The sequence below is a fragment of the Nelumbo lutea genome, chromosome 2, assembly GCF_056320005.1.
Source record: "Nelumbo lutea isolate HS-2025 chromosome 2, American lotus-T2T, whole genome shotgun sequence".
NCBI classification, from domain to species: domain Eukaryota; kingdom Viridiplantae; phylum Streptophyta; class Magnoliopsida; order Proteales; family Nelumbonaceae; genus Nelumbo; species Nelumbo lutea.
In genome coordinates, this window is record NC_142685.1 from 113,972,555 (window position 1) to 114,116,733 (window position 144,179).

At 39.0% G+C, this 144,179-nt stretch overlaps 5 protein-coding genes across 19 annotated transcripts in view; 3 read left to right on the forward strand and 2 right to left on the reverse strand.

Moving 5' to 3' along the window:
- The first annotated feature begins 12,931 nt into the window (after positions 1–12,931).
- LOC148872949 (FKBP-like peptidyl-prolyl cis-trans isomerase family protein) lies at positions 12,932–17,963 on the forward strand. 4 transcript variants are annotated; one of them, XM_088973085.1, is made up of 6 exons: positions 12,950–13,094; positions 13,246–13,284; positions 13,834–13,988; positions 15,192–15,299; positions 16,324–16,468; positions 17,693–17,963. In XM_088973085.1, exons 3-6 carry the CDS (start codon positions 13,844–13,846, stop codon positions 17,733–17,735), a joined length of 441 nt encoding a protein of 146 aa, XP_088829211.1. In that variant the 5' UTR covers positions 12,950–13,094; positions 13,246–13,284; positions 13,834–13,843; the 3' UTR covers positions 17,736–17,963. The 4 variants fall into 4 exon arrangements, with proteins under 4 accessions (XP_088829209.1, XP_088829211.1, XP_088829210.1 ...); XM_088973084.1 differs by having other exon boundaries at positions 12,954–13,094; positions 13,204–13,284; XM_088973086.1 differs by lacking the exon at positions 13,246–13,284 and adding an exon at positions 13,204–13,245 and having other exon boundaries at positions 12,964–13,094.
- Positions 17,964–20,203: 2,240 nt separating this feature from the next.
- LOC148872950 (glucan endo-1,3-beta-glucosidase 8-like) lies at positions 20,204–26,108 on the reverse strand. The gene is made up of 3 exons (XM_088974089.1): positions 25,926–26,108; positions 24,868–25,829; positions 20,204–21,448 (listed from the first exon to the last, which is right to left on the reverse strand). Exons 2-3 carry the CDS (start codon positions 25,194–25,196, stop codon positions 20,344–20,346), a joined length of 1,434 nt encoding a protein of 477 aa, XP_088830215.1. The 5' UTR covers positions 25,197–25,829; positions 25,926–26,108; the 3' UTR covers positions 20,204–20,343.
- Positions 26,109–32,925: 6,817 nt separating this feature from the next.
- LOC148872951 (uncharacterized) lies at positions 32,926–114,367 on the reverse strand. Of its 12 annotated transcripts, none has more exons than XR_016107621.1 (19): positions 114,118–114,367; positions 113,395–113,494; positions 113,127–113,258; positions 96,413–96,529; positions 94,620–94,670; positions 90,796–90,885; positions 90,571–90,717; positions 90,264–90,374; positions 87,936–88,004; positions 61,984–62,730; positions 59,789–59,923; positions 50,784–50,943; positions 50,546–50,688; positions 46,253–46,531; positions 46,031–46,165; positions 45,763–45,944; positions 34,487–34,585; positions 33,527–33,709; positions 32,926–33,322 (listed from the first exon to the last, which is right to left on the reverse strand). XR_016107621.1 is itself a non-coding variant. In XM_088971762.1 (18 exons), the coding sequence occupies exons 2-17, from the start codon at positions 113,485–113,487 to the stop codon at positions 34,519–34,521; spliced, it is 2,679 nt and encodes an 892-aa protein (XP_088827888.1). In that variant the 5' UTR covers positions 113,488–113,494; positions 113,758–113,933; the 3' UTR covers positions 33,439–33,709; positions 34,487–34,518. The 12 variants fall into 12 exon arrangements, 5 of the variants coding, with proteins under 5 accessions (XP_088827888.1, XP_088827890.1, XP_088827891.1 ...); XR_016107619.1 differs by lacking the exon at positions 114,118–114,367 and adding an exon at positions 113,758–113,928 and having other exon boundaries at positions 96,413–96,550; XR_016107622.1 differs by lacking the exon at positions 114,118–114,367 and having other exon boundaries at positions 50,784–50,889; positions 96,413–96,550; positions 113,395–113,738.
- A 17,439-nt stretch (positions 114,368–131,806) lies between these two features.
- LOC148872952 (uncharacterized) lies at positions 131,807–133,164 on the forward strand. Its single transcript, XM_088971874.1, has one exon. It carries the CDS (start codon positions 131,898–131,900, stop codon positions 132,753–132,755), a length of 858 nt encoding a protein of 285 aa, XP_088828000.1. The 5' UTR covers positions 131,807–131,897; the 3' UTR covers positions 132,756–133,164.
- A 10,867-nt stretch (positions 133,165–144,031) lies between these two features.
- Positions 144,032–144,179, forward strand: part of LOC148872953 (uncharacterized protein At5g19025-like) — a 972-nt gene continuing 824 nt past the window's right edge. Inside the window, exon 1 of the mRNA XM_088969093.1 lies at positions 144,032–144,179. This exon is cut by the window's right edge and continues 824 nt beyond it. Within this exon, the coding sequence (XP_088825219.1) occupies positions 144,171–144,179 (9 nt within the window). The 5' untranslated portion in view covers positions 144,032–144,170.

Consider the following 144,179-nt stretch of genomic DNA (forward strand, 5'->3'; position numbering starts at 1 on the left):
GTAGAAGCATCTACACATGTTTGCTGCACCATTCATGGTATGAGCCAGGAATGAATATGTCAAATTCATCAGACCCATTTCTCTCTAGTCCTTACTACAAGTCTACAACCGAGTTTCTTTTGCCCTGTGCAATTTATATCTATATATTAAGTATGCCTGTATGTTTTTGGAACCATGTGTGTTTTGAATTGTTTATTGACACTTAGGTGCCATTAGGCACTTCATCAACAAAACATTGAATAAATGCCTACCTGTTGAAGTTCTAAAATGAAGCTTTCCCCAACGATAGGTATGGACATAAATCAAGCTTGCTTTTACAAGTCTCTATGTGTACAGGTCTACATAGCGGGGGAAATGTTGAAGTGGCGACATTTTGATAAACATCTATGATCTATCACAAAATGTCTAGGGAACAAAATGCATGCTAAAATGGGATGTGCTAAATTGACACTTTCCTTATTTCTGGTTGTTTTTGAAAGGTACTTACCTTTTTTCTATTTTTTGAAAATTTCTAATTTTAAAATTGAAAATAACTCAAGCGGCCAATCATCTTTAAGATAGTTATCTCTCCTCGTTAACTCCCCATTAACTCTCTTCTTATTAGCTCTTTTAATTATATCTTATAATTGATTATGACATTAACTCTCTTTAAATAACTATTCTCTATTCTATACATTATTCCATTAAATTCATTAACTTTATATCTACATCCATTTTAATTTAAGGGTAAATTGGTAAAACCTCCCCTAAACTTTTTGGTTGTTGATGAAACCTCTCCTAAAGTTTGGTAATTGCAATCACCTCCCCTAAACTTTTTAACATGGTTGCAAGTATATTTCCTTCCTTTGAATCCTCTAAAAGGATGTATGAAAATGTTTAAAATACTTGTGCAATTGCTTTTGACCAATATGTTTATTTTCCAAATTTTTTCCTCATATAAATGATTATCAAAATCCTTCCTAGCTTCAATAATAATTGTATGGGTGTTTTGGACATTTCATGCCTTTGTTAGAAGATTATAGGTTGTTCATGGGTCTAGTTGGGTCGGTTTATTGGTGTTTTCCCAATTGACCCGACCTGGTCAGTTTACTTAGAAATGAAATTGAAACTGACCCTATACTAAGTAAAACCGACATGGTCAGTTTGAGTCGGTTTGAATTGGTTTTGTGAATGATTCTCTTGGGGTGAACGATAAAGGATTCAAGTCTAAGAAGCAAAAGTTGGATTCTTGGAAATTAAAAATGATTTTATGGATTAAAGCTGAAATTTTATATATAATATGTATATTTTCACAAAAATATATCTGAAATATATATTAAAACAAATTTATATATATCTGAAATATATTATATATATAATATATATCTAAGTTGGTTCATCTGTTTATGTTTTTTTGTAACCCGAAATTGATCGGTGCTGAGGAAAAACTGGCCGACTTGGGTTGGTCGGTTTGGGTCTTGTTATGAACAACCCTAGAAGATTATAGTAGGAGTCTACTGGCAATTATGTCAAAAAGTTCAAGGGAGGTGATTGAAATTACCAAACTTTATAGGAGGTTTCAGCAATTTACCCTTAATTTAATTATAATTTTAGATACATTAGATATGTTTTCATTATATTATAATTATTAAAAAAGTAATTATGTTAAATCAGAGATATACAATGATTAATTATATTAATTTTAGATACATTATCCATAACTACATTTATGTGTGTGTATATAATATTTTTAATTTGTACATTTTATTTTAATTTTTAAATTTTTATAAATAAAAGCCCAAAATTGAATTTTAAGGCCAAAAATTGAGTTTTTTTTTTTTTTTTTTTTTTTTTTTTTTTTTTGTATAAAGATTGCGAAGCATTACTCAGAATAAAAAAAAGAACACCTCCAATTGGATAACCAAGCATAAACTTAAGTCCATAGAAGTTCTCAATACATTGTACATTATAACTTGTGACCCAATGACTAGATCAAAAAGGGTTAGTGGTTCAAATTCAATTGCCCATATTGAATAGGTTTTCACCAAATCAATGGTTTTTGACAAAATGGTGGATTTTAGGAAAACTAAAATTATAAATAGCGCTAGGTCATGATTTGAATGGTTTAATTGTCTAAGTCAGTGGCATGTTGAAAACATTGAATAAAATATCATAAAAATTATAATTAATTTATATTTCACTTAAAAATAATAAAAACTAATTAACCATAGTAAAAAATAATTTATTAAATTACTTATATAAAAAATTATTAATTTTTGTTCTTGATAAAAATATTTTTATAATATAATAAAAATAAATTAATTAATAAAAACTAATATGATAAATTAAAAACTAATATCAATTTAAAATTAATTTAAAGCTAATACAAAATTATCTAACAATTATTAGTATAACTAATTTCTACTAAACTAAAACCAACTTAAATTCCACTAAAAAATAAAATCTTAATATAATTAATTAATGTAAGGATTAATAAAAACAAAAAAATAATAAAATTTTATTAATTTTGAATATTGTTTAGTTAATTTATAATCTATTTAAAATCCATTTAAAAATAGAAAAAATTCCAAAAACCTCGACTTTTTAACAATCTTATGAACATTCCCTGTGTTTTGACCTTAACAAAAACCCCCCTATGGCCCTATTGTTTTGAAAAAAAGTGCAAAAACCTTCTTTCCGTCAACACTCCAAATGGAAAGTGTTTATGCAATGCTACTTAATTGGAAATGTCGTAAAACTCCTTCCTAAAATTTTTTAATAAAGCACGTGCATCGCACATGTCCAGACTAGTAAGAAAGAAAAGTGAAAAAAGCTTACAGTTACAGAGTACACATCAAGTTGCAACACCATCAAATATTGTATAAGTGTGTTATTGCAATGCTTCGATTTCTAATTTAAACAATTCAAGTTATTGACAAAAAAGAAAAAGAGAATATGTTAGACAAGCAATAAAAATTGTTAAAAAAGAGGGTGAAAGGAGGTTATCAAGGACTGGCGTATACATGGAATGCAACACATTTCCATTCTTTTCCGTTTAATACATCCAAAACTTTTGTTTCATTGAAAGTTACCAAAAAAATCATGTTGGTATATAATCCTCATCCATACCTGCACTTCTCAATCAATACCCACTTTTGTCTTTCCAACTGCATGTTTTGCATATAGAGTGGAAATGATCTCCATTGCATTTAATCCAACATTCTTACCCAAGGTTTTAGGTAAAAGGATTCAGCAAATTTTGCAATACCATATTGATCTAACCACCAAAACAACAATAAATATGGCTTCAAGAAAAAAAAAAAAGGAGAGTATGTCCAAACACCACCAATTTCCGAATTTGCAATACGAACGTCATCAGGTGTGCCGCAGTGTAGGATCTGATACCATTTGTTATGTGCTTTAGGAGAGTTCACGCCTAAAAGCTAGCTGTTAGAGGGAGGGAACCCAAATGCACTTATACCCCATAACAACATCACATACTACCGATGTGGAATACCTCATATTAGTATCCCATACTACCAACATGGGACAAATGGATCACAACAGCGCCATTGTTTGTGCTTTGAAAGAAGGACATAGAAAACAAATCATGGAAGTAACCATTTCCTATATTTTCTAATTCTCTCACTGCATGCGGCGAAATAAATCCTTCCACTATCCATAAGTGGACTAGTTTATTCTCTCAAATTCAGAACCCTAGGAATTATGGAACCATATGTAAAGCATAGCCTCAACTATTTAGAAAGGGCTAGATAGCTTTCCAAAAGAGCATGAAAAAGCTCATTGTTGTCTTCCAATAGGTCCCCGTAATTCACTATTCAAGATATTTGTCTAGTCTTCTTCCTCGATAATTTTGGAATTCAATAAATGCCTGAGAACCTTCGCTACCAAGGGCAGACCAGTACACTTGGTTTGAACTTTCTCACTCAAGGTCGAGCTTACCACCGGAGCTACTTGTGGAAGAAGAAGAACTCCTTGTTGCCGTCGATGAACCACCGGAGCTCTGTCGCCACCGATGGAGGAAGGGTTTGATATATAGGTAGGGTTCAGTGGAAGGAAATAAAATCAAAGAAATGAGGTCCTTTTGCCTGTGTTCCAGACCGGTTCATGCGGACACAAACCGATTTATATCCACGTGAACCATCCAATTAAATCAACCCGACCACGTTAGCGTTTAAACGCACGTTAATGCTGACACGATCGACTGTGTCCTCCTATTCGCGGGTTCTCGCGTCCAGTGCAGCCATGGGTGCACAAAATGCGGACTCCCAATTTCTTCTACTGAAATAGAATATGTTTCAACTGTTGGTAGGATAGCAACTTATATAAGAGCAGGATAAAAAAGATTTCCTTTTAAAAAATTAGATAGGATCAAATGTCATGTTAAGATTACGAGAGCAACAGAACCCGTTGTATGGAAAAATAGCCATAATTCAAACTTTGAGCTGATGTTCAGGACCATGAGCCTGTGTTCGAAATCAAAACAAGTATTGGTTTGTTAACAATGAAAGAAATTCCACACCAAGTCAATGATGTGGCTCATTTAAATGAATTATGTCAAAACTAAAATCATTGTACATGCCTGAAATAAGTATAATTATAAGCATATATCAATAATTACAACCAAACAAGAATAATGCAAATAAACCAGACCAAATGTGACATATGCTCTACTTTCAAGTCCATTTTTATAGTAATAGTTAATATGGACTATGAAGGAAGATTTGTATTGGGAATTCTTAATTTGAGAGCATTGACCCGGAAGGAGATTCTTAGATGGTCATTTGATAGCTCCTCTGCCCCCTTGGCATCCCACATCCAATATGAATATATAACTTTCAAATGGAACTCAATCCAAAGAAATTTGTGTAGATGATGAGCCCTTGTGATGGGTTTTAGGTAATACATTATGATACGGAACTAACAAGGATGGATGTAGAAGATAATAGTTTCTCTTGATGTATTACCAATTCAATAGGCTACAACTCTATTTATAATAGAGCTAATTATAATAGGGATACAATAGAGAGACAAGGTTGGCGACCTAAAGAAGATACAATAAGGAAAGAAGTAAGAGATAAGAAGATAAGGTACGTACAGCTATCTCCTAGAAGGAAGGAGATAATGAAACCAATTTTGATAGAATACGCTAACATCCCCCCTCAAACTCAAGATGCTAATGTATCGGTCATCTGGAGTTTGCCAATGAGAGCACGAAAGTGAAGAGGAGAGTGAGTTTTGGTAAATATATCTGTAGACTGATCCTGGGAAGGTACAGGAATAAGGCGAACAGTATCCTTGAGCATATGATGACGAATAAAGTGACAATCAGTCTCAATATGCTTAGTGCGCTCATGAAATACATCATTGTGGGCAATCTGTATGGCGCTACGATTGTCACAGTGAAGAGGGGTTGCAGATGAATGAGTAATTCCCATGTCATGGAGTAACCATCGTAACCATAACAACTCGGAGGTAGTGTTAGCAAGAGCTCGATATTCAGCTTCAGTACTAGAACGAGAGACAACCGTTTGCTTCTTACTATGCCAAGATATAAGAGAATCTCCAAGAAAGAAGCAATAACCAGTAGTGGAGCGTCTATCAGTAGGATCACCGGCCCAATCAACACCAGAATATGCGATCAAATGAAGAGAGGAAGAACTGGAGTAGTGAAGTCCATGAAACAAAGTGCCCTTAACATAACGGATGATCCGAAGCACAACAACATAATGAGTAATGCGAGGGGCAGACATGAACTGACTCACAATATGGACAACATACGCAATATCAGGACGAGTAACATTAATGTATACAAGATTGCCAACTAGTTATCGATATAAGGTGCAGTCACTAAGAGGAGTACCATCACTGGTTGACAAATGGGCATTAGGCTCAATCGGAGTGTTAACAGTCTTAGTATCAGTAAGTCCTGCACGAGAAACAAGGTCAGTGGCATACTTGGCCTGAGACAGATAATATTTTGATTGGTCGGAGGAGACCTCAATGCCTAAAAAATAAGTTAGTCGACCAAGATCTTTCATTTCAAACTGTTTGCTAGGAAAGGTCTTAAGAACGAAAATGCCCTGCAAATCATCACTAGTAATGATCATATCATCCACATAAAGGAGGAGAAGTACACAACCCTGAGAGGTCTTTCGGATGAACAAAGCATGATCATAAGTGCTAGATTGAAAACCAAACTGACAAACAGTAGAGCTGAATTTGGAGAACCATGCTCGAGGCGCCTACTTAAGTCCATATAGAACCTTACGGAGACAACAAACTTGATTAGGGAGATGATCATAACCAGAAGGGGGTTGCATATAAATCTCTTCAGAAAGATCACCATTGAGAAAAGCATTCTTAACATCCATCTAAAATAACTGTCGTGCTTAGCTACAGCAATCGCAATAAGATTGCGAACAAAAGTGAGACGGGCTCCTGGGGCAAAAGTTTCCTCATAAACAATGCCATACTCCTGTGTGAACCCTTTAGCTACCAATCTAGCTTTATACCTTTCAACTAAACCATCTGCCCGAGTTTTGATTTTGTAGACCCATTTGCAACCAATCATGGATTTATCTAGAGGCAGGTCAACTAAATCCCAAGTATGAGTGCTTGTAAGATCTTGAATTTCTTTTGCCATTGCTTTCTGCCATAGAGGGTCAGTACTAGCCTCGCGATAGGTACAAGACTCATATAAAGATACAATGGTAGAATAACAATGAAAATCACGAAGAAGAATGGAAGGTTTAGTGACCCTACCAGAGCAACAGAGTGAAACATTAGAATGAGCAGGGTCAAATTCATCAAGAGGAATCAAGGGCTCAGGAGAAGGTAGAGCTGGATGATCCATAGCCAAGGTAGATGCATCAGGAGAGGTTGCAGGTTGTGTAGTATTGTTAGAGCTATCAGATGAAGAAGTAGTCGGATCTATAGGTAAATCATAAGGAAAAAACGAGATAATAGGATCAGTAAAAAATGTGAAGATGTTGTGGTAACTCGAAATGGGGAGAGACTGGAGAACATTTTGTGTTCCCAAAAGGTAACATGATGAGATATGCGAAGTCGTTTGGAAAGAGGATCCCAATACCGATATCCTTTATGTTCAATACCATACCTGAGAAAACAACATAGACGTGCTTTTGTTTCCAATTTGGTATGTTCATGAGGTTGTAATAGAACAAAACAAGCACAACCAAATACACAAAGAGATTGCTAATCAGGGCAATGGCCATACAATCGTTCATAAGGAGAAATGTTACCAATAACAGGAGAAGGAATGCGATTGATGGTATAAACACCAGTGATGGCTACTTCCCCCCAAAAACATTCAGGACAAGAGGAAGAGATTAAAAGAGCTCGAACAGTATCAAGAATATGCCTATGTTTTCGTTCTACATGCCCATTTTGTTGAGAGGTACTGGGACAAAATCTATGAATGATAGTTCCATTTTGTGAAAGAAATTGGGTAAGGATAGAATCTCTATATTCCATGGCATTATCAATGCGAAAAATTTTGATGATAGAGGAAAACTGAGTTTTGATCATGGTGGCAAATTGAATATAAATTGCAGGTAATTCATATTTATTACGCATGAGATAAATCCATGTATATCGAGAGAAATCATCAACGAAAATCACAAAATAACGTAAACCACCCATGGTATTATGAGGCGAAGGGCCCCAAATATCAGAATGAATAAGATCAAAAAGGTGCAGAAAAAACAGAATCACTTATAGTAAAAGGCAAAGCATGATGTTTTGAAAGAGGACATGAAACACAATCAAAGTGTGTTGTTTTAACAGAACCCAAACATCCATTAGAAATTAAAGATCATAATTTAGAGGTAGAAATGTGACTAAGGCGAGAATGCCAGATACTAGAGGTGACAACAGCAGCAAGAGATGGTAATTGAAGAGATGATAGCTCAAACAGTCTCCCAACCTTACGACCTGTCCCAATGATCTTCCCTGTCCGTGGATCCTGCACAGTACAACCACGACTTGAGAAATGCAGTTCAAAACCAAGTTCACATAATTGTCCAAAAGATATAAGATTTAGAGATAATTGAGGTACCAAAAAAGTGTTAGGAAGTGACAAACGAGATGTTGAAACAGTGCCTACACTTTTGACAGCTAAGGTGGAACTATCGACATTATGAACAATTGGTGCGATAGAAGGATGTGACTTGGAAGTAAACAATGATGAATTGGATGTCATATGATTGCAATAGACAGAATCAAAATACCATGATGAGGTAGTACCTGGAGTAATGGACAAGACTGAATTAGAAGGTATACCAGAATCAAGTTGGAGCTGGTGAAGAAGAGCTTGGAGTTCTCTAAGAGAAAATTTTGGAGAGGTGTTATCAGAAGAATTCTCTGTGGCAGCAACTGCAGTAGAACTCGAAGCTTGAGAATCCATGGATGAGGACTCCTGTCTAGACGCCTTTTGGGCTTGCAAGCGACGACACTCAGAAATAGTGTGACCAGTCTTCTTGCAGTAATTGCAGAAAGTCCGTTTTGAAGATTTAGTTGAAGAAGTAGCAAATGTACCCAAAGTAGCAAGAACAACATCAATAGATAATAAGGATTGCTAATATCGAAGTGCTTTTATACGATTTTCTTCAAAAAACAAATCTTTGATCACAACTTCAAGAGAAGGCAATGTGCTACGATGAAGTAGAGTACCACTAATAGGTTCATACTCATCCCTGAGAGTCCTCAGAAGATGCCAAACACGTTGGTGATCATGAAACTTGGAATAAGTAGTAGCTGCAGAGGTACTATCCCATTCAGGTTCACACTGTGCTAACTGATCCCAAAGAACTTGTAATTCAGAGACATAACTGTGAATGGTCTGTTCAGGTTGCTCCTTCATACGGTGAAGACACCTATAGAGCTAAAACTGATGCACATCATCAGAAATAGAATAACTAACTTGTAAGAAATCCCGTACCTCTTTAGGAGAGTCATATCTGCGAAATTCCAACTTGATGCTTGCAATACAAGTATTGCGAAACCAGGTCAATATTTGATGATTTTTCCCATCCTGTTTTTCTACTCGTTCAACAAATTTATCTTCTGTTTCATAAGCAATTTTAGTAGGTTTGGGAATCTCACCTGTCACATATCGCCATAGAAGGCATCCCTTGAGAAAACTGCACATCTCTTGGGACCATAAATCATAATTTGAGCCATCGAAGGTAGCAGTGATGGGATGAGAGATATGTTGAGCAGCTTCAGATGAATCCATGAGGAGAAACACAAAACTCTGGAGCAACACAAATCACGGGAAAAACTTAATACCGACTTTAAGAAACAAGGCAGACCTGGGGCTCTCGCTCAGGCTCAGGCTCAGACCCATATTCCTTTTCTTGCTTTCTTCAGTCAATTCTGTTTTTGTCTTCCCCCAACTAAGCCTTAGCGACCAGCTCAGACAGCAGCAATGGCGAGTCAAGTGATTGAGAATTACAGAAAAAAGGCAGAGATGCTCTCTGCAAGGAGAAATCACTGCAGCTTTTGGAGGAGATATCGCTGCCCAAGAGTCTGTTGCCGCTGGACGGCACGGAGGAGGTGGGCTACAACAGGGAAGTCGGGTTCGTCTTGCTTAAGGAGGAAGAACGCAACACACCTTCAAGTGCACGGGAAGCAAGTCTCATATGCAAATAAGATTACCACCTTTGTGGAGAACCACCGGATGAAGAAGCTGATCGGGGTAAAGGAGCTCCTGATTCGGGTTGGGTCACCCTCTCATACTAGAACATAAATCTTCTACAGTTTGCCTGGTTTTCCTTCGCTTCTTTTTTGTTCATGTTATCAAGAAATTCTGATGGCGCCAAAGGCCGAGAAGAAGCCCGCGGAGAAGAAGCCGACCGAAGAGAAGGAGAAGGTGGCCGAGAAAGCACCGGCTGAGAAAAAGCCAAAGGTAGAAAAGCAGCCGAAGGCCGGAAAGAAGTTGCCAAAGGAGGGAGGTGCGTCTGCTGGTGACAAGAAGAAGCAAATAAGAATTTATCTACGTGCATCGGAATTCATGTACAGGACGACGATCACGACGGGAGGTTATGCGAGGGTGCTAGCCTTCAACCCGAGGTGCTACGATAACTAGTGCAACGACAACGTGCACTCATGAGAGGGCACCGACGAAGCTCAAGTAGAGGGACGGATCCGATCAGGCTCTGATACCATGATACGGAACCAAGAAGGATGGATGGAGAAGATAATAGTTTCTCTTGATGTATTACCAATTCAATAGGCTACAACTCTATTTATAATAGAGCTAATTATAATAGGGATACAATAGGGAGACAAGGTCGGCGACCTAAAGAGGATACAATAAGGAAAGAAGTAAGAGATAAGAAGATAAGGTATGTACATCTATCTCCTAGAAGGAAGGAGATAATGAAACCAATTTTGATAGAATACGCTAACACATTTTATAGGGATCATTTTAAAGGAGGCTTGTACTTATTTTGTATGTTATGCAGATTGTTTAGACTTTCATTGGTTGCACCTACTGAGGGGGGCTTTGACATGTTTTACTTTGTCTAAGAGCAATTCTGGACATTCTAAAAAAGATTAAAAGGCTCACAAGGAATATAATAGTTAATTTTCAGTGGGCGGACAGATGGCAATTGCCTTGACTGATTCTCTTGCAAAACGAGGGGCTTCTCAGGTTTTTTTGTATTGGGCTATTGGGCTTCTCTATAATTTTATCTTTGCTTTGTGTAATCGGTTAAAGGTTAGATCTCTGATAATTAGTGAAAATCAGAGGTGATGTGTCTAAAAAAAATAATTAGTGAAAATTTGTTCTTGAAAGAATGATCTCTGATAATGTGTTAGTGTCTCATGAAATACTACATTTCATGAAAACAACTAGACAAAATAAAGTTTCATGGCCATAAAGCTAGATATGAACAAAGCTTACGATAAAGTGGAATGGACCTTCATTAAAAACTATAGGAACATAAACACTTGCGCCTAAGAAGAACCATAGAGGGAAGTCGATTGTTCAACAATAGGAACATAAACACTTGAAGTTTTGGCGGGCACATAAGCTTCCAAATGTTCCTATTCCAACTAAAACTATTTATTGGATTTGAAATAATACCACATTTCAATCTATAGGCAAAATTTGATGAAAATTTGCCATTAGCATTAAACCACCACACCAATTCATCATCTTTAGACTCATATGGGATGAAAATAGTTTTGATCTTCAGCCAAACATCATAACAAGACTACATATTTTCTATCTATTCCAAAATTTCCTATCTTGATCAATCACATCACTAAGAGTCCCTCACTACCAATGTTTCCTTGAGGAACCAAATCAGTAATAGCTTTATCTCTAATCTCCAATCCATCTATCTCTTAAAAAATTCATTGATTTGCCATTACCAATTTCCCAGCCCAAACCCTTCATAAGAAGCTCTCTAGCTTAGTGGATCCCTCTCCAAGCCCACGAGATACTTTTCTTGACTTTAGCATTTACAAAATTACTTGCTTTTTGATATTTATTTTCATTAGTAAGAATTTTCCAACCTAATCTTGTAAAGTTGGCTTCATTAACCCAGACAAGGTTCTTAAGGCCTAAACCACCCTTATCTTTAGGAGTACAAACTCTTTCCCATTTCATTAGGTGAATCGGCTTCCTGCCTTTAGAGTTGGACCAAAGAAATCCCCTTTGAATTCTATCAATCTTCTTAATCATATTCTTTGAAAGGATCTCATAACAAACTGAGGAATCCTACTGACAATGGAGTTAAGAAGAGTGATTTTTCCAACCATAGAAAGAGAATTCATTTTCCAATTAGACAACCTACTAACATTTTTCTCACGTAGATCATGAAAAGTGTTTTTTTGTGACCCTACCCTTAATGGAGGCTCCTAAATAGGATTTTTAGTTTTCTTCTAATGGAATTTTCATAATTTTAGCTAAATTTTCTTGAATCTCCTAGGCATGTTCTCAAAGAAAATAATTGAAGATTTTGCAAAATTAGGGCTTTGACCCGAAGCCTTAGCAAAGTCATCAAGGATTCCTCTCTATGTTCTCACTTGTTTCCCACTAAAATGATGGGACTCCACATTCCAAGAATTGGGATCTAATTCCACATTTTTCCCATCCCATCTCATGACATCCCATAAATTAAATATGGGGAGAGAGGAATATTCTAGAATATTCCATACTTTTCCCTCCCATTAGATGTGTTCATGGGCCGGGTTGCCGACATGCTAATTTGACCTGGCCTGTTATAAGTCGGGCTTGGTCATAATTTTAGGCCTGTGGGCTTGGGCTCAGGCCTAACGCATCAGTCCCAACTTTTTTTTTGGGTCGGGCTCGGGCTTTCTCAAAAAAGCCTGGCTCAAGCCCGAACCCAATTTGATATTATATATTAAATAATAAAAATATATTTATTTAATATATATTATATTTTTCTTTATTCTTCTCTTTTTTTCCTTGTAATAGTGGGATGTTTATTATTTTTGAGTTTTGATGGTTTTTAATATAAATAAATACTTTTTTATTGAATAAAAAAAGAAAAAGATTTTTATTTTCAAATTTCTGGTTGGGCTTTAGGCTTTATATGAAGGTTGGGCTCGAGTTTGAGACCTAGGCTTCATGATCGGGCTGAGCTCGAATTTGAACCCGTGCTTAAGACCTAGGCCCGATGGTTGAACTAGACTCAGACTGAGGCCTAAATGTATTCTGTTGATACATATGCAAAGTCTGGCCTGGCCCGACCCATGATTAGGTCTACTTCCCATCCCTTACATTTTCCTTCAAACCAAACACATTTATATTAGCTATGTAATTGGATTGGCTCTTTGGAGTTTGGACCATGATGGGCTATTCTGAGATGTGGGTTGAAGGGTAATTTTGTAACTTCAAATCCAATTCATGGTCAGATGGTTTTATTGGGGTCTGGATATTCCTCAGGGCTCCGGGTGGCGCGGCTTCTAAATATTTTTTTGCTGAGGTCTTATTTCTTTCTTTCTTTTATTTTTTTGGAGATTACTGATTTAGCTGTTTGGATAGTCGTCACTTGAGCGAAGGAAGAAGGTAATCTCAAGCTAGCGAAAAAAACAAGGTAATCTCAAGTTTCTCCTCTTTCTCTGTATTGATTGATTTTCTCTTTTGGTTGGGTTCGTGCAGTAGTCCATAGTAATGCAATTCCTACTGGTTGTTTTTGTTCCTAGTGCACTATCTTGAGGTTTCAATTTCTGGGTTTTGATTTAAAGGTACATGTAATAACGGGTCTACTCTGGTTCGGGCTTATAGTAAGTGTTTTTACGATTTATTTTATATGCAAAATTTCATAGTTTTGATGAGACAACGGCAATAACTTTTCGTTTGATCATGTTTGGATTCAGTCCTTAATCGAAAAGTTGCAATAGTTTCATCTAGGTTTGTGGTTTTGATCTGATATTCTCACTGTTGTATAGATTATTCGTATTTGTGCTTTGGGTTTATTTAGTTTCGTACTTTTTGTTTAAAATTGTGTCTATCTTTGTCTTTGATTCGACTTATACTTCGGATTTGGACACTAGTAACTAATCGTTATTGGAATTTAGTGTTTCTAGTTCGAGAATCTGATTATTCTTGTTCTGATATCTATATAGTAAGATTGTGTGCTTGCAATCATTCTCTTTGGTTTTGTGCTTTTGGGTATATTATATAATAACTTGCAGTATGTTCTCATTGATTGCCTTCAGTACTTCTATAAGTTGATAAGTAAGCTTACTTTATCTGGGTTTATTCCCCCCACAACGACAAAGAAGGTTTCCATCTAAAATAACATTTGATCTTTCTGTGATTTGGTACATAAGTAATAAGGTGATGGGAAAGGATTCGAAACCAAAGGAGTCAGGAGGGAAGGGCAAGGGAAAGCAGACAGGGGGTGGAAGTGATGAAAATGCTTCAAAGGGTAAGGGGAAATCTGGGAAGTCAGCAGATGGACTTGGTACCTGCACTTATGTCAAAGGTCCTTTCTTATGCCTTAAACATCTTAGACTTGTTGCGATTTGCCTTTTGTATATTAGTTTGTGGTGTCGTTATCTCTTTGATATTGTATGTCTCATTGCTTCATGGTGAACTGGATGGACCACAAAAGGTTTAAGAATGATAAGATCACTAACATCAGATGTGATGTATGAGATGCTTGATTTATATTGTGGAGTCCTTGGCGTAGGTGTGTCATTCTAGACTCATTTGGGATAATTTTAGTTGAGATTTATGTGCATCCATTGAAGGATCCCTTTCTAAGAATCATAGTTGTGTGGTCTTTTGGATATGATATTCTTTTATCAGCAACACAGAAATGATTTATATAATTGTTATTCAATAATTTGATTTTACTCAACGGAAAGCTTTTGCAGATATATTAAAGCTTGTGGGTAACTTTTTTTCTTTTGTTTGAAAATAAACATCTTTGGAAAATCATACTATACCCAAAAAGTCGTTATTATTGATCTTAGGCACATGTTGCTCTTCTAATTATATGACAATCAGCCAAACTACATGATTTGTGCAAGAATTGCTGCCACCCATTTGAAAAAAAATCCATCGCCAGCATTGTAGAATTTGACATGTTTTCTCTCTGGTTTTATGTTGAAGATCAAATAATTTAGGATGCGCTTTGGTAAGAGTTCAAATGCAAATATTTATGGTTTTGTATTGATATCTTTTGTTTTCTTACCAAAAATATTTGGTTAAGATGAGTACAAATGTGAATTTCAAGACTGGAATTTACTTTTTTCACATTGACTAACTTTGAGTGCAAAAGTTTGTTTCCAGTTTTTGGAAGCAAACTTTGCTCCCATTTTGAATGCAAACATGTCAGAAAAAATAAATTTTCTTTCATTTTCATTACAAAGATGTATTCTTACCAAAATGCCTGCAAAACTGAACCAGAGTGCAAATTCACTCTTATCAAATGCAGTCTTATATGCAAATTGATCTTTTGCATCCCATGTTATTGTGATAAATAAATGAATTTATTTTTATGCTCATTTTCCTTCAAAATTCTCCTTTGCTATGTATTGTTATGCCTAAGTAAGGTATCGACTCTTTATTCTGCCTATTTTTCTTCTTACTGGAACCCATACATAAATTTTCTAGGAAGTTCTGATATTAAAACTTACCTGGCTTTCGTATGGCTTAATCCATCTTTGGCAATTTGTTTCAGCAAGGCATATCTTATGTGAGAAGCAAGGGAAGATCAATGAAGCATATAAGAAGCTACAAGATGGTTGGCTAAGCAATGGAGACAAGGTTCCTCCTGCTGAATTTGCAAAGATAGCTTTGTCTCATGTAATCCTCCAGCTTCCATGTTTCCTTAATATATTTCAATCAAGACATTAAGCTCTAAATTGAGTTTTGTACCCAAGGCTAGGCCTTGGTCTGTGGACAAGGACACAAAGTCTGAGCCCTGAGGTCCCCATGATTTACCACCTGACCCATTTTCTAAGCATTGGAACTCACTGTCAGATGGGTACTACCTGGAGAATCTGCTGGGACAAACATCAGGATGCACAGAACTATAAATAAATCTCTGGTTTTACTTCATTTATGGTCGAGAAAAAGTTGTCTTAAGTTGAAAGTAGTTTTAGAGGTAACACTCAATCAGATGGTTAAAAGTATCCCATTAAGATGGTCTTTACACCATTATTTTAGTTGGAACGCATTTAATGGCTGTCACCGATTCTTGAAAATTTGACCAGCAATTTATGGGCACCTTCCTCCTGCACTGAAGTCTGGAAGTAAAGTCTTGTGTACTACAACAGCATTTCTTATAATTTACTTGGAAGATATCGACTCCAGTTTTCTGAAACTTCCAAATTAGAATGCCTTACAGATATTTTAAATTAGATAGTCCAATTCATTAGTCAAATAATTGTACATTCAATCTGCAGAGTTGTGTCCAAACACAAACACCAAGTCATTATATCCTGAGGATCTTTCAAAAAAAAAAAGTCATTACATCCTAAGGAGGAAATAAAAGCTGTCGCCTAATTCTGGTCCTGGTGACTTGTGGGGGGGAGGGGACTGGGTATTGTTCAAACCTTCGCCTTTTCTCAACCAAGTGGCCATCCTCAGACTTAAACTTGCATTCTCCCTATTGTCAGCCGAAGATTATATGATCCTTAGGAAAAACCTATATAGAATAGATCCGTGAAATTTCTGGTATTTATAAGCAGATGAAGAAAATAGTAAAGTTTTCGATGGCAGGTCTCCAATGGTGCATTTCTCTCATTACCAACAAAAAAGGTGTATTCCTCATTCTTCTGTTTCTTCCACCTCTTTGTTTTATTTTTTTCAGCTGGCTTCTGAATATTCGGAGTGCCCATCTGGAAAGAAAGGTGGGGACCTTGGATGGTTTTCTAGAGGAAAGATGGCAGGCCCATTTCAAGATGTTGCTTTCAGCACCCCTGTTGGAGCTACCAGTGCACCATTTAAATCGACGTATGTATTTGCAACTCCTGGTCTTTGATCCCTAATTTACAATCATCACTACACATGTCTGGGCTGGCTGATATCTTATATGACATAAAGCAATCAGGCTTGAGTGGATTGAACCATGTGTAAGACCATGCAGTGTAGATAGTTCATTTTTAAGAGTAATTGCATTCTTAATACCCAAATCAACCACCACTATTTGAACCCTTGATGAGAGTTAACACGACCTCTATATGACTTCAAGGGTATACTGTAGTCTGTAAGTCAATATTCTTCATTTTCTGTAATTAGAGGTGTAAAATGGGCCGTGTTGGGCCAGCATGGCACGGCCTGTGTGCAGCTGGTGCAAAGTGTGGGCTGTGCCTCCCTCCCCCAGGATATTTTGGGGGGGTTGGCCCGGCATGGCCAACGGCCTGTGCCCGTATCGGGCCGGGCTTGTCTGTGGGCCAAGCCTTGGGCCAGGCCGGGCCATATGAATTTTGATGTATACAATTGCTTATATGTACAATAATTAAATAAAATAGTATAATAAAATTAAAAAAATGTTTATTTTATTAATATATTATATATAATTATAATTTATATAATAATATATATATATTTATTTATTCATTTATAAAATATATATGAGCTGGGCTGGGCCGGGCCAGCCCACGGGTGACACGGCACGACAGTGCGGGCCATGCCGGCCCGGCCCACTGACCTGAAACCCCAAGCCTGGCACAGCCCATTGGCCCATACAATCATGCCGGGTCGTGGACCATTGGGTCAGGCTGGCGCAAAATTTTGCCACCCACGCGGTGTGGCCCGATTTAAACCTCTATCTGTAATCCGTCTCTAAAAAATAAAACATGTTCTTGTACTCAAGCTAAGGTCTATATTTATTATTTTCAGTAAATTTATCTGGTCAGTCAGATTTTTTTTTTTTCCAGTTACATCCAACTCCACTGGTAGCCTTGTGAAAGAACCTCTTTTATTTTCTGGCCTTACGCATGCCTATGCAGCACTATTGTAGTTGAGAAAGAACCTCTATACTGTGTATCTTTTGTTTTCTACAGCCCTACCAGTACATACTCGTTATGATTTATGCAGCATTTTTGTAATTGGGTTTTGTCTGCAACTTCCCAATTAACACTACTTCCAAGTTCTAATAACAATAAAGTTTGAAGTTCTGTAAGCGTATTTAGCTCAGCTAGTTGACGTACTTTTGTGTTGTGGAAAATGATGCAGGCATGGATACCACATAATCTTGTGTGAAGGGAGGAAGAACTGATAGGACCCACTTTGGTGCAACACAGTGGTAATAGAAGTTTAATCTTTGATGGTCTTGTTTTGACCATTTAAGCTAGTCAGGGTACTTTGTATTGCACGATTTAGCCTCATGTATTGATAAAAGGTGCATCCTTTCTTAAACCTCAATTACTGACAAGAGGATTATCTTCAAGTTGGCTGGGATATTAAGGTTATCATCAACATCATCATTTGGGCCTTGCCCTAACAATATGGGGTCTTTTATATGATTCGTCCATTCCTTTCTATTCAGTGACCCCGAATCTCCTGCAAGCAAAAATTCTGCTCACATTATATTGAGCGGCATATCGGGAATATTTCCTGTACATGTAGTTTAAATTCATAAGGAGATGTTCCCAACGAGCGGGTGTATGTTATTGCCTGCAGGAGATCCTCGCCGTTCGCCTTTTCAGTGCTATAAATCATTTCTTTCTTCTCAGAGATACCGTAGATTTATTGAAATGAGGGGTTGCTAACAGGGTTTGCCATTTTGGGCATGAAATATCTTTTGCATCACAGTTCACACGGTTGCAGTAAACTAGGACAAGATTTGCTTTCTTGAACAGACCTTAGACTTAGAGCTGACCTGTAGATTCAGCTAAATTGGTTCAATTGCTTTGATGTTTCAACTACTCTGGATTAGCCATGTGTTAGTTTGGGAGGGCTGAAGTGCAGTGGCAGCTGAAATCCATTTCAGCTAATTCTGATTCTGATTCCCATGTGAGACAAACAGGTGGAAGGAATAGATCATTCTGATTTTGATTTCCATTTCTAATGTGAACAAATAGACCCCACAGTATTTTTAAATGCAGAGAAGTATGGACTAGCCTGATGCAGATTTCTGAATTTTACTGCAGAGTTATAGGCATTGAAAATGTCAAAAACCCCCACTTTATACACCAATGCCCGTGAATTAACTTTGGGTCTAAAAATTCTGAGGCTGGATTGAACCGTCATTCTCCCTATTTAAATGATAAAAGATATTATATCACATCAATTGACAAATTGTTAAATCAAAATAATAATATGGGGTTTTTACTTTTCAGTCCACCTTCATAAATCTTAGCTCCATTGTAGGTGTCAGCTCGGGATTAATGTTAATTGACAGGCGGGTATGTGTTATATGTGGAGGTGTTTATAATTTTGAATTGTTATAAAACTGTAGTTAAATTTTGAATTCTGAGTGGAGTGCAGTCAATATATTTTTAATATTGTATATTAATATAATTGATGAATGATTTTTTATTTATATATTTGAGGTGGAGTGAAGTCAACTTATTCCTAATATTATATATTATTATATAATTGATGAATGGTTTTTTTTAATATATTGTCTGGTACTTCGAGGATTACTTTAAATGACCAACTAACAGCCAATTTGGCTCTTTCATTCTTTCACCAAGCATAGGAGAGTTTGGATGGACTTCGCACAGAGCGTTGGGAGGGATGGGCTGTGGGGCCCGTGCTATAGGGAGCCCATCCCGTCTAAGCATAGCATTACATACAGGCTATATGTGTGGGGCCCACCTTGAAAAGCCTTCCAAACGGGCAAAGTTGAAACTTGAAAGCCAAGCCAATAATACACTCGTCTTGAAGGGATGGCACAGCCTGATGTATAGGAGCCGGGATCTGTTCCTCACAAATGGGCGCCTTAGTCACATCGACCGTGCATTAGGAATATCTCCCTTGAATAATAAGTAGGGGATATGTTTCAATGTATGATAGGATGTGTGTAAGGCGCCAGGTGTGAGGAGAAGATCCAATTTCAATGTGTAGTTAGTGGTGCAACTCGGGTTGGAATTGAAATCTGTTCCTCACAGAGCATGCTGTGATAGAAGTATGGGAGATTTTGCCAATGTACAGCAAATACATGCAGTGAGATGTGCTCTGTGAGGAACAGATCCAGACTCTTGGGTTGGCCCATGTTAACAATTCACATTGCTGACCATTCCAATTTTGACAAATAAATTTGCATTGGTGCAAAACCATGGCAGTGAAAATCATTTGAGTGTAAATTCTGACCAATTTTTGTTTCAAATTTAGCTAATGAAGTGGATTAAGACATGAAGCAGAATAAAGTAAAATTTCAAACAAAATTAAAGGAGAATTTGCATTTTTTTCATTTGCATTATCATGCATTTGTACTAGTGCAAATAAAATTTTACTGCAACCAAACGCAGCCTAAATATCATCATTCGCTGAGGAAACCATTTGCTCTCTTTTGTTTTACATCAACCAGCCAAAGCCTTGGGCAATGTTGCAGAAAGTGTGTATGGCTTAGCTCGAGTGTACTGATCTGCTATGAAGTCAGTTAAGAAAACTGATCAGACTAATATCGACCTATGATACAAGCCAAATACTACAAGATGAAGGAAACATAATCAGAAACCAATGGATCCCACTTGACTGTTTATAATCAACAAAACATAAACGGAAATGCCAACTGGGAACTGAAACCAAAGGGACTAAGATTTATTATGTAATCTAAGGAATGACATTAACCCAAAAATCCACATACAAAGGCTGTAAAAAAATAAACAATTTAAATTAAAGGAAACAATGGTACGCTGAAATATCTACAAAAACAGTGACTAAACAAAGAAAAACATGAGTACCAGCACAAATGCTGATACCATTAGTGAAGGCCTGAAGGAGGAAGACGAGGCAATCTGAATGGTGAAATTGCAGTTTCCCTGTGAAGCATTCTGTGTTGTCACCATGGCTAGACCTTCGAAATTACAGCTCATATCTTGCTGGTTCTGAGCTTGGAAATACATATTAAATGCATAAGATGCATTCCCTTGAGTATCCAAGTTGCCACATGATGACTGATAACCGAGTGTTGTGCAATCAGAGAAGGTGCAAGCATAATTAATATTATCTGCGAGTTTGCTCAGGTCCTTCGCATTTGGATTAAAGACACACCATCTCTGAGGTAGGTATTGCACATTCTTTGCAGCCACGAGAAAAGTGTTTTGCCCTTGACCTGAGAGATCCAATAGAAATTTGGGCTGCCCATCATACCTAAATATTCCCCAATGGCGCTCAAAGTTTCCAGGAGCAATGCTCTTGGCATCCTCGTCAATCAGACCAAACAAGTAAATTTCCAAGTAGCCGGGTCGCAATGGAGTCCCTTTATTAGCTGCAAGCCGCGGTAGGAGACCATTATAAAACCTCTGTGCTAAAGCCACATTGGCATTCTTGTCTCCATCTGTTGGCCAACCTACCTCCCCCACCAAAATGGGCATATCTCCAAAGCCTACAGACTTGAGAGCTGAAACCAATGTATCAAAGTTTGCATCAAAGACATTACTGTATTGAATCCCATTCCCAGTATCAGTTGTAGGGTTGGCTGTCCCATCGAAGAAGGCAAAGTCCACAGGGAAGTTCTCGTCAGCATAGAGACTTAGGAAAGGGTAGATGTTGACAGTGAATGGAGCATTATTCTTGTTGAGGAACTGCACGATCTGAGTCATGAGATCACTGATATCAGTTCGGAACCTTCCAGCAGAAGGAACAGGGTTGCTGACAGGTGAGTTATAGACATCAGCATTTAAAGGCACAGTGGCCTTTATGGAGTCACCATGTCCGGCCTCATTCAGTGCATTCTGGATATTCTGAAGGGCGGGAAGGGTGACGTTCAAGAATGAGTTATTGTAAGATTGGAGAAATGGCTCATTCCCTACTGCTACATATCTGTCAGAAGATAAAAAATTTGAAAAATGAGATGCCTAAGTAATGGATTTCTCAATTCAATAGAAATAAAAGATAGTAGCTATAATGCATACAATTCTAGGTGTATATAAACCAACATTACAGAATTAACAAGGAAATATGCTAATCAAGTCAGTCTGGTAAAAATTAAGCTTAAAAACTCATAAACTTGCATGAATTATCTGCTTTCATTGTACACTATGTAGAGACGTACTAATTGTTTGCCACTTCTACTTCTGTTTTTGGAACAAACTAGCTACAAGTCTAAGTTAATATCATTGTCTGGCCCAAGATGTTGGACCCTGCTGAATCCTGAACTGAGCATTTATTTTTTATTATGATAATTTCTGGCACAACTGGAAGAAGATTGAGTATTGATAGAAATAGAATCTTAAATGACAATGAATTTATTAACATCCTCCATTGAATTTATTTTAAAATTTGAGCCAGTCATGAATAAACCTCCAAATACCAAAATATATAAAAATAAATAAATAAACAAAATGAACAAAAAAGTGCCCAATGCCAATATTGGGCTTTCTTTGATTCTTTCTGTTACTTTATGGACTACCAGGTTCCCTTCTAGTTTTCAATGGCACTTGAGATGACATCTCTAGTTATTAATTTAAGTGGAGTAATTTCTAGTTGTTATTTTTATTTTTTTATCCAAGGAATGTATTGGTTTTTTAAATTCATGAGATGACATCATCTCTAACTTTTTAAACCGGAAGTAGTTCCATTTAAAACCTCTGGCTCTTAAATGGAATGGAAAACTAAAAACTAAAATGAGATCATTTTATTCCAAGTGGTTCCAGGCCACCCTATAACTGAATTAATGGTTACCTATATGCCTATTTATAAATCAATCTATTTTTTATCCTTAACATATCAATATCTTTATCAATCAATCAATCCATCTATCTGCTGCATCAAAGTTTATATGACGAAAACATCTGTCTGTTATCACAAAAAATGGAACAAAGAACAAGAGCACTGTGGTATTCATTGAAGAAACTTAAAAAAAAGGCAGTTGCATTTCATTTTGAAACAAGTGGAATATCAACACATCAGTCAGTGGTGAGTAGAGACAAGGAAACGAGTATTTAAATTTCACTTTTATTTATCTATAATGCCTCTACTGTATACAGAAATACTGATAGAAGGCCATTACCAAATGTTGGTCCCAGCTACATGGACATTTATATAGCAAACAGAAATATGGCTCTTCATTTGCTAAGATTCAAAACATGGATAAGTGTATGGACTGGCTATCCCATTTGATATGGTTATATCATGCTTTTGTATCTAGTTTTGAAGCCAAGTGTCATTTTTCATTCCATTTATCTAGTCAAATTCAATTAAGCTTCTAATATATAGATTCTTTATAGTATGATTTACCAAAATAATCCATTTCACATAATTTTGTAAGTGTTAATGTTAAATAAAGTATCCATGCAACATTCAGTGTTGTATCAGGTATGTGTCATGTCTAAGTGGTATCCTATTCATGTAGAGGTGCCCATGTATCATAGCTAAGAACCACTATCAAAATATGTGCAGGCAAAATATATGGCTGTCTTTCCATCTTGGTGCTTTTGCAGTTTATAATAAGAGGCTCCTATTTGCCTTCCAGTGGAAGTGACAGAAATCCAAACAGAGTGTAGCGAAATTATATTACCACATATCAAAAGTAAAGGGTTTGCTCAAAAAAATGCTCCTACACAATTTAATCTGCACAGAGGGAGCAGAGCTATGGATGGTCCAATGACCAATAAAAAAAGTTATCATTGCAATACATACAAGCAATGAATGGAACTTTGATAGGAGGGTATTCCCTGAACTCCTTGTTTTGAAAGACAGACTCTGGCACTACATTCCACTTTTGAATTAGTAGATCAATGCGCACAAATTCCAAAATTTCTTTTAACCATAGCATGCATAGAATAGCTAGGGATACCATCTTCCAGATAGTTGCTTCTCTCTTACTGAGCTTAATATGTTGTCATGTCTCAAGACTTTCATTGATTGTGGAGGGAAGAACCATTTCATACCAAAAATATCCAATTACCGAGCCCGCAACAAGGTGCTGAATTTGCAATGAGAAAAAGTTGATTTGCAGTTCCCACAACTTCTTAACAAGAATGTAGCCCAAAAAAAAAAGTCTTAACAAGAAGGCATAATCTAGAATTTGGGTTCCCCTTTAGCTTGTCTTAGGTATTTTACTTGAATCTGCCGTTCAAATCATGAAATCAGCATTCAAGGGGCCTACAGGTTTTGAATCTGCTCCCAAGGGATCTATGTTAGTCGACATGTGTAACTTCTTGTAAGTGGACTGTCAGGACTGAGAATGCATCTAATGTATCCTACAAGGATTAGAACTTTCCTTGGAGTTCCGTTTGCATTGATGACACATAATGCCCATCTTTCAAGAGGGTAAAATTTAACTGATTTTAGCAATCAATTGGTGATGATTTGTACATGCTAAAGCAGCACATACCCATGTTCAAAACAATCCCAAACCACATTTATGTGAGAAGACACATTTAGTATGTTAGATGTAAGTAGGTTGCTGATACCCTGAGAAAAAAAAACGTTATATAAAGATAGAGAGTGCCAGAATGGAAGTTTAAATCTCATATTTTCTTAGTCAGAAGAAAGTTAATAATTTATTTTGCCAATAGCTATATAAGTTATTGGAATTAGCATTTGACTTTTATAGATTTTGAAATTTAAAGGCAATGACTCTGAAAGTCAGAAGATATTAAATTGATATAGAGACAATGGTTATATACTTTGTACCAAAAAGAATAGAGAAATGCATTAAGATTTCATTTTATCCTAATTAAGAACTCCCAGCTATCTGGGGTTTTGGGAGGGCTCTGGATACCAACCTAACCTTTAACATTTCATTTTTTAGGCACAAAGTGGTTGCTCTCAGACTCCAGCTCATGTTCTTACACATGGCCTGCATCATATGATATTCAAATTTCTAGAATTTCTGGTGCTTCCGCCCGGTAATTAAAGGATTGATACCCAACTAGCCCACTATGCTAAGTGGCACAACATATGAAGTTCCTCCAATGGTTCCTACGGGTTCTGAAGCAAAGGTTCAGTTATTAGTTGCAGAAAGGTGAAGGTGGCATTTCATCCCATATGGATTATAAATCCAGATCCGTGCTCTCAGCTCACACAGATCCTATAAACGTATCAAACTGGATCCCAACAATACAGAATATAACTAAGACCACATAAAACTACAGATCATAACGATAATGGAGCTGGATTTCTAGTAAAAGTAGAGAACAATAATGACTATCGTCTCTATATCACGATAGGAAATTAACTCCAGAATTCAACAAGAAAAGAATTAAAGAAGCTATTGAAGAAGGTAGAAATCTCACTTGATATTCACTCCTCCATTGAAAATATACCGAGTAACGTTTCTCTTGACCCAGTCCTTAGCTCTATCGTAGTCATTCATCACTGCGAGCTGGTCATTTGGGATGGCAACCATCACTTCAATCTCGGTCCCAGCCAGCGCACTCATGGTACTTTGATCGGCATCGAACAGCTTCACTTTCTTTATACCGTTGTCTTTCAACATCTGGACCACAGTGTCAGGCGGCAACTTGTGAGTTGCCATGGTTCCCCAATTTACGCCGAGACCCTCAATGGTAAAACTCAGTAGACTAAAGCAGAGAACCAAGAACAGAAACCAGAGCTTCTCCATTTTCTCAGGCAACCCAACCGGAAAATCACCTCTCCAGCGGTGAACCACCAGAGTTGTTGGCCGGAAAACTGGATATTTTAAAGATGGGTGGCAAGAATTCAATGAAATAAACAACGGATTTCTAAGAAACCAGATTTTGATCGTAGAAAACCAAGAATTAAAACCAAAGACTCGCCAACTTTTCTGGCAGAAGAAACGAGAAAACTTTTTTCCTGGTCGAAAAGACTATAGTTTTCGACGAGGGGGGGAAGAATCCAACGAAACAATTATGGTTTCTCAATAAACAGCTGAGATTCGGCTGGCTTTATTTTCTCGTTGAAGTAGAGTGAGAGGGAAGAGGAAGAAAAAAAAGCAGTTATTTGCAGGTGGGTTCGCGGGTCTCCAAAAATCCAGCGATATTGCCGAGAAAAGTTGAGATTGCGAGTAAAAAGCTAGAAAACAATAAAAATCGCAGTCTCCAATGTATGCTGAGATGCTACACGGAAACTGAGGACGACGAGACCAACTGCCAAAACCGGTGAAAAGAATCGATTTCGGAAGTGGGTTCTCGAACAGACGTCGAAAAGAAGCCGAAAGCCTGCGAGATACGAAGAATAGAAGACACCCAGAAACCCAAAAGAACAATTTGAGAACCTGTGACAAACAGAGAACTCAGAGCTGGAATACAAAACCAATAAAAAAGAGAGCAGAATACAAACAAACAAACACGAAGTGAAACCACCACCGCACCGGACTCTGCCTCTGCGAGGTGGGTATGTCGAGGACGTATAGAGAGATTCAGAGCTCAAACGAACGGCCTTAAGAGAAAGGGAAAAGAAGGAAAAAAGGCAAGGTCAGGAGGTCCTCCTTTCTGTTTTCTTTCTCGGATTCGTAAAGCAGAAAGAAGGCCGAACGAACAACGGAAAGAAACCGGTCGTAATCGCAGCTTTCGAAAGCTGATAAAGCGAGCCCCCCACGTTTGCATAAGGACAGGCATGTCACTGGCAATGTGACGTGAGGGTATCATCGACCTTTTACATAATTGCAGATCTAGCCATGTGGTCGGTGGCCGACATCAGGAACGTTGGAGGGAGTTTTGAAGCAATAAAATATTATTATTTTGAAAAGATTTATGAAAAAGCGTGTCATTGGTGGGTACATTTTACGAAATTGACCTTCGATTTCAAGCAAAGGTCCAAAGTGGGGAGAAGCCGAGGGATAAAATGAAGTAAAAAGGTGAGGGTCATATGTTTTGTGGTTTGCATCACCGGACAATCTCTAGAATTCATAAAGGACGAATGGATCCTGACCATGTAATCCTATAATTTATTATTATTAATTATATTGTTATTCTTTGAGAGTGACAGCGTGGACAAAGGGGATTATGACGTGGCTGATGAGGACTGTTTGACATTTGAAACATCAGCACTCAAATACCCTCTGCTTCTAGTTTGGAATTGGATGATATGGGTGGCACCATTCGGCCCAAAATTTATCATCATCATCTAAGCCTTATCTCAACTATATTCTTTTAATCGGGTTTCTTCATAAAATTGGTCTTTACACCCACTCAAATCTTGTACATCAGTGCATTGGAAATATATCTCATTAATAAAACGTATATGTATAGCATGATTTTCAAAACCGGATTAGATCAGACCATCGAATTGGAAAAAACTGGGAATCGGTTAAATGACCTGTTTTGTTTTACCCTAGAACCGTTGTTTTGCCAAAAATTATTGATTTAGTCAACAAACCACTAACCTGGATAGTTGAACCATTTGAACTGTCCAACAGCTTTGGCAATTTTAATTTTTTTTTAATTTTTTATTTTTTTATGAGAATGAGTCATCCATTCGGTTTGAATGGTCAGACTGTTCGACCCAGAAACCAAACCCCTAACCGGTTCGTTGTCTGATTTGATTTTAAAAGCCTTGATTGAATTATAGAGATATTCCTAGAGTTGTGAAGACTAATTTTGTAAAGAAGAAATCTAAATTCCTTTGGTATCATATCTATTGTTAAAGTAAGATTTTTTTTTTTTTAAATCTGATCATAGTCCTTCTGCCACTTTCAACCTGTAATAGATGGCTATCATGGGATTAAACTTTATGTTGTAAAAAAAAAGTTGTAAGAATAAAATCAACATAAATCGTACACTAGATATTATAAATTAATTAAATAACTTAGAAAAATATGATCCGGGATTCTTGAAAATTTCTCGAATTTGAAAGCTTGAGCAGTGTCCAATCTAATCCATGAATGAACAAGACAAAGTACAATTTGAATTTATATTGGTCATGTTTTCAATAGCAGGTAAAATTGTTGTGAACCATGTCTTAATTGGATTATCAGTTTCTCTTAGTAAAAGTTATTGAATTTGTGGAACTGATGTAGACCATGATGTCACTACATTCTGCATACACATCCAACCATCCAGGTGGGATGTGCATGGAGGGGCCCATTTTTTGTGATGTGATTAGGAAGATGTGTAACAAGGGCTAGTAACACCCAACCAGAAATAAACAAGTAAGCAATCCATACTTGTATAGCAATTGACATCTTTATTTTTGATTTGGGTGTTAAGTAGCCAAATCTCAACAAACACAGATGTATATACAAAAAATGGACCTGTTGTCTTTTTTTCCCTGTTCATTGCAAATTCCTTGTACCTTACTTGCTTCTAGGGGATTGGATAATTGACTTGTTAACCTTTCTGGTGGCAAGTAGTTAGTTAAGACTCTTATGCTGCGTTTGGAAATGATGCAAACAGAGTATAAATTCTGGTTTAGGATAAATTTGTACTCTGGTTCATTTAAGTCTGTTTGGTAAGAAGGTAAATTTGTCAATGTAAAATTAATTCAACTTTGCATTTTATATGGACCACTTTACACTCTACATATTTGCATTTACGCTTATTTGCATCGATTCCAAATACAGCCTTATTTTCTATAAATGCATCAGATATTAGTTAAATCTGATCCAACCTAATATAAAATATAAATATTTATTATAGATGGACTAGATTCAATCAAATTCAATAAATACTTTGAACCATTAAGTCTGAATTGATTTTGATTCAAACGAATCCAACCCAAACCCAGTCCATTGACATCCTTAGTTTAAAGTTGGAATGAAGGAGACTTGGAATTGGATGGTGTTTGGGGTGATGCATTTGACAGCAATACGAAATTGATAAATTCATGTAAAAAAATGGATCCAATAAGAAATTGCTAGAATTATGAAAAGAAAGTGAAGTGTGATTCTTGAATAGCAATCTGACTGATCTTAGTGCTTCTTGAATCACCATTGTAAGGTGACACGTTGAAAAGTGAAAAAGATGATGATAAACACCAAGGCTTTAAGCCCTCCCAAACACCCACTTGGAATTCCTCCCCCACACCATACATCCTTGGACATTGTTAATTGGAAAAAGAAAGATACTTTGATTCACTTTTCAAGGTGCTACATTAAAACCTTTTGCCTGGATACTGTGGGATATGAGGTTAAAGCTTACCACACCAAGGAAAGGGATGGAATGAAACTTTTAGTCATTTAAATTCCTTTTTGATAGAACAAAAATTACAACTTTAGTCATTTCAGATTCCATTTAAATTAATGCCTTTTGGTCATTAAGGCATTGTTGTTCTGACTTGAATTAAATAAGTTTGAGAATACTATATATTTATTGAAGTAAAATAGAAAAAAAAGCCATTACTTATTGCTTGATTATCTAGGGGCAGAAGAGGCTCAAAAGTGATATATTCAAAGGTGATTCGACCTCACTTATGTGGCTCCTGACAAATACAGCTCATGCAGGGAAGGAAAGGAAGAAGATAAGGTTTGTTACTTGAGCTAGCTTTCTCATCCACTTCTCTATCACCATGCACATATTGTTTATTGGGGATCCTTCTTTTTGGATTATCTCATGGCACCTACCAATTGCAAATGATTCAATTCCTTAGTTTAATTCCATATTAAATTAACAAAACACACACACACACAGAGTGGTGAAACTCTGATAAACAAAGTGACACCAGTTCCATACTATTGTAGTGGTCCAGACCTGTGTGAACTTGGGTGCATTCTGTCAACTGAAAATTTAATTTTACTGTTTGATTAATCCTCAGAGTATAATTATGCTAACAAAAAGTATCACTGCCTAAAAAGCTGATAAGCAATCAACTCCTATTCATTCGAATTCAAATTCAGGTGGGTTCTGGTTGGTTAAAGTTTTTCATGCATTCTATATACATTTCCAATATCATAGAAATTGTCATAAAATTCAACCCTTTCCTCTCTTGTCCCTCTCCGGAAAAAAAAATCTGCTAGCTCCTTATAGAAGGGAGGGAATGGTGAGCTGAGTTTTAACCTTCACTGTGAAAAAGGACCAGTCTTTTTTTTTTTTATTCCTGTTATGAACTTCTAATATCTATTGATTTCCCTTATCTTTTCTAGTAGGTTTATGATAAACAATGAAAACTTTGAGAAGCAAAACAAGAAGATCAAATGCATTCTGCATTCTATTATAAACTTCTGATTAGGGGTGGATTCGAGCCGAGCCAAGCCAAATAACTAGCTATTCGAGCTCAGCTCGCCAAGGTAGTATGAGGCTTGAGTTCAAGCTCGAGCATTCAACTTGAGAAAAATGTTTTATAAAAATATATATATATATATATATATATATATATATATATATAATATAATTTTTTTATTTGCTATTTAAAAATTTAAGAATTATAATAATCAGTTATTATTATATATAAAAATAAAATATTATATATATATATATTATTTTCTATTATTATTATTATTATTGTTATGTATGTAGCTATTCGAGCCGGCTCATGAACCTCACGAGCCGAGTTTTATTATACTCAAACTCGACTTAATTAAAAAAAAAGTTTGTAAATTGAACTCAAGCTCGGCTTGAAGCTTGGTTGAAACCAAGCTGAGTCAAACTCGAATAGCTCGTAAGATTTCGACTTGTGGCCATCCCTACTTCTGACCTCAAAGTTTTCACCCCCAACTTCACATGTTGGTTTCATGCTTAATTTTCTTTTTCAAGAGAAAAGATGTGATTTCATCAGTTATTTTGGGTGCCCCATGTTTCAGTTTTTAAATTCTGTATCCTGTAAAATGCTTACAATTTGGTCAGTTGGTGGCAGTGGTTGATGGTGGATTCCTATTTCTTAGCACTATTTTAAGTATTGTTCCTGCATCCAAGTTATCTCTAAATCATAGTTTAAATTTTAAAATAGGGTAATTTATTTGTGATGTTACAGGGATGACCCAATTGATCCAGTCCAGACAGTCGAACACGTGCCATTCCACTAGTAATAAAAATGACTCGTGTACTTGAATTGTTGAATACATTTCCAATGCTCTTTAATTCATCAATCACTACTATTTGTGTATTGATCCAGAGTTATTAAGAGAGGAAAAAGACTGGAAGAGGTCGCCCTCCCATCAAACACCGAGTTTTCTTCTGTCTTTTTCTCTCTTTTGTTTGGTTCCGGGGTGAAGAAACCGACCTGTTTTAATTGTTTGCATTAGGTAGAGTTGGCAAGTAGTGAATAGTGATCACATCAGCTCAAGGTTTTTAAAACCGATCCACACCATGAACCGTTCAGAGGTCTGGTTTCCATGACGAACAGTCCCTTCAAATCGAATGGTTAGTTCATTCTGACAAAAAATAAAAAATAGTTAAAATCAATGAACAGTTTGAATGCCAGATCAGAGATTTGCTTAACAAATCAATATTTTTTTGGCAAAAATCTGGTTTTGGGGGAAATACAGAACCGATGACCTGACTGGTTCCTAGTTTTTCCTGTCTGACCGTCCAGTTCGGTCTGATTTTGAAAACCATGCATCAACATTAACAGTTCCAAGACCATCTGAATTCTGAGCCCATGGTCCAACCTTTGAAAGGGTTGGCCCAATTTTGGGACCGGATAATTGGGTATGGGTAATGATCCGGATTTATCCATCAGACCACCGGTATTGAGCTCTGTTGGAACTAGGAAGCAGTTGGGTTCTGGGTTCTGATCTGGATTTATCCATAAGACATTGAATTTGGCCAGTCTAAACTTAATGGTTTAAAGTATTTATTGGATTGGATTAGACATGGCCCAGCCATTGGATTGGGTCAAATTGAATCAATATCTACTAATCCATTGGTAGGTGTCAATGGACCAAATTTGAGTTAAAACCAATTTAAACAGTTGAACAGTCCAAACATTGAATTGGACTGATCCAAATGCTCCAAAATATTCAACGCATTGGATTGAACCTGATCAGATTGGACCAAATTTAATCAAATTGAGAAAAGGTACGCTAATGGTTGATTAATGAATAAGCAAAGCACATTAGCTGCATCGTCCAATGAAAAACTAAACTCGATTGGTCAGTGTGTCAGTGTATGGGGTTTCAAATCGTATTTAATTAAGGACATGGATATCAATAACTATACATAATCAGATTGAAAAGAATTATGGATTATGGATCCATCAAGATTCGGATCCGGTGATAGTTGAGTACAGGTGAAGCCAGCGATTAGTCCAAATTCAACAGAATCAACTTAGGCTGATAATTGCGACCTTCCAACCTTATAATATGATTTTCAATTTGCTAGCCGCAATCTACTTCCAATATTGAAGGCAAAAGCTATCTTCCGATCAACCGAAACTCTATTTTAAAAATTTTTTTATTAGACAATTGTAAGAGATTATGATATGACTTCTTCAGTCGTTTAAAACCACTATATCATCCCAACTGAAACCGGATTTGCTCATACTTCTGACATCAACGTTACAACACTTTCAACATTTTCCGTATTTGTATCATCCCAACCGAAACTCTATTTATTTAGTACATGTGTTTTGTATTCTTTTTAAATTGAGTCTAAGGCTCCATTTGTTTGTGATACAAACGCTGAATTGGGGTATTTATGTACCTCGACTCGCGTTTGCGGGCACTAGTTTGATAAATAAAAAAAATAATGATTATCAAATAAAAAATATATTTTCTGATACTTTTATACTCTGAGTATCTATTTTTTGGATACAATTTTGTGCCCTTCTGATAATTAACTTTTTGACCAAAGTTAAGGCATTGAAACAAGAGTCATAAGATAGTTGTAGCATTTAATGATGGGCCCACACTTTGCACCAATTTCAAAAAACAAGATAATTGCAAAAAATGGTTTAAAATGTGAATTATGTCTACATTCATGAACCGAAAAAAGGATAAATACACGGTGTACATATTTATATTTGCATTGCAACCAAATGCAGCCTAAGGCTCAATTAGGAGAAAAAATACAACTACATAGAGTGCATAGTTTTGTAATATTTTGTATGTATTAATACTGTAAATATTTGCATTTGTACTGTTTCGCTCCTTCCAAACTGAACCCAATGTACAGCTGTGAAGTTGTGTGGAGGAACAAATCCAGATTCAGCTCCAAGTAAATCAGTGACCCTTAAAATCGATATGTATTGCATCGGCATGTTACAATATTTTAAAACTTTCACACAACTGGCAAAGAAACTGGGAAAAAATTTCTATAATAGGACGAAACCCTAAACTGGGAGTGTGATGCCTAATACCTTAATGATCAATTTTACATGGGGTTAAGGGATATTTTGCTTTTCTGCTTTATGAATTTCCATGGTGCTAGAAAGGCAATGATACCCATAACATTTTAACCAATCAGAAACCCACGTGAATTTGAATGAATGCGAGTTGATTGATTATGAATCGGATGATACTGGTTGATTGATTATTAGTTTTCACGCAACATTTTCCGCACTATAGTTGGATTCGATCGATTAGCCTCTACACTAGCAGATATATAAACCCAAGTCCCGCTATTAGGAAATGACAATTGCTAGGTCGATTACAAAGCCAGAAGATCCTCCATCACATGGAGAGTGGATTAAACTTTAAAGGTACGCCCACTGGTGATGGTGAGTGGTGACTGGGCGAAAACCCTGCCCCTGTTTTAGGTTTGAACTTTTAACCAGATCCATGCGAATGTGCGATGATGTCCTAGCCCTATCTCAAGTTGTGATGAAAGCAATATAGCAGCTTCCTTCGACTGCACCATTCCTCTATAGCCCTCAAGACAGGAGGGAATGGGCGAACTTGCAATGACAAGTAAAATGAAGCAGTGAGAGACAGAATAAATAACACAAATTTCATGGAAAAATAGTGCAGTAGATTCCCCCCCCCCCCCCACTTCCTTGTCCACAATCAGATAGAGAATAAAAACTAATCCAAATTTATTTAAGCCAATTAGATTTTCATTTAGAATTAATATACCAGGAAAAATAAAAAAGAAACCTTACTATGTAAATGATACAAAGTCCACCATGGACATCCACTGATCCACATAGAAGCATGTTAATGGCTATCATTTTGCCAAGCAACCAATCAGTTTGTAACCGTCAGCAATTTCCCTGCAACGAATTCATATACATGTATATCATTTTGCTAAGCAACCAATCAGTCTGTAACCGTCGGCGATTTCCCTGCAACAAATTCATATAAATGTAAGTGCAGTCCAATATCTATGATATTTCTAAGATATTTCTAAAAGTGCTGGAATAAGTAACGAGGCAGGGAAGAAACAATTTCTCCAGATAATGTTCCAGTAGCTGTAAACATGATTTTTTTCTTTTAAATCCCAAAACTTACTCCAGTGGAGGAACAACCACCGTAAAATAACGAGTGCATAAAGAAAAGGAGAAGAAAAACAAAAAAGATAGTGAATAGTTATATATTTACCATAAGGCAGCCCAGTGCACGAGGCTCCCACCAATGTAGGGTCTGAGGAGGGATAGACGTATGCAGCCTTAACCTTGCACAGTTTCTCCGTGAAAGGGTAAGGCTGCACAGTGTTAAACAAAAATAAGTGTGATAAAATAATTCTCCGTGAGAATTATTGACATATGATCCATTAACAGGGTCAAATGGGCCAGCGATTGAACCTGCTGAGTTACCAGGTCTTTATTTTTTGTTTTTTTGCGACAGGGGTGAAACAGACATCTGGCCAGGTTACAGGTCAAACTGCTGGTTCAACCATGGGTTGAGAAGTTTGGAATAAAGGAGGACCAGAACTTTGTTGATGACATGCCATGTTTACTAGTGATTTATAAAAAAATCTGTTATCTGCCCTAGTTATAAAGAAATATTATACACCAGCTATGATGCATCAAAATTACTGCTTTAAACCAAAACGAGAATAAAAAGTAGAGATGAGATTATAATGACACTCCAAGTTTTGCATACTGAAAGTTTCACTTTACATGTATGTGGTTCTTCGTTTTCTGCAGGTACTCTATACAACAAGCTCATCTTCAAGGTAACTGTACTCAAAAGTGAATTCAGTCTTAATCCTTTGGCACCTGCATATGAACATTGACAAGTCATGAGTACCAGAGTTCCCAGATTTGGAATACAAACCAAGACCTTGTTCAAGACTGGATATTAAATCAGTTCATCCTCATTAATTAAATGTAACAAGACCAACACTTACGAAGTCCATAAAATCCTTCCCATGGTTTTCAACAATCCATGGAACAAAAGAATCAGATTTTGAATGAAACAAAAGATTGCCTAACCTCACAGGTAAGGCTCATTTTGTGGGGTGAACCTCACCTCACTTGTATATTTGAATGGGCCTGGCCCGAAAGATTGAGCTCGATGCATGTAAATTGTTCAAATTAGGAACCTGTATTGCACCCCTGGTTTGACATATTAACCTTGAAGTTGATGTTTAAATAGATGATTTAAGATACTCTAGGTTGTAGCTATGATGTTTAAGAGTCAAAATAGTTTAACTTACTACATCCTTTGTCTTAAATAAGATGATTCTCAAACCAACCGGTTAATGGGCCTTTTGAAATATTTAATTTCTTTGAGAATTTAGATTTTCATAAATTCTTAGATATTATTTTTCCCAGTTTTCCCTCGAAGTGGTACCCACTTACAAAGAATTTTTTTTTTGAGAAAGGTAACTATTTCTTCTTTTTATCAATTACTCCAAAACTTTATTAATAAGAGCAAATATTAGTAAGTACTACTGATTCAATACAGTTTAAAGTTCGTGAGACATTGTTGTCAAGGCGACGCCTAGACAATAAGGCATTCTTGGAGGGTCGCCTCCCCCAAACACCTACATATTTATATCTTATGTTAACAGTAGTTGTACAATAGATATTGTTACACTAAATTATTCAAATTGTGGGTTTATAGCATTAATATCGTTATTCTTATACTAGTTTCTTTTTGTTATTTTCTTATTTGTTTGGGTTCAATCGAGACACAAGGCATTGACATATTCTTGAACCCTTTAGGAGTTTAAAACCTGGATTGATAAGTAAAAAATAACTTGAAGGTTTTATCCAATTGACACACAAGAGCAATCAATAGGACTTCTTAGGACCAAAACAAGGGCTCAACCTTTATGTTTTGTATGTTTATTTCCTTTCTTATTTTTTTACTCATAAGTATGCTCACTTTCTATCTATTGATATGGGGCTTATACTTATTTCATGAGAATTACGGTGATTATTGGTTAAAGATCGCTACTTATTACTATGAAACCTAGGGATCTACCTAGCATTTATATTTTTTATTTTAAAAAACTCATTGCCTAGATTACAAGGCGCTCCCCTATCACCTAGCTGGCCTTGGCGCCTTGAAAACTGTCGTTAGAGATAAAACCTCTTATCTCTCCCCCAAAGTGCCCCAACTTCCTTGCAATTGTGCCCAAAACAAAGAACCTCTCTCAACCCACTGTTTGGCAAGTGCATCAGCTACAGCATTAGCATTCTGCGTAACCCACCCTATCCTTACTTCCATATCTCTAGTTAGCCACCTGCTTGGCAAGTGATCACCAATGTTGGATCTCCCTCGACAATTAGCTTGCTGACTCATTGTTCTCACCCTTCAGCTTCCATTACAGCCATTACTTCTGCTCTCAATGAATTTCCTTCCCCAGCCAGTCCAGAATATAGGGCAATGATCTTACCCTCATCTCTAAATACACTTCCAATGCCAGAAGGTCTTGGATTTCCTAAGCAACTACTATCAAAATTGAGTTTAATAAATCCTCTATCCAGTGGGCTCCAATGGTGACTTGTGACAATCTTATGAACAGATGAATCCGCCACTGCCTTCCAGTTTCTTAGTAAATCATTTGCTGAAACACATGAGAAACCCTCCAAGGACTTCAACCAATGCGCCACTTTTATTTTAACTGCTTCAAATACTTATTTACTTCTTTATCCAGAAAAAAATCCTTGAGTTTCGCTCCTCTCAAATCATCCAAAGAGTAGCTGCTCTTAGGCATCTCCACATAATTCCCCTCTTTTGCAGTCAAGAGAAAGTAGTTGCATCAAACATGCTTTGTACATCCGTAGGAGGATTCCACCTGCACCCAATCAAAGAAAAGCACCATTCCCAAACAAAGGTAATAAAAAAACATGAAATAAATAAGTGATAGCAACTCTCACCATCAGCCTTACATAACACACACCAGTAAGGGGATAAACACCAACTAGGCCACTTTCATTTAAGTAAATCAAGGGTGTTACTCTTTCCATGTACAACTTCCCAACAAAAAGCAGCAATCCTTGGTGGAATAGGTCTGCACCACACCTCTTTTGCAGCAAAATATGCAGAGTACTAGAGGAGGGCTGTAACAAAGTTTTGAAGAAAGAACAAAGAGAAAGAACCAGAGGTAGTACAAGTTCAAATTTGGCTATCAGGTAAGGACACTCCCTCTAACAAGTGCGACAAGTTAAGCACACTCTGAAGCTCTGAATCTCTGATATCCCTTCAAAAACCCAAATTCCAGTTGACCCCATTGTTTGAATATGACTGAACAAAGAACTTGGATATTGGCTCATTTTTAAATCTTGAAAGGGCATATAGCAAGGGAAATTGATCATTTAGAGGGGAGGTCTCAACCCAAACATGTTCCCAGAATTTTATACCATTAACATTACAAGGATTGTACCTGATAAAAGGGAGGAACAAAGGTAGGGTTGCACTGATAGCCTTCCGAGGTGAGTTCCGGGTTGCCTTAGGCAGCAGACCAGCATTCCATCCATTGTCTAAGAGCCCATGAATGCTCACCATCACTTTTGTCCACAATTATCAATATCTTGAGGCAATCTCTGTAGCCACTTCCCAAGTAGAGCTATGTTCCTTTTCTGTATATTCCCTAAACCCATCCGGTTCTGCACACAATCTCTCAATTTATCCTGTGATCTTTCTTTTCCTCCCTTAGCTCCCACAATAAAAAATCCCTCATCTTCTCTATTCTTTTACAAACACTAAGTGGAGCCTTGAAGACTGACAAATAATAAACAGGTTGATTAGCTAGGGTTTAACTGATCAAAGCGACCCTCCCACCTAACAACAAATATCCTTTCTACTAGATAGCTAACTTTTTGGAGAACCTCTCTAACACTTCCCAAAACCCAACTTCTTTTGGATTAGCTAAAAGGGGCAAGCCTAGATAGGTTAGAGGCCAAGACACAACACTGCAACTTAATATTTCTGCACATTCTGCCAGCTCCCCTTCCCCCATGTTGACTCCAGCTACACAGCTCTTACCAAAATTAATCTTTAGATTTGACATCCTTCCAAAAAGCTGCACTGAAAGCTTTTAATTTCTTACCCATTCCAGCTCATTTCCTTCAGAAAAGGGAATGGTATCATCTGCAGATTGTAAATGGGTAATAGGGACACCACCTTTTCCCACTCTCCACCTTCTTTCACTTGTAATGGGTCGGTTTGGATTTTATGTGTAATTTTAATATATTTTTTATCACAACGTTAATGGTTGAGTAAATCGTACCTGACAAATGGTCGACCGTGCAACCAAAAAACGAACTCCAAACATCTTAGAAATGGCACATCCAATATGATTCTGCTTAGAGCATCAACTATAAGTGTGAATGGAAAGGGGGGAAGGGGATCTCCTTGTCTTATCTCATGTTTTAGCTAGAAAGAAGTCTGCCACTGTGCCACTAACTAAAATTGAATAATGGCAAGTATTTAAGCACCCCAAAATCCATTTACACCACCTCCCACCAAATCCACATTGCCTCAAAACCTCAATAAAAAAGTCCAATCAACTAAATCATAAGCCTTTTCCAAGTCCAGTTCGCAGATTATTCCTTTTCTCCTTGATCTCTTCATTTCCTCAACACATTCATTAGCAATTAGAATTTGATCAGTGATTTACCTATTCTACACAAAGCCCCTTGATTGGATGTAACAATGCAGGGGAGAACTTCCTGAATTCTTAGAGCCAACACTTTACCTATTCACCAAGCCGATAGGTCTAAAATCCTTGGGATGGTCGGCTCCATTTCTTTTAAGAATCAAGGCAATAAAGGTAGAGTTCAATCCTAGATTTATTATTCCCCTTTCAAAAAAATTCATCAAAAGCCCACATCAAATCATCTTTCAGCACTACCTAACAATCTTGAAAAAAAACCATAGTAAAACCACCTATGCAAAGGTTTTAAACTAGGCCCTTCGATCATCAGGCTAAGGGTAAGATCCTCTAATAAATTTAGAATATTGCAGCACATCTTTTTTGCCTTTCAAGCTTCTTTGTCTCCTTACTTGTGCTTCCCAACTTTCCTTGTTGCGCAACCTCTCGCGTTCTGCCACATGGTCTGTCTTCTTTCTTGTTAGAGTCCTCTTCCCCACTGGCACACCCTTCCTTCCACCATCAGGCTTCAATGGAAGAAGCTATCCACACCTTGAAGGCCATCCCCTCTATCATTTGTGGTATCTTTTCCGTCTTTGCCCCAATCAATTTCATTCTCACTGCTTGAAGGTCTGAAGAATTAAAGGAATCTAGTTCTTCTCCACTTCGACACCTTACTTATAACCTCCTCTGACCAAAGATGGAAAGTGAGTCCCAATAGTTTCAGGTCGATGGTGGTTGTTGACTCCAAGAATTTTTCATTGCTAGAAAAGGCCCAACGCTGAATCGTGATCAGGCCTAATTCAGTCTCCACTGATCTTGTTACAAACTCTGATTGCCACTGTGGACAGATTAACAATGCCTTGTTAGTCTCAAATGGAACAAACTCCAATTCTTCAATACACTTTACCCTTTCAATGTCTTCCGCCAGCCTATTCCAATACTTAATCTCCTTATTCACCGAAATCATCAGCTTATCTTGACAAAATTCTTTAGGGCCATAAACCCAAGATTTCAGCTGCACCACTTCTAATGTATACTGCACTTTCTCTCCACTTTCCAATGGCATCTTAGAGCTCTCCATAGGTTCTTCGCATCTTGATTCAGCTACCTCTGCTTTCCACGAGGTCTCCTTTAAATCCTTCTGTGACACCATCTTGAACCATGAATATTCCTGTACCGCCTCTGCTAGTAACAACCACCCACAGAAGCATTTATTCCCTTTGGAAAACATATAAGTTGTCTTCGTCCTTCTCTGTAATACTCATAGAGCCCAATGAAGCGGACATTTCTGTTTTCTCTCCTAACTGCAAAGTATCTCCTACCTTCTTCAATGCGGCTAGGTTTCCACTCCTTCCTGGTTCTAACTCTTTGGAAACATGAAACAGCTCTTCCTACTAGAAGCCTAGAATCAAGGAAGCTTTCCTCAACTCTACAATCTTCAAAGCTGCTACATTTCTTGTTCACACTCTTTCCAGGATAAGAGTTTTAGCCTCAATCTTCAGAACCTTCAATTCCTTGCTGGTACAAACTCTCCCATCTCTTTATCGCAACTAATTTCCTCCAACTCTCCCATCATTGTCAAGAAAGGTAACTATTTCATTAAGAGCAAAAAAGAAATTTACATTCTGCTCAAAGCTTATATTCATGGTGGTTTTCCTGAGAAATTCTACATTAACATCCTCTCCATCTGCTGCTCCATTAACCTTTTTTCTACAACATCCTCTCCACATATTCATGGTGGCTTACATTTTTCATCTCTAACATCCTCTCCATCTGCTGCTCCATTAACCTTTTTTCTACAACATTCTCTCCACAGATTCATGGTGGCTTACATTTTTCATCTCTTAACACCTTCCTTAGCAACAAGCCAAAACAGAATTTTAACCAAAACTTGGTTATCCACAAATGCTCTTTGTTAGAAAAATACCCGATCTGATACTCTATCCTTTCTTTATACTTCAATGTAAACAATATTCTGCTAGTATTGCTCACCTTTTGATCTACGTTATTTCTTATGATATATTACCCTTTTCATGTCATGCATTTCTTTCTACTATTTGTTTTTTGCTATTTCTAAAGTGTTGCAAAAGCCATTACCCACTTTGTTTCTTGCATTCATTCAAGACATTCCCTTCTCTTCTTGTTTCCTGTTTTATATTTGATTTCTTATAGCAACTTAGTCATGTGCTGGTATGAGGTTACACAGATGGACCACATCAAATAGTCAAGGTTGCAATCTCTCTCTAAGAAACAAAGACTGTCAATCCCCGGCTCAGTCTATCCAAACTAAATGTTCTATATCATTCTTTTATTGCATATACGAAATCTATTTTAGTTTATACATGAGATTGCACTAATATCATAAATCTATGATTTTTCTGTGGTCAACTAGTCAGCATTTAGACATGACTAGTCATCACCTGACTACATTCACAAAACTGCTTTCAAGTGCCTTGTCAGTAAGGGTGATCATGGGCTGAACCCAGGCCAGGCCTGGCACCTGGACTTCAAGGATCCAGGCTAGCAACGATAAACCCTACTTGTGAGCATCTAAATAACATGAACAAGCTTTGCACAAAAATTTCAACTTGATAAATCATTACAAAAGTAGAAATCGATAATTGCAGATTTAGTCGAGTTTCTTGTGAAAGGAAAGAGGGGGAAGATGAAGATTTCAGCAGTAGAGAAGAAAGGAGAAGAAGAAAAGAATAGGAAGTCAACCAGGATTGTAAAATTAACCCTTGCCGCCTACCTCTCATTATATTTATACTTAACTTAAATGATGAGATATTACAAGGATGCCCTTAGTAGGGCGGCTACTAATATAGCTGAACAGTCACAACTTAAAAAAACATAAACTAATGGGCCTAAAGCCCAACGACTTCCTAGCTAAATAAAAAACAATTCGGACCAACTCAACACTCCCCCTCAAGTCGGGAGTAAATGTCACACAATCCCAACTTGCGTGGATTATGCTCCAGCTTGTTCTTTGCAACACCTTTTGTGAGAACATCAGCGAGCTGCAGATCAGAAGCAATGTATGGAAGACAAACTTCTCCAAAAGTTACCCTTTCTCTGATAAAATGTCTATCCACTTCAATGTGCTTAGTTCGGTCATGTTGGACTGAGTTATGGGCAATGTTAATTGTTGCCTGGTTATCACAGTATAGCATCATAGGTTCTTCTGCTTATACACCAATTTCTTCTAACAGGGAATGGATCCAGAGAAGTTCTGAAACTCCATGTGCCATGGCCCTGTATTCGGCTTCAGCACTTGATCTTGCCACCACTTTTTGTTTCTTACTCTTCCATGAGACAAGGTTACCCCCAACAAGGGTGCACACTCTTGAAGTTGATCTCCTGTCATCAAGGCATTCTGCCCAATCTGCATCTATATAAGTCTCTAGTTTCAACTATCCATGATCAGTAAACAATATGCCTCTGCCCGGGTGTCCCTTCAGATAAGCAAGAATCCTCTCAACTGCCTCTCAATGCTGGACTTGTGGAGCATGCATGTATTGACTTACTACACTTACTGCATAGGAAATGTCTAGTCTTGTCATACACAAGTATGGCAGCCGACCCACAAGTCTCTGATATCTCCCAATGTTCTTTACCGGTTCACCTTCTGATGCACTGATTTTATGGTTTTGATCAATAGGGGTGTTGATTGCCTTTGTTCCAAGCTTCCCTGTCTCTTGAAGAAGATCCGAGACATACTTCATTTGAGAGAAAAATTCCATGTTTTGATCTTGCAACTTCAATGCCTAAGAAGTATCTCAGTTCTCCAAGATCCTTAATTTCAAATTCTTTATGTAGGTTCCTTTTCAGACCATCAATCTCACTCGGATCATTCTCGATGACAACAATATCGTCCACATAAAAAATTAGGACTGACACCAAAGATCCCCTTTGCTTCACAAACAAAGTGTGACCGGATTGAGTCTGAGTGTAGCCAAAAGCAATCAAGGCCTTTCTGAATCTGTCAAACCATGCTCTGGGAGATTGTTTCAAGCCATAAAGTGACTTCTTAAGCCTGCATACCTTACACTTTTCAATATCATTGTAAAAACCAACAGGAAGATCCATATACACTTTTTCTTGCAGATCCCCATTTAGGAAAGCATTCTTCACATCAAGTTGAAACAAGGGCCAAGAGTATGAGGCAGCAAGAGAAAGAAGTATCCGAATAGAGGTCATCTTTGCAACTGGTGCAAAGGTCTCTAAGTAATCAATGCTATAGGTCTATGTGTACCCTTTTGCAACAAGTCTTGCCTTGTACCTTTCTATATTTTCATATGCCTTATATTTTACTGTGTAAACCCATCTACATCCAACTGTCTCCTTGAGAGGAATATGTGCAAAGCAGACACACCCAAACACCCTGAGAGGAATATGAAACATCTCCCCCTAAGGAAAAAGGAGACTGAATGGGGTGCTGAATCCAAGTATACGAGAGGGCACCCTGTTAATCAGATATACTACTGTGAGAACTGTAGATGTGATCATCATGCTTCTTGCAATCTCAACAATGTGTCTGTTCTTCCTTTCTGCAACACCATTCTGTTGTGGACTATAGGGACAACTGCTCTAATGGGCAACACCATATTCTAACAGATATGAGGCAAGGTGTCTTACAAAATATTCCATGGAATTGTCGGATCTCAACACCTTTATTCTTGTTCCAAACTGTGTTAGCACCATCTGATGAAATTGCCTCACCAAGGATGGTACTTCATTGCGGGATCTCATAAGGTAAATCCAAGAGTATCGTGAGAAATCATTCACAACTAAGAGAAAATATCGATAGCCTCCCATAGAAGGAACATGGTAAGGGCCCCACACATCCGAATGAATTAACATCAAAAGTAGAACATCTTTTATTACTAGGTTTAAATGAATGTTTACAATGCTTTCCAAGTTGACAACCTTCACACTCTAGACTTGACAAACTAACAGACTCTAAATGCTTTGGAAACAAAAAACTCAAAGAAGAAAAAGGTAAATGGCCCAAACGATTATGCCAAAGCATAATTTGACCCTCTGACCCTGACTCACTATCCCTGCTGACATGATGACTCTGATGAGGGGGAAGTACATCCAGGAGGTAGATTCCATTTACTTCACGACCACTCCCAATCGTCCTCTTTGAATCTAGATCCTGCAAAATACAATGACCAGGAGAAAAAATTACTGAGCAGTTCAGGTTCTTAGTCAAACTACTAACATATAACAAATTAGTGCTCAATCTTGGAACGTGAAGGACAGAGGGTAGAGAAATAGAATCACTAATCTTGACAAATCCCTTCCCAGCAATAGGAACATGGGATCCATCAGCTGTGGAGACCTTATCTCTACCAGAACAGAGCTGGTAAGTTGAAAAAATAGTAGAGCTCTGGGTCATTTGTAGTAACGTGCGAACTACCTATGTGAGCAAAGGAAGTAGAGTGGACTCCACCAGTGCCACCTGTACCTTGTTGTCCGCTTGCGGCTGAACTGGAACTAGCTGTATCCCGCCGGTTTAGAAGTAGCCCATACATCTCAAGTTCGGCCCTTATTGCAGCAGCTACAATAGACTCCAGAGCAGCTGTAGTAGGAGGGGACGGAATGTCACCAGTAACTGCCATGTGTGCATTTCCCTTCTTATTTTTCAATCTAGTCGGCAGAAGATGTGGGTGAAGCTTCCAACAAGTATCTCTTGTGTGTTTAGGCTTCTTACAGTAGTCACATATCAAATCTCTTTTGTCTTCCTTCTTGATTTCACTGCCACCCCGATCTCCACTTTGTTTAGGTTTCATAGCACTTACCATGGCAGACTGATCAGGAATAAGGTTTTTCATCATCACATCTCTCCTGCACTCCTCCCCTGACACAAAGGCATATGCCTGGGAGAGAGTAACATTGTCCCTGGAAAGAAGGTGTTGTCGTGCAATATTATACTCAGGATTAAGGCCAGCAAGAAATTCAAACACCCTATACTTCTTTAGATGTTTCCGATAGGTAGTTGCATCCTTAGTGGTTTCCCAAGCAAATGTCTCTAAATGGTCAATCTCCTGCCACAGGGTTTTAAGGGCTGAAAAATAGGCTGCAATAGGTCTATCTCCTTGCCTTATAGAAATAATCTGATTTCTCAACTGATAAGCCCTAGCAACATTCTTCCTCTGTGAATAGGTTTCTGCAACCCCATCCCATATTTCCTTAGTCGTATTTGCCCATAAAAAAATTTTACTTATATGGGACAACATGGAATTACACAACCAAGTCATCACCATATAATTCTCCTGTACCCACCGGGAGTTGCTAGTTTCGGGTTTCACCTCTTCACCAGTGATATACCCTAATTTCCCACTAGCACCAATGGCCACCTTTGCAGATTGTGACCATTCTAAGTAATTTGCACCATCCAACCTAACTGTAGTAATGGTCTCAGCCCCGAAAGGGTCTCCAACACCTCCTCCCACTAGTCCCATTTCACTCCCGGGCTTATTTTCAACTCTGTGGCCCTCCATGCTTCTCAAAAATTGTAAAGAAAATAACTGAAATTTGCAACAAGATCAAACAAAACACCTTTTGGAACCAACAACACCTTTCTGGTGTCCTAGACTTTCTTCCCACAAAAGATTCCTTTTCTGTGGGACGGAAGAAGACAGAGAAGAGGTAGTCGCTCTCTCTAGAAGCCTCCAAATCAAGTAGGACTTGAATCGCCCCTTACAAAAAACTCCAAGGAACCCTAAAAAATTAGGGCACCACTTCCTAGGTCAAAATTGAAGAGTCCAACAGAAACAAGACTCTTCCCCTTTCTCCACTTTTTCCTGATTTTGATGAGAAACCCTAGACCAGCTATAGGGCACACAGATCCACCAAAAAAATCCAAAAACTGGGCTTACCTGAGAGCTTCGATCAGCCTCTTAAATCACCATGCAGTCGGCCGATCTAGGGCTGCATGAGAGAACAACTTCGAGGAACCTTCGGCCCGCTCTGATACCAAGTATAAATCACTAGTTGCAGATTTAGTCGAGTTTCTTGTGAAAGGAAAGAGGGGGAAGATGAAGATTTCAGCAATAGAGAAGAAAGGAGAAGAAAAGAGTAGGAAGTCAACCAGGATTGTAACATTAACCCTAGCCGCCTACCTCTCATTATATTTATACTTAACTTAAAGGATGAGATATTACAAGGATGCCCTTAGTAGGGCAGCTACTAATATAGCTGAACAGTCACAACTTAAAAAAACATAAACTAATGGGCCTAAAGCCCAACAACTTCCTAACTAAATAAAAAACAACTCGGACCAACTCAACAACAAAGTTATATTCCCTTTGGCAAAGGTATGAGATACAGTAAACATACCACCCATGTTGTAAGTCATCATTGCCAATATGGAAATCAAAGTACACATAAGTCCCCTGTTCACATTCATCAGTTGTGACTCTGGGTTCCTCATGACGTTGAAACCATGTACTATATTTCCTGTGGTATCTCCATGATTGCCTTTTCAACTCTCTTGCAGCCAAGTATTGCTGATAAGTATTCTGTTAATTGCATTTAGCTTAAGAACAAGCCCAAAATGATAAAATCATACAGCAACAAAGAAAAAGAATATAAGCAAACATCGCACCTGTTGAAAGTAAAATGCAAAGAACAAGGTATCAGTTCCCATAGTATCAACACCTAAGCGTTCCCAGAAGGCAGGATTATCAACAATGGGTGACTGCACTTGAGGATAGCTCAGAGGGGTTACTGCAGGATGTCTCTGTAAGCAGAAAAACAAAATTATCTACCAGTTAATTTTGAAATAAAGTCTTGGTAAAAATAAAGTATAGAACAGAAATTCCCATACTGGAGTATAGCTCTTTGCACGTTCTGAGTCTTTGGGTTGGGGAAGCTTGTAATATGCAGCCTCAAGCATCTGCATATTGTATGTGTGATCATGCATTCCACCAGAATTTGCAGTGGATCCACTGAGGTTATCGCCAATTGCACCAAGATCAGAAACACTCCTTCGACCAATGACACCCAAACCAAGTGAAGGTTGATTGGACTGCAATGGTTGTCCAGGAGAGAGGTCAGTATCTCTTGGCGCCTGGGCAGGTTCTATTAAAGAACCAGATCCTCCAACCTGATATGCAAGCACTTAAATAGATCAGACCATGGTTCCAGAAATTTTTACATGCTAACTTCTTACATACCATAGAAAGCAAGAAATTCCACTTCACTATATTTATTACTCTTAGTTTAAACTATTTTGATCTGCTACTACCTTACTGGTCTAGGAAACAAAGAAAAAAGAAAACTAGAAAGTCAACAACACCAGAACTATCATACATTCCACATTCAGAGATTTAAAATTTCCTAGAATTCACTTGGTGAGATTTAGTACATGTAAAGTTGGGGTAAGTAGAATAGTTGACATCAAGATCCATTCTGAAGGAGCATTCCTGGGTAAGGCCAACCAGCCAGGTTCATATAAGTTCCTGAACATTCATATCCAGACCTGGCAAAGCCAGTGTTGAATGGATACAAACATGAGGGTCAGAATTGGATGCGTGCCCAAAATTCTAACGTATTGTTTTAATTCTAACGTTAAGCACATATAGGGTCTAGAAATTGTTAACAAAGCAACATTTTTCAAGCAAAATAGCATCAATTGTGTACATTAGCTGTTCATTTATGTCAAATAAGTACGCTAGGAGAAATTAGAAAATGTTACATTGTAGTATCCCTCAAGAATCAAGGAAGGGTCAAAATCTGACGCATGTCCAACAGGGACACTGCATGCAACACTGTAAAGCATGAAAAGTGGAGTGCACCAAAATCATCTGCTAGTGTTTTTTAATATCAGCAAGTTTTCATTTCATAAATACACTCAAGAAGCATGGTTTAAGGAAAACTTTATCTTAGTCATTGAGCTTAAGCTAGAAATACATATCTTTTGTAGCTAATAAGAATATCCTTATTGATTTAGACACATAAAAGCAACATCTTCTTAATAAAGGCAAAATGATACAAACAACAAAACAAGGCAGATCAGTTTTTAAGCTGGCTTACTGAGTCTTATTGATGCAGGAGATGAAAAGTTGATTGGAATATTATGATATTTTATGTATTTCTGGACAGTAGGGGTATTTTTTGTCATTTTTGCAATTTTCTGTGGGGTCCAATGATAGGGTTTAATTTGTCTAGTTATAGTTTGTTTATATTTAAAATTTCAAAGTCATTACATCAGTAGGATTAGAGTTATTGAGTTTTCTTTGAATTGAAATAGGATAATAACAGCTTAGTTTGAGTCCTACTAGGATTATTGAGTCTAACAGTTTGACTCCTATGACTATTATGAGTCTAATAGTTTGACTCCTAGGATTATTATGAGTTTAGAGTCTATAAATATGTATGGACGTTTTACACAAAGGCAATGAAGTTTATTGAGTTTTCTCAGCTTATGCTAGCTATGGTGAATGATTCCCATGCCCTAGAGTGATTCTAGGCACCCTGTGAGTTATTCCAGGTATCTTCTCTCTTCTTTTTCTCCCTATTTTCTCTTTTATTCCTTCAAGAAGCCATTACAGCCATCAACAGCCATAAAATTCTGATCCAAGAACCATTCAACATTCTCTAAGAACTATAACTGAGCTAGTCCTACATCAATTGGTATCAGAGCTAATGTTTTTTTTTTTTTTTGAAATAAAGGTCAACTTTATTCAAAATAAAAAGAGGTACATGAGGAGATGTACACAACAATTAAGCACTCAGAAAGTTACATAGGCAGAAAACTATCACTAAAAAGAACTAATGGTTTATTCACTATGTTCTCACAAAGTGATCGATTCTATAGGCCTAAGGTATCTTCTAGAATTTCTTGCAAGTCTAGAATCAATGATAATTGGGTTTTTGAGCAATATGAAGGGTCTTTGGTTGACTTATTTGACAAGATGGTGGAAGAAAACAGATCTAATAATGCTAACTATGGGAGTAAGGTTTTCAAACATGTTAGAAGATAAAGGGAAATACCAGATTTCAAAGAAGATGATGATCCACAAGCATTCTTTGATTGGGTTGCTGAACTAAAAGAATATTTTGATTGGCATGATATGTTTGACAAACAAAGAATTAGATTTGCGCGCATTAAGCTGACGGGTCATGCTAAAGTATGGTGGAGAACTCTTGAGCAACAACTAGAGAATAGAGGTGATGATCCAATTAGTTCATCGGCAGAGATGAAGAGGTGTTTGCAGGAAAAGTACATCCCACTAAACTTCCATGATGATCTATATATGGATCTGATTAATTTCGAGCAAAGAAGAAGAATTTGAGGATGAAGCTAAAGAAGAAGAATTTCAAGTAGATAAGAAAGTAGATGATTCCTTGCACGTTGATGCCTATCCCAGAGTTGAAGTTGCGGATGAAGCTAAAGAAGAAGAATTTCAAGCTATAAAAGTTGTAGAAATTAAAAATCAAGAAGGTACAAGCCAAGCAAAAATAGAAATTGTTGGAGTTTCCAATACCCATGATCGGCTTGAGGTTAATGATCAAGAAGAAATATAACGGGAGCAAATTAAAGAAATTCATGTGCAAGATACAAATGTGCTGATTGTAGTAAGTCCTAGTACGGAAGTATGTGAATTTACGTTATAAGATCAACTAGAACTAATTCAAGAATTACAACCCGACATAGCACAAGTTCCACCAACATCAACAATAGAAGGAGTCCTAGAATTTGTTGAAGAACCAAGGATAGAAAAACACATAGAGATAGTGTTTCCTAAGCTAGAAGTTGAAGGAAAAGTTCCAAATGTTGTAGTTGAGAATTTGGATAAGCAAGGGGAAGATTCATCACAAAGGCTGGTTGATAAATTAAGTATTCAGGAAACTAAAGTTATTGATGATTTAACAAAGATGGTTATGAAAGGTAGTTTTTCAAAAATACGTTTCTTTCAAAATCCTTTTGTAGTTCTATGTGTAGCCTCTACTCTACAATCCAAGCATGTAGCTGTGGGAAGTCCTACTCCTTTTGTAATTGGGGCATATCAATTTTTCATCCTCAAGTTCTTCAAAACTCGAGGACGAGTTTTTTTGAACCGGGGGAGAATGATGCAGGAGATGAAGAGTCAATTGGAATTTTATGATATTTTATGTATTTCTGTATTTTTTGACAGTAGGGGTATTTTTTGTCATTTTTGCAATTTTCTGTGGGATCCAATAATAGGGTTTAATTTATCTAGTTATAGTTTGTTTATATTTAAAATTTCAAAGTGGTGTTTTTCCAACTAAAGAAGTCTGTGGGATCCCATGATGCAAATATGAAAAAATGGAAACCATGGAAGAAAACAAGTTTCTCTAGATTCTTCCACCAGCAGTAATTTAATAAATTGGGTTTGAAATTTCTAGAAGATATACTGCGGCAAATTTAGGACATAGAAAGAGGAATGAGGTATTAACAGAAAGAGAGAGAGAGAGAGAGAGAGAGAGAGAGAGAGAGAGAAAGAGAGAGAGGAGGGGGGAGGGAGAGGGAGAACAAGGAGATAAGATCAAAGGACAAACCTTAGTGATAACACTGTAGAGAAACAGCAGCAAGAAGTAGGATCAAGTTGTTGGAGCATCAAATTTGAAGCCCCAAAACACATACATATGTAAACATGTGCATGAAGGCCAACAGCAGTTCTACTGCATATTAGGAAAGAGTGTAAGTACTACATAGAAAAGGAGGGAGGGAGGTGGGCTACTGGTGGGCTGCTGTAAGGAGGGAAAACCAGAAGAGGAGAGAATGACCCACGAGAAAGGAGGGACAGGGCCAGATAAACTCATGTTTCCAAAGATGTTCATCCCTTCTTGGCCGAGAAAGGCAAAAAGACTTTAGCCATGTTTTATGGTTATCCACTTGTGTCTCTGAAGGCTATAGAAGACTCTTCATACCAAACCAAAACTCTTGGTAGGCAACACAACACCAGTAGGAACTCCAAAGATATGATATGTGGTCCATACTCACATCTACCATGATTGAAGTGAATGCATGCAAACATATTGGTTGAAAAGATGTTTGTTTGCCTAAAACACAAAAACTAAAAAAATAAAGTAAAAGAAAGAAAACTTAATCATGTCTTTAGAATGTGAATTAAACTATAAATACTGAACATACAGGTGTGTCTGCTGAGTATGGAGTCTTCAGATCGTCCTCATTCATGAGATTTTTGTTCACCCCAGAAATTGTAGTAGGTTCCCCACTTGAATCATCAGATGGATTTTGTTGCTGCTGGTCATCAACTTTATTGTGGCCAACATCTGCATCATCATATTTAACAGCCATATAGTTACCTTCTTATCTTTGTTATACAGATTGTAAGTGTGGACAATTAGTGAAGCCATAGTAGAAGCACCTGATTCTTTTGGCACAGGAGAACTCAAAGCACGCTGAGTGGATTGTTGATGAATTAAATTTGGCTGTTGTAATGAAGCTGATGCAACAGCATTTAGACCTGGTCCCTGAACTCCAAGACCCAGTCCAATATGAGGCGATAATGAGTTTTGAGAATTGAACTGCATAGGTTATCAGTTCTCAGATAATGAGCATCAAGAATTCAAAATCAAATGGCACATGAAACCATAAAAGTGGGAAGGCAATAAAGTGAAACCCCAATACTAATTTGAAAGCATAGAGATTCCAGAAAGACAATGTCTTTTTTATGTACAAGTAGCATGTGTTCCTTCATTAAACATTAGAAATTACAATAAGAATTTTTCTCTTGAGAGCATGTCAACAAGATATTCTGAGGAAGATTTCCAACTAGAATGCCAGACTTTCTGTTTGACAATTATTTGTATCCCCACAAGATATTGAAAGCAACATGACTTCAGGAATTTGGAATTTAAGTTTTAATTTTATCTATATGCTCATACTCACAATAATTGTTATTTATATACTCATTTTTGCCTGTTTTGGAAGTCATGGTCATGTAAGGAGTATTTGTCTTTTTTGCCAGTGTTATGTTATCTTCATATGTATCAGGGTGGTTAGGTCATTCTACAATAATTATTAGTTCAATTTATAATTGAAGCAGAAATATTCCAACATATAACAAAAAAGAAAAATCTTTATTCAATTGAATGGAATGGATTGTTCTCTATAAGACCCGTTGACACTCTTTTATAGACCCAAAATAGCAACTTCCAGCTGCTATTTGGACAGACTCACTTCCAGCTCCTATTTGTGATGGAACATGGTTGGCTGGTGGCATGGCATATAAAATAGAAATAAGGCATAAAATAAAAGATGAAAGTGAGAAAAAGGTTCTTTTAAGTTTTCCTCCCATCAATAGTTTGGTAGTATGGAGTTGCCACTAAGTGAAAGTAAGGCCAGGTTAGGTCGGGACCATCAAGTTGAAGTCTACCCCAACCCAACCAAAGTTGTTGAACCCCTAACCCAACCAAAGTTGTTGAACCCCTAACCCAACCATACTTTTCAGTTTTTGTTGGGATCAGGTTGGCCCAGCTTCTTGACTTCATGTTGCTTAAATGTTCTTGTTTCTTAGACTTAAGATTAGTGGATTAAGGTTTACTGATTTTAGCATTATTATATTTAAAACGACAAGGTTATGGTGCTTTAGGAATACTGTACTTATATGATACAACTTCGGAGTAAAAACATCCCCTCCAAGGTAGCTTTCCTAGTTTGGACAGCAATTCTTGGGAAGTGTTTAACTGCTGACAAATTGATCAGAAGAGGCATGGACTGATCAGTTCAATTGCAGCCTTTGTGGGGTCTACAGTGAGTCTTAAAATCTCCTTTTTATCCACTGTAGTTTCATTCATCAACTGTGGTCTATCTTGCTTCAGTCTGCAAGGATGTCAAATTGGCTTTTTGATTCAGCTATTACAAGAATGGAGACTACAGGGATTAAGTAGAAGAGGCAGAAAAGAGGGAGAATCCTGTGGAGTATACCCCCTGCTGCAATCATTTGGGTGGTGTGTAAGGAAAGGGATCAAAGTTTTTTTTTTTTTTTTTGACAAGTGAAAGGGATCAAACAACTTTTTTTTAAAACAAGCAGAACGAAATGATATAGTATTTTTTGATAAGTAAAGAAGCAGTTTATTAATATTAATCAAGATGAACTATCAAAAAATACAGCATAGAGTTCCCACAAAGAGGTGTGAGATGCTGCCTCAAAGACAAAACAAAATTGCAATTGAGCCCAAAATAATTAATCCCTACATACCCTTGCTTAGCTAGGTCGGCCAACCCATTAGCCTATTTTTCCCACTGGACTCTAACTGTTAATAAGTTAGCCACTTAAATCTTTTCATCACCCCCCCCCCTGAAAGACCAGGCTACAGTCTTCGGCTCTTTCAGCCACCAAATAACCAGTTTAGAGTCACCTTCAATGACCAATCTCCCAAAGTTCATCTCTAGCAATCTTTGCCCCATGTAAAACTGCTTGGATCTCTGCACTAACCGCATCCCCCTTCTGATTGGACCAGAGAACAAGCAATAATCTGACCCTCTTCATTTCTGAATACTCCTTTCAATATCAGAAGGCCCAGGATTACCGAGGCTACTACCATCAAAGTTTAGCTCAAGGTTCAGAGTATCGATACGTATCAGCCCGTATCAGCTAATCCATATCGTGTCGATGGCTTCTCGATACGCCCCTCCAGGGGTTGTATCGGGTTAGGCACTGGTTCAGAGGGTGGCCGGGCCTTAAACCGACCCCTCTGAACTGGTTTCAAAAAAAAATAATAAAACCTAAAAAAAAAGTACCGTCACTGTTGATACTCTGAACCTTGGTTTAGCTTGATGAAACCTTCTTCGGGAGGCTTCCAGGCTACAACTGGCTTGTTCTTAGCTGAAGAAAATTTTGCAAGTTACCCAAAGTGTTTGGGATAACAATGGAGAAACTGGGAAGCAAGATTTTGTAAGATTTTGTTCTTAGTATCTCTCCCAAACACTTCAGATACTGTTTGGGATGGTTTGCTTTAGCCAAGGTTCAAAGTATCAACACAGGTCGATACGCCAGTAGGGAATATCGGCCTGTATCGGTACTTTTTTTTAGGTTTTATTTTTTTTCGAAACTGGTTCAGAGGGGTTGGTTTAAGGCCCGGCCACCCTCTGAACCAATGTCTGACCCGTTACAACCCCTGGAGGGGCATATCGGGAAGCCATTGGCACGATATGTATCGGCCGATATGGGCCGATACTTTGAACCTTGGCTTTAGCCAATTGTAGTTTGCAAAGGATACACCAGTTTGGGAAGATATTAAGGTCGGGTCGTCTCTTTTGCAAATTATCTAAAGTGCTTATTTTCCCAAAAGACTTCCCAGCAAAGGTCTCCCACCTTGGGGCATGGGTTTAGACCAAATTTCTTTACAAAAGAAAGAACACAACTGAGAGAAAAAAGAAGCACAAGAAAAAAGACCTAGAGAGTTAGGAGTCCATATTCTAGTATTAGGTTTAGAGTGATCCAAAAAATCAGGGCCAAGGGTTTTGAGTAGAAAACCAGCTTGGTCAAGCTCAGAGTCTCTCAGGTCTCTTCTAAAACCCAGATTCCAACTATACCCATAAGACTGGGAAAAAGAAACAAACCTCTGAATGGGTTCATTTTTTAAAGATGGAGAGGGAATACATAGAGGGGTAAAGGTCCTTAAGGGTGGAATTACCAATCCAAGTGCCTTCCCAAAACAAAACTCTAGCACACACATCATATCTGATAAGGCATAGGAATTGGGGAAGGATGCCATTGATAGCCTTCCACGAAAAGTTCAGAGTGGCCCGCCGAGACACTCCAGCATCCCAACCATTACCTACACATGCATGAATGCTTCCTATGACCTTGTGCCAAAGCCTCTACCTCTCTAGAGACCATCTCCACAACCGCTTACCCAATAAAGCTACACTGGTCTTCCCTATATTGCCTATACCCAATCCCCCTTGCTCCTTACTTTGGCAGACTAAATTCCATCTCACCAAGTGATCTTTTCTTTGTTCACCAAGTTCCCATAAGAACTCCTTCCTGATCTTCTCTACTTTCAACACCTCCCTTTGTGGCATCTTAAAGAACAAGAGAAAGTAAAGTGGAAGGTTTGTTAGAGTAAACTTTATCAGAGTAATACAACCCCCAGAGATGCATAAATCCTCTTCCAAGTTGGCAATTTCTTAACACAACTTTCAATAATTGGATTCCAAAAGCTTTCATCCTATGGGTTGGCTCCTAAAGGCATACCTAGATATTTCAATGGTCAAGTAGTAGTAGAACAACCTAAGGCCTCTATAAAGAATAGGGATGTCAATGGGTCAGGTTCAGCACAGGTTTGCCTCAACCCTAACCCGACCCTATATTGTCTCCACCCAAACCCACCCCCCACCCCAACTTAACAAAAGGATCAATTTCTAAACCCTCCCCAACCCTATAAGAAAAAACCCAATGCCAGCCTGACCTAACTTGGCTTATGTTTCTTCTAGCCAATGGAGATGCACTGATGCATCAGGGTGGTTATTTCCGATAGATACATTTACAGTATATTCTATGAAGATAGAATTGGTTTTTGGAATATGACTTGCTCCATACTTGGTTGGGCAAAGAAGAATAACAATCTGTTGAAGAATCCTTAAAAAACAAAATAAGAAAATTCCTTTTATGACTTAATGAAACCAAAGAGAAGTATTTCCAAGGTTTCCCTCATCACCTATTTGTGATTTTCATGGGTTAATGCTCAAACAAAAACTCATGACAGTAGCTCTAATCTAATATTTTTACTTGTTAAAATAGACAATTTTTCCAGAGTTGCTTGGACACTTCTTCTTCTTTCAAGTTTCAAGCTTTCAACAATTATTTTTCTGTAAAGCCCCAACAATTTGAAGTTTGAACCATAAGAAAAATAGGAGAAGAAAAAAAGGAGAAGACCAACTTACCAGTGAGATACCAAAAGAGAGCTTCTCCTAAGTGCTATGTAATTCGTTGGTTGTCCTTTTTTCCAAACTCTAGTCGCCTCTTCCAGAAAAAAATTCAAAGATAGTAAATGAAATGAAATGCAACCCTTAGGGCTATAGAGTTAGACTATACAAAATTACAACAATACCCTCTATATGTAGGGTATATCATGACCCGATAGACCTGAACACAACTTGGTTTAGACTTTTAAAACCCTAAATTACTAACTAACCCTACACCCAACTGAACCTGCCTTGAACCCAATTTGATAGGGTCATGCCAAGCCAAGTGGTGAGGGGTAATTTGGACCTACGAATTACTCCGCGACACATGGCCTTCAAGTGACACCTCGGCGGTGATCAAACAAACCAGTTCGGCAAGTCAGCCTCAAGCAGCTCGCCCAGGCCGACTTCCACCTCGGTCGAGCCAAACTGATGGGTGTCCTAACTCGTAGCGACCTGCCTCAATGACCAGTCGATCTGTAGGAATCTATAGCAACCTGCGAACGAGCGAGCGAGCTGACTTGTTTCGAAGAGACGTTACCAACCCAAGATCTCTGGAACATTAATGCCTCGACCATTGGACCAGCCTACCACACCGCATGAAGTAAATTACTTCTTCTCTTCGAGGGAGCTTTGGCGGATTGTCATTATCATGCTCAAGTTCCCTGACCGAGCTCTTTCCAACCAAGGTGGTACTACCGGCTACTATGGACCCTCCAATGATCATGTTGATGACCCCCCAGACAAGTCTTTCCTGTTGTTGATTCCTGGGAGCTGCTTCTTGCTCCCGACTATTCTGAGGTACCTCCCTGCTTTGCTCGACAGGTCGACCTTCATCTTTCTAGAACTGCTTAAGGTATCCTCTGCGGATCAGGACTTCAATCTCGTTCCTTAGATTTCAACAGTTCTTCGTCACGATAGAAGTGGCAGTACTTATTAGGGTGTTTGGTTGTTGGGTCACCCTTCATCTTGGGTGGCCATTTTACATAGTTGGTCGATTTTATTTGCATCAGTATTTCTCCCCTTTTTGCATTCAGGGGGTAAAGGTTTTATTATACAATGGTGGGGTTCTGGATAGCCGGTTTAAACCCCATTATGGAGACTTACTCTTTCTTCTGGGAAAGTTGCTTCGCTGATTTCTTGGTGACCTGCTTCTTTTGGGAGACTTGCTTCTTCTCTTAGATTTGTTGTTGCCTACTTCTTCATCTCGCTTCCTTTTCCCAGATAACTTGGACCTCGAACCCAGTGCTTCTTCTGCCTTTATAAACTTATCCGCCACGTCGAGAAATTCTTCCATAGTGGTTGGAGGATTCGATTCTATCTCCCAGAGTAGGTCAAGGTGACGTACACCGTTCTTGGCCGCGGTGAACTATATGGTGTTTCATTAGGTTTTTGTATTACATTAAGCAAGCAAGTCGCTGATTTAGAGTGCTTTTTACTTGTGGCAAAATGTTTAATAAATAGGTCGGCGAACTAGTTTCAGTTTTTTTGGAACTAGGCGCTAACCCTGAATACCAGAGTCGAGCTTCATCTCGGAGGGTAGTAGGGAAAGCTATACACATGCCAGCATCATTGGCCCCGTGAAGGAGCATTAGGGCCTAAAAGCTGTCAAGATGATCAACTGGATCTTATGCACTTTTGTAGATCTCGAAGGTCGGCGCTCTGAAGTTCTTCGGCCTTCGGCCTCAGAGCCTGGAGGATTTTTGGCGCGAGTGATGATTCTCGAGTTATGAAAGGTTCTAATGATGCACCTACCTGGCTAGTTGCTTTGCTTACTTCTTTTTTGTCCATCACGCTCCCAACTAGAGCGAGCTAACTCTTCTTGGAGGCGCGATGAGCATGTCTATTGCGCCTCTTGGAGCCTTCTAAAGAGATGGCGGACTCTATCCCGATGGGAGCTGTAGCTCGGATCTCCACCAGAAGTTGGTTCTGATTATGATCAGGGACCGCATTGTTCATCGGAAGCTGATTGTTGACTGGTTCAAGAACCCGGTTGGAGACATGATTGTGTACCTGGCTAGGAACCCAAGTTGGGGCCAAGTTTTGGTTGCCGATCTAATTAAGCCCAACGTTCTGTCGATGTTGCTGTTGGGGTGTTATTTGTTGATTATGATGGTGTCGGGGTTGCTGGTATTGTTGCTATTGTTGTTGCCCCCCCATCATGGTGGCGAACTTACTTTTCTAGAATTTGAGTTGGTCACGCATTCCCCGTACACACTACACCAGGTCGTTGGCGCACATCAACCCCAGCAAAAGTCGTTGCGGGCTCGTCTATAGGGGAGGCACGTTCACAAGTGCGAATTCAGGGTTCAAAGGGATGTCAATTTGTCCTATGGTCACTGAGGGGACTTCTAGATTGCCCGAGCTGCCCATTGACCTGATTGTTGTTGTTGTTGGAATGTTGATTGCTTGAAGATGCCATTAGTACCAAAAATTTGTGAACAAAAAATACCAAGCTTTTTGTGTCACTTCCCCACAAACGGCACCAATTGATGTCGCGTGATCTGGCTCCTATCGCGTGTCTGATGATTCGGACTTTGATTCGGGTTGTACCTTGTCAAGCCGAGTTGTGCTAGGCTAGAGATGGCCAATCTGGTTTTGTTCTGCAAGAGGAAAACTTAGAGTGCCCAGGTTGTCTTTACCCGGGGTGGGCACTCCGATGCTTAAGTCAGAGAGTGTTTTAGAGTCTTTAGAGAATGAGAGAGCTTGAGAGTTGTAGAGCTTGTAATCGTGTGTTCCTTCACAAGTAGAAATGAGTGTCTTATATAGGCGTCAGTGGTCTAAGTCCCCTTACAACGGGTCTCATCTTCTCGTGGAGTTGTTTCCGCTTAGTTTGGTGAGTTATGTGTCAATTATGTGTTCTGTATGGGGGTTACAATCTGTCCGAGTAATTTTGGGGCGTGCGGTGCGGTAGGCCAGTCCAACGGTCGAGGCATTAATGTTCCGGAGATCTCGTGGAGTTGTTTCCGCTTAGTTTGGTGAGTTATGTGTCAATTATGTGTTCTGTATGGGGGTTACAATCTGTCCGAGTAATTTTGGGGCGTGCGGTGCGGTAGGCCAGTCCAACGGTCGAGGCATTAATGTTCCGGAGATCTCAAGCTGGTAACATCTCTTCGAGACAAGTCAGCGAGCTCGCTCACAGGTCACTATAGATTCCTACAGCTCGGCCAATCTTTGAGGCAGGTCGCTGTGAGTCAGGAAACCCATCAATTCGGCTATGCCAAGGTGGAGGTCGGCCTAGACGAGGTGCTTGAGGCTGACTTGCCAAACTGGTTCGCCTGGTCACCGCCAAGGTGTCCTTGATTCAGAATTTGGGAGTGGTTCTTTAACCTCTTTGGGTGCAAGTAGACTCTACCTACATGCTTACCTAGTTTCTTTGTAGGCGAATCCTTCAAGTGGCCAAGGAAAAGAGGAAGAATTTTATGGAGATGCACTAGGGCTGTTATTGTATGGACAGTGTCGGAAAAAAGAAATGTGAGACTATTCAAGGAAGAGGAGAGAAATGTAGAAACAATCTTAGATTGTGTTCTCTTGAGGGTGATTCATTGGGTCAAGTCCTTGTACTAGTTCTCACCCTTCTTCTTTGACGACATAAAAAGGAATTGGAGGGAAGTGGCTTCTTTCTCTACAAAAAAGACTAGAACAGTCCTGATTTGGAAACCACCCTCAGAAAGCTTTATAAAACTCAATTTTGATGAAAGCCGTTTCGGTAACCCAGGCCCTTAAGGCATAGGAGGGGTTTTCAGGGATAAAGATAGAAATATTTTAGCTTTATTCTCGGGCCCTATTGCTCAAGGAGACTCAACTAAAGCTGAATTGTCTTCTGCATTGTGGGGTTCAAGTAGTAGTCAGTTGGTTAACAATTTGTTTTGGGCTTAGTTGTTTTAAGGAACAATTGTTTTACCTGCTCCTGAGAGCAAGGGGTGGTCAGGGAGTGATTGTTTGGATCAGTTGTTTTAACTGCTTTTTAGGGGTACTCATACCCCGTTTGTAACTCATTGTGTATTCTTGTTTATATTAATGAAATGCCACCTGTTATCTATCAAAAAAAAAAATGTAAGGACAGAGGGATAGCTAGCAGGGCTAGTCCAAATATAGGGGTGATTAAGCACTGCAATGTAACTTTATCATTCTTTAAAGCACTGCAATGTAAGTAAAAATTAATCATTCTTTAATTCAATCAATAAAGTTTTCAGTTACTGATCAAAAAATACAGAAAACTTGTCTCATTTTACATGGAAAAAAATGGGGAATGGTTTCTGAGAGATGGTTTAAAACAAATTCTAGGGAAAAAATGCTCCTTATGTTACATCAGTATCAAAATAAGAAAAACTATAAATAACAAGGAAAAGCTAGCATTGATTTTAAACTGCACAGCTAGAAGTTTACTGAGTTGTCTTTATATAGAAAGATGTGAAAGGTAGGAGTATGTTTTGCACTAAAATCCATAAATATAACCTGTTGTAATAGTGAGCTTTGCTGTTGTGCATTGAACTGCATATGATTTCCCCCAGCAAGTTGAGAATGTTGCTGAACTTGTTGGAGCTTCTGCAAAAATTTCTCCCTTTGATCAGGTTGAACACGAAATTGACCCTGACAAAAGAATGAAATAGAACAATGGTTTCCAAACATCAGATTTAACACCAGAAATCTTACATCTTGCAAATAAAACAAAAATGCCTCCACAAAATGTGGAAGCATCAAGTCATCAACGCATGATATGATATTTATTTTGTAATAAGCACAACAATAGCTATCACCCATATTTTAACAACTTACTAGCAGTATAGAATAGATGTAGAAACACCAGTGCTGTCAATGGCACCCATGCTGCTCACCATGAAACCATTGTGAGGCATTGCACTGGTACAATGCCATGGAATGACCATAGCAAGAGGATTTAAATATGGTGCTCATTATTGGTGCATGACAAACACCATATTTAAGTTGAATAAAAAAGTTGTTTTTAATGTATATACTCAGAAGTTATTCAAGTTGTCCCTATTTATGGTACTTGCACATAATATTTTTCATATAAAATCTAATTATATTGTCAATTCATCTCTGAACTTTAAGCAAATTTGAACAACCCAAAATATTGAATCTTGCTTTATCTTTTGCAGATCTAAACAATGGAACAATTATTTTTATTATCTCGTGATTTGTGATGCCCATAATGCTTGTTTATTTGAATTTATGCATAAATTGTTGGAATATGTCATTTAAATTTTTATGCGAACAGTTTTTATTTTTTATTTGTTAATTTGGCATCTTGAGCATGCACTATATGTGATGGCCTATGAAGGCCTACAACCTCCATGTTATACACAATAATGTAACCAACTGATCTAACAGGCTATTTCTCATTTCCTATATTTGGTTATTTAGCATTAGGTCTATGTACTTTTTTTTTTATGAATGAAAATAATTTATTAAATCAGAATATAAGGCAATACAGGAAAACCATGAAGAGGCGTGACACTCCTCAGAATGAGAAAACAACTCCAGCCTCTCTAAATCCCTTTGTCTGATACACCTAGGGTTTCTTTTTTCCAGCAACACCATGTTCGTCTTCTCCGGCACGACCCATCGTAGTGAGTTCCCAGGTACAGGGAGATTCGAAGACTGCTGGCTTCAACCTGTGGAGCTCAACGAAGATGATGATAGATGGTTGTTACCATCTATCGACGCCACTCTCCCCCTCACGTGCCAACTTAAAGGTGCATTGGGTCCCTTAGATGGGCTTTTTAGTTTCGGCCCAAATCTCCTTTTAAAGGTCTATGTATTTTTGCTTTTTCCTTATTTTTTATGAAATGGTGTCATGTTTCAGTATGGAAAGCACCATGTTGGCACCATGAGCACTGTAGCAATGGTAGGCCCAACCACAACATCATCGCCATTATCTACTGTAGAAAACATTCGACTGAAACCTTTTTCTTTTTCCAATTAGTGAAGCTAGATCTCTAGCTTCCAGCATGAATTCCTCCTTCAATCAGGTTCTCAGATAGACAAACACTCTTACTGATTCTTTAGCTAGACGTTAATTGCATTGGGGCCCACAACCCCTTGAGTAGTGTTTTGATTATTGACAATTGAATCTGGGGGTATCACATTTGCATTTTGTTGGAAAGTAGCAATGAAGCTAGCTCTCATCTGCATTTCAGAAAGAGTTTTTTCTAGCCCTTGCTTCTTTTTAATAAATTATATCCATTCCCAACAAAAATAAATAAAAATGGCAGGTAGATAAAAGTTGTAGGGGTTTCCATCTCCCAAGTACTGTAAAGTACTAGCAGTAAGGGAAACCTTGGGAATTAAGCATGTTTCATAACAGATCATGGCAAAAGGAAGAGCTATTAAGATTTGAACAAATTAGGGACATAGAAGACTGAAAAGACAAACAAGGTTAAATGGTTAATCAATATATCACTAAATAAAGAGTGCATGCAAAAAGGCAAGAGTAATTGAGAGTATGTAATAGTTTCTCCAATGTGATAATTGGTAGATAACATTGCAAGATTTAGAAAATCCATTTATGGTTCATTAAGAAATAAAGAAAAACTAAAAGAAAGGTAGCATTTGCTATGAAATTGCATAGAAAGATGCATTGTAACACTGTGGTGAAGCATGAAATATGGGATAACAAAGTAGAATACCACATCATTCTGACTTGGAAATGAACTTCCAGGTCTCCATTGGGCACCTGGAACTACTGAAGGGGAGAAAGTTCTGCCACCTACACCCTCACTAACATTAATAGAATCAGCAGAAACAGTTCCATCATTCCCCTTAGAGACCTGTGACAAGAGCATTCTATTGCTTAGAGGGGAAACCAATGGTGGCATGATACCACTGCTTCCTGTTCTCTCATCAGCACCTAAAGTATTCTTCTTTGACATGTCAGGAACTGCAGGAACTGCCCCAAGTGCTCCATTGCTAGGAAGTATACTGCCAGAACCTAGAGGTGTATTATTTGATGTTTGGCTGGATACACCACCTATAGACCCTCTACCAATTCCTCTCCCTATACCAGTTTCAGCAAGAGATGGTGACGATCTCCGACTAGCAAAGCTTGTGTTATCTTCCTCCTTTGTAGAATTAGACAAGTTTACCGGGGATGGAGAAACAGTAGCAGCAGAAGTATCCAGAACACCACGAATAGACCCCGGAGTTGAAAGGATTGCTGAAGCAGTTGACCCACTAGCCAAATTACGTGTTGAAATATTGCTAGTAAGCGTAGTTGCATGACTCCCTACTGCTGTCAATGAAGCCCCAGAACCCACTACACCATTTTTAGAAGGTGGAGTCCTTGGGGCAATATCAGAATTACTGTCCTGGGAAGCTGTCTCTTCAGCTTGGTCCTGATTCAATGTACCTTGTTGAACAGTAGATGATGATGTGGCCTGAAAAGGAAAAAACAAACACTACCAAAAATTACAACACCAAAAATAAATCAGAGAGGAAATGAGATAACTAAGAGTAGATTTTAAACATGCAGAAAGACATTTCACATGATTTTGTTGTTTTAGTTAATTGACTTTGTGATCTCTGTAGAAATTTATTACATTTGTTATAGAGTAAAGGCTAGTTTTTCTATTATCCCACCGGAAAATATTTGGCTCCTACACTGTTGGAGGACATGCGTCCTACCAAAGGAATTTTATAGAATAAATTTAAGGTTTAGGTTTAGAGTTAGGGTTTTTAGGGTTTAAGGGTTTAGAGTTTAATTTTTGGGTCTAGATTTCAGGGTTTAAATCTGAGAATCAAGAGGAGGTAGGACGCATGTCCTCCAACGGGGTAGGACAGGAACCAAGTATTGCCCATATCCCACGTACCTTAGAAGGCTTGATAGTAATACTTATATCACCTCCATCTTATTTTAGTAAAGTATAAGTTACCAATCAAACAAAAAAGAACATTTACTAAACACTTATTTTCTTGATTCAGATGCCTCTTATTGCTTCTTTCTTGAGCAATAACAGAATTTCATTAGATTTATAAAAAAAATAATTACAGGATTGGGAGACGTAAACTGTCTTACATCTCCACAACAAAAATGCAATTACAATTGAGTCCAAAACAATCGATTCCTTCCGACCCATTTGTTTTGCTAAAACATCAGCAAAAACATTTGCAGTCCTTTTAACCCAGCTGAATTGCACATCCATATCTTTAGTCAGCCACTTAAAATCTATTTTTCTCATTGTTGAAAATCCAGAAACCATTTTCTTCCTTTTGCAGCCATTCCACTACCAACTTTGAATCAACTTCTTTGTGTTCGATTCCTTTGTCTTTGGAACTCCCTTCCATGACAGCCATAACCTCGCCCTTAGTTAATCGCCTACTCCAATAAGGCTCAAATATAATCCAACAACTCTGTCTTCACCACCGCTAAAAACCCCTCCAATACCAGAAGGACCTGGGTTATTGACACATGCTGTTGATGATACTAAACCAAAACCTCACCATCTCTCACTCTTATTTTCAACAATTTATAATTTTATATGACATTCTTCAGCTGCAATGCATGCTAGCTTCTTAAGTGAACTTATATGATTAGCATTTATTTTCAAGCATAAATCAACACACATTAAAAGCATATCTTAGTATACATGCATGAAATAAAATGTATGTAGATGTACACAATTTATGTTTTCCAGCCAGCAAATTAGACACACTGAGCAAAGCAAAAAATAAACAGGGATCACTTGTATTGGGCAAAGTTATCATGTTTGTAGTGACCAGGCGAGGCTGCACCTCGTCCTCACACCTCTCTACGGGATCCTTGTAATGCTTGTTATTTTGATGTTTATTAATAAAATGTCATAAACTTATCAAAAAAAAAAAGTCAGCAAATTAGACACTTGTACAAGGGTAGCCACCAAAATAATGTATCAGTGCCTTGTTATGTAAATTGTTGATAACTTTTGTTCCCTTTTTTGAGCAAGCAGAAGGTAATATATTGCATGAAAAAGATGAGAAAAAACCTAAGAGTTTGCAAGGATATAAACTCCGAAGCCTATACAAAAAACTATACAGCAAATCCCCAGAAAACATCCCCTGAAAAAGATATATGATAAGCAGAAAAGTGCACATAAAACCAACAGAAGATGGTAGAAGCTAAAGCCCTTAATAGTCCATTGCTTTGGCCCTTTGGGAGGCTTTGCCTTTAAACATTCTATAGAAGTAAAACAGCATGTTCATATCTAAAACATAGTATGTGTGTTGAAAGAAAAATAAAGTGGGATAAAACAGATTGAAAGGACTCACTAAGAGAAGAAATTAAAGCACAGTGCATGTTGAGATCATATAAAGACACAGGTTTTAAAATGCTAACGCCTGATATGTAGGGGGAGAAGAGAGGGTGGTAGAAGGAAGTAGTAGGGGGACAAACAAGGAGGAGGATAGAATCTGGAAACTGATATGAACAGGGTTGGAGGAACTTAAAAAATGAGTTATTGTAGAACTAGTGTTGCAAAATTGGTAGAGAGTTATTGTAGCCAAAAAGAGTGCCGAGTGTTGCAAAATTGGTTCTCCTACAAATAGGGAAGGAAATAAATTGGTAGAACTAGTGCCAGAGGCTGAGAGGGGGATTACAATGGCTGAAAAGGATGCAGAGAAGGAAGCGGATGACAGTTGTTTTAGGCAGGGGGAGGGAAAAAAAGGAAAAAAAGATCAAAAGTAGAAAAGCTGATTTTGGACATTGAGGGGAACTTAGAATTCAGCGGTAAAGGGGATAGGAGGAAGGGCCTAAAATAAGGAGGATGAGGTTTCTTGATAGGATTTTGTTACCACCTTTGTCTTAATGAAAATTATTAGTTGGAATGTAAGAGGATTAGGGAGTGCAAGAAAGAAAAGGGTGATCAAAGACCTACTTAGATGGGAAAAACCCAACACTGTGCTATTACAAGAATCCAAACTGATGGATTTAGATGGAAGATGGGTTAGGTCTATCTGGAGTCTAGAGGTATAGGAGGTTGGACTTTGGCTCCTTCCTGGGGAGCCTCAGGGGGGATTGTAACTCTATGGAAGGAAGATGTAGTGGAAAACTTGATAGGTAGATTTTCCATTTCCATCAAGTTCAAGAATGTAGAGGATGGGTGCGTATGGGTTTTAACCAATGTGTATGGCCCCAACTCCTATTGAGAGAGAAACGAAATGTGGGAGGAGATATATGAAATCAAAGGGTTATGGGATGGCCCCTGGTGCTTGGGTGGGGATCTTAATGTAACCATATTCTCTGATGAAACTAGTAATCCCCATCAGACAATCACAACTAGCATGAGAAAGTTTAATGGTTTCATTGAAGATTGTGAGATGAAGGAAATAGCTCTTTTGCAAACCAATTATACTTGGTCCACCCTTCAAAAAAAACCCGTGTTCGAAATTGGACAGATTTTTATTTAACTTATCTTGGGAACAGTTTGGAAAACTTGGTTGCTAGAGCTTTACCCAAGGTCACCTCTGATCATTGCCTATCCAGATAGGTACGGAATCCTTTCCCATTGGACCTAAACCTTTTACATTTGAAAATATGTGGCTAACTCATCCGGATTTTGTGAAGAAAGTGAAGGAGTGGTGGGATGAGGAGATGGGGGCAGGTAAGATGGAAGGGGGTCAAGTTTCATAAGAAGCTAAAGAGGTTGAGAGAAAAAATAAGAGAGTGGAATAGGGATCATTTCAGGAGAATAGAGGAACAAAAATTGAGCCTAATTTATCTACTGGTCATTTCTAGGGCTAAAAACATCACATCAGCACCTTGGAAGCTCAAATTTATCTACAAAGAAATTGACATAATTGCGAGGAGGTTCAACTCTCAGTTTGGTTGGGTCAAAAGGACTGCAAATGGGTTGGCGGACACCCTAGAAAAACAGGGGGCAAATAGATCTACCTTGTACTGAGCAAAACTGTAACTGTTTGTATGTGTTTGCAGATTGGGTTAATGCATTCTGCAACCTATAACTATTGTAATTGTAATTCAATATTTCTCTGTTATTAATAAAGCCTTTTTGCTGATCAAAAAAAAAAAAGAGCCTAATCACTCGGATAGAAGACATGGACATCAAGGAATCTCAAAATCTTGTGACCGAGGAAGACAGAAGTTTAAGGAGACAATTGAAAAACGATTTGGAAGAGGTATTATTGAGAGAGGAAATTAGTTGGAGACAAAAATCTAGGCACAGGTGAATAAAGGAAGGCAATGGAAACACTAGATTTTTTCATGACCTGGCAAATGGGAGACAAAGAAAAAATATTATGACCAAATTGAAGATAGATGAGGAGGTGATTACTAACCAAGATGTTATTGTCGGGAAGTTTGTGGACCATTTTAAATTGACTTTTAGAAGGCCTCTGAGTGAGAAAGCAAATGTGGAGGGGGTGGAATGGCCAAGATTGGATGATGAAAAAGCAGTTGGAAGGATTAGAATCCATCATATGGATGGCCAAACCATATTAAATGGCTGGGCAAAATTTCAAAAATTTTTCTATCCCAACCTGGGAACCAATTTCCCAGTAATTTCAAAATCTGGATTTCTGGATAAATCTTGCACTAAACCAGACCAGATTTGAAACAAAAAATAAAGCTGATTGTACCTAATACGGAGATCACAAATCGCTGCTCCCATAGTGAATGTTCACGCCCAATATCAGTCCCAAAACCAGCCTCCAACTAAAGATGGCACCATGTACGGGAGAAGTCAGTTCAGCAACATTGTTTTCAGCAAAACTGCTATCCAACTTGCTTGGATCGGATGGGATGTGTGAACCTGATTTCCCAATGTTTTTCTTGCAAAAACTCGGAGGAAAAACTGATAAAAATCAGTTCTTGCAATGGCTAGGTCGTGATAGGGTTTCTGGGAGAGAAGAGAGAAGAGGAGAGAGCAAGAGAGTGAAGAGAACAAGTTCTAATTGCCCTCTTCCTCTTAACCCCCTTATATGGAGAATTCTCCTAATCTAATTTGGAGATTATCCAAATCTGATTTGGATCTGGAATCTTTTAAGAGATAAGCATCGTCCTCCTTTTAAGAGATAACCATGTCTAGTTTCGACCCAAATCACATGACAACTTAACTTGTCATGTGACAGTTTAACTAATCATATTAGTAATGGGCCTTTGGCCCATTTTCTCCAAAGGCTCACGTCCCTAGGTGTTGCATGGCCATTTTGGGCCTGATATTGTATGGCGTGGGACCCCACAAAGGTCTCACACAAGTCCATGAGGGTTTGGCCCCACCTCTAAAAGAGGTTAGGCCGAATTCACTACTCAGGGTAGTAAACCCCTGAGCTAATTAGCATGGGCTTAATTTGGGCCAACAATTACACATAAAAGATCCTTGGATTCAGCCACCCTATGAAGACACAAGGATAATGGACTTATGTGAGATAAAGCCCATCAGGTAATCAACCTTGTAATGGTCACCTACACTTAACCTCTCGGCTCATAATGATCACAACACTGCACGACAGGGAAGGACCTCTCCCCTGACTGCAAGGTATAGTGTCACACTCTCTGCTCGGATAGATCCCAGGATTAAAACATTTTGCAAACCTTTTTTCATAAAATAGTAGTATAACATAAAAATACATTTTGCAAAATCAGATTTCAAATACAGTTGAAATCCACTACTGTCGACAGTTTAGGTTTCCATCAGAGAGAGTGTAAACCCTAATATTCTCTTTGTCCAACAAAGGGGCCAATCCTATCACTATAATCACCCACTCAGGTGATTTCCCAAACTGCCCCAACATGCCTAGGTATTTGACCCTTGATGGATCTCATCGATGGCATATCTAAGAACCCAATCCAACACCTAGTGCAGTGCCATAATCAAGTACGGGGTAAAGTGTAACATTCCAGGTTTGCACATTTATCTCCAAGGTCCAAGGCATAACTGGAAATTGGTCCGGGTTCAGTGTTTCTTCCAAACACCCACTGTCTGTGCTTCGGGTCTAACCCTAGCAGTTGAGACAAGTTTGTCCAACTACTTGGCAGCAAACCAGTGTCAGCCTTGTCAGGATAAACTCCCCAAGTCTATCCAATGGTTGAGAACATTCTAAACTAACACAAGTCTCTTACGTGTCCAGTTTAAGGGCTAATACACAGAAAACATACCAATATGAACATGAAACAACAATGTACAAATAAATGTTTATTTACATCAATCTGATTGGAGCTAAGGGCATACACTATCTAACAAAGGCAAGGTGGTTGGAAAGGAATTTCGAGGAAGAAGAGATAAAGCAAATTGTCATTCTAATGGATAGATCTAAGGCTCCAAACCCAAATGGCTTTACAATGCCTTTTTATCAAGATTGTTAAGAGGTACTAAAAAAGGATCTAGTTGAAGTATTTAAGGAATTTGCATATAACAACACAATAAGCCTTGGAGTCAATGCCACATTCTTAGCCTTCACCCCTAAGAAGATTGATGCCAACCACCAAAAAAGATTTCAAGCCTATTAGTCTGGTGACGAGCATATATAAAATCCTGGCTAAAGTGCTCTCTTCGAAGATCAAAGTTCCCCCATCTATTATTATCCAAACTCAAGGGGCTTTCATTCAAAGGCGACAAATAAAAAATCAGATCCTAATTATCAATGAATGTGTGGAGGAAATGAAAAGATCTAGGAAAAGAGGTTTCATGTGTAAATTGGATCTTGAAAAGGCCTATAATTTGGTGGATTGGGAGTTTTTGTTAGAGGTGATGAGGAATTGTGGTTTCGGGAACAAGTGGTGTAGTTGGATATCTAGACATCTTAATACTTGTAACTACTCTATATTGGTTAATGGTGTGGTGAAAGATTTATTTTCCAGCTTGTAGGGGAGTTAGGCAAGGGGACCCACTCTCTCCTTTCCTATTTACATTAGTAGCTGAGGTAATTAGCAGAATCATTAGTAAGTGTAGGTTTTCAAGACTGCTATTCATTCTTGATCACTAAGAGATTTCAGGTTCAATGAGAAGAAAAAGTGAAGAAGATGTAGAAGAAAGAGTGATGGAAGAGCAATAGAACACAGATTTTGAGGAGAGGAACAGAATGTCAATCTTCTGTCGCCGCCACTTTAAGTTAATATATATAGGTTATGCAAGTTACATGAAAGAACATGACTGCCCGTGGTGTTTACATCATAACTGCTAACAAATAACAAACAATATAAAACTAAAACTAGAAATGACAGAACAGCAAAATAACCACAGCTGTGACTAGATACATTCTACCCTACAGACAGAGTGGGACCACAGCTGTGGGGCCCACATCACTGTTCTCTACACTCCCCCTCAAATTGGGAGTATATGTTCATCATTCCCAATTTAGATAGATCCGTCTCTAGCTTCTTTCTTGATACGACTTTAGTAAGAATGTCTGCTAGTTGCATACTGGATGTGATGTAAGGGAGGCATACTTCTTGAGATGAGACCCTCTCTCGCACAAAATGGCGGTAAACTTCAATGTGTTTGGTTCTATCATGATGTACTGGATTATGTGTTATATTAATGGCGGCTTGATTATCATAGTACAGCATCAGGGGCTTCTCATACTCAATACCCAACTCCTCAAGTAGAGATCTTAGCCGTAGGATTTCAGCCACTCCATTGGCCATGGACCTGTATTCTGCTTCAGCACTTGACCGGGAGACAACACTTTGTTTCTTACTTCTCCAGGAGACAAGGTTTCCTCCCACAAGGGCACAATATCCCGAGGTAGACCTTCTGTTATCAACACTCCCAGCCCAATCTGCATCAGTATAAACCTCCACCTTCATGTGATTGTTGTTCTTGAAAAATATACCCCTACCTGGGCATCTCTTCAAGTAAGCTAAGATTCTTTCTGCTACAAGAAGATGTGTGGTTCTAGGAGAATGCATGTATTGGCTGACAACACTAACAGCCTAAGTAATATATACCCGCGTGAGGCAGAGATATAGGAGCTTTCCTACCAATTGTTGGAACATAACTTTGTCTTCAAGAAACTCCCCACTCTCGGCACTAATCCTGTGATTCTGTTCAATTGGTGTATCTGCAGGCTTGACACCTAACTTTCCAGTTTCTGCCAACAGGTCTAGGACATATTTCCTTTGAGATATAAAGATCCCCTGTTTGGATCTAGCAACCTCAATACCCAAAAAATACCGGAGTACACCAAGGTCATTCACCTCAAATTCTTGGTGAAGAAGTTGTTTAAGAGACTCAATCTCATGGCTATCATTCCCTGTGACCACAATATCATCAACATATACTGCCAACAGTGTCAAAGAGGACTCCACCCTCTTGATGAATAGGGTATGATCTGACTGGGCCTGTACATATCCAAACTTCACAAGTGCTAGTCTAAATCTATCGAACCAAACCCTAGGTGACTGTTTCAAACCACACAAAGCCTTGTTGAGCCAGCAGACCTTCTTACCGACTCCTGCATCATAGAATCCAAGAGGCAAACGCATGTAAACTTCTTCCTGCAGATCTCCATTCAGAAAGGCATTTTTCACATCCATTTGGTATAAAGGCCAGGTGTGACTTGCTACAAGGGACAAGAGAATTTGAATAGTAGTCATCTTGGCTACCGGTGCAAATGTCTCCAAGTAATCTATGCCATAAGTCTGTGTAAACCCTCGTGCAACTAACCGAGCTTTATACCTCTCAATAGATCCATCTGCATTACGTTTCACCGTAAATACCCATCAGCATCCAATTGGTTTCTTTCCTTTTGGCAAATCAACTACCTCCCAGGTATTTTTCTTCAACAGAGCATCCATCTCAACTTGCATTGCATCTTTCCATTCAGGGACGGATAGGGCTTCTTGCATTGTTCTTGGAATAGGGACATTGGAAATGGAGCTAAGGTAGGACCTGTAGGTAGGAGATAGGCGATCATAGGATAAAAAATGGGAAATACAGTGGGCTGTGGATGTAGTACAATGTCGTTTCCCTTTACGGACTGCAATCGGAAGGTCAAGATCATCTGTAGGGGAAGTCTCTATGGGCTCTGGGGCTGAAGTATCTGGACCCTAGTCTTCTCTGATCCTTCCTGACCACCAACACTCAGCAATCCTAGCAAGTTTCCAACAGCTGCTAGTACCTCTGGCAATCTCCAAGAATCAGTCTGCGAACTCCTCCTTTTCAGCTTTCAGTCCTAGGAAATTCTCATGTGGTCGGCTGGTATTAGACTCACATGAAAAACCCTAACTTGGCTCTGATACCATGTAGTTTTTCAAGACTGCTATTCAGTCTTGATCACTAAGAGATTTCAGGTTCGATGAGAAGAAAAAGTGAAGAAGATGTAGAAGAAAGAGTGATGGAAGAGCACTAGAACACAGATTTTGAGGAGAAGAACAGAATGTCAATCTTCTGCCGCCGCCACTTTAAGTTAATAAATATAGGTTATGCTAGTTACATGAAAGGACATATCTGCCCTTGGTGTTTACATCATAACTGCTAACAAATAACAAACAATATAAAACTGAAACTAGAAATAACAGAACAGAAAAATAACCACTGTTGTGACTAGATACATTCTACCCTACGTACAGAGTGGGACCACAGCTGTGGGGCCCACATCACTGTTCTCTACAATAAGGCTGATAGAGAAGATACCATTAGGGGTTGGAGAGTAGGGAGAAATCAGATTCCAGTCACCCGCCTTCAGTTTGTAGATGACCTATAGATTTTTTGTGAAGGAAGTCTTAGCGAGAAGGTAGAAAACCCAAAGGAGCTAATCAAAGGTTTTGGAAGAGTATCAAATTTGAAAATAAATCTGGAAAAGAGCTGCATAGCAAGTATTAACCTGGAGGATTAGGAGATTGAGGCCATATCAGAGTGTCTTGAGTGTTTCATTTCTTCTTGGTCTATATCCTACTTAGGGCTTCCATTAGGGGCAAATCTTAAGAAGAGCAGTTTTTGGACCCCAATGCTAGAAAATTTTGGGAAGAGATTAGCTTCATGGAAGAAGAATTACACCTCATTGGGAGGGAGAATCACTCTAATAAAAGCTACATTGGCTAACTTACCCACTTATTTCCTCTCTGTTTTTAGGATACCACCTAGGGAAGCCAGGAAGTTGGAGAAATTGATAAAAGATATTCTATGGGAGTCGGAAGAAGGAAAAAAAATATATCATTTGATTAAATGAGAAATAGTTTGTAGAATAAAAGAAGATGGAGGTTTGGGAATAGGGAGGATTGTTGAAAAAATCAAGCTTTGTTCGGGAAATGGCTTTGGCAATGGCCACTGGAAAGTGAGAGGCTTTGGCATGAAGTGGTGGGAAGCATTCATGGGAGTCCAGAGAATGAGTGGGACGTTGGTGTATCAAGGCAAGCTAGCTTGGCAACACCTTGAAAGGTCATCCACAACACTCTTCCTCAATTTCTCAGGTTTGTCAGGTATGAAGTTTGTTCTGGCAATGTTGTCCAATTTTTGGAGGACATCTGGGTAGGAAACACCCATCTAAAGGGCATATTCCCTTCATTATTTTCTATTTCATTGTATAAAAAAGAGGTGGCCTCAAATCTTGTCTCGTCTTTGGGAACACCTATGGCTCCTAATTGGATTCGAGTTTCGTAGGGGATTAAGGGACAATGAAATTGAATCCCTCTCTGACTTGCTTGGCAGCCTCAATCAAGTTTGCTTGGACCCCTCTAAGCTAGACAAAAGGGTGCAGGCTCCTAGGCCCAAAGGGAACTTTACTTGTGCTTCGTACTTTAAGTCCATCTCTCAGTCTTCTGTCCAACAACTTTTTCCATCAAAGGAAATTTGGTGCAGGTTAGTTCCCCCAAATATTATAGCTTTTTGTTGGGAAGTGTACCAATGGAAAATAAACACTCTAGATAACTTACAAAAGAGAAGACCTTTCCTCTGTATTTCTCCTAACTGGTGTACCCTCTGTAGAGCTCATGGGGAGGATTGTTACCTTCTACTAAAAGTGTGTCCTTTTTTGCAGACTTATGGGCTTAGTTACACTCGCTATTTGGGAGTAGTTGGAGCTTACCAGCAGAAGTTCGCATGGTCTTTGACCGTTCTACTTTTTCTTGGCCTACAAAAAGTGGGAGAATTATGTGGAGATGCGTCCAAGCGGCCCTAATTTGGACACTTTTGTCCCTGTTGGGTTGTCCTTTCCGATTAAGGAATTTTGGAGCAAGCCTATTCCTCTCGGGTTGGTATTTTTTGTTGGGAAATTTTCCTGGAAAAAATAAACACAAATTATTTACTTCAAAAAAAGAGACCCAATTATTGTTTACTTCCTAATAGATGTTCTCTTTGTAAAGCTGATGGGGAATCAGGTTACCACCTTATGGTCTCTTGTAAGGTTACTAAAATTGTATGGGAGTGGGCTCTTTCCCGTATTGGGTGTTCTTGGAATCCTCCCGATGTCCAAAGGTTGTTCTCTCCTTCGTTTTTCAAATGGCCTAAGAAGCAAGGGAAGATTATGTGGAGTGTTAGGGCAGCCATGTGTTGGTCCCTGTAAAAGAAAGAAATTCACGAATTTTTCAGACAAGGAAAGAACCCTGGAAGACCTATTAGACCTAATACTTTTAAGGGCTGCCCATTGGCTAAAATCTATGGAGTTGTTTTCAGACTTTCAGGTGGCTGACTTGTTAAGAAACTGGAAAGAGATAGCTACATCTGCTCTGTGTAAGAGGACTCTTAGTCCCTCATGGTCCCCTCCTCCCTCTGGATTTATAAAATTGAATTTTGATGGCAGTAGCTTAAGGAATCCAAGTCCCTCTGGGATTGGGGGAGTATTCAGGAATGAGGAAGGGATTATTATTATTGCTTTGTCCTCAGGCCCTATAGGAGAAGGAGACTCTCTTAGGGCTGAGATCCTTGCAGCTCTGGAAGAAATTCAAAGAGCAAGGGAACTAAATATCAAACGCTTGGTCCTGGAAGGTAATTCAAAGGTGGTGATTCGTTGGTTGAAGAAAGAAGACAGTGGTCTATGGAGCTATAAGAATGAAAAGAAAAAATTCTTATGGCTGTGTAGGGACATTGAGATACAAAACAGCTGGGTGAAGAGGACCATTAACCCATTTGCAGATGGGTTGGCCAAGCAAGGGATGAATAGGGAGTCTATCTTTTGGGCTTTTTTTTTTTGATAATTTATCTTTTGGGTTAATTTTTAACTTTCTTTCATTGTATTTCGTTGATGGGGAGCAAAGACATTTTACCTCCCCCTTTTGTATCTAAAGTTTCACAGATCTTCACATCATTAATAAAGCTTTTGTTATTGATCAAAAAAAAAAAACAAGGAATATGTTGGTTTCTATACAATGGGCGGGGAGATCAACAAATGCTATGGCTGATGGGTTGGCCAAACAAGGGGTAAATAGGGAAGAAATGTTTTGGGCTCAACTGTGATTTCTGTAATTTATTTTAGTGTACTTGTAAGCTTCTAGGAGGGGCTGCAGCTCGTGCCTCTCCATGGGTTGTATGAAATTACACTTTTAAATCAGGTTATGAATTAATAAAATTTACTATTACTCATCAAAAAAATGCTAAGGCCAGAACTCTGAGGCGAGGCAATTCCTTTTATTTTCTTTTCCTAATAGACTGAAACATTTAACTTTCCTAAAGCACGAGGCACTAACTTCATGGGAACAATTTTTTTCAGAAAATACATAATCATATAATATCTAATTCTGGTTTTATGTACTCTTTGTCAGTAACAAAGTACAAACTTTAACAAAAACAATCTTAATGCTTAGGTACCCAATTGATTAGTTAGGAAAAGAATATTATTTTGCATTTCATACTTTATCGAAGTCATGCATCATATTCATGATGCTCAATATCTCAAGCTTGAAGCATGAAAAAGGTGTGAAGCGTGCCATGACTCATGCCTCACAAGCATACCTCAATATGTAGTTGACCCCCAGAGCACCTTGGCAGTGGCTCTTCTTCGGGTGTAGCTTCAGGCTTATTCTTTAGAGAACCCATACAACACTTGACATGCAATAATGCCCAGGGAACATAATATATATTGCTGTTGCTTAATAATAGAAATTAAGTGCTCCTCGTGCCTCATTGTGGGAAGTTTGTTCTATGTATCCTTTGATTTTAATTAATAAAGCTGCTATTACTTATCAAAAAACAATAATAAGTGCTTGTTTGGAAGGGCTTCCACATAGCACCTTCTGGCTTTACAAGGTGGGCCCCACCTAGATAGCCTATAAGCTATGTTTGGTGAAAACCCCAGAAAGCCCAAAGCAGCTCAATCAAAATCTGTTTTGGCTCCAAATTATAATGTTTTCAAAAGCGACTTTTGCCAAACACTCGAAACACCTCAGCTCAATTTTGCTTTCACAGCCCAAAGCTCCAAAAGCAACAGATTATCCAAACAAAGCCTAAATTTCTGCTAGGCCAAGTAAATAATCTAATACTACTTTATTAAACAAAGCAACTTCCCCAGGTGTCTACAAGACCAAACTGATCCTATTTTCTTTTATAAAAGTATATTGTATTGCCAAAACAATAAAGAGGGTGAGATGCCCTTACAAAACATATACAATTAAGTATAGATTATCCTCTGTATTTTCCTCAAATAACTTGTACACCATATGAAACCTACAACCTTACAGCAAGCATCAAAAACAATTATGTTCCATTGAACCTTAAAGCTGCTGGCTGTGGTCCCAAAAAACTACTTCAAAACACTTGTCTACTGCATTAGGGCCCATTCAGTTTTACTAGTCACCTCCTCCACAGATAAAACATTGTCCTCAAAGACCCCATGATTTCTTCTTTCCCATACCGTTCAACAAACAGCAGAAGGCACAGAATTCCAGAGAATCTCCCCTCTTAACAGAAAAACCTCCAGTGTTTCAAACCGATAGGAGGGTAGGCAGACAAATCCCAACTTTTACTCCTGGTAAGTTGATGTAATTCTTGAAAATAAGGTTAAAATGTCAAAGTACAACAAGCACTCAGCAACTCACCACGTCTCTAATTCCCTCTAAAGTTTCTTGGCACAACTTATCCTAAAAGAAGAAACCTAATCCAACCCTAAGATATGTGAAGAAGGTGATTCTAATTAAAATTGCTTTTCCAACAATTTCTTAACTTTTAAGAGAAATCAAAAATGCCTATCATGGCTTAAAATGTTCACAAATTTCCTAATACTTCAACAGCATATTTCCATTTCCATGATTACTAGCACGAAATATTACTGGAACCGACATATGTCCAAATGAAAGCTACAAGTGCTATGTGAAGTTACAAGAGATAGTATTATATAATATTTCCATGGCACATTTCCATTTTCATGAGTATCAACACGAAATATTATCGGAATCAACATAGTTCCAAATGAAAGCTACAAATGCTAATGTGATTTTTTTTACCAACAACTGAATGGATTTCATTGAAAAATAATTAAAAAAAATACAAAGAGGAGAGGGGAGATAAACTCTCTTAGCAGGTGTCGGTTCGACCTCTAGACACCAAGTGTTCTCCTTCCCCATTTGGAACACCGCCATCTTCTCCTCCCTCTACCTGTCTTCTCCTGCCACATGAGCCCAACGCCTCCACCTCAGCATCGTTGTTCTCCTCAGTGCACTCCTTCCACAAGATTGCTTCCATCTCCGACAGGATCTAATCTTCCTCCATTTGCCGGTGAAAAGAACCAACAACTGTGGGATTTCCTCTGGCTTAACCCCTGATATTTTGACACAAGCCGCCTGTAGGTTGTTAATATTATTCCCTTCCATTCTCCCACCCAATGTTAGACAATTATGCCCTTAGCTCCAATCAGATTGATGTATCTTTTGACATTTATTGAAAATGAATAAAAGTACATAATTGATTCATGTCATTGTGGTGTGTTTCTGTGTAATACCCTTAAACTGAACACTTATGAGACTCGTGTTAGTTTAAAATCTTCACAACCGTTGGATAGATCTGGGGAGATTTATCCTGCCAAGGCTAACACTGATGTGCCACCAAGTTGGTTGGGGTGGCTAGTCTTAGCTACCAGGGTGAGACCTGAGGTACATGTAGTGTGGGTTTTCTTGAAACCCTAAACCGGACCATATTCCAATATTGCCTTGGACCTTGAAAACAGATGAGCAAAACTGAAATGTTACACCTAATCCCTAGACTCGAGTATGGTACTGCACTAGGTGTCGGATTGGGCTATCTTTGATATGCCAATCAGTGAGATCCTTAGAGGGGGTCAAAACCTGGGTATGTCGGATTGGGTTGTCTTTGATTCACCTGAGTGGGTGATTATAGTGACAAGATCAACCCCTTTGTCGGACAAAGTGAATGGCCGGCGAATGCACTCTCTCTGATGGAAACCTAAACTGTCGACAGATGATTTCAAACGTTGAAATTTGTTTTTGCAAAACATATTTATATAGAGATATACATATATATTATGGTTTCAAAATGTTTGCAAAAAGGTTTTAATTCCCGGGATCCATGTGAGTAGAGAGTGCAACATTGTTCCTTGCAGCCAAGGGAGAGGTCATCTCTTGTCGAGCAGTGTTTGATCATTATGGGCTGAGAGGTTAAGTGTAAGACCATTGAGGGTAATACCTAATGGGTTAATCTTGCATTTCCCCATAGTCCTTGGGTTTTCATAAGGTGGCTAGATCCAAGGACCATTTAGTGTAAATGTTGGGCCCATTAAGAGCCCATGGTGATGGACTCGGAAGTTCACTGTCTCCTACAATCAATTCGGCCAGGCCTTGTAACAAAGGCTGAGCTGAACCCATGTGGTTGATGAGTAGATCAATGTTTGAGTCCCACGCCATACAAAGAGAGCCAACTGGGCAGTAGGTTAAGGGGTAAGTGAGCACATAAGCTTAATGGGCCTAAAGCCCAATTCGAACTGGGCTTAAATTAGTTAATTAAAAGGAGGCAAGATCTGATTTATAATCTTATTAGGATTAGCTGAAAGGATAAGATAAAGTCTTATCCATTTAAGAGTCCAAATCCAAATATCAGACTTGGATCAAGAAACTCTCTCCTAATTAGATTAGGAGGCTGATCCAAAGAAGAATATAAATAGGGGGTGAATTCCTCAGTTTTATAAGACAGCAACCTATAGAATTCTCTCATATTCTTGCCAACCCTACCCAGTTCGATTCCTCTTGAGGAATTGATCAAGAAAGGTTCTTGATATTGTTTCTTGGTTAAAGAAACAATTTGAAGACGTGCTCACTAGCCTCTGTTCGATTCTTGCTGAAGAACCACCCTGTTGATCCTGCTTCTTCACACACTGTGTCATCTTCAGTGGAAGCGGGTTTTGGTCTTCTCCTTGGGCGTGAACACCTTCATTGGGAGTTACTGCTACTTCGTATCAGGTATATCCATCTCCTCCCTTTTGGTTTCAGATCTGGTCCGGTTTTGGTTCAAGATTGATCGTTGAAAATGCAGTTTTCTAAAATAGGGAATGTGATTCCCGATGGGAGAGAAATTTTTTAAATTTCGCCCAGCCTTCCTGCAAGGTTCGGCCATCCATATGATGAATCTCCCATCCCTTCACCCAGAAGTCTAACAATCTTATCAAGGCATTTTCCATTCCAATAATTGAAGGGGAGCCCAATCAGCTTTATTGTGAAGCTTCCCGTTGTAATCTCCCATTCATTACACGACACATGCCACCTCTCTATCAGTATGGGCCCCTCATCAGTTTTAATAAAAGCAAATTCCACAAACTCCTCTCCAATATCAAGCATTGCCCTCGATTTACTGAAGGGAACCACCATTGCCGAGGACTTTATCTGCAATTTCTCAACTATCAGCTCCATCATAGGCCTCCAATCTACAATTTGTTGTCTTGCTGTAAGAACAAATCTCTGCTCCCAAACCCCCTTCTCAACCTCCATTTCTAGCTTTTGAACCTTTGTTGAACTAGCAATAGTTATTTCATGTTCCTTTGCTTCAGCTACTGCATTGGGGGTTGTCAGGTCTCCACCCCCCCTCTCAAGGTTTTCCTCCGCTTCCATCTTCTCTGATCTTCGGTCTGTCAGGTAAGCTTCAAGTTTATCTGCAAATTTCTGCCATCCTTCGTTTTTCTTCCCCTCTGGTATACAGACCATCTGCCTCTTCCCATCCCCAAAGTTTTCTGTAACTGTAATAAACCAGCCCTTGCCATTACATCTCAATACAGCTTCATATCTTCTCTTTTACTGCATCAACTATATCTTCCATCGTTTATTTTTACTGAATAAGCTGCTCCTATGAATCCCTTCAGCCACAATGTAGCTTCCCCCACCAAAAGCATCGTTGCTTTCTTCTCTTCCCTAATCTTCAAGGAGCCCTGTCCTCCAGTTCTGCTCTCCTCAAAGACAAACTTCTTTGATTCAAGCACTAACTCCTGTCTCCACCTTGTTGCCATACAGAACCTAGCTTCTTCCTCGTTACCATTCAACTTCAACTCTTACCTACCTCTTGAATGAACTTCATCACTTCGATTGTCATTTCCTTTTTCCATCTTCTCACTTGTGTGAAACCTTGTTCTCTCGACTTCATGTTTCCATAGAGCAATCTGTGATGATGGGATATCAAATGAATACCTAGAGCCCTGAAACTGCCAAAATATGTTGAATGTTGAATCATCCTACTTCTCTCTGCTTTAACTTTGATGTCTTCATGGCTAACATTGCATTTTAAGTTTGGCCCAAGGTTCATCTGAGCTTTTAGCTCCAAGTTCCATTGTTGTTGAAAGGAGAAATGGCGCAATTTTGATTTTTGAATGGTAGAGCTGCACAAACGAGCAAAGCGAGAGGCAGAGAACTAGTAGAAAGCAAAAACTTAATTTTCTTGTTCAGGAAGTTACAAGGGAGTATTATAACATAAGTTGGTGACAATATTTTAGATACGTGGAGTAGCAGTACTATATTCCACCTAATGGCCATGATTACCACTTTGACCCCACTTGAAATTCTTTTCAAATATAAGTTAAATCTTAGTTTTTTATTGTATAATTAGTTAATCGATTGAACTATCAGAATCATTTGCACTTTTTACGAGTTTAAAATTTGCTTGAACTCACTCTATCATGTAACTTTGAAGATTCGGAACAACATAATAATTTAAAAGGGTCTACCCATACATCTTTTATCATTACTTAAATACATTCTTTATTTTTGCATATTTCACATTTTTTTATAAGCTTGCAAATTTCACAATGTTTCCACTTTCCATCATGTCTATAGTTTTTGCAATATTTCCATGACGTTTCCAACATTTCCGACATGTTTCCTATATTTGGATGATCAACATTTCCACCAACACCGACATTTTAAACTTTGCGCATATTGGTCTGCATGAAACATTGGGATTGTAAAGTTGACAAGCGAAATTTCTATGATGTTTTTTTTTTGAAAAGTAAAAAAGAAAATTTCATTAAAAGAAAAAAAGGAACAGATTACAAAACATCAATAGGGCGTTAAGATAACACCCAACCAACAAAACAATAGAGAAAACCAATGATTACAAATCAGGGAGAGAGCAAAAGAGAGCCCCCCAACCAAGAGAATCTTAATCTTCTACTTCAAACACTTCATTGTGCCCATCTCCATCCTCATTCCACGCCTTTCCTCCTTCGCCAAAAATGGTCTTCTTTAGTCTCTCTTCTCTCTTGCTAACATGCCTATCTACCAAACTCTCAATCTCTGCCTATCCCCCTTTACCCACAACCTGGCAGAGAAAGACCCACTTAGAATCATCTTGCGTTCTCAATCTTCCACGGACTCCTTTTGCTCTGACTATGACCTTGTCACCAAGCCATCCGTAGAAACTAAGGGCCAATGAAGCTCCTCCCCCTCTAAAGCTTGAGACTCGACTTCCCAGTTCTCATCAATCTTCTTTTTTAAACCTTTTTTTATTGGAAACGGTAACTTCATTAATACAACTTAAGAATAAACTTCCAGAGTTAAGTAAAGCTGTCAACCCCTAAACAGGTTTTGAGCCCCCAGTTATCTTTCTTACAAAACTGCCCAGAACATTCTCTCCCTCACGGTCCCTTGTTTAGCCAACGTGTCAGCTAAACCATTAGCTGATCTCCATGTCCATTTGAAGCATGCACCAATCACCCTTGTTGTGTTGAGGATTTCCCTTATGGGCTGTCTATAAATACAGGATCCCAACTTACCAGATTGCAGCCACTCAATCAACAATCTTCTTTTTTAAACCTTTGACCATAGATCCTCTTGTCTTATAAACTTTCTTAAACTTGTTTGTAGGATCAGCATCAATCAAACTGGCTTTTAATCTTAAAAATACTTTTGAAAGCAACAAGGGGAGGTGTGAGATGAAGCCACCCAAACAGCACCCCATTACAACTAAGCCCAAAACAGGTGATCACCCTTTGCTTAGCTAAATAATAATCTATACCATTAGCCGACCTCCTTTCCCATTGAATTCTTACTATCATATTATGTCAGCCATTTGAATCTTTTCATTACATCCCTATATGCCCCACAACAGAATCTGAATTCCTAAGCCAACCAATTATCAGCTTAGAATCCCCACGTCACCCACACCAATAGGACCTGAAAACAGAGCCACTATATTGCCAGATGCATTCCTAAAAACACCCCCAATTCCTGAAGGTCCTGGGTTCCCCAAACTGCTACCATCAACGTTAAGCTTAATGAAGCCCTCTTCAGGAGGTACCCAAGTTTTAACCAACTTAACTTTTAGTTCTGAACTCCTTGCTACAGTTTTTTAGCAAACTCCTTGCTACAGTTCCCCAATTCCTCCAAATATCGTCATGGGAAAACAAGGAAAAAGTACTTTCTATGTGTACTCATTAATAAGAAGTTAGAAGTAGGCAAAAGAATCTATCTTCTCTCTGAACCGTAAACGAGAGAAACTGTGTTCTGTTATTGTTTTGGAATGATAGAATACTGATGTATTTCATTCTATTGCCAATTGGCATATTTAAACAGTAAGTTGTTGCAATAAATAGAAAGAAGAAAAAAATAGAAAGAAAAGAAAATAGAAAGTAGAAAAATAGAAAGTACAAGAATAGAAATAAAGAAATAGAAAGAAAAACTTTCTAAATCAATCCTTCCACAATCCTAGGAATATATACAATTCTATTTTTACACAACTACCAAATATAGATCTGCAATAGTAAACCCACGTTTTCCAACACTCCCCCTCAAGCTGGTGAATAGAAATCCTCCATTCCCAGCTTGGCTATAATTCTTCGAAAGTCTGTACTATTGAGCCCTTTAGTAAGTACATCGGCCTGTTGTCCTTTTGTAGACACATAGGGAGTGCAAATCAACTTGTTGTCTAGTTTCTCTTTTATAAAGTGTTGGTCAATTTCGATGTGCTTCGTCATGTCATGTTGAACAGGATTGTGAGCAATATTGATGGCTGACTTGTTATCACAATAAAGTTTCATAGGCTCTTCTCGTGGAATCTTCAGATCTTCTAAAATTATCTTCAACCAGAGTAATTCACACACTCCTTGTGCCATAGCCCTGAATTCTGCCTCTACACTTGACCGAGCCACATCATTTTGCTTCTTACTCCTCCAAGTGACTAAGTTCCCTCCCAAGAAGGTACAGTAACCGGAAGTGGATCGTCTATCTACAGGAGATCCTGCATAATCGACATCTGTATATGCTTCAAGAGCCAGTCCTCCATTTCTTCTGCATAAAATTCCTTTTCCTGGATTGGCTTTCAAATAGTGCAGAATTCGATGAGCAGCCTGCAGATGAACTTCTTTAGGATTATGCATAAACTGACTTATTACACTTACAACGTATGCAATATCTGATCGTTATGTGCAAGATAAATAAGTTTTCCAACCAGTCTTTGGAACATCTCATTGTCTACACTTGCATTCTCGTTGACTTCTCCAAGTTTATGATTGGGATCTATAGGCGTGGAAGCTAGTTTAGATGCCATATTTCTTGTTTCTCCCAAAAGATCAACAGCATACTTTTGTTGAGAGATAAAGATGCCTTGTTTAGAATGTGCAACTTCAATTCCGAGAAAATACTTTAGTCTCCCCAAGTCTTTTATCTCAAATTCTCTGGAAAGGCAGTTTTTCAATGCTTCCTTCTCCTTTTTATCATTCCCAGTAACGATTATATTGTCCACATAGACTAATAGTGCAGTAACTCCCCCTGAGGCTGTGTGTTTGATAAACAATGTGTGGTCACCTTGACTTTGCCTGTAACCTATACTAAGCATCACCTTTGTAAACCTTCCAAACCATGCTCTCGGAGATTGTTTGAGGCCATATAGTGTTTTCTTCAACCTACAAACTTTGTTCCCCTTAATGCCTTCTCCAAAACCCGATGGAATGTCCATGTATATCTCTTCTTCTAGATCACCATGGAGAAATGCATTCTTTACATCAAACTGTTGCAAATCCCAATTCTAGTTAGCAGCCAAAGACGGCAACACCCTTACTGTATTCATTTTAGCTACTGAGGCAAAAGTTTCCTGATAATCTACCCCATAAATCTGCGTATATCCCTTGGCTACCAGTCGTGCTTTGTACCTTTCTAATGACCCATCAGATTTGTACTTAATTGTGAACACCCATTTACAACCTACAGTCTTCTTGTTTCTTGGTAGATCCACAACTTCCCATGTGTTGTTCTTTTCAAGTGCCTCCATTTCCACTCTCATGGCTTTTCTCCACTCCTTATTAGAAAGTGCCTCGGCTAGAGTATTAAGAATTGGAATGGTGTTAAGGCTGGCTAGAAAACTTTTATGGGATTTAGAGAATCTTTGGAACGACACAGATTTGGCTAAAGGGTACAATGGGCGTTTGGTACATTCTCTGGTTCCTTTTCTCAATGCAATAGATTGGTCATACTCAGACCGTGAAGGTGCAGGTTCAGGTTCTGGATATCCCTCAGTTCCAGGATTAGGAGTTGAATCTTGGACTTGCACAAGTTGAGGATCTGGATTTCTTCTCCTAGAGTAAACCTGCATATACCTCACATCATCATGCACATCATTGGTGGGGTTAACAATGTCTGAATTTGGTTCAATGGTCGGGTTGTTTGACTCTTGTTGAGACTCGGGAATGTGGGGCTCAGAGGATTGTGACTCAAAGGGATGTGATTCTTGACAGTTGAATGACTGTAAGGAGGGTAATACATCTAAGGAGAGTAGATTCGAGGCCTTATCTTCCATTAATGAGGGCTCCCCCTGAAGATAAGGTTGAGTTTAAAAGGATTGTCCCTCCTCAAATGTGACATCGATGGAGGTGTAGAATTTTCTGGTGGCTGGATGATAACATTTATAACCTTTCTGAGTTGGGGAATATCCCAAGAAGACACTTGATTGCTCGTGGATCCAATTTTCCCATATTATGGACATGAACAAAGGCAGTGTAGCCAAAAATTCTTGGTGTGAGATTATTTGAGGTTCGAATATCAGGGTAGAATTGAGAAAGGACTTGTATTGGACTTCGGTTGTCAAGAATTTTAGATGGTAGTCTGTTTATGGTGTATGCAGCAGTAAGGACAGCTTCCCCTCAATATTGTTTTGGCACCCGGTTTTGAAAGAGAAAGGCTCGGGTGGTTTGCAAAAGATGGCCATCTTTCCTCTCAGCTATCCCATTCTGTTGGGGAGTGTTAACACAGGAGGATTCATGCACAATGCCTTCTTTCTGAAAAAATGGGGACAATTTCTGATTAAAATAATCTGTAGCATTATCAGATCGAAACCTTTTAATTCTCACACCAAACTGAGTTTGGACCATGTTATGAAAGTTGGTTCCCCTCAATATTGTTTTGGCACCCGGTTTTGAAAGAGAAAGGCTCGGGTGGTTTGCAAAAGATGGCCATTTTTCCTCTCAGCTATCCCATTCTGTTGGGGAGTGTTAACACAGGAGGATTCATGCACAATGCCTTCTTTCTGAAAAAATGGGGACAATTTCTGATTAAAATAATCTGTAGCATTATCAGATCGAAACCTTTTAATTCTCACACCAAACTGAATTTGGACCATGTTATGAAAGTTGGGAAGAATGGTACCCACATCAATAAAGGTGACAAACCATCTAGAACCAGTAATGTTGGGAATTTGAGAAGGGCCCCATATATCCGAATGAATCAAATAAAAAGGAGTTGAAGATCTTTTATTGCTGATTGGGAAAGAAACCCTTTTGTTCTTAGCAAGTTCACAGACATCACAATGAAAGGTTTCAACATTAATTCCTTTAAACAAGGAAGGAAGCATTGTTTTTAAAACAGCAAATGAAGGATGACCGAAATAGAAGTGATGACGCCAAATTAAATCTTTATTGGAGGTAGATAAGAATGACTCGTGTGTGACATGCATAACAGTGTGAGATGGTTTGTTGGTTGCTTCAAGGTAGTAGAGTCCATCCCTTTACATAGCAAGTCCAATCTTCTTCCCCGAAACCTGGTCCTGAAATACATAGTAAGATGGAAAGAACACAACATCGCAGTTCACATCCTGGGTGAGTTTATGTATAGAGATAAGGCTAGTGGAAAACTTAGGAACATGAAGCACATTTTTAATCAATAGAAATGGAGTAATTTGAATAATCCCAATCCCTGCCACTATGGTGAAAGAACCATCAGCAACAGAAATTTTTCTATTACTAAGACAGGGTGTATAGGTGAGAAAATGTAGTGAAAAGTGTGTCATGTGGTCAGTAGCTCCAGAATCAAGAATCCATGGAAAAACACTAGTCGAGGCATGTAATCCTAGAGATAAAGACTAACCTGAGAGAGCAAGAGAGGTAGAACCACTTTCTGGTTTCAAGGGTTTCAGGAAGCTCCTTAGCCTTTCAAATTCTTCATCATTAAATGGTCCCTGACTTGAGTGTTCTTGCTGTAGGGTTGTGGAGACATTATGGGCTTGTTGAACTCCTTTTGAAACTCCTCGATTTCCCCATTCCTTGCTAGATGTGGGAGGTTTCCCATGAAGTTTCCAGCACCGATCTTTTGTGTGTCAAGGCTTCTTGCAATAGGTGCACCAGAGGTTATCGTTAAAGTCATGGGTAGTTGTGTCACGAGCCAAGTTGTGATTGTTCTCACCCTTTGAACCATTGTAACTTCCTCCCCTTGCCACCATGGTTGAGCCTTCGGGATCTTTAGGCTCAAGCATGATTCCACGGCGGCTTTCCTCAGCTCTGACAAGAGCTATGACTTCATTCAATGGAGACACTTATTCTTTGCCAAGAATTTGTATTCAGACCTGATCAAATTCAGCATTCAATCAGACCAAAAAATCATACACCCTATCTCTTTCAATAAAATTCTTCAAGATCACAGCATCATCAGGGCACTTTGTCTCAAGAACCCGATAATGATCAAGCTCATGCCATAAATTTTGCAGCAGATTTGCATACTCTGTAACACTTCTGCTCCCTTGTTTGGCTGCCACTGTCTTCACTTTGACCTCATAAACACGAGCAACGTCATGGGCTTTGGAATAGGTTTGTCGGACAGCATCCCAAATAGCCTTTGTAGAGAGAAGAAACATACTAGTATCACTGATCTCAGGTGTCATTGAACTTCACAACCATGACATAATCATGGAGTCCTCTTCGTCCCAAGCATCAAAATTTGGCTCGCCCAACTTTGGCCTTGTTCCAAGAAGGTGACTAATTTTTCCTTTTCCCTTCAAATAGGTACGCACTAGTTGTGACCACTTCAAGTAGTTTTGGCCATTCAGTCTATATGTTGTCTGAATATTATGCAAATCACCAGTGTGAGGATGAGAATTTGTTGCTCCTTCATCGTTTTGGACAAGAGCACTTGTTGCAGTCATGTCGGACATTGTTAATGGAGGAAAAATAAGGCCAGCAGGAAAGGAGAATAAAGAAGGGAAGAACTGACCAGAATAAAGGACAATAAAGGAACACCTCTGGTTACAGATCAACACTGAAGGCCAGAAGAGAAAAAACACGAAAAACTGGCAATGAAGGCCAAAAAAAATCTCAAGGTTGACAAACATAGAGCTCTGATACCATGTTTTGGAATGGTAGAATACTGATGTATTTCATTCTATTGTCAACCGACATATTTATACAGTAAGTTGTTGCAATAAATAGAAAGAAGAAAAAAATAGAAAGAAAAGAAAATAGAAAGTAGAAAAATAGAAAGAAAAGAAAATAGAAAGTACAAGAATAGAAAGAAAGAAATAGAAAGAAAAACTTTCTAAATCAATCCTTCCACAATCCTAGGAATATATACAATTCTATTTTTACACAACTACCAAATATAGATCTGCACTAGTAACCCCACGTTTTCCAACAGTTATACTTGGCTGAAATTGTGATTTATTAAACAAAATAGGAAAACAAAACAATTAAGGAATAGCAAGACAATTCATTATAAGAGGAGGAAAGATGTAGTCATGTAGATGCTTTCTTTAAATAACAAATTTCATTCTGCTCTCATGACTCCTGCACTCCTACTAGTAAAAACTATTTTTTTTAAATCATCACTATTGTGCTGCCTAATATAAAATTAGGAAAGCTTTCTTTTGCAGGTCATTTCTTGGATGGATCTTGTGTTTCAACTATAAATAGTGATCAAAGAAGCTAATTTTATATTGAAGCAAAACTAAAATATATTTATGTGACATTTCTTTGAAATGCAAAGTTTTACATGGTCAGGGTTTAAGTTTTTTCCCAAGATTAAAAGGATACATACCAGTGTTTGAGTTGGTGAAGCTGCTATGGAAGTCTTCAAGGTTAAAACTGCACTAGCAGAACCAACACCCTAGAAAACATAAAATGTTATTTGATGAAGTCGTCTCTATTTTTATAACATATCAAGGAAAATCATTACATTAAAAACAAGAGAGTTCAGCACAAAAGGTTATGCATAAAACAAACACCAAACCTCAAGGCTGATTGATTACAACCATTGTTCACAATTTCAATAATGGGCATTTCACCATGCAAGGATGGGGAAATTTCAGGGATATTTTCGCTAATTCCATTGAGATATTTAAGAAAAAATTAAAAAGCAAGAAATTTTTATAAGAACATGGAATTGGTTAATGAACTTTCAAGGAACTTTATTAATCATGGGGTGTTTGCGAAAACTGGATCATGGAGGGAAGGTGTTGGAGAAATATTTTAGAATAAAATTTACAAAGTGAATCATGGAATGTTAGCAAGCATGTTAGTACTCTTGGTAAATGAGGCAGTGAAGAATTTTTTCTTTTTTTGAGAAAAAGGTAAAGTATTTCATTAAACAAACTGAACAAGAATACAGACCTGCCCAGTACCTTACTGGGCAGAAAGAAAAAAAGAAAACTTATTACATCCCAAACACGACTATTTAAAGCTCAAACAAAAAGAGTGATGTGCTAAAAAAAGGAGCTATTGAACAGCTTATGAGTCACCACCCAAGAGAATAACCTTCCCCAAATGCTCTTTAGAAGTTCCTCTTCTGAACTGAATTTGTCTTCAAAAATCCTCCTGTTTCTTTCTGTCCAAATTGACTACACCACCACAGCCAGCACCACCTTCCAAACAATCTTACATCTCCTCGACAAACCCCTCAAAAACCAACCCTGTAACAGTGTCATTACATCCTTTGGAAACACATTTGGATTCTAAACACCCTTAAAGTTTTCATCCATATTTCCCAACTGAAACTGCAGTGTAGAAAGAGATGTTCCAGCTCCTCAGAACTGTTGTCACACATAACACATCTGCAGGGCTGTACCTCCCTACCTCTCATTGGCAACTTCTCATCTGTTAGACAACTCCCCAAAGCTGTAACCCACAAGCAGAAAGATACTTTTAGAGGAGCCACTGTTTTCCAAACCACGTCCTCTTCAGCCTCAGAACAAATACTTTTGTATAAGGATTTGACTGTGAAAGAACCTGATTTCTCCCCTAACCAAACTCTCTTGTCCCTCCCCGTGCTATTCACCCTCACATTATTCAGAATCAAGGCTTTGAGGCAGTGAAGGACTCATTTCCAACAAAAAGGGTTTGAGGCAAGGAGAAATGTAATTTTAGAACAAAATGTAGAAAGTGTATCATGGGGTGTTTGCAGGCATGTCATTAGTCTCGGTTATTGAGGTAGTGAATGATTTATTTCTAACAATAAGGATTTGATCCAAGGAGAGCCTCTATCCCCTTCCTTTTTACCATAATAGCTTATGTGTTTAGCCAGTTAATACTGAAGGCAGATAGAGCTGGAATGATTAGAGGATGGAAAGACTGGTAGAAATTTGGTAGTGGTCACACCTCTAATTTGCAGACAAGATGCTGTTTTGTGAAGGTATGGGGAGGGGTTTATTTTTCTTTTTTTTATGAGAAAGTATTGTGTTAAAGAGCAAAAAAAAAATTTACATCCGCCCATGTACATTGAGAAGCTGTATATTGGGAATGTGTGAAAGAAAACTATCATAAATACATCAAGCAAAAAGAGATTCAATGCAGTGATTGAAAAGGCACACCTAGGAGCACAAGTGAGGCGCATTTCAAGGCTTGCACCTTGCCTAGGCCCAGCCATAGTGGCTTTAGATGCGCCTTAGCCCAGGGACGCCATTGTTAAATTTTGCGCTTTTTTGTATTTTTTTAAGCAGGGGTGCCAAATAAGTCCTTGCTAGGGTCTTAAATTCCTAATTCCTACTTAAAACATTGGTTTTATAATTTAGTTTTAGTTCCTTGTCTTTAAAAAGTGTCTTGTTTTAAGCATTGAAGAAGGGGAGAGGGGGCTAGGAGGCTTCTGTCAGCTATAATTTAGGGATGCTCGGCATGCTATGTAATTAAGTCAATCTTTTTAACATCTAATAAAAATTAACCATTACCAACCAATATAATACACACACATAGACCTGCATGCTTGTTAAGCCCCTTTTTTATGGGCTAATCTTTGCTACCCATCCATAACATCACTTTTCTTATTCCCCACAAGCTTCCATCTCAGGAAGCCACCCACCATTAGAAATCGTTTTCTTGAGTTTACAGTTTAAGATAAAGCATCAAAAGTTATTCAACTGGATGATAGGGACACCTTAGCAAGGCCAGGAGGACCAATTGTGACCAGATCTTCAAGCGACTCCACTTTGTCTAATGGTAAAGAGTTGTAAAGCTCATCAACATCACTAAATTCTTCAAAATCCTCCTGCATAAAAAATACAACTGAAACAAAGTTAAACAACGACAGGCAATCCAAAGTCCACCATTTGCATCGAAGAGAAAACAGAGGCAATGAATGCACAGCCTCATTCCGATACTTCACATTACATAGAAAGGAAATGGATTGTGAGGGAATGATCAAATAAATAACGGAATTAGATTTCTCTGTCTGTAGCACACACCTGATTGCGTTCAACATAATCTTCTAAGAAGTCTCTAACATCATTGACCTGCTCAGGACTCAATTCATCGTTATCCAGTAGTCTCAAAATCAATTCTAACTTCATTATGTGAGCTTTATGCCTGGTAATAGAGGTCTCTAAATGGGTCTGCAAAACAAAAGATTTTTCATCAATAAAAGAGGGGGGTGTCCTAGGACCATATAAGACAGGCAGTTTCCATTCTACCAGTCTGGGTGGTCTTGCTTTTCCTTTCTTTACAGAGAGCCCCTCAATATCAGCTTCAAAGCAATCAATTTGAGACTCCAGCTCAGAAACCTAATAATAAGATTAAAACAATGTATCATTCATCAAAAAAAAAAAAAAAAAGATCAAAACAATGTGCACAAAAAACTGCTTTAAAATGATGTAATAGAAAATTAGAAGCATGAAGAAAAAGAAACCGACCATCAAAGACCAGAAAAAAAGTTAAAAACCATACAAACTTCATGTGCGTGCATATAGAGACACATGCATATAAAACAAGCATAAATCACAAAAAAAAAAGCCACAGAGCTTTTTCCAGGAAAAAATCAATATTTTTGACATTTTCATTTTCTATAATAACCGGATCAAGAGAGCTTTGTTAATATTAGATATGTGAAAGCATAAAAAAACTCCAGAGAGATGGGAGTTATCCCATAAGCAGAAAACATTACAAGGAGGAAAGTAAACAGAAGGTACAAATATCTGCTCATTTACCTAAAAAAGCAGGAAACATAAGATGCATCATGCATCATAGATAATCAGCAAGAATCATAAAAGAAGAAAGATGCCACAGTTGTGCACTAATCTGCAATTGCTGCATCCCAATACAATGTTGCACCCAAAAACTTGTCATTTTCATTTCTATGGATAACCATTTTCTTCTCCCCTCTTCAAAATTCCTTTCCCTCAGTTAAACCTAAACTGTTAAACATCTTTGTGAGAGTAATTATTTGTTATATTGGATATATAAAGAATACATACATATATATATCTATACTATTTAGAACTGTAATTTTCATTGGACATTTTCTACCCCATATCTAAGCAGCATACAACGGGCATAAAGAGGGCATATATGTCCTTTACTCTCACTCCGAAAACTGTCCACTTATAACTGTTCAAAAACTGCCCATGAATTGTAAATAGGTTTGTCTTGGAGATACTGTCACGCGCAAATGCACGTACATGCTTACTAGTATATATATATATATATATATATATATATATATAGAGAGAGAGAGAGAGAGAGAGAGATAGATAGGCAAAAGAACTATATTATAAGAAGGAGAAAGATACAAAGTTTAGAACATCTGGTAACCAAGCTGGCTGATGATCAAGTACAAAAAAGTCAGTAGGATGAGTGGGATAGCTATTATGTTAAGATTAGTGCATTACATGAAAATTTCTAACTATCATATTAAGATTGTATTAGTGACTACTTCATAGTGGAAAAGGAACGTGCACAGAACAAATGCATTTGTATGGGTAGATAGTTCAGTTGATGGCCTAAGCAATGCTATTAGTACACTGGTAAGTCATGTGCACATAAGAGAAAATATAATGACCAAGCAAAACATTATTGTACTGCCAATCTGCACATATTGGCACAATGTTGGAAATGAATGTGAATGAATTCAAAGCAACTTTTTTGAAGAAGGTAAAGTATTGTATTAAAAAAGAAGAGAAACTTTGTCACCAATCAAAGAAAACGAGTAGAAATTCTTTCAAGCCTACACATGGATGGATAAAGGATAGTTAATATAAGGGGGTCGAAGAAAAACTGAGAGGGTGGGGGGAGTGAGTTCTAGGAGTAGGAGGTGTTGGCTCTTCTTTTGTTATATCAATGAATATTAAAATTCTTTTTTGGAATGTTCAAGGGCTGGGGTCTGGGAGAAGAAGAATGGTGGTTTGTGATTCCTTAAAGGCTTCAAATTTGGGAATTGTATTGATTCAAGAAACCAAATTGGAGAAAATTGATGCTGGTATTATTCGGAGTATTTGGGGAGATGGTCAGGTAAGATGGAGGGCAAAGGCAGCCAATGGGAGTGCGGGAGGCTTGCTATGTCTTTGGGACCCCCTAGCTTGTAGTTTGATTTCTTGCAGAAGTGGGAATTTTTCGATCTCTCTTGTCTTGAAGCTGCAGGATGGTAATATAGTTCAAGTCACAAACGTGTATGGTCCAACAGTTTCTAATCTTATGAGGAGTTTCTGGGAGGAACTGACTGATATGAGGGGGACTTTGACTCATCCTTGGGTTACTAGGGGAGATTTTAATGTCACCTTGTCGGTGGAAGAGAAGAATACAAGAAGTGGCAGAACTGTATCGATGAGGCAGTTTGCAGATTTCATTAATAATATGGATCTAATGGACATTCCCATTCAAGGTAACGGGTTCACTTGAATAAATAACCAGGATACCCCTACCCTGGTCAGATTGGATAGATTTCTTGTTTCCTCAAATTGGGAGGACATCTTTCTAGACTTTAGGCAGATATCTCTACCCAGACCTATCTCAGACCGCAGTACTATTCAGCTTATTTGTGGGGAGAGGGAGAGAAGGTCAAAACTCCCTTTAAATTTGAAAACTCTTGGTATGAGGAGGAAACTCTCAGACCATTGATGAAGAAAGTGTGGGAAGAACTTCAAGTGGAGGGATCCAATTCCTTTGTTCTGGCAAAAAAAATGATGGCTATAAAATTGCAAAGAGGTTGGAATAGCTTCAAGGGAACTTCTTATGGAGGGGATGGGAGGGTGAGAAGAAAATTCACATTGTTAAGTGGGAGCAAGTGTGTAAGCCTAAGGAGAAGGGTGGTTTGGGAGTTAGGAAAGTAAAAGATTTCAATGCTGCTCTTCTTCGCAAATGGATATGGAGATTTGCTTATGAGAGAAATGCTTGGGGGAGGTGCCTCATTGCAGCTAAGTATGGTGTGGGTTGGGGAAATTGGAAAACTCTCGATCCCCTTTCGTTTGAGGGTAGTTCTCTATGGGCTGGTATTTCTAAGATCAGTACTCTTATCATGAACAGGGTCAAATTTAAAGTTGGAAAAGGGGATAGAATCAAGTTTTGGAAGGATTCCTGGTGTGAGGAAGGCCCCTTGGCTGATGCTTTTCCCCGGCTGTTTCAAATTGCAGTGAATCAAGATTCTTCAGTTGCTAATAACATTAGTACCGCTGGGGGCTCCTTCTCTTGGACTCCCCTATGTAGGAGGAATTTGCTAGACTAGGAAGTGGAGGAGTATGTAGGTCTGTTGGGGCAGATTCAAAATCAGAGAATTGATATGAGTATGGAAGATGAATGGACTTGGAAGTGGAATGCAGATGGTAGATTCACAGTTAAATCCCTTTTCCTTAAGATGTGCAGCTCAGGTCAGGAGAACTTCCCGGATGGGCAGATTTGGAACCCCACCTGTCCCTCCAAGGTTAACTTCCTGGTTTGGACAATGGTTTTGAATAAATGTCTAACTAGGGTCAACTTGGAGAGAAGGGGTATTCAGATTCCTGATCCCTCCTGTGTTTTATGCGGCATGGATGCCGAATCTATAGATCATTTGTGCATTCACTATCCGATCTCCTCTTCAATCTGGGGACATTTCTTCAAGAAACTAGAGGTGTGTTGGGCTATGCCTAAGTCTGTAAAGGAGCTGCTTATGAGTTGGAGATTGGAGGGTCTTAGCAAGAAAGGCAGACTTGTTTGGAATACTATTCCAAGGCTGTTCTTTGGTCCATTTGGATGGAAAGAAACAATTGAATTTCCTGTAATCAATTCAAAAGTCCATATGAGATTGTGCAGAAAGTGGTGGGAAAGATTTGCTCCTGGGTGTTGGTGAATGAGGAGTTTAAAAGTCAAAATGTTTCTCCTTCTTTGTACTAAATCATGGATGTTCTTGTAATATGTTTTGGGCTCGGGAAGGCCTAGTTGGTCTGAGTCTTGTTGTATTTGGCTTTCTCATTGAATAAAATTACTTTACCTTTTTCAAAAAAAAAATAAAGGATAGTTAATGTAAACAAAGAGCATAGCTACATACCACATTGTTTAGCCAATCCCTTGTCTCTGATTTTGCCTTCTCTTTTGGATCCTATTAGAAAATGATTCATAATCAATAAAGGATTTGAACTTTATGTACACATAAAGGTTAACATTTTATGCTTAAAAGGAAAAAAAAATAAGTAGTTAAAAGTAAACTACATTAAAACCCAAAAGGAAACAAATACAAAAGAGAGGGAAGATATGTGGAGAAGAGTGATTGTTAGTATGGAGTTTAAAGTTTTGATTAAGACTCCAGAGAAGTGTTGGCATCTCATAGATGCATTCGGAAAGGAATTATGAAGTTCCATGAGTAATTAATATACTAAATTCTGTGGCAGGGGACAGGAGAGAAATCAAATTTTGGGAAGATTTGTGATCCAGAGAGGAGAAACTATGTCATTTGTCCAAGACTATATAGGATTTTTCTTTTTTTTTTTTTTTTTTTTGAAGATAGAGTTCTAAAAAATTAGTCAGACAATATTTTGAGGAGGGTTAAGCAGGTTCTTTGGTGCCCAAAGATAATCATTATTGGACAGGGAGGTGAAGTGCCTCTTACTGCTTTCGAGATTGGAGAGTATGAAGATTGATGCTGATGTGCCAAATCCAAGATGGTGGATTGTCTGTATAGATGGGAAATTTTCTGTCAAATCCTTCTATTAAGCTATTATCAGTAATCGAATTGGCAGATCTAACATTGGTGAAGTTTGGGGTAATCCAATTCCTCCTCGGATTGAAGCCTTTGCATGGAAATGGCTCCATGCTTTGTATAGTTACTTAACAATTGACCACCTGAAATGAAGAGGTTTTCAGATGCCAATTATTGTATTTTGTGTGTGAAACAGAAAGAAGTGAATCATTTATTTATACATTGTTGCTGGACAAAGTTCATATGGGATAGCTTTACTTCAAGGTGTAAGATATGTCAAAAATTTGGGACTACATCAAATGGAGATTGAAGGGGACTCTAAGCTGTTAATGGGGTGGATGCAGGGAGGTTGTTTGGGAGCATGGAAATATAGACAGATGATAAGGGTAATAATCAATATAACGAGGGAGATTGATGTGTGCTTTAAGTGGACAAAAAGGTCAGTTAGCAAGCTAGCGGATATCTTAGCAAAACAAGGGACTGTAAGGAAGAACATGTTTTGGGCAGTGCTGTAATGAGTATGTAACTTGGGTCAACTTCATTTTAGGAGTTGACAGATGTACTTTGTCATAGTTTTAAATTTTTAATGAAGTTACTGTTTCCGATAAAAATAAATAAAAAGTTCATATGGGATTTCTTCTTCACTATGTTTAATGTAGCCTTAATCCATCAGCACCAAAGGAGATTTTCTTGGCATGGCCTAGGTCGGGAGGGAATAAGAAAGCCAAGGTAGCACAGAGTATCAGTCCATTTGCTGTTGGTTGGGGTATATGATGAGAAAGAAACAGATGTATTTTCCAAGAGAAGTTTCAACATAAAAGAAAATTGGTTGTTGAAATTTTTGTCACGGTGGTGCAGTGGTCTTTACTCCTCCCACAATTTAAAGACTTGAGAAGAGATATTTGGCAATGTCAACTTTGAATTTAGAATTTAGGACTTGGAGCTATAGTGGGTTATTCTTGTATTCTTGCTTTTGCTAATATATAAACGGTGAAATCTCACCACCATTTGCTTATATTTCTCCTTTTAATTTAATATATTTTTCCCTTTTGCGATTACAAAAAACAATCAATAATCGTAGGATCCTAATACAATGCATGGAAAGTTTGTATCAATGGTCAAAGGTAGGATGGAGTAGCACTTACAGTTTTGGGTTGTTGTCCAAGCCCTTCTTTTGAGAAAGCTTTTGTCTTAGTTTCCTTTTCACAAACCTTAAATCTTTCCATTTCACGCTCAATAAGCTTGCGAGCATCCAGCAGAGCCTGCTCATAAGAGGCACTAACCTATGTCAACATATATCAACAAAAAAATTATTTGTCAACATCAAGTCTGGAATCTCAAGCTCCACAATCACAGATTACTATAAATACATTTTACACCAAATAATCCACATTTAATCCATTAAACACCAGATAATAAAGGTAAAGTTACTCATACAAACTCATAACTGCAAAAACATGAACCATCGCTAACACAAACATAACCAAAGATCAGATGCAATAACAGTTGGGAGAAATTTCCAGAACAAAACAAACAAACAAAAAAGCATTCAAAATAGTAGTTTTTGGAACAACAAGGATATATCATGTTACTATAGAATAAAAATAAATAAGATACTCAATTGAAGCTCCAAGACAGAAATAACACAAGACGACAAAATATGTATATTAATTTTGTGACATAACATGGGTGAGAAACCCAAGCTATCCTGGATTGGATATCAAGTCAAAACCCTTTTGCTTTCAAACCAGACCCAATGTAGATTTTCTCTCAAATTATCCCCATTTCATAAAGGCTCACCCCAAGTTTAAATACTCTTGGTGAACAACCAAAAAGGATTGAACACCTTTAAAATTTAGAAATTGCTGCACAGCTTTCCAAAGTTTTCCATTCTTTTGGCATATATGAATGCAATATATGCAGCACACTATTTGATACTAGTAAGTGTGCATGTGCTTTGCACTTGCACATGGCAATTTTAGACGACGATGATGATAGTAATGATATGTTTCCAAATTTTCAACATTCTTTATATTTTTGTGTATAAAGCAATTCTTATTTAAAAGATAAGGGCATTTTATATTCTTATTTTCAACAATTCTTATTTAAAAGATAATGGCAGTTTAGTTAAGAATAGAATTCAATGAAAGATGATGGGAGTTAATACCTTAAATATAAGACTTAACGAGAGGGAATTAAATAAGATGAAAAGTATTAGTTAAAATTATATTTTCTGCCATCACAATGAGAGGGACCAAATTCACAAAAATAGGAGCATTTTAGTCAAAAAAATTCACGCTCTCATCCATACTTTTAATAATAGTATAGATACAGATATAGATATAGATTGTAAGAGAACAATCACATTTTAGCACTGTTTGACAAAAATTCTCAATCCAATCCATTTTATAGCATCTGCTAAGAGTGGTGACAAATCCTTTTTTTTTTTTTTTGAAGATCAACAAAAAAGTTAAATTAGAAAAAGAGGAGAAAAGATACAAGAAAAGGTGATAAGAAATTGCCCCACAAGGAGTACGTCAAAGAAAACCAAAAGCCAAAACACCCCTTTAGGCCATCTCGCTTTCCAACAGAGAACTATCACCCATATCACATTCGCAAAACTCAAAACCCATCCCTGAACAAAAACACCCTTAACATAATACAAAAATGCAAAAGATACCCCAAAACACCTTGCAGAAGCTTTTTGCCAACTAACCCTTTACAACCCTACACACCCAAGCCCCTTCGAATGATTAGCCATCCTTCAACTGATTGCTCTACAATTCCAAAGTCTGTGCTACGAATCTCTTTACTTCTTTTTATAAGCCTCTTTGTCTTCTTCCCCTTCTAGTTCCATCCAATCCCAAATAGACCCCCTTTCAACCTGGCAAACACTCTTGACACTTGTACTGGTAATCTTTTCAGCTTCTGAACCATTTAATAGCAGCATTCAGGAAGGTTTCAGTAACCTTTGAACCCTTTGAATTGTGATTTCTCCTTTCTAACTCAAAGACCACATTCTTTTTTTTTTATGAACGTCAAAGACCGCATTCTTCACAAAAATCTGAATTGTCATCTCCTTAATTCCTTCTTGAGAGTTGTCCCTTACCATTTCCTCAGGATTCAAGTCTTCATTAACCCCCACATTGTTTTCCTTAACACTTGATACACCAGGAATCATACCGTTCTTCTCTTCATCCTTCGACTGCAAACTAGACTTCTCCTCCACCTTCTTAAAAAGCTTCCCTGGTAATTCCGATCCTCTAATAAAATACAAACCCAAAATTTTGCTCACCTCCACCCCTGTGTTTACCACCATGTCCAAGTCAATCAACCTTCCAGTTTCATGAGTCTCATCAATAATAATTTCATCTTCCTCTAGGTCCAAGTCCTCAAATATTTTCCGTTCACCTTCCTTAACTTTTTGTAGTGGCTTCACTCTATAGCTCTTGTTAATTATCAAAAATAAAATTCTACAACTCTTTTTCCTTTTGTAAACCTTTGATCAGTCAGCTCTGGCTCTCATCTTTCTCTCCGCTCCCTTCCCCTTCTTTACTTACTTCTTTCTCTATCTCCTGATCCCCAACTACACCCCCAATCTTATCCACTTCCAAACCACCACTTGTCTGGTTTTCTGTTTCAACTACCCTACCCTCAATCCACCTCTCCATTCTGAACCCTTCTATATCCTTTCCCAAACACTCCTTTATCCCCTATCAAAAGCCTCTTCCTCTCCCCTTCTTTGTCAACCTCCTTATCCAATCAGTCTATAAGTACCCCAAAAGACCCACTTCTGTATTGGTGACAGATCAAGGATTTCCTTGGTGACCTTCCAACTCCCTCGCTTCCTCAGGTATGATGCTTGTTTTGGTGATTCTATTCGGTTCTGGGAGGATGTTTGGGCAGGTAATCAACCCCTCAAAGATCGGTTCCCTTCGCTTTACTCTCTCTCCCTTCACAAAAATGAGCCAATGGCAAAGTTTCTTCCAAACCCGTTTAATCCCTTGTCTTTAAACTGGGATTTTGGATTTCGTAGGGGGTTAAGGGATGTTGAGTTGACTTATGTCATTGAGTTGCTTCATTTACTTGAGCCAGTTTGTTTGGACCTGTTGACAGATGTATTGTATGTATTGTACACATGTTTAGTGCCGTAGGGGTATTTTTGTAATTTTGTAGACCACTTGTGTTGTACGGCCAGTATAGTATAAATACAAATGCTTCACTCGCATGAAGCAGTTCTTTTGAGGCCTTAAGTCTGCAGCTGCGTAGAAGCTATCAGAGCGGAACCGACCAGGCCTAGAAAACAACCAGCTGAGGTCTCTCTCCACTACTGCATAGAAGCTATAGTCCTGATGCTCGAAAACAAGGAAGAGGAAGCATTCTCTAGTGTTGCGATTAGTCTCCACTACCGAGTAAGGTTCTACTACAAGAAAGTTGACTGTTCAACTTCATAGCGCAGAAAAGGGTTCTGCTACAAGTTTTTTCTTCTTTATCCTCCAGCCCAAGTGTTGGTGACTAGAGTTGCTCGGCTAAGAAGACTATAGAAAACCATCCCAGATGTACGAAGAAGGGTTCTGGCCTGCAGAGAAGATTGAATCCATGAGTGTACTGCCTATTCACAGTTCGGGTGACCTAGGTACTGAACTGAAGTTTCTCTGTTTATGGTTCTCTTCTTGCACTATTTCGATGGACTGTTAATGTCCTAAAATCTGAGTAGGGATTGTTCAACTGTTTTTTTTTCCTCCTCCGATTGTGTGTTGCTCTTTTCAGCTCTCTAAGAGACTGTTGATGAACCCTAAACCCTAAGTGACTGTTCGGCTGCCCTGGAAAGTGGATATCAGCCGATTAGGTGTGGTGAACCACCACTTGTATTGTTGTTCCTACTGAGAGAGCTTCATGAAAGTTGTAAAACTGTAGGTCATTCAGACCTAGTTACACTGCAAGTCAGTGTTCGTATATTGTTCTGTGGACTCCTAGGTCATTCAGACCTGGTTACACTACAAACTAGTACTGCAGCTGCAGTGTTTATTCTTGGTTCTCTGTGAAACTAAAAATCAGCAAGTGCCTAGTTGTGGATTGTAGCAGCTCTGTAAGGCAGTGTGCCTTTGGTTTTGTGTACTTCTAAACCTAAAATCATGAATAGTGAAGATTCAACTACATCCGAAATCTCCACAATGCTGAAAGGAATGAGTGGGAGCAGTGACCTATCCTTCCCTATGGTTGTTGTTCCTCTTGATGGGTTAAATTACCTATGGTGGTCAAAAGGGATCAAGTTATACATAACTGCAAGGGGAAAAATAGGCTACACAAATGGAAGAATCAAAGAACTACCTTCTAGAAGTGCAGAACATGATAGATGGGATCAGGAGAATAGTATGGTTATGTCATGGCTTTTGATCTCCATGCAACCGCAAATAAGGAAGAACTTCATGTGGGCTAAAACTACAAATGAGATCTGGGAACAGGCAAAATCCACATATTCTGAACTTCGACACTATGCCAAGATTTATCAACTGCAAGCAGCCTCATCTACTTGTCAACAGGGGGAGAGAAGTTTATCAGTTTATTACTCTGACTTGACCACTGTTTGGAAGGAGTTGGACCATTACCAGAATATTGATTGGAAGTGTGATGAAGATGCAAAATTGTATAAGAAACTTGTCTCACAACAAAGAGTGTTTGCTTTTTTACATGGTCTCAATCCTATCTATGAATCCATCAGAATACAAATTCTAAGTTCTAAGGATCTTCCTTCAATTCAGGAGGTCTATGCTCTTGTCTAGTCTGAAGAGAACAGGAGAAACTTGATGAACAACACCGGAGGGGATGCAATTGTGCTGGTGGCAAAGGAGGGTACCTCTACTAGTGGTGGACCTTCTTCCAAGAGAAGGGATCTCCAGAAGAAAGCAAAAGATAAGGAAAAATTGTGGTGCACTAATTGTCAGAAGCCCCAGCACACCAAAGATACTTGTTGGGATCTCCATGGGAAACCAAAGTGGGCTCAGGATCTACCTAAGAAGCAAGGCTCAGATGTAATTAGAAGGCCTGGGCAACAAGGTACCAAGAAAGACCACATGGCCAACATGGTTACTCGGGAGAATCAGCCCTCCACTCCTACTGTGACTCAAACACCACATGGCCAACATAGCTACTTTGGATCTGACCCAAGGGAGGATATTGTGAACTCCTTTCGTGACCATTTGGAGCTTTATGATAAAGCAATTTGCCAAGTGGATGCTCCTCCCACCACCTCTTTTGCATCCACATCAGGTAATCCTGCCACAGCTTTCCATGTTGCTTCTCACAACCTTGACTCTCCATGGATCATTGATTCTGGAGCGTCAAAACACATGACTGGTATGTCCTCTTACTTTCAAACTTATCACCCTCTTTCTGGAAGAGATAAAGTGAGACTAGCTGATGGATCATACATTTCCATAGCTGGTCAAGGAACTCTCTCTCTTCCCCTCAGCCTTACTCTTTCTGATGTTCTTCATGTTCCAAAATTCCCTATGAATTTGTTCTCAATCAGTAGTGTTACAAATTCCTTAAACTATTATGTGACTTTTTTCCCTTCCTATTGTGTGATTCAAGATCTGGCCTCGAGGAGGAAGATTGGTAGGGGACGTATGGTTGATGGACTCTACATGCTGGAGAATACGGCTAGCCTTCATGTTACAGAGTCTATGAGTCAATTCAGAAAGAGTAAAATATATTTGTGGCATTGTCGCCTGGGTCATTTATCCTTTGAGTCCTTGAAAGTTGTTTTCTCATAATTGTGTAAGTTAGTGTCTATTTCTAATTTTTCTTGTCAAACGTGTCAGTTAAGCAAGCATTGTAGAACTCAATTTCCTCAAAGAAATAGTAAATATGAGTTTCCTTTTCACATTGTGCAATCTGATGTGTGGGGCCCTATTACTTTACCTTCTGAGAGTGGCTACAAGTACTTCATTACCTTCATTGACGATTATTCCAGATACACTTGGGTATATCCAATGCGAACCCGTGAGGAAGTACCAAAAATTATCCAAGATTTTCAGCGGATGGTCTTCACCCAATTTCAGACCGAGATTCAAATATTTCAGTCAGACAATGCAAAAGAGTTTTTTCATAGTGACCTCACGAAGTTCTTTGCTTCACATGGCTCACTTCATCGGAGCTATTGTGCCCACACGCCACAACAAAATGGTGTGGCTAAACGGAAGAACCGACACCTCCTTGAAGTGGCACAGGGTCTACTACTCCACATGAATGTTCCCAAACGATTTTGGCTTGAGGTTGTCCTTTGTTCTACATACCTCATTAATTGAATGCCCTCTCGTTGGTTAGAGTACAAAGCCCCACATCAGCTTCTCTTTCCTAAGGCCCCTCTTCTTTCTATCCCTCCCCGTGTTTTTGGTTGTCGGTGCTTTGTCCAAAACCTATCTCCCACCCGAGGGAAATTGGACTCTCGTGCATATTTCTTGGATACTCATTCTCTCAGAAAGGGTATCGTTGCTTTGATCCTGTTTCTCGAAGATTCTATGTCTCCATGGATGTTACCTTCTTTGAAGATGAGCCCTTCTTTCCTGTTTCTCCTCAGGGGGAGTGTAGACATGAGGAGAAACTGGTTCAGCTTCCTCCTCTTCCTAATCCTGATCCTCCACATTTCCGTGTTTTTTCTCGTCGTTGTAAAGGCCAACCAGGTTCAAGAGTTGTGGAGAACCCAGAAGCTGTACCTCAAGTGCCATCAAATTCCTCGAGGGAAGATCATACTCACTCAGGTAACTTGATTCCTAATGATGGTCCTAACCTCTCTGTTGCTAATGATCTTGACCTTGTTAGGTCGTGCACCACTAAACACCCCATTTCCAACTTTGTTTCCTATGAGAACATCTCACCTTCATTTCGTGCCTTCCTTACCTCCATAGACAGTATCCATATTCCCAAGAATGTGGCAAAAGCTCTCTCAGTACCAGGATGGACAAATGCCATGAAGGAAGAAATTGATGCTCTTCACAAGAATAGCACGTGGGAACTTGTTGATCTCCCTAAGGGAAAGGATCCAGTTGGATGTAAATGGGTGTTCACTGTTAAGCATGGGGCAGATGGAACCGTGGAGAGGTATAAAGCTCGTTTAGTGGCAAAGGGTTTTACTCAAGTATATGGAGTTGATTATGCAAAAACCTTTGCCCCTATTGCCAAAATGAACTCTATTAGAGTACTTTTCTCTCTTGCTGCCAATCTGAATTGCGATCTACATCAGCTCAACATCAAGAATGCATTCTTGAATGGTGACCTTGAATAGGAAGTTTATATGGTTCAACCCCCCGGTTTTCTGGCTCAAAAAAATGAACAGAAAGTGTGCAAGTTAAAAAAGTCTTTATATGAGCTGAAGCAATCACCAAGAGCTTGGTTCAGCAGATTTCTTACTGCAGTTCAGCAGAGGGGATACAAGCAATGTCAGTCAGATCACACACTGTTTGTAAAAAGGGGAGAAGGTAAAATGGCTGGCCTAATAGTAAATGTGGATGACATAATTGTTACTGGTGATTGGAAGGATGAAATTCAAAGTTTGAAGGGCTTCCTTGCCACTCAGTTCGAAGTGAAAGATCTAGGACCTGCCAAATACTTCCTTGGAATTGAGGTTGCCAGATCAAAAAAGGGAATCTTCATCTCCCAAAAGAAATGTCTTAGACTTGCTTAAGGACACTGAAAAGATTGGAGTTAAGCCAACTGACTCTCCCATTGACCCCAACCATAAGTTAAGTGACAATCAAGGTGAACCTCTTAAGGATGTGAAGCAATTTCATAGGCTTGTAGGGAGATTGTTGTACCTCTCTATGACTCGTCCAGACATAGCATATGTTGTTGGTGTCCTCAGCCAGTTCATGCATGCACCTAGGTCCACTCATCTTGAAGCAGCGGAGAGAATACTGCGGTATCTTAAGAAGTTCCCGGGTGCTGGCTTATTACTCCAGAAACATGGACATTTGAGAGTTGAAATTTACACAGATGCGGATTGGGTTGGATCTCAAAGTGATAGAAGGTCTACTAGTGGTTACTGCACCTTTGTAGGAGGGAACATTATTACTTGGAGGAGTAAGAAGCAAACCGTGGTAGCTAGATCCAGTGCTGAAGCTGAGTACCGTGCAATGGCACACGGAGTAGCCGAAGGTATGTGGATAAAGAATCTATTAGGAGATATGGGTTTTCCAGTGGACAAACCCATGACTCTACTCTGTGACAACAAGGCAGCTATAAGTATTGCTGCTAACTCGGTACCACATGATAGAACAAAGCACATTGAATTTGACAAACACTTTATCAGAGAGAAAATCATCACAAGCGAAGTATGCACTCCATACATCAGCTCTGAAGACCAACTAGCAGACATCTTTACAAAAGGGCTAAACCATTCCAGACACCGAGATCTCTGTGACAAGTTGGGCATGATTGATATCTATGCCCCAACTTGAGGGGGAGTGTTGATAGATGTATTGTATGTATTGTACACAGGTTTAGTGCCCAAAGGGGTATTTTTGTAATTTTGTAGACATCTTGTGTTGTACGGCCAACATGATTGATATCACTCGCATGAAGCAGCTCTTTTGAGGCCTTAAGTCTGCAGCCTCTTCTCTTCTCCTTCTTCTTCTTCTTCCTTCCTTTCTTCCTCTTCTTCTTCTGCTCAATAGGCCCCACATCTTCTGATCAAAGAGTTTGGATTCCTCTTCCAAAAGATACACTTACTTGTGCTTCTTTTCTAAAATCCCTCAGCTCCTACCCCGGTTCCCGAGTGTTCCCTATTAAGGAAGTTTGGGTGCGACCTATTCCTCCAAAATTGTTGTATTCTGCTGGGAAGTTTATTATGGGAAAATCAATACTTTTGAAAACTTGCAGAGAAAGAGACCTCAGCTCCTACCCCAGTTCCCGAGTGTTCCCTATTAAAGAAGTTTGGGTGCGACCTATTCCTCCAAAAATTGTTGTATTCTGCTGGGAAGTTTATTATGGGCAAATCAATACTTTGGAAAACTTGCAGAAAAAGAGACCCTCTCTTTGTCTTTCCTTGAACTGTAGTTCCTTGTGTAAGGCACAAAATGACAATTGTTTCCATTTGTTGATCTCCTGCTCCTTTGCTACGGCCTTATGGAGTTGGAGCCTTAGTTTATTTGGAGGTTGATGGTATCCACCATCTGATGTGAGTTTGTTATTTAACCCATCTATTGTTGTTTGGCATGCAAGAAGAGGCAAGATCATGTGGAAATGTATCAGGGCAGCCACCTTATGGACTCTTTGGGAGGAAAGGAATGCACGAGTCTTTTTAGAGAAGGAAAGAAGCTTGGATGAAGTGGAGGACTATATCCTAACAAGAGCAATACTTTGGCTCAAAACCTTGGATATTTTTGTTGATTTCTCTTTTGATGGCCTGTGGAGGAATTGGTCAATAATAGCTAATACTTCTACCAAGAAGAATTGAAGTTTGGTACGATGGAATCCACCTCCAGAAGGTGTCATCAAGTTAAATTTTGATGGGAGCAGCCAAGGTAACCCTGGGCCTTCAAGTATAGGGGGTGTTGCGAGGAATAAGGACAGCAACATCATCTCCTTATTCTCTAAACCAATGGGAGTGGGGGGCTCTACAAGGTCAGAAATACTAGCGGCTATAAAAGGGATCCAGACTGCCAACCAACTTGGGGTGGAACATCTCCTAGTTGAAGGGGACTCACAGGTGGTAACAGGGTGGCATTTAAACCTGGATGTTACCATTTGGGGCAACAAAGACCTCATCAAAAAAGTAAAGTGGTTAACCAATAATATGAGAATTGAAATTAAATGGGTAAGCAGGTTGGCTAATACTATGGCTGATTTTTTGGCCAAACAGGGGGTTTCAAGGAAAGGTCCTTTTTGTGCTACATTGTAACTTGTTCTAGTATATTGGAAATTTGTACTTAACTAGCTTCGAGAGGTTGCATCTCGTGCCTCTCCTTGGGGACCTTGTACTAATTATTATTGTCGATTAATAAATTTCATTCAATTATCAAAAAAAAGGATTTCCTTGAGGACTCTACAATCATATTGGAGAGGCAATATCTTTGATATCTAAGATGAGCCCCTCGTTGCATTGGATCTCCAATCTCCATATTAGCCAATAGCTGTGTAGAGAACAGTGATGTGGGCCCCACAGCTGTGGTCCCACTTTGTCCATAGGGTAGAATATAGCTAGTCACAACTGTGGTTATTTTTCTGTTGTATTATCTCTAGTTTCAGTTTTATATTGTTTGTTATTTGTTAGCAGTTATGATGCAAACACCAAGGGCAGATATGTCCTTTCATGTAACTAGCATAACCTATATATATTAACTTAAAGTGGCGGCAGCAGAATATTGACATTCTGTTCTTCTCCTAAAATTTTGTGTTCTATTGCTCTTCCACCACTCTTTCTTCTACATCTTCTTCACATTCTCTTCTCATCGAACCTGAAATCTCTTAGTGATCAAGACTGAATAGCAGTCTTGACAACCTACATGGTATCAGAGCCAAGTTAGGGTTTTTCATGTGAGTCTAATACCAGCCGACCACATGAGAATCTCCTAGGACTGAAAGCTGAAGAGGAGGAGTTCGCAGACTAATTCTTGGAGATCGCCAGAGGTACTAGCAGCTGTTGGAAACTTGCTAGGGTTGCAGAGTGTTGATGGTCAGGAAGGATCACAGAAGACTAGGGTTCAGGTAACCCTAGAAGGCAGAGAACTATTTTTCCTTGTAAATTGTTACCTTTTTAACAGAAGTTCTTTCGGAGAAGATAGGTTGGACCTATCTGGAGGGGAAGGCCGAACCATTCTAGCTCTTTCTCTCTTCGATTTCCTAGGGTTTTACAACAAACCCTGAACCGAACTGTGTTCTCTCTACTCTAGGGTTTGAAAGTGATCTGCGGCAAGCCCTAGTGGTTGACTGATCCTTGTGATCTACCTAGAGCTACTCTTAAGTTGATTGGTAGGTCCGATCAGATTCTAGGGTTTCTTATTATTGCAAGCTCATCTATACAGTTTGGACTGTGAGACTGAATTGCTTCCTTTCAGGACTGATTAAAACCCTAACTTTCCCTAGCATATCAATTTTGTTTTAAAGATGTTCTCAGAGTTCTAAGGGGGTTAGAGATCTACGGACAGCTACTGTTGTGTTGGCTAGTTGGTTTCAGATCAGAATTACTTCGGTTTTGTGCACATACACAGACAATACAGATCAGGCCTATACTATTTTGATTGTGATTGGTGACTCAAGTAATGTTTTTGAGACTTGACAGAAATGGAGTCTAAAATTCAGGCAGAAGGCAGTCTTGGGAACATCAGTTATGGTGGTGTTTCTGAGATGGGTGGTCAGATTACGACCGTAAAGTTTAATGGATCAAACTATTTGGAATGGGCCCAATCAGCCATGATGGCTATTGGTGGAAGAGGTAAATTAGAATACCTCCTGGGAGATATGAAAGACCTTCCAAGGGAGACCCGACATATACCAAGTGGATGCAAGAAAACTACTTGGTTATGACATGGCTGTGTAATTCTATGCAGCCTCATATTAGCCAGAACTATTTGTGGGCAAAGACAACCAAGGAGATATGGGATGTTATGAAAGAAACTTACTCCCAACCCCTTAATGTTGCCAGAGCATATGAATTGAAATGCGAAGTGAACACCCTCAAACAAGGAGAGAAACCGGTATCAGTCTACTTCTCTACCTTGAAGTCCATGTGGCATGAGATTGATCACTTAGAGACTCTTGAGTGAGAGAGTCCCAAAGATGCTCAGACCCATAGAAAACATATTGAGGCAAACAGAGTGTTTGAGTTCCTGGCGGGACTGAACCCAGAATATGATATTGTGAGGCAGCAGATTTTGACTAGAAACAGTGGGACTCTCTCTCAGGCCTACTCGTTTGTACACAGTGAAGAAACCAAAATAAGGTTATGATGCAACCCGTATCAGCCTTTGTAGCGGCTACACCCAAATCAAGGGGTGATTCAGAGAATGACAGGAGGAAGGAAGACAAGAAGGATGTAGTATGTGAACATTGTAAGAAACCCAAACATACAAAAGAGACATGTTGGAAACTGCATTCTCGCTTGGTTCCTGCGAAGTTAAGAAACAAGAAGGGCACTGCTAATGTAGCCATGAACACTAATTCAGCATCCTCATCTGGCACAAAAGGAACATCTTTGGAGACCTTAGCTGCAGTTCAGGCTGCCCTAATACAGCTAGAAAAAGAGATTGGAAATTCAGCTCAGCCACCACAGCCTCCATCAGCCCCTGTCACATCTTCCTTCACCCATTCAGGTACTCAAGCTTCAGCCTATCATGCCTCAGCTCCAGGTACTACTGAGCCTTGTTGGGTAATAGACTCAGGTGCATATGATCACATGACTAGTTTGCCTTCATTGTTTACTACTTATCATTTGTCTTCTGGTAGAGATAAGGTATCTATTGCTGATGGCTCCCTGGTTCCTATTTCTAGGAAGGGTGACATCAAACTTTCAAATACTATGTCCCTATCATATGTTTTGCATGTGCCTAAGCTTGATACTAACCTTCTTTCAGTCAATAGCATTACCAAGCATATGAACAGCTCACTAACCTTCTTCCCTGACCGATGCGTTTTTCAGGACTTGGAGACGCAGAAGGTGATTGGGACTGGCCGTGAGACAAATGGGATCTATCTGCTCGGGGAGCGGTTCCGTCAGGGAGAGTCAGTAGAGAAGTTATCTTTTGTTTCTCAGAGTGTGAGTCCGGTTATGCTTTGGCATAACCGATTAGGTCATTTGTCTTTTCGATCTTTACAGAGTCTGTTTCCTGCTTTATTTGAGTCAATTGAGTTGTCTCAAGTACAGTGTGAAAGTTGTGAGTTTGCTAAGCATTGTAGAAAGCCTTATTTATTGAGTAATAAAAAGAGTGATAATTCTTTTGATATTGTGCATACTGACGTTTGGGGGCCTTATCATATCCCTTCCATGGGTGGGTACAGATATTTTTTGTTATTTGTTGATGACCATACCCGTTTTTCTTGGGTTTATTTCATGCGTTCACGAGATGAGGTACCTTCCCTGACCCAAAATTTTCACCAAATGATTCTAACCCAGTTTGATGCCAAGATCAAAGTTCTTCAATCTGATAACGCAAAGGAATACTTTTCCAAATCATTGACATCTTATCGTCTTCATCATGGGGTTATCCACTGGAGCTCTTGCCCTCATACACCTAAGCAGAATGGAGTTGCCGAGAGGAAGAATAGGCACATTTTGGAAGTGGCTAGAAGCCTCATGTTAACTTCCAATGTCCCTATTCGCTTCGGGGGGGATGATATCCTCACGGCAGTATACCTTATTAATCGGGTCCCTTCTAGGGTCCTTGATATGCGATCTCCTTTTTCGCTTCTCCACCCACGTAAGGACTTGTTTTCTATTCCACTTAAGACATTTGGTTGCATTTGCTTTGTTCAGCTTCTCGGACCCCATCCCTCCAAGTTCGAACCCAAAGCCTTTAAATGCATCTTCCTTGGTTATGCATAAACTCAAAAGGGTTATTGCTGTTATGATCCTGTCTCCGGGAGGAAGTTTGTCTCCATGGATGTCACTTTCTTTGAGGGGACACCCTATTATCCTCGGGTTGCCCCTCAGGGGGAGAGTAGTGAGAGTGGGGGTTTGAGTTCTTGTCTTCAGGGGGAGAGCAGTGAGAGTGGGGCAGTTCCTTTACCTATTCCATTGGGTGATGAGAACCGCAATGGTGAGGGTGGTCAGAGGGATCAGGAGTTGAGGGAAAGCTGCAATGGTGAGGGTGGTCAGAGGGATCAGGAGTTGAGGGAAAGCTGCAATGGTGAGGGTGGTCAACAGGATCAGAAGTTGAGGGAAAACTGCAATGGTGAGGGTGGTCAGCGGGATCAGGAGTTGAGGGTTTATCACAGGCGGTGCAAACAGGTTGAACCTGATCATCAGCAGTCCAAACCAGCTCCAATCTCATCTGCAGCTCCAGGTCCAGATACTTCAGTCCCAGAGCCCACAGAGACTTCCCCTACAGATGATCTTGACCTTCCGATTGCAGTCTGTAAAGGGAAACGACATTGTACTACATCCACAGCCCACTGTATTTCCCATTTTTTATCCTATGATCGCCTATCTCCTACCTACAGGTCCTACCTTAGCTCCATTTCCAATGTCCCTATTCCAAGAACAATGCAAGAAGCCCTATCCGTCCCTGAATGGAAAGATGCAATGCAAGTTGAGATGGATGCTCTGTTGAAGAACAATACCTGGGAGGTAGTTGATTTGCCAAAAGGAAAGAAACCAATTGGATGCTGATGGGTATTTACGGTGAAACATAATGCAGATGGATCTATTGAGAGGTATAAAGCTCGGTTAGTTGCAAGAGGGTTTACACAGACTTATGGCATAGATTACTTGGAGACATTTGCACCGGTAGCCAAGATGACTACTATTCAAATTCTCTTGTCCCTTGTAGCAAGTCACACCTGGCCTTTATACCAAATGGATGTGAAAAATGCCTTTCTGAATGGAGATCTGCAGGAAGAAATTTACATGCGTTTGCCTCTTGGATTCTATGATGCAGGAGTCGGTAAGAAGGTCTGCTGGCTCAACAAGGCTTTGTGTGGTTTGAAACAGTCACCTAGGGCTTGGTTCGATAGATTTAGACTAGCACTTGTGAAGTTTGGATATGTACAGGCCCAGTCAGATCATACCCTATTCATCAAGAGGGTGGAGTCCTCTTTGACACTGTTGGCAGTATATGTTGATGATATTGTGGTCACAGGGAATGATAGCCATGAGATTGAGTCTCTTAAACAACTTCTTCACCAAGAATTCGAGGTGAATGACCTTGGTGTACTCCGGTATTTTTTGGGTATTGAGGTTGCTAGATCCAAACAGAGGATCTTTATATCTCAGAGGAAATATGTCCTAGACCTGTTGGCAGAAACTAGAAAGTTAGGTGTCAAGCCTGCAGATACACCAATTGAACAGAATCACAGGATTAGTGCCGAGAGTGGGGAGTTTCTTGAAGACAAAGTTATGTTCCAACAACTGGTAGGAAAGCTCCTATATCTCTGCCTCACTCGGCCATATATTACTTAGGCTGTTAGTGTTGTCAGCCAATACATGCATTCTCCTAGAACCACACATCTTCTTGTAGCAGAAAGAATCTTAGCTTACTTGAAGAGATGCCCAGGTAGGGGTATATTTTTCAAGAACAACAATCACATGAAGGTGGAGGTTTATACTGATGCAGATTGGGCTGGGAGTGTTGATAACAGAAGGTCTACCTAGGGATATTGTGCCCTTGTGGGAGGAAACCTTGTCTCCTGGAGAAGTAAGAAACAAAGTGTTGTCTCCCGGTCAAGTGTTGAAGCAGAATACAGGTCCATGGACAATGGAGTGGCTGAAATCCTATGGCTAAGATCTCTACTTGAGGAGTTGGGTATTGAGTACGAGAAGCCCCTGATGCTGTACTGTGATAATCAAGCCGCCATTAATATAGCACATAATCCAGTACAGAATGACAAAACCAAGCACATTGAAGTTGACCGTCATTTTGTGCGAGAGAGGGTCTCATCTCAAGAAGTATGCCTCCCTTACATCACATCCAGTATGCAACTAGCAGACATTCTTACTAAAGTCGCATCAAGAAAGAAGCTAGAGGCGGATCTATCCAAGTTGGAAATGATGAACATATACTCCCAATTTGAGGAGGAGTGTAGAGAACAGTGATGTGGGCCCCACAGCTGTGGTCCCACTCTGTCCGTAGGGTAGAATGTAGCTAGTCACAGCTGTGGTTATTTTTCTGTTCTGTTATCTCTAGTTTCAGTTTTATATTGTTTGTTATTTGTTAGCAGTTATGATGCAAACACCAAGGGCAGATATGTCCTTTCATGTAACTAGCATAACCTATATATATTAACTTAAAGTGGCGGCGGCAGAATATTGACATTTTGTTCTTCTCCTAAAATTATGTGTTCTATTGCTCTTCCACCATTCTTTCTTCTACATCTTCTTCACATTCTCTTCTCATCGAACCTGAAATCTCTTAGTGATCAAGACTGAATAGCAGTCTTGACAACCTACAAGCTGATAGCCATGTTAGAGAAGGATTTGAACCTCAGTTCCTTTCGGTCTCTTGAGATCATCTTGTATTAAGCTTATAATGAAGTTAGGGAGGTGCAGTGGGGGAAGGAAGTCCCAGAGGAGATTCTTAGTGAAGAGTGATGTTCAGTTGTTGTTTGAATTTGAGTTTGGATGGACTATTATGTTTCGTCGATGATTAATGGGTCTAGTTTCCTTTTGGATTTTGGTTGTTACTTTATAAGGGAGACTTAGGTACTAGTCAGTCTTGGTATTGTTCTTTAAGGGGGTGGTTTGTAAGGCTGTTATGTTGTTATTGCTTCCTGGTTATACCTTCTCACCTTATCTTGTATTATTCTTTTATTTTAATGAATCTTCCTTTATTATCAACTAAATAAATAAACTTGAATACAGAATCACGGTACTATCATGGCGAACACTCTCTGTCTCTAAATTGGATAGCTAGTCTGCCAAGTTCTAGAGAACGATGCTCCATGAATACTACAAAAAGAAGCAAATGCTAAATAGACGCCTTCCAACACATTACAAAGAACGGTATGAAGAAATTCGCCAATGTGTGGTATTTTGCTTTTTTTAGAAACAAAAACAACTGCCAGCTGAATTTTTTAGGAAAAAAAAAACAAAATCGTACATATTGACAAACAGCCAAATAGTGAATATTGTGTATATCGATCCTCATCCAGTTGACTCTATTGCAATGCAGATACCATGTCCAGATAAGAAGAAGGCAACCATCTAACCTTTTTGTCCTTTATCTCGCTAGACTGTATCCATGTCTTTATCTGGTCTCTGTATCTCTGAAGTTTCTTAATCTCCTTCTTCAAGTCCGCCTCGAATTTCTCCTTCTGGTTTGCATTATCGGTGTCGTAAACCTAAAAAACAAAAAAAAAAAAAAAAAAAGAATAGGAATGGGACTATAAGAAAATAGCAGGTGTTCGAGATGTAAGTGTATAAGGTAGTCATCGAGACCAGATGAAGTATATAATAGTTGTCTATCGGAAAAGTTACCTTGTTCCAAATGCTATCGAAGACATCGACACCTTCTTGGACCTTCTTTAGAACTCGATCGATCTCACCCTGTAATTTTCGACTGGCTCCCATGGTAACGCTGAATAACAATAGAATGGGCGAAAAAAATCGATCAACCAACCAACAGAGATCGCTATGCTTCAAGTGTTTCAAAATGAACGGAGATTCAAACTTCAATCCAAATTTTTGCTAGGTTTTCGGTTCCAATGGTCCTGAAGTTCCGAGAACGCTGAGTGGTAAAGTTTTACCGAAGTGACCGTATTTGCACACGCAAGTGGGCCCTTCTTATGAGAATCAGAAATCATAATGCATCTAAAAAGGATAAAATGGAAGAAAGAAAACCGTTGATAGCCGCTCTGATTGTAAAAGTTCTTCCGCTGTCATACGACTCATACCCTTCCGGCATCGTGGGAATTACGTAAATAGCCTCGGCGCGATTTGCAGGGGAGACCGGGAGACTATACTCGCAGGGAGCGCCTTTCACATTTATTGTTCTCTTCGTTAGGAGATATTCGGGCTAATTTATTAAACTACTCGGTTTGGCTAAAATAAGTATACCCTTAGTTTACATTTAGTTTTTTCCTTTATCTTTTCCTTAAAATCAAACATAATTTTTGTACGTTGAATATTGTCTAATACCACCCCTATTGTTTTTTGACTAATTTTACTATTATTGTTAACATACATTAAATCCAATTTTACCTTTCATCCCGCTTCCTTTCTTCTTCTTCTTCATTGTCATTTTCTTCCTTTCAATAGTGATAAATCAAGCTGACTCAAACCTTAACCAATGGCGGGTGGTGGCGATAGCCTCCTCCACCTCCTAACCCTCTCTATCTCTCGGTGTGCCCTATACCTCCGTCCAAGTTTGCATATGTCCAAAGCCAAATCCGCTCATATCTGCATCTACTACTTCCCCTTCGTCCATATCTGTGTTTGCTACTCCTACTCTGCCATATCTGCGTCTTCTACTTCCCCTCTATCCAGATTTGCGTATATTACTTGGGGTAATCATATCCTATTTCCTTCCATTTTCACCTAGCAGCTTTTTGCAGCAATTTTAACATCTACTTTAATTATCGTTTCTTGTTAATTTTTGTTATGAGTCATACTTATTTTTGGAAAAGGACAAATTTTCCCATCTATTTTCCATAATGCAACTCTTAGTGGCATGTCTATGGTTATTCCATTGTCTAGGCTCAACACCGACAACATAAGAATATAGCAAAAAGCATAGTAACAAATAAAGAAAATCTAAGGGAGTAGCGATAAAGCTAATTATTTATAACAGGGTTAACCTAAAATAAAAACAAAGCTAGAATACTGGAGGGAGAAACCTTGAGTTTATAGATCGAAGGAGTAAGAGAAGAAATCTGGGAAGCAGAGTTGTTGGAGGAAACGCCGGGGGGTTGTGGATCAACGGTTAAACCAAGAATGTAATAGCATCCATGAGCTCTCCGCCTTCTAACATGGAGTCCAATTTAGATGAATAATGTTTCAAGTTTTTAATCAAGTTATTGCTCGATATGGAGTCCAAAGGAAAGAGATCGGGAGAGATGGAGTTGAGGCATCGAACATTTTATTTTATATTATTTTTTGTCAATGTGGAGTTGTAGTCTGTAGAGCCCTATTCATACAAATATTCGATTAATGGAATTGTAGTATGTAGAGCCCTATTCATGCAAATATTCAATTAATGGAGTTGTAGTCTATAGAGCCTTGTTCATGCAAATATTCGATTAATGGAATTGTAGTATGTAGAGCCCTATTCATGCAAATATTCAATTAATGGAGTTGTAGTCTATAGAGCCTTGTTCATGCAAATATTCGATTAATGGAATTGTAGTATGTAGAGCCCTATTCATGCAAATATTCAATTAATGGAGTTGTAGTCTATAGAGCCTTGTTCATGCAAATATTCGATTAGTGGAGTTTTAGGCATCTCTCTCTCTCTCTCCCCTGTTTTGTGCATGTGGAATATCTCTAACAATAAACCTTTCATATTTTTCTCAGTTCCAACTAGAGAATTACCGGTTGCAGACTAAGGAGGATGAAGAAGAGGAGTTTCACATTTGACTTAAGGGCAAAATAGACATTTCAGCCCTTCCATTAATATTTTAATAACAATGATAATTTTTCGAAATGGTAAGGGTAGCATTGGACAATAGTCAAACAATAGGGGTATATTTAGTCAATTAGCTAAACCATAAAGGTAGTTTAAGAAAATTGCCATAGCCCTAATGCATGACTACAATTTAAATACAAGTGCACAGTGGGTTAGGGTTGGGATATTGTCAAAATTTGAAAGGCCCAATGTGAAGCCCGAGTATGGAGTAGTGTAAAATATTAATTCATGCCAATCCGAGTTACACCCCTAATTGTCTATAAGTGGAAATGAATTAAGCCTTTCATTCAAGCCCAGCTCGTAGAAAAAAAAAAGCTCAATTCATTTCGATACAAATCGAGTTTTGAGTCAAATTCAAGCCCAATATATAGGCTCATTTTTAATCAATCTGAGATATATAATTTTTATACGTGTGATAATAATTAGTTTTTATAATTCTTATATTCTTATATGTAAAATAAAAAATAATAATTTTATAGGAATATTGGCTCATATTCGAGGTTGAGATTACGATCTTTTGAGTTAAGCCGAACTTGAGCTCAACTCTCTAACCCGACTCGAGTTCAAGCCTCATGGTTTTCTGGCAAGCTGATCTAAAATAGCCAAATATTCGTCTCAGCTCGGCTTAAACCCACCTCTAATTGTTAAAAATGCCCTATACAAGGAATGCATCCAAATTCATTTAAAGGGGATGGTTAGAAAAAAAAAATTATATGAATTATCTTATAATCTATTTTTTTCGCGAGTATTATCTTACAATCATTTAAACCACCCAGGGGTTTGATAATCATTTATACCTCACGAATATTGTAAGAACCTTGTTTCAAATGCTTGAGGAGATGATATAAAGGTAATTCATGACAACAAGTACACTAAATATGAAATGTAAATAAGTATAAGTTGTTGAAGTGGAATAAACAAGTTATAAGGAATATTCAATATATAATAAATGTTATTCAATTGGAGTTAAGTTTGGAGGAGGAAAACGTGGAAAGCTCTTTTAGTCAAACCAAAGTTCAACAGTTATAAAATTTTGTAGATGAATGATTAAAAATGTAAGAAGTTTTATGGATTCAAAAGTCTATGCAAAACTTGTTGAAATTGAGGGATATGAATACTATATCATTTAATGTAGTCACAAAGAAGAGATGAATAAGGAACATAATTTCTTTATTCAAATATGATCAATAATAGTGGGTTTTATGTCAAAATCAAAACGAGGAATTGATATATTAAACCATTTTAAATAAATGTACCAAACTCCCAATTCAATGTTGGATTATGAAGTTTTTGATTTGTTAGAAATGGTGATTTGGGATTGACTTTTTACTTATTGAAAATGGTGATTGTGGATACAGGAGAAATAGAGAGAGAGAGAGATGAAATAAAATATGCACTATTTTCAAGTGCATCCCCAAAAGGCTCATAAACCATATGGTTTTCCCAACTTTGTGGGCATGGACATTTCTAATGCTCTTAAGTACTTATTTGACAATAGTGTTGAAAATATAATATATATGTACTTATTTAAAGCTATTTTTTACTTTTGTATTGTTTATTTGATTAATAAAGAGATGCATTTTGAGGCATTCTTATTATTGTTTGCATGCGTTATTTGTTATGTAGTCCATATGTCACGTTGTAAGGCATTCGGGTGATGATATCTTTATATCCCAACTAAATGATAGACTTTGATGGTTCACTTTATGATTGCTATATGGGCAGTTAATACTGATATCCTGATTATCAACAGTAAGATTTTGGATTGTCATGTGGATGTGTATTTTGTGTACACTAATACTGACCCAATTGAATTTGGTCAATCACATGTTTTGTTAGTCATTGTTAGTGAATAAAATCACTTAGATATCTTGCCATTGAACATTAGAGATCATTAGAGTTGTAATATCATGATCAATTACTTTGATAAACTACATGTATGATTACTATTGGATCACGACTAGTTGTTTTGTATGTTAAGAGGTTACAAAGTGATATTAAAACTTTAGAGAATGTCAATAAGGGGTATGCATCTCCAAATTATATGAAATTGTCATAGCCAATAAGTTTATTACATTAAAACTATTAAATGAATCATAGTGAAAATAATAATCACATAAGTCTATGGATAACACTGGGATAAATGTGCAAGGAATCATAATCAAATCGGGACTCCTGTGGAGGAATGCCAATTGCATAATGACTATTGTATTTTGTCCCCAAATCAGCATTGGATGAATATAAAAAGTATCATTCTGGAACTAGAACACATAATAATTTACAGGGCTTATCTTATAATATTCTAATTGATTAGAGAATCTCTATTATACCCAGGTTATTATATGTTATTAGTTGCTACGAGAAGTGTTTTTAAGCAAGTTTGATGTTTTTAAGGGGTTTTTTTAAGTATGAGTAGAATTCTTAAATAAATCCCACACGGTTGGTTTAGATAGTTACACATGTGTGGTTTTTCTGATTACAATAAAATAGTGTTATGTGGAGGGGCAAAATTAAAATCAATTTCGAATAAGATGCCATAAGTGATAATTTATATAGACTTACGAGTAATTGCAAAATAATTATTGAAACTAATTATTATATTAATTGAATGTTTTAATCTTAACTATACACATAATAGAAATTGAATAAAAATTTTATATTTAAAAGTGGAGAGAATATTCTATATTATTCTATTATATCTTAATTTTTAACTCTTAGAAACCCTATAGGAATCTCACACCACCCAATTTACCAACCTCTCTATGTAATATATGAAGAGCATTAGGATAATAGTTAATCAAAACCCCAAAGTGAAAAAATTGAACCTCATAGAGTGTAGAACAAACTACTACTTCCGGTGCCCAATAAATATATTCTATAAAACATGAAAGTTACAAATTTTAGGGATAGTGTTATTTATATCAAATAACAACTTGGGTTATTTTGATTATTGCATTCAAGATATGGAATGGAATATGCAATTATGAAATAAAATAAAAACTACAATAGTCAAATTCTCATTAAGATATTGGGCTAAACAATGGAATTGATTCATTTATAAGTTTACTATTATTTCACTTTCAAATTGGTTTTTAATAAAATAAAATAAAAAATACATTCGTAACCTTAACTTTGAACTGCACAATTCTTAAAATGGATTCACATTATACCCTATTATCCTTTATAATTAAATTTACTAAATTATTGCAAATATTTTGATGAATAGGTATTTTATATAACATTGAAATACAAAAGCGACTTATTGTCATGTAGATAATATTTTGACAATATCATAATCTCACATGAAATCATATATTTTATAAAAATTATTAGGTAAAAGAATGATTGACAACAATAATGCCAAAAATTAACAAGGCTAGGGTTAATTTAATTTTTTTTTAAATATATGATGAGGAAATGTCAAAGAAGTTTGTTGAATGGGTAATGTAGTATATTTTAAGAGTGACCCATTAAATTCTCACAAATTGAAGTCCAAGTACCCAAAATAACTTCCACCATAAGTTTATGGCAATGAGACCATTTGTTCTTGTATCTCTTCATATTGTGATTTTGATTTCTACTTGTTAATTTGCAAAGACTCTAGACCAATCCAATAACCACTGTCATGTTAATACCCATTTTTTTTATTGCAAAAAAATCATATATCTTCTTTATAACAAACATCATTGAGGAGGTAATTATCACATTGGTTATATGAGTTGGTTTCAAGACAACATGCTAACTTATTAATTTTATTTTAGCCAAAATTTTCATCAACAAATTATCGAAAAAAAAAATCCAAAGTGTTTGACATAAAAAAGGTGAATATGGCATATGTCTATATTGGCATCCCTTTTGTCTTAAAAAATAGTGGTTGATATCATGTTAACTATTCCATGTTTTTTTTCCATAAATATTGTGTGAAAAGCTTGGTATAAAGAAATATTCATATGGTGGTGGTGGATAATAATAAAATAATATTTTGGATAAATTGGAAAATCTCGGAGGACTCCTTATCATGTTCTGTTTCCAAATAAAACATTGTTTCCTATTGAGCCTAGGGTATTTGGGTGTACATGCTTTGTTCAAGATGTTCGTCCTTAGGTTACCAAACTAGATCCAAAATCTTTAAAATGTGTTTTTCTTAGGTATTCTCATGTTCAAAAAGGGTATAGATGTTATTGTCATACTCTTCACAGATATCTTGTGTCAGGTGATGTTAATTTCCTAGAAGATACACCTTTCTTTCCATTTACTCTTCATTCAAGTCAGGGGGATGATGATGATTTGTTAATCTATACTGTCACATCATCTAATCACATCCTATTGAATCTGCTCTTGTCAGGCCTAAGCCACTACAATATAGGTTTATTCTTGGTGACCAAACCCTTCGGATCCATTTCTTGCACTAGCTCCTTCATCGGCAGATCCAATCTCAATTGATCATGTTCCTTCGTCATCAGAACCAATCTCTAATGATGATCTTCCTATTGCTCTTCGTAAAGGTAAGCGTAAGTGTACTTATCCAGTATCTTCATTTGTGTCTTATAATCATTTGTCGTTCTCTTCTTGTTCTTTTATTGCATCTCTTGATTCTATCTTTGTTCCTAAGACTGTTAAAGAAGCCCTTTCTCACCCTGGATGGCGTAATGCTATGATTGAGGAGATGAATGCTTTAGAGGACAATGGTACTTGAACCTTGGTAAATTACCTGCAAATAAGAAGGTTATTGGGTGTAAATGGGTATTTACATTTAAAGTCAATCCTGATGGGTCCATTGCCCGATTGAAAGCCCGTCTTGTTGCTAAAGGATATGCTCAACCTTCTGTTAGGTTGTTTATTTCTATGGCAGCTACTTATAATTGGCCCCTTCATCAATTATACATCAATAATGCTTTTCTTCATGGGGATCTTCAAGAATAAGTTTATATGGAGCAATCGCCTGGCTTTGTTGCTCAGGGGGAGTATGTGAATGTTTGCTATCTTCATAAGTCTCTGTACGGGTTGAAGCAGAGTCCTCACGCTTGGTTTGGAAAGTTTAGTCAGGCAGTCGAGAATTTTGGTATGAAGAAATGTAAATCTGATCATTCTGTTTTCTTAAAGCACTTTGTTGCTGGCATCATTTTGTTAATTGTATATGTGGATGATATTGTCATTACAGGGAGTGATAATACAGGGATTTCATCCCTTAAATCCTTTATCCACACTCAGTTTCATACCAAAGATTTGAAAATGTTGAAATACTTATTGGGTGTTGAGGTAACAAGAAGCAAGAAGGGAATATTCTTATCTCAAAGGAAATATGTACTTGACTTGTTGTTTGAGACGGGAAAGTTGGGAGCTAAGCCATGTAGCACTCCAATGATTCATAACTTGCAACTCACAAAAGATGGTGAATTATTTGAAGATCCTGAGAGATATAGAAGATTGGTTGGAAAGTTGAATTATCTTACTGTAACTCGTCCAAATATTGCGTATTCAGTTAGTGTGGTGAGTTATTACATATCCTCTCCAACAGTTAATCACTGTACAGCTGTAGAACAAATTTTGTGCTACTTAAAAGGAGCACCTGGGCGAGGAATTTTGTATGGCAATCATGGTCATACTAGAATTGAATGTTTTTCAGATGCTAACTGGGCAGGATCCAAGGAAGATCGAAGGTCTACTTCAGGCTATTGTGTATTTGTTAGATGGAATCTAATTTAATGGAAAAACAAGAAGCAGAATGTTGTCTCACATTCGATTGCAGAATCGGAATATAGAGCTATGGCCAAGTATGTGTGTGAAATAATGTGGATATATCAGCTTTTGACTGAAGTAGGTCTTAAAACTTTAGTATCAGCCAAGTTGTGGTGTGATAACCAAGCTGCTCTTCACATTGCATCTAATCCTGTTTTTCATGAACGAATTAAGCATATCGAGATTGATTGCCATTTCGTTCGTGAAAAGATTCAGCAATGTTTGATTTCCACAGATTATGTGAAAACAAGAGAACAACTGGGAGATATTTTCACGAAGGCTCTTAATGGGGTTAGGGTTGATTATCTTTGTAACAAGCTAGCATGATTAGTATCTATGCTCCAGCTTGAGGGGGAGTGTTACAGACTGTATAATTAAAATAGGAAGTAAAAACTAGGGAGATATGATGTTACAGACTGTATAACTAAAATAGGAAGTAATACTAGGGAGATATGATGTTACAGACTATATAACTAAAATAGGAAGTAAATACTAGGGAGATATGATTTACCTTGATTGTATGACAGATTTGTAGGAATTTGATTAGACTTCTTTCCTAATATATTCTTTCATAACATAGAATTTGTAACTTGTATATATACATACGAGATTGATGAATAATATAACAAATTCTTCTAAAAAGTCAAGTCTTATTCCACAGGAGGAAGGAAATACCAGTCACCCCTGTCTCGCTGCGTGCAGTCAGGTCGGGAGGGTCCCAGCCTACCAGGCCAGCATCACCTCAGCTTTCCGAGTTCATGGCCCCGCTTGTGGAGAACAGGTTTGAGGTATTGGCTACAAACTCCAGGCAACTGTGTCCGACAATACTGAGGCCAACAACACTAATGTAGAGCCCGCAAAAAAGCAGCAGAGACATCGTCGAGCTCACCGAACTGCAATGCATAACCTACCTGAGCTCAAGGGTAAGGAAGAGGTAAGCTCGGGTGAAATAAAAGCCACTCCGCTCCTTTCTGTACCATCCCCTTTGTCTCCCAAACTCTTGGCGGTCCCAATGCCCAAGGACTTCAAACTACCTCCTCTAGACAAATATGGCGAATCATTCGACCCAAATGATCACGTAGACGCCTTTCAGTCACAGATGCACCTAGCAAGTACCGGTGAGTCCTGCATGTGCGTGGCTTTCTCCACCACTTTGAAAGGAGTGGCCCATACATGGTACCGGAACAACGCACCTGGATCAATAAGAAGTTGGACGCAGTTCGTGCAAGTCTTCACTTCTCACTTCATCACCAGCAAGCAGTGCTCGAGGACCCAGGAGAGTCTCCTTGACAGTCCAGAGAGAAGGAGAATTTGTTTACAGATACTCGACCTGAACCCCACAGTTCAGCTTACAGCGGCCAAGAGAGGCATCACACACAAAGAATTCAAGTGGCACATGGTGGTTAATCGGCCAAAGACTATAAACGAGTTGCTCAAGCTCGCTGACTAGTTTATAGGGACGAAGGGGGAAATCAACCATAAGGGAGAGCAGGTTGCTGAAAAGAGGAAAAGGGAAGTAAAGTCCTCGGCTCAGGGGAACAAGAAGCAGAAAGACCCATCTTGGGGGGCAAGGCCAGGTCAGCCTTTCCGAGCTCCACCAGTAGAGAGGGCAGACTACACGCCCCTGAATACAAAACGGGCTGAGATCCTCATGGCGATCAAGGATGCCTCGTACGTGAAGTGGCCACCCCAACTGAGAGGGGATCCTAATGTAAGGAACAAGAAATTGTATTGTAGCTTCATAGTATCGAGAGTTGTAAAAACCTCAGCGACGAGATAGAAAACCTCATCCGTCGCAAATACTTAAGAAGTTTTGTACAAAATAATAATAATAATAAAGCAGATCGGTAGGGGGTGCAAAGTAGAGATGCTCCCGAACCTAGCAACAGGCAAACATAACAGCTGCAGAGGCAGCCCCCGGAAGAGAGTCCAGTTCAGGGGACCATCAATGTGATTGTCAGAGGATCGATTGTCGCAGGCTGCACCTCGGTTGCAGCTCGGACATCAACCCGCGAGGTTGGAAGGGAAGACCAGAACCCCCCGAAGCGGCTAAGGACTGAAGACCCCGATCTTTTTCATAGAAGACGACGCGCGCGGGGTCCACTAACCCCATGACGATGCACTCGTCGTGAAAATAAGGATCAACGACTTCAAAGTCAAGCGCGTCCTCGTCGACTCCGGCAGTTTTACAGATATCATCTTCAAGGCAGCATTCGACAAGCTTCAGCTCCAAGAGAACGACCTCAAGCCCGCAAACACCCCCTTGGTGGGCTTCAGCGGAGAAGAAGTCAGGCCTTTGGGGAGAATCAAAGTACCCGTGGAGGTCGGCACCTGGCCTAGCATAGTGAGGCTCAACCATGACTTATTGGTGGTCGCGACTCCCTCCTCGTACAACGCTATAATAGGTCAGCCCATCAACTATGCCCTGCGTGCGGTGGTCTCCACCTACGATCTGGTAATGAAGTTCCCTACGGACTTCGGAGTTGGGGTGGCGTGAGGCGATCAGCTCGAGTCTCGCAAATGCTACGTCGCTGCCCTCAAAGGGAAAGCCAAGGTGACAGACGACCTTGAGATGGAGCAACCTGCGGAGTTGTGCGAGGAGCGAGCTGCACCCACATAAGAGATTGTCTCCATCCCAACTTCAATAGAGAACCCAGCTCGGACGCTCCAAATCGATGCTTCAATCGAGGAGCCTTTGCAGACCCAACTGGTAAGTTTTTTACTTGAAAATTTAGATGTTTTTGCATGATCCACGGCAGAGATGCCCGGCATAAACCCTAGCATCATCACTCACAAGCTGAATATTGATCCTGTACTTAGGCCCGTTAGATAGAAGAAACGCAACTTAGCCCCAAAGCATTGGAGAGCAGTTGACGAGGAGGTCGGGAAGCTCCTCGTAGCCGACTTTATCAGAGAAGTCCACTAACCGAGCTGGGTGGCCAACCCCATAACAGTAAGTGGCGCATGTGCGTCGATTATACCGACCTAAACCAAGTTTGGCCAAATGACTGCTTCCCACTACACAGGATCGACTGTCTGGTGGATGTGACCTCAGGGCATGAGTTGTTGAGTTTCTTAGACGCCTATTCGGGCTACAACTAGATCGATGGACTGACGAAGAAATGATAGTTTTTATAATTGAACTAGGCCTGTACTGCTACAAGGTCATGCCCTTTGGACTGAAAAATGCTGGGGCTACCTTCCAAATACTTGAAAATAAGTTGTTTGAGCCATTGATCGACAAAAAAAATAAAATGTTTTGTAGACGACATGGTCGTCAAAACTCAAATTTTAAATGATTTAATAAAAGATTTGCACTCTGTTTTTTAAATTTTGCATAAATTTAACATGAAACTAAACCCAAACAAGTGTGCCTTCGGTGTCACCTCGGATACATCGTTAACCAGCGTGGCATTGAGGCCAACCCGGATAAAATTAAGGCTATCCTAGATATGAGGCCACCCTAGAAATTGAATGAGGTTCAGAGTTTGAATGGTCGTATAGCCACCCTGAGCTGCTTCATGTCCAAATCGGCAGATCGCTGGCTGCCTTTCTTTAAGGAAATTAAAAGCAAAGGCTTTGAATGGACCGAAGAGTGACAGCTCGTGTTCGACGAGCTCAAAAAGTACCTCGTCAGTATCCCGGTCTTGACCCAACCCAAGGTGGGTGATGTTTTGGAGTTGTACCTCTTTGTGAGTGACAAGGTGGTCAGCTCGGTATTGATAACAGAAGTAAATCGGGTCCAACAACCTATCCACTATGTTAGCAAAGTGTTATAGGGTACAACCATGAGGTATCCAGAGATCGAAAATTTGGCATATGCTCTAGTTATTGCAGTTCGGAAGCTTTGCCCATATTTTCAGGCTCATACTATCGTCGTCCTCATCAACAAACCTTTGAGGCAAGTTTTACTCAAGCCCAAGGTCTCCGGTAGGCTGACAAAGTGGGTCATTGAGCTTAGCGAATATGATCTCTAGTACAAGTCGCGAACTACTATCAAGGCCCAAGCCTTAGCTGACTTTGTCGTGGAATGCACTTTTAGTACCGAAGTTCCCAGGCCGGTCGAGCCCAAGGCACCCAGGTCGGATCAGCTTGAGGTTCTTAGGCCGGTTGAGCTCGAGCACTGTGAGGCAGCAACCCGTGCGGCTTCTCTCATAGTTAGATCGAACCCGAGCTAGGATGAGGAGCCCTGGATCCTTCATGCGGATGGCTTATCCAACCAACAGGGCAGTGGAGCTAGAATCGTTCTATATGGGCCAAGTGGGGTGAAACTGGAGTATGCGCTATGCTTTGAGTTCACGACGTCCAACATTGAAGCAGAGTACGATGCATTAATAGCGGGCTGTCTCTAGCAAATGAAGTGAAACCAAGCACATCGTCGTCTGTAGTGATTCTCAACTCGTGGTCAACAAAGTTGCAGGTGAATATGAAGCTTGGGAGTCAACCATTATTGCCTGTTTAGCCAAAGTAAGAGAGGCCCTGCTCAACTTCCAGTCACATTTCATCAAGCAAATCCCAAGATCAGAGAACGCTGAGGCCGACACCCTGTCCCGGTTAGCCAGCATCAGTGATAATACCATGAGAACCGTGTATATAGAGAACATGCCTCGGCCTAACATTCTCGGGGGGCAGAGGAGGTTGCTTTTTTCGTTCAAGCAGAGCTGAACTGGATTGACCTACTCGTGAGCTTCCTACTACATGGGACCCTCCTTGTAGATCGCAATGCTGTCAAAAGGGTAGAGCATCAACTGGCCAAATACGACATAATCGACGAACGACTGTATCGAAGATCTTACCCACTTCCCTATTTGCGCTGCTTGCGACCTTCCAAAACTAAGCTCTTGCTCCACGACACTCATGAAGGTCTATGTGGCGGACACTTGGGGGGCAGGGCCCTCGCCCAGAAAGTGCTACGATAGGGATACTACTGCCCAATGATGAAGGCAGATGCGATCGAGCTCGTCAGAACATGTGACAAACATCCACCAGCATTCTGCCACCGACCAGAAGTATCTCACTAGCTCATGGCCTTTCACATAGTGAGAGATTGATATACTCGGACCATTTCTGCTAGCAATGGGGAAGAAGAGGTTCTTGGTGGTGGCGGTCGATTATTTTACCAACTGGGTAGAAGCTGAACCTCTCACCACGAACACAACCCGTAATGTACATAACTTTTTCTGGAGGAATATAGTATGCCGTTTTGGACTACCCCGAGTACTGATCTCCGATAATGGCAAGTAATTCAAGGATATTAAATTCCATAACTAGTGCAAAGATATGAGAATTCAACAAAACTTCACCTCGGGGGCGCACCCTCAAGCAAACGGCCAAGCGAAGGTCACAAACAAAGCCATTCTCCGCGGGCTAAAGGCACGCCTAGACCGAGCTAAGGGACTCTGGGTAGATGAGCTACCTAGTGTACTATGGGCTTATTGGACCACGATGAAGACCGCAACAGGTGAGACCCCCTTTAACCTCACTTATGGCACAGAGGAAGTTATCCCATCCGAGATCGAGATTCCCACCCTACGTCTAGAAGTGTACGATGACAAAGCAAATGAAGATGAGCTATGCACCAACCTCGACCTTTTGACGAGGTACGGGACCTCGCATACATTAGGACCATGTCCTACCAGAAGAGGGTAGCTCAATACTACAACGCCAGGGTCAAGAAGCAGAACCTCTACGTTGGAGACCTGGTTCTGTGTAAAGTCATGGTACCTAAGCCCGATGTTGGGAAGCTCAGGCCAAATTGGGAAGGACCTTGCTGAGTGAAGCGGGTGCTCAAGGAAGGAACATATGAGCTCGAAACCCTAGAAGGGAAACAAGTACCTTGAGCTTGAAATATTGTCAATTTGAGACAATATTACCTATAAATACCGAGCTGAGTGGACCACAAGTCCCTCCCAGAGCCTAAGGGCTAGAAAGTCGAGCTAAGGACCTCGGTACCTGGTTGCCTCTTCGGCATGGGCGAACTTCAGGAGAGTGGACTATTAAGTCGCTCCCCGAGCCTTAAGGGTAAGACGCCGAGCTAAGGACCTTGGCACCTAGTTGCCTCTTCGGCACGGGCGAAATATAGGAGAGCGGACTACAAGTCGCTCCCCCAACCTAAGGGCTAAGCGTCAAGCTAACAAAAGACCTTGACACCACATAAGACCTAGTCGTGTCGTTGGCATGAGATAAGTACGTTTAACGCCAAGGCACGGGCAGCTCGGGTGTGAACCCTATGATGCATAGCCCACCCCCGCATACAACATGTTGAACCCGTTAGGGACAATCGATGTCAGCTTGAGTAGCCCGAGTGCAGACAGTTCGGGTATATACCCTACTATGTTGCTCACCCCGGTGTACATCCAGAGTTAACCCCTACTAAGCACCGGGAGCAGTTCGGGGCAACAACCGTCGTGAAACCTCCACTTTGGGTACTTGGCTCGATAACTTAACAGTTCGGCAAATAAAATAAATTGCACAACACTTGGCAAAAAGTGTACTTTCATTACGAAATGAATTCCATTACAAAAAAGTTTTACAAAAGGAAAAACTGAGCTCGTAGGCTCAAAGTACAAGAACCACTCGAACTACTTGGAGGACTTCTCGCTCGGGCTTCCGCAGATGTGTTAGCCTGATCGGTAGCCTGGTCTGTAGCACCGACCTCCCCGATGTCTTCGCCTTCCTCCTCTTCCGAGTTTGGGTCTTCGGCGACTTCGCGGGCTACCTCTCCTGTGATTCGTGAGGTGGTGATGGCGCTCACATCGAGCTATGAGAACTCACACTTGATCAACCATTGACTGAGCTTGAAGCCTTTGCGGTAGGCATCCACCATCACCCGTCGAACTCCTCGGACATGACATAGTCTTGGACGGCCTTGACTTTGGCATCCTCCATGGCATCAAGGAGGGCCTCAGTTCGCTCCTTAATGTTAGCCTCGAGGTTCTCGACTTGGCACTTCAGAGCTCCCTTCTCGCGCTGCCACTCCTCCTTTTCTGACATCAACGACGTAACTAGCTCTTTCTGAGCTAGCACATCGCCCTCCAATCGGTGGATTTGGCCGCGAGCTAGCTCCAGTTCGGTTTGAGCTGCGCGGGCCAATTCCTCGGCAACCCGAGCTCGCTTCAAATGCTGCGAGCTGGTTGGTCAGGGTGTGCACGACATTGTTCACCTGCCAAGAGAATGCCAGTAAGCATCAGTAAAGCAGCAATTGCAGAAATTGAAAGTCGAAACACAACGAGACTTACCACCATGCAATGGGTAGCTACTCGAGCTCCGAGCTAAGCAGGCGATAACTCGGCCCGACTAGAGACATCCTCGGCACACATAGTCCCTTTGCTCTTTCGGAGGCTGTACTGCGGGTCCAGAATATTCCGGGCTGATTCCTTCTCTTGCCGAAGTAGTGGCGGTGGTCTTGGGAGCAGGCTCCGAAGCCTCAAGGACAGGCTCTGAAATCGCTTCAGGCCCCCGAGGTGGAAGACTCTCTGGCTCCTCGTAAGTCGATCACCGAAGCATCAGCAGGTAGCTCGGGCTCGGGAGTAGGAGCCCATGGAGATTCAATACGAGCTCTCTTTGTAGCTCACATCTTTCTCCCCTTCATCTTCCCGAAGAGCTTCTCGACACTAAGTCACTCCGTAGGACCTGCAGCAGAGTCTGGTGTCAGTAACACTACCAAAAAGAAACTAAATGCCAAAGAAAAATACTAACTCTAAACAAGGCGACCTACCAAGACTCAAACCGGCCTCAATGAGCTTGTTCTCGGCAAGATAGTCCTTGTAGTCGATGCCAAGCTCTGCCCATGATTGAAGCATCTCACTTGTTTTCTTGCCCAGCCTAATGCCGGGGTCTTGAATGGCCACCCTCCAGTGAGTAGGGAAGGGCCACCCCGCAGTGTTACAAACTACGAAGTAGTCCCGTTTCAGGCCATGACTTTACTAGGGAGTTTGTGCAACAACTTAAAGCCCAGGCAGGGAGAACGCTGAATGCATTCTTCTTTATCGATAAGATAGAGGAGAAAGTTTCGAGATCAAGGGGGAGGGCGTAGTCGAAACAAAGGGAAATTGTACCGACCACGTTCCGGACTGAGTTCGGGTGGAGATTATCTATAGTTACATCGAAGTGATTCGACACTTCAACGATGAGAGGATGTAGTGGAAGGCGGAGCCCAGCTGCGATTTGTTCCCCGAAAACCACGATCTCATCACGATCGTGCTCCCAGGAAAAGTCGCTCGCAGGAAGATGGTAGGAGTACTCCCTAGGAAGGTTGTACCGGGCTATCAAGCTCCTCAGTCTATCTACCGTCATGGTAGAAGGACCAAACTTGTCTGGTATCCGACCTCGGTTAGAGGTGGATGCCGGGTTACCTGAGGTCCTACACACATCGTTGGTAGAATGTGCTTAAGAGGCACCGACTTGAGCCGAGGTACCCACCTTGGGCTCGTCTAGGAGACTATCCACTGGAGTCGGGGCACCAACCTCGGGCTCATCCAGTTGACTATCGAAGCTATGGTCTGACATAGCTACGAACTGGGAAATAGGCTAAAGGAGAGCTACGTAACTAAAATTGGAAAACTAGAAACGAATAAAGGGAGCTAGGGAGGCTTACCTAAGAACTTAACAAAGGAAAAAAGGCGAACTGAAGAACCCGAGCTAAAGACCTTAGACGCGACCTCAAGATGAGTGCTAGTGAGCTTATGGCGGAGAAAATGACGGGGGTCCCCCTATTTATAGTTGGTATGCTCGAGATTCAATGGTTGAGATCAAGATGATCTAATGGCCCTCAAGAAAACCGGTTGCACGACCCTCGAGGTGAAATCGGTTTAGCGCATTTTTTGACATCTGCGAATATAAATCGCGTCATGTCCGTGCGTGAGCTGTACGTGATCCATGTTATTCTTGGTTGAGCTGAATGACAAACTGGTCCGACTGGCGAATTCTTATGAGGCAGCCCGGAGTTTGGGCCAAATCCATCCGTCACGTCGTGAACTCCCAGCACCAGGTCAGGACCCTTGGCTCGAGGAGTGAAGGACAATTGATGGAGGGTGATTTGCCCCAACCTCATCTCAGGGGAACACGTGGGCGTGACTCAACATAAGTGATACTTCAGCGCGACTAGTCTGCCAAGATCCAGCGTGGCAGCTCGGCATTGGGTAACACTCTGATTATCCCGAGCTCCTCCCAAGCAAAGGAGCCCTCGAGCTCTTCCATAGTAAGGGAGCTTCCGAGCTCCTCCTCAATATGGGAACACCCCGAGCTAAGATTCTTCCATAGGCATCCTAAGCCAAGGTATTGCAAGATGGGGATCTCCCGAGCTCAAGGCACTTCGGGGTGAGCTCGGGAGCCTCCTAACATTTGTTCCGACAAGCCTAAGTAGGTCACCTTGGGTAGAATAACCTCAATATGGCACCTCCAGCTCGTTATAGGGTAGCTCAGTGCAAGGTAGCTCGGAGGAAGACAACTCGGCGTATCACAGGAAGATCTTCCCTAACAACCGTACCTGCCAAACCTGGGGCCCTGCACCCACGTCTCTCGCTAGGCGGCGTCATGCCTGCCAAGCCTGAGAGGTGTCCCTCATATGACAAAGCCGTACCCTGTAACAGTGACCTGCGTAGACCTGGCAAGTAACGACTGCGGCAGGGAATCGGAGGTGGTAATGTCAGATTTGACAGAACACCATTATTAAGGACTCCAACCCCCTGAGAGAAAGGGAAATTGATTTCGCGCCATCTGCACTCTTAGCTCTCATTGTATTTTCTGTAATTCTCTCTCAGAATTTTTAACTTGATCGTCGGAGTATTCCCGTCGGGCAAACTCCCCGGGAATCCTTCACTGTCTTCTCCATTTAAGGTGCTTTCCTTCGCCACCTAAGAGCCAAGCCACCGCCAGATAGGAGTGATCGAATTGCCCTACATTAGATTGGATGAACCAATAACACATATTGAATTGGACCCGTCCAAAGTATTTATTGGATTGGATTGGACCTGGTGCATCCATAATGAATTTACATTGGATTGGGTTAGATTGAGCCAATATCTGATTAGGTTTGGATGAGAATTATTCTAAATTAAAACAAATTTGAACAAATTGATCATTAAACGATGTAGACATTAGGTCCCAAATGGTCCAAAAAATCATTAGATTGGATTGGATCTGGTGCATTTGCAAATGGCTCACATTCTTCTAGATCGGATTGGACTAAATCCAATCCAATTGACACCCCTAACGCCAACTAGTATTATTTTTCAGTGGAAAGAAATTAACTCCTATGGGATCAATGTCTAAACCCGGCCAGGATGTGTTCCGCTGAAAATACATTAAGCCGGCTGAGCCAAGTTGGCATCAGCCCGGGCCCGGGCCCCAGAATCCACAACATCCATTCCCTCTCTCCACATTGATGAGATCATGTGCATCGCATGGCGGGTTTTCTATTCTTTTTACCGCCAAACGGTCAAATCTTCGCGCCAAAACAATCCCGCCACCATATCCATGGGAACCGTTCGTTATAAAAGGAACACATCCGGACGCTACTTTCGCGCCATCTCTCTCCGTCCTTTCCTCCCTCCCTCCCTCCCTCCCTCTCTCTCTCTCTCTCTCTCTCTCTCTCTCTCTCGATCTACGTTGGTTAGTCATGGTGGTTGCGCTCGGTCCCGGGAAGTTCTACGGGAGCAGCCTACCGAGGCCATGGATCTATACACACGTGAAGCTGAGTGACGAGGGTAGGGTTGATCCCCCTTTGCCCGTTCTCGAACCACTGCTTTCCTGGGCCAATGACGCCCACTGGTCAATGGGCGGTCTTAGTTTCAAGCGTTGCAGGCTCCAAGGAAGGATCGAAGGCAGCGTCAAAAAGCTCAGAGCCCAGCAGGAGAAGCAGCATAAGAACAAGTTGAAAGCCAAAGAAACGGAGAAGAACCTCAAGAAAAGCAATATCGATGTGTCTACTTCTTCTAATGCGGATCCTTCTCCTTCTCCTTTCACCCGGAGAGGCGATTTTCTTGTCGATGAGGACGATTTAGTGGAAGAAGAACGCCCGACTGTTCGGTTTCGGAGATTAAGGAAAAAAGTCGTACATGAGTATGCGAAGGAGAAGGGCTCACCGGTTAGGAGTTCAGCCCGTCGATCTGCTGCTTCTCCCGCATCGCCACCACGGGCACCTTCGCGGAGGGTTGATGGTATAAATGCGGATGATTCAGAGGAGGAAGTAGTGGAAGAAACCCCTGTTGCCCGACTTCGGCGAGCGGCAAGGAAGCTTGGAGATGATTTTGATAAGGTTGTTGGTGGCCCTGCACTGAAGAAAGTTGAAACAGATGTTGGGAAGAGGAAGGATGCAAGTGCAAATGGATCTATTATTGCAGGGAGAAGCAGGGGTAGCCCATTGAAGAAAAACAAGAGAACGAGGGAGGGTGAAAAGATAATCAATTCTTCGTCACCTTCTCCAATTAGTCCTATGGATGCAGTAGCTTCTCGGACTCGGAGCCGGAGATCCTAGAAGGCTAGAAGGGCGATGCTTCTAGGCGATGCTTCTTACAATTGATGGTTGGTGTTACTATTCGTGGAAACAGAACCAAAAGAAAAATGGAAGCAGGAATGTGCTGAGATGCTCTAGTTTATTTTGGTTCAATCTACAGTTCCGTGGCTCCCATGGTTGAATTGAACCTCTTTTCTTGTAGTTTCTTTCACTGGTTCAGTGTTTCTCCCAATCTGTTAACTTAGTTTGGTAACATGTATGGAAGAATATGATATTTCTCTTTGTTTACAATAACGCAGGATAACAATTTTTTTTCTAGGTTTATTGCTTAGCTGCCATGGGACATGATGACTGATTAGATAATTTTCTGTACGCTTTGTATCTATTCTCTTTGATTCTCAATAGACCAGTTTGTTATAACTAGAGAAAAGAGAAATAAGCGGATGTCGGATGTTTTGGAGTTTGCATTTGAAAACCTAAAAAATGGAAGAAGTCTTTTTTAATGTGTTTATTTCGTTATTTATGCTGTGAATAAATGAAGTTTTGTTCCAAGTTATGTATGTGTTTGTGATGCCAAATTTTTGTTCCTCTTTAATGTGAATAACCCATGGACTTCCCTTTTGAGGCGAAGGCATTTGTAGTTTTTAAATTGAGTTTTCATGTTTTCATTTTATTTGTATGAAAGTTCTTGATGGTTGGAGTGGCATCGAGTATTGACCATTTCTATGAAAAATGAATTCAGCACACCAGTTGAATAAAGCATATGTTATCGGATTTTATCCATGAAATTGAAACCGTGGATTCACTTTTCTTTAGGTTTTATGCCTCCCATATAACCTTTTTTAGTGGTAAAGTTTCTGTAAGATGCAACCAGAAGTTTATCCCGCTTGAGAACTAATAATCTTGAAGAGAGTTGTTGGGCAGCTATTCTTGGATTTCTTTAAAGGGTTTGCACAGTTCAGAGAAGTGACTTGAAATAACAATGCGGCACAATTTACGGCTACACCTATATATTCTCTCTTTACTTTACCTTTCCATTCTACTTAACTGGTTGAGAAAAAAGGCAGCTGTGAAGACAAAGTTAACTGTTCTACCAAAAGTAGACAAGTCAAGTGAATTATTTTAGATCGAGGCCCTTGTGCTTGATTTTTTGTTATTTATTTTCCAAGTGATGCAAGCATCATTAAATGCCTCCTTATTGCCTCATTGTCTTGTCTGTTATACCCTACTGGCCATCTATGAAAGGTAGCGATATTTTACCATCTCATTATCTATATCAATAAGTAAATCATGTGCGGTGTTCTTCCCAAAACAATCTTTTCATATAGTATCTGCATAGGCATGTTTAGGTGCAGTCTTCCTTGGCATGCACAATTTTGAGTTATACATGTACTGCCGGGGTTTCAATTCCTTTGGATGATTGGCTAATCATTCTCAGTGACGTGATCAGAAGTTGTCGTCATGAATACAACATCCAAAAGAGCATACATTGTGTTTGATGCTAACATGAATTTTGAAACACTGCAGCCACATCTTGATCACTCATCTTCTCTGATTTTTCGTCTCCACATGCTCTATAAAGATTATGTTGGCAGAGTAGCTCATTAACTAATTTGTTTCTTATGACTAGAGAGTTCTAATGACTAGGAGACGAATTCTAGTTTAATGTAATAGATGTGCAATGCGGAAGTCCCAAGTGTCTTTTTGATAAACCTGTTAATGATCCTTCATCAATTAAAGTTGCAATGGAGGATGAGAAGATTGCCAGTTCTCTTTGCTAGGTAGTGATGAGGGTATGGTGGCTTCATAGATTTGAAGCTTGATGTCTGAGAAGTTCTTCTGGGTTGTGGAAACTGGTCACCATGAGGAAGTAAATAGACCATCATCTTCCATGAGAAGCTATAGTTGCTACCTTTATGTCTGTCTTGCTTGATTTGATACAATTTTTCATTCTCATAATTAAATCTATTTATGATTTCTTCCATCTATATTTGTAAATTGGTGATTTAGACCTTTAAAATGACATGTTAAATCATAAGTCTCTCTTAATTATAAATGGATTTCGATTTCTATTGCAAAGTAAATAACTTAGTGTTCATGTCAAATGATGCACCTGTAACTAATTTGACATGTTATGTTCTCTTAAATCAAGCAGATGGGGGCAAATGCACTCGAGTCTGTGCATGAAATTTCTTAAAAAGAGCCAACTTGAAGGTGCTTTCTACTTGTATAAGAAATCGTCTCATTATTAGGTGAGCTTCTTGTTTTCATGTACACGAAGGCAAAATGCACTTGAATCTGTGCATGAAATTTCTTAAAAAAGAGCCAAATTGAGGGTGTTTTCTACTTGCATAAGAAATCATCTCATTATTAGGTGAGCTTATTGTTTTAATGTACATGAAATCTAGACATGGGAGGATTGTTCTATACATAGTAATAAATAAATTTTTGATCCAAATTATTTATCCATTTCTAATTTTCCTTGTTTCCTCCTTAAGCTAAATAGGTTGCAAACTTCCCCTTTTTGAGATTGTAGTTGCTATTAGTGGTGCATGCTCATGTAATTGTTGCTAATAATCTTCTTTATACATTCTTAAATCAATTAATCATATTTCTATTGGACTTTTTTTTTTACAGTGAGGTGAACAAGTTAAAATTCTTTGCAACCATCTATTAATAGTTGTAAGAAATTGGGATGCTGATTTTTTTGGTGTGTAAGTTGTTTTTTTTTTTCTTTCTTTTTTTTTTTTTGTTTTTATCTAGTTTATGATAGCCTCCTTAGTTTACTCTGAGTAGGATCTCAATTATCTACAGCCAGTGGGTTTCCAAGGAACTGTTTGACTGGGAAGATCCTGATGTTTTTGGTCAAGAGGAGCTCCGGAAAAGAATGCTGCACTACTCTACACTGGTTGGATGCAATATTGTTTTTGGAACCATGAAATGGTAGGTGCATTTCCATCTCTTTAGATTTTTAAGTTTGCTATGAGAATTTTTCTTACTGAAATTTCTGTTGCTTGAAATTATTAGAAAATAATGCTGGGCTGGAATAGAATTTGTGTAATTGAGAAGAAATCCAGGAAAACACTTCCATTTATATATTTTGCACACTTTGTTTTAGTTTATTGTTGATTTGTTCTTGTCTGCCCACCCCATATAGTTGGGATGAGGCTTGAATGATTATGTTGATTGTTTTTTGTTATTATGGTTGGGCCAGAGGTATACTTGTCATTTTATGTTTTTTTTTTTGATAGATACTTGTTATTTTATGTATTTTTTGAAAAACACTTGTCATTTTATGTATTGTTAAGACAGACATACACATACACATATAAGGAGTTTCTACAATTCTTTGGGATGAAATCCATACAGTTCCATGATGAACATATGGCTTGGAATTTTGAAAAGGCTGGTCAATGCTATTTGAATTGCCTGATTTCTAGAAGATTTGGAGATTGATTGTGAGTGTTTTGACACCTAGGAGCAGTTCTAAAGAAATTCTCAGAAATTGAAGAAAAACAGAGTTTTGAAGTTTTTGCTTGGTTGAAGCTTAGGGAGCAGCATTTGGCATGGTGTTTAGGTACAAATTAATGCAAAAGTTTGATCAATTAGGTAAAATTAATGTATATTGAAGCCTTTTAGAGCTCAATCTTGGTTGCATAGCAATCTAACATTCTAGAGTGAATGCTCCTATTTCTCCCCTTTGAATCTTGATTTTAGGTCAAGGATTTTTGTATTTTAGGATTTAGGACCATTGATTATAGTTATTTGGAATTGATGGACTCTTTTGTTAGTGATTTCAATCATGGTTTTGAGCGTGAGCTTGTTTAGAGTGGTATCAAGGATAGCTTGAGTGTGCAGGCACTTATTTGTGAAACTCGATGGTGTTAACTATTTAGAGTTGGCATAATTGCACACATGCATGCATTTAAAATATGTGGAGTACTTTTCTATGTTGAAATCTTTATGGTAAGAGATTGATGACCTAGAGGCAGTTGAGTAGGACATTCTGAGTTATGATATTATTATTTTATTTCAATCCTATTCTTTAGTTATTGGGGAGAGTAGGATGTTTCAGATGCTACAGACTTTTATAGATGATCAGTTTAGCTTATCCAATGTTAAAGCCAATGCCTACATTTGTTGATAGGGTGAGTAATATGGAAGACAAGAACGTAGTTGCTGTGATTTCTGTAAGAAGCCTAAGCCTCAAGCATGACAGGACTGAATGCATTGAGGTTGATTGGCACTTCATTTGGGGAACATATGATTTTTTGAGGTTTGTCTTCCATTTTTGACATTTGACATGCAGTTAGCTAATGTATTTATTTAGGGGATTATAATGTCTAAAGTCATAGTTTAGGCAAGGTAGGCATGCTAAATGTCCATGTTCAATCTAAGGATAAGTATTGGGATACTTTGCATACTTTATTTTTGTTTTATTTATTGTTTATTTGTTTTTTTCTTGTTATGCTTGGCCAGGGGTATGCTTGTCATTCTATGTATTGTTAAGACGCAAATAAGAGAATGGGGGCTGCACGCCATCCCGCGTTTTTTTCTAGCTGATTTGTTTCTCTTGTTTCTCTTCTTTTCATCCTTGTTGTCTCTCTAGTCTACCCTATTATTCTTTTTTTTTTCCTCTCTACACAAAACAAATACTTTTATTCTTCTTCTACACTAGTTGGGTAGAACTTTGATTGTTGAGAGTTGAGCAGAAGGTGATTTTTTATTTAGTCCCAATCATGGTTCAAAGTATCGATACGATACGCCCGATACGGGGCGTATCGTATCGTATCTTTTGAAAAAGATATAGTCCGAAATGCCTGTTTCCAGGTGTTTCAGACCCCCAATTTTTTTAATAATAAAAAATATCTTATAAGCTTCCCAAAAAACTAAACTTTGAAAATAAAAAACTAAAAAAAAAGTATGTATCAGCTGTTTCTAAGTACCTATACGATATGACCGAAATTCGTATCATATCGATACTTTGAACCTTGGTCCCAATTATACAAGCAAAAGCTGATGTGGTTATTTCATTTGCAAATCAAATAAAATAAGGCCATACATCAAAGCTATATATCTACATATTATGGTTTTTCTTCTTTTTTTGTTCAAAATAAATGATCATAATAATGATCTTAAAGTGTGCGATTGTGGATATAGATAATTGCCTTGTTACTTTGAAAGAGGTGTGAAACTTATTTGATTCTTCTTGTTGCTTGATGCATTGCCTTTCATTTCTAGTGTCCATTGATGATGGGCAAGAATTTGATTATCATATTCTCTATCAGCAATGAGGAAGTAAATAACAGGTCTTACTCCTTTTATCCTTCCAGTTTTAACAATTAGTTAAATGTTTTTTATTGGTCTGAAAGAAGAAATCATTTAATTGTTTGTGGTGTATACCCTTCTTTTTCTTTCCTTTTTTTGCTTCTTTGTTTTTGAAAAAGCATATACATAAATCAACTGCAAAAACATTTAACTGTTTGTGGTTTGTGACTTGTTTTTCTTTCCTTTCTTTTTTTTTTTTTTTGATTTTTTGTTTTTGAGTTTGAAGCATACACATAAATTAACTACAAAAACTTTATTCCGACCACGTGGGTGTGGATACAGAGATCCTGTTTTGCCAGTCCACCCTATCAAGGACTATATAATATTATTGGCTAAGTTCAAAAATCATTTCTCATTACCTTAACTAGTGTTCTTTTTGGCCTGCCCCTATCTTACTAGTTCAGTAGACTATCTTCTTTCCATGAAAACCATCTTAGTCTACTTCCACCTATTTGGCTACTCTAAATCTCTATAAATACTCTCACTTGACTTATCTTTTATAGTTTTGCCACTAATCCATCTTAACATCTGAACCTCCACTGTACTCATCTGTATGATGTATTGCTTCTTAACTTCGTACTTCCTAGACTCTACATCAATCTGTTCTCTTGGTCTAATAGGCTAGTGATCCATAGAATTGCTTCTATTGGCATCTCAATTATTGGTTTCACATTATTATCTCTTCGTTGCAATGCATGATGAGGTCCACAATAGATGATACTAGTAGCTTGCAGTGCTTTGAAAATTGGACCTTAGCAGCTGGTTGAACTAGGTTCCATATGACCATAACAAATACAGTCAAAAGGAGATTGACAAATGTACAAAATCCTTGTGCTTTTAGTCTGAAACAACAATGCTTTGTGCTATGGATGTCAGAATTGAAGATCACATCCATACAATTAGGGTGGTGTTTGCACGTTTATGGTTTTGTTTTTTGTTTTTTAAAAAGAAGCATACATCAGCAAAATTATATTGTTTTTACCGATGTGGTGGTTGTTTCTGTTTTCAAAAACAAAACCATACACATTGACGAGCACTCCCTAGATTACCACAAGCAATTACACATGTAAACATTTAACCTGACAAATTTCAGCCAAAAAACTGGAAAATATCTGCAAATCATTCTCTTCAGTAGTTTATTTTTTGTCCATTATCTTCTCATCTCACTTTAACAATGACATAATGAACTATTGTTTCCATTACCCTTATTTGACTCAAGATATACTGGTGATTTTCTCAACGAGGATGGTCATCCTAAAGATTGGTTCCCATAATCTGTCCCTGGATTTTTCTTACCATCTAGATGTTTCCCATAATCCTAAAGATTGGTTCCCATATTGAACTATTGTTTCAATACGCTTCTACAATTTCTTCTATGCATAAAATGACTATTATGAAATGTTTCAAATGAATGTCCCGGTAGTGTTCTCATTTAGCTTTGGACTAGTAGTTCACTACTAGCTTACTAGTGATTCATGTGTTATCATGGTCTGAGGTTTCTGTGATTCATCAGATGTTCTGTGGGCATTGCTTGTGCTCTCTGGCTGGTATGAAGTATGAACTATAAAATGCATGCCATGAACCTGAACTTGCTAGTCACCAAGATTTTTGTTACATCACTTGGAATGTGTCTAGTCCTAAACTATGAAATCAACTGCTAGTTAGAGATATATGCTCAGAAATCTTTCCCAAAATCATTTGAGTTTGGCTTCTGATGTAAAGTCTAATAGTATCTTCCCAAAATGTCTCCACGTTTGTTTTACTAAAGATTTTAGAAAAAAGAAAAACCTCCTTGCACCATATCTCCAGTGTCACCTTCTGGATCTATCTTCATATTTTCTTGTCCTTGACAACTATTTTCTGGTGTATCCTACTAAGTAAATGTCAAACTAACTTCATTAGTAATGAGAATGATGGTGGCAGCTTCATTGTTGTATTTTTCCCAACCCTTGAAAAAGTAATTGCATGGTTAGCACCATCCCATTTGGTTAATATATTTTCATTTTCTGTGAGGGATCTATGGATGGAATTAGTTGGATTAGGAGCTTTAATCCAACCTGGACAGAAATGGGACTGGGTTAGATTAGCATGAATCCTGGCATTACCGGGCCTGTCCAAGCTAGGTCCGACTTCTGTTCTATGCCGAGTTAGGTCAACCTTTATTTGAAGCCGGTTTGGGATAAGCCCATCTGTAGTCTTGCAGTTGCAGGCAGTAGGCTGGTCAAATTTCTACATGAAGTCATCAACACCTTGGCCCATCTCCCAAGTGGGAGTTGTGGTTTATCAAATCTGATGACACCCAAACTAGCTATGGTGCTAGACATTGCTGGGTCCCTAAAACGACCACTTAGAAGGTGAAGTCTACTTCATAATTATTGACCCCATTTCCAAGTTTGGGGTCATGAGTCAATCCACCTCCTACTTCAACAAACATCATCAAGCCCAAAGTAGAAAAAAGAGATTGATAACTCCGTATCTACTCGTCAACATGTATTTTCTTATACTTCTTTTGGCATTCATTAGTCTCTTACTACTGGAGAAATAGAGTCGGTCCTACTTAGGTCTCTAAACTCCCAAAATCCAACCTTCCAAAGTCGGTCCGGATATATAAACTTTAGTTTGAAAAAAAGGGCCATTCAACGATTTTAACTAGAACATTATGAAACCAAATGAAAATGTCAGAATGGGCTACAATCATTCAAGTAATTGGAGAGGAAAGACAAACGAAGTCAACCAAGAACCAGCGATCATTTCTAAGTGCCCAACATCACATCATTTAGGAATTAGGGACTTGTGTCAAGTATAAGGGACCAATCGGCTAGGGAATGAACATTCCTTCTCCCTTGTTCAATTCCCTCTCATTAACTCCTATTCCTATATTAATTAATCATATTAAAAAATAATTGTCACCTGGTATAATTGTTTTTTATTGATGATAGAATGAAATACAAATTTAAAATCAGTCGCTTTGTTTTCTTGTTTGGTGGTGAATCAACAGTTTTGCCTTTTGGTCAAATGTCTCAACCTGCGATGTCATAATTAAATAATAATGAAAATACAATACAAATTTTGTAAAGACATTTGGATACGAGAAGAAGCTTTTTTGAACATAATTACGTATAAATAGATATAGTTGGTATTTTATAGATGGTGGGGTTAGTGCAATTTGAGATATCTTACACGAAACCTTTAAAAATATTATACATTTATTGCAGTTTGTTCTTGTTCTTGTTCTCCCTGGGGTTTTCTCTTTGTTTCTCCTTCAAATGGTAAATGCACATTTGGGTTTTGATTGATCGATTCACCCGTGGATTTTAAGATATTTTGACTCTTGAGTCACGACAAGACTAGGCAAACCAACCTAGCCTTCCATCATGCCATACACGGTTTGTTTTTTAATACTTTTTGTGAAACCCATTACCCATACACGGTTGAGTACTTGCATTTTTAGTCTGCTTGTTCTTGATTATTTTGGCCTGCCAAGCAAATTTGGCCACGTTCTTGGTCCGAGGATCTAATCCTAACAAGATTTCCAACAATCAGTCCCAACAGCTCTTTATAGCCGTGTGCATTGGGAGTATCTCCCTTGAGGCAAAGAGTCAAGAGTTGCTGAGGGTTGATTCATGGGTCAGATGGGAACAGTTCAACTATTCGGGTCAACGTTGCTCCGGCAAGAGTCGACCCAGCAGTGACCAGTTACCCGACCCAGATTATTTTGGGATCGGGACATAATGCACTCTGATCAGTGGAGAGGGGCCTGACCCACTTTTTTTGGGATTGGGTTAGCGGGTTGGATCTACTTTTTGTCTGTATGCTTTTAGCTTCTCATTTTGTTTTTGCATTCATAGAAAGAGTTCAGCCTTCTTTTTCCTCCGTTTGTACTTTGTAGCGGGGTTGACTTGCCGAGCCTTGATATCCTGCCCACGTCATAAATTTTGAACACATCCATTAGATGTAATGGGAGGGACATTAAGTCCATCCCGTCAGAACTCAGAATTCATTCAATACCCCAATTAATTTTTTAACATAAAAATAATTACTTTCCCCTTCCTAAGAACCCTAATAGTATTTTGTTCTCTTCATTCGTTTTCTACTACATACTGTTCAAGAAACTTTACGGACAATGGACGATTAGGAACCAGTGATGTTTTCACCGATAACTTATTCTCTCCGTACTCCATTAATTAACCTTCTTCTCTTCTCCACAATGTCCTATTCTAAGAGATTCTACCGACATCCGGCAACTGACAATCTAGGACGTATTCACCGATACACCGGTGATTAAGTAGCCTCAATCAATACAGAAAATATTTACTAAATATATTCATCACTCAGAAGTCAGAACCACTGATTGATTCTGTTTTATTTTCCAACCGGCAGCCATCTTGTGTAAAGATTAGCGATGTTCATTTCAATAGTATTAGAGGCACCTCGGCATCAAAGGTTGCAGTCAATATCGCGTGCAGCAAATAGGTTCCCTATGAGGACGTTCAACTGTTCGACATCGATTTGAAATACAACAGCACCAAACTCAATGATTTGGCTCCCTGGCCTTGTGTTCTAATGCTCAGCCAGACTTTGGGGAACCCGGATGCCAACTCCTTGTGGATAAATTGACATCTCTATTTGATTAATTGTATTAAATAAATAATTAATTAAATCCTCTCTTTTCTTGGTTGAGGTTACTTAACCATGTGAGCATATCCTCAATTGCTGGTTGCTAAATGTCAGTAGAACCTCTTAAAATAGGACGTTGTGGAAAATAGAAGAAAGTTAACTAAGGGAATATGAACAGAATAATATGCTGGTGAACATGTTGTCGGCTGCTTATTGTCAGTTGCCTATGAATTATCTTAAAACAGTATGTTATAGACAATGAATAGAAAGAATGAAACACTGTTAGGGTTCTTGGAAGGGAAAATTAATTATTTTTAGGTTAAAAATTAAATAGGATAATGGGTGAATTCTGAGTTCTGAGGGCCGTTATATCCTCTTAACTTAAATGCAATTCTGCATATTTGAAGGAGAGTAACATGTTAATGTACAGGTGTTCAAAATTTATGGCGTGGGGCAGCGACATGGATAGGAAGCTGTGGGCAGGAGAGCCGGACTCTGACTTGCCATTAGTAATACCGACTTGTCATAGTAACACGTGTCGAAGAAACTAATAGAAAAAGAATTGTATCATAGGTCATCATGGGAGGGTATTTTCGTAATTTTACGTCGCGAAATCGGGGGCAACCAGGTAATTGTAAATGTGATAGAACGTGAGTCGGCGTGGATTTTCGGTCTCTCCCAAATGGCGTGACGCCGGACGCGTGAATCAGTAAGCAATAGACAGCCCGGGGGGGGGGGGGGGGGAGAGAGAGAGAGAGAGAGAGTGAGCATAAATACCATTTCCGTTCACGGAGGTTCATACGGTTGTAATTTGCATGAGATTTCTCTCACGGCCGGCATTGAACTGAGAAATCTCTCTCTCTCTCTCTCACGAGATCAGGCGGATCGAATTCTGAAGCTCCGCGAGTTCAGAATTCAGAATAAGTGAATAACTGATGGATCGATTTACTGGTTGTGATTCAGTTTGTTTTAATCTAGAAACAAGGGTCTTAAATGCGCCAACGCAGTCTGGAGATTGACGAATTGGTTTTCTGGTGTTGAAGATCCGATTATATCGGTTGCTAAAATTCTGAGATATCAGGTGCTTTTTTATCATTTTCTTTGTTCTTGCTGATATTCTCGTCTTTCAATCGATTCGGAACTCTCTGATCTGGAGATCTGTCAGTGGAAATTGTTCGTAGTGAGTTGGTTCTTTGAACCGGTGGAAGCCGGTTTTGTCTGCAAAAATTCGTTCTTCGATTCTTATCTGCAGTTACTGGATTCGTTTGCTTCATTTCAAGTCTCAGCTACAAAGGAAAACAAATTTACAAAGTTTGGTGAATCGGTATAGAGGTTTGTTTAAAGACTAAGCTCTGGCCGAACAGGAGCTCGGATTACTTGTGACGTAGCTAGCCTCTGATAGATCAAAGAATTGAATCACAGCGACTGAATCTCAGCAAATTAGGAAGCCTTTTCTTTTTATCTACAGATTCTTCACTCTTTCATAGCTTAATGAAACTA

Bases quoted from the DNA above. Each gene is read 5' to 3' on its own strand.
- LOC148872949 (XM_088973083.1), top strand. From the start codon at position 13,844: ATGGGAAAGGATTCGAAACCAAAGGAGTCAGGAGGGAAGGGCAAGGGA. The intron at 13,989-15,191 runs GTCCTTTCTTAT...AATTTGTTTCAG, and splicing joins TACCTGCACTTATGTCAAAG to CAAGGCATATCTTATGTGAG. The intron at 16,469-17,692 runs GTATGTATTTGC...AAAATGATGCAG, and splicing joins AGTGCACCATTTAAATCGAC to GCATGGATACCACATAATCT.
- LOC148872950 (XM_088974089.1), bottom strand. From the start codon at position 25,196: ATGGAGAAGCTCTGGTTTCTGTTCTTGGTTCTCTGCTTTAGTCTACTG. The intron at 21,449-24,867 runs GTGAGATTTCTA...ATCTTCTGACAG, and splicing joins AATGGAGGAGTGAATATCAA to ATATGTAGCAGTAGGGAATG.
- LOC148872951 (XM_088971762.1), bottom strand. From the start codon at position 113,487: ATGGGAGCCAGTCGAAAATTACAGGGTGAGATCGATCGAGTTCTAAAG. The intron at 90,718-90,795 runs GTAGAATGGAAA...TTTGTTTTGCAG, and splicing joins AAGCAAGACCACCCAGACTG to ACCCATTTAGAGACCTCTAT. The intron at 50,689-50,783 runs GTGCTTCTACTA...ATGATGATGCAG, and splicing joins TCCTGTGCCAAAAGAATCAG to ATGTTGGCCACAATAAAGTT.
- LOC148872952 (XM_088971874.1), top strand. From the start codon at position 131,898: ATGGTGGTTGCGCTCGGTCCCGGGAAGTTCTACGGGAGCAGCCTACCG.